Source organism: Cryptomeria japonica, chromosome 7 (genome assembly GCF_030272615.1).
Source record: "Cryptomeria japonica chromosome 7, Sugi_1.0, whole genome shotgun sequence".
NCBI lineage: Eukaryota > Viridiplantae > Streptophyta > Pinopsida > Cupressales > Cupressaceae > Cryptomeria > Cryptomeria japonica.
Window position 1 is genome coordinate 776,940,322 of NC_081411.1, and position 144,179 is coordinate 777,084,500.

The window sequence follows — 144,179 nt, forward strand, 5'->3', positions numbered from 1 at the left end:
CAATGTTTGATTGATTGTCATTGGATGTATGCTCAGTGATCTATCTATGCACAAAGGGGACCATTTATTGACAAAATGCAAAATTCCAAAGAAATTGTTTTTGGATTTTGATGTTTTTCACTTTGTAGGAATTTTGAGTTTTTTACAATTTTTTTGTTCATTTTACAGGACTTTATTTGACTTTTTAGGGATTTTTTCAGGACATTATTTGATTTTTAGGGATTTTGTTAGGACATTATATGATAAGAAAGCTCCAATCCACAAGCAGCAATAACTCCAGTAATTGATCATGACAAGGGGCATGCACCCAATGAAAATTTGAAAGACATATATAGTGACCAGGACCAAAACATATGCACAAGGACTGGAAACTTGAGTATGCAAGACAATGATGTTGACCAATCACAGGCCTGGAACAAAACATTGGGTCAAGGCAAGGATAATCATGATAAACCTGCGGGGGGGAAAGTATAGCTAGGAGTCATGATAGATAATGGAGCAATAGTCTTTTACACATGGCGCTTGTTTGCCAGGTTTTCACCATGGTACTTGCCCAAAGCACCTGTTTGCCAGGTTTTCACTAGAGGGTGAATTATTTTTCTTTACTTACTTTTTTTTTGTTTTTTGAGCTTTTGATTTTTTGATTTTTTGATTTTTTATTTATTTTTTGACTATTTGATTTTTTTTTTGTTTTTTGAGTTTTTGATTTTTTTTAATTTTTTTTAAGGATCATATTGAAGAACTGCTGACAGAAAAACTATGCCCAATACTTTCAAAGGTGCATACTATTTACAGGATCTAACAGAGGTTCACCATATGGGGTTGCAAGCTGATATGCCCCTGAACCATAGGCTGGAGTAACTATGAAAGGCCCAACCCAATTAGGCTTAAATTTTCCTTTGATGATGTCAGTAGATTGTGTATTCTTCGGGTTCACCTTTAGGACCAAATCTCCCACTTTGAAGTGTCACCCTTTGACCTTCTTATTATAAGAGCGACAAAGACGGTTTTGATATGCTTGCAAATGTGTTAGTGCTGTCTGATGTTTCTCATCTAACATCTCAAGCTAATGCAGCCTAGAGACTTTGTGCATCTCATCATCAATCAAATGTTGCAGCGAAACACGCAAAGAGGGAATTTCCACTTCTAAGGGTAAAATGGCTTCCGCACCATACACCAAGGAATAAGGTGTTGCACTAGTAGGTGTGCAGATGGAAGTACGATAAGCCCATAGTGCTGGATTCAACTGTACATGCCAATCTCGACTAGTGTCATTGACAACCTTTTTCAAGATCTTAATGATGGTTTTATTTGATGCTTTGGCTTGACCATTACTTTGTGGATAGTAAGGACTGGAGAAATGGTGTTGGATGTGAAAATTTTCACAGAATTCCTTGACATCTTTATTTTTGAATGGATGGCTATTATATGTGACTATTACAAGGGGAATCCCATATCTGCATATGATATAATTCAATAGAAACTTTGAAATTTGAACACCAGTGATATAGGTCATAGGGATAGCCTCAATCCATTTTGTAAAGTATTTTGTGGATGTGATGATGAATTTGTGTCCATTTACAGATGTCCGGTGAATCTTGCCAATAAGATCCAATCCCCATTGAGAAAAGGGCCACAGAGATATGACAAAGTGAAGTTCTTGAGTTGGCGCATGAATGTAATTTCCATGTATTTGACATTTGTAGCATTTCTTGACAAAATCATGAGCATCCTTTTCCATGGTGGGCCAATAATATCCAGCACGAACCAACTATTTAGCTAGACTCAGACCATTGAAATGGCCCCCACATATACCATCATGAACCTTGCGTAAAGCCATTTGTGCCTTGTTAGAATCCAAACACCTGAGGAGGGTGTGGTCAAAGGAACGATGGTAAAGGGTGTCTACAATGATGACATATTTGGTAGTTTGGCGTATGAAGGCTTGGTGTTGGTTAGAGGAAAGGTTAGGTGGTAAGGTTTGGGATTTCAAATCCTGATAGATGTCATTGTACCATGGGGAATTAGGACCAACAAGAACACACATCACATCTATTGTCAAAATTTCAAAAGAAGGCACCAGCAACTGTTCGACCAAAAATTCACATCTGTCCATATTGTGGGGCATATTTAACATGGAAGCAATAGTTGCTATAGCATCTGCTGACTTTTTTTGAATTCTTGGAACTTGACTGAAATGGATATCAATAAATTTTGTCTTGAAGAAATCCACTATATGCTTGTAGGGAAGAAGCTTTTCATCTTTTGTTTCATAGTCATCATTCACTTGACAAATGACTAACTGGAAATCTCCATAGACTTGCAAATGTGTAATGTTGCATTGGATTGCTATTCTGAGTCCTGTGACCAAAGCTTCGTATTCTACAATATTATTGGTGCAATGGAAAGTGATCCTATATGAATTTGGGATAGCATCTCCTTGAGGGGTGACAAACAATATACTTGCTCCTGAGCCATACTTTGTGTGAGATCCATCAAAGTATAATTGCCATTCCTTAGAAGAAGTAAGAGCAAATACTGATTCATCAAGGAAATCTGTCAACATTGGATGATCATCATGAATAGGTGCCTCTGCAAGTTGATCTGCTATGATTTGTCCTTTTATTGCCTTTCTCTCAGTGTACTCAATATCAAACTCACTTAGGATCATAACCCACTTTGCTAGGTGACCTGTCAAAGCTGCCCTACTAAGCAAGTATTTCAAGGGATCAATTTTTGCAACTAGCAATGTCTGATGATTTAACATATAGTGTCGAAGCTTCTGTGTTGTAAATACCACTACTAAACATGCCCATTCAATAGTTGAATAATTTAGTTCATAGCCCACTAGTGTCTGACTGATATAATAAATAGCCTGTTCTTTGCCTTTCTCATCTTGTTGGGCTAAGAGAGCTCCCAGTGCCATTTCAATTGCAGAGATATACAATATGAATGGCTTCCCTGCTATAGGGGGCATTAGAATAGGTGGCGACATTAGATAATCCTTGAGAGTTTGAAATGCTGATTGACATTGCTCAGTCCATTTAAAAGTGACAACTTTATGCAATAAATGTTGGAAGGGATGACATTTGTCTGCCAAGTGAGCTATAAACTGGTGGATTGACTGTAACTTCCCTTGCAGACTTCTTAGTTAATGGAGATTGGAAGGAGGAGGCATATCCATTATTGCTTTAACTTTTTCTGGGTCTACTTCTGTGCCTCTATGAGAAACAATGTACCCTAATAATTTGCCGGCTGTAACACCAAAGACATATTTCTTTGGGTTGAGTCTGAGCTTGTAGGTTTCCATTCGATCAAAGATTGGGCCAAGGATGGCTAGATGACTATCTCTTGTGACGGATTTGCATAATAGGTCATCAACATAGTCTTCCATCAAAGTATGCATAAAATCATGGAAAATTGTTGTCATAGCTCTTTGATATGTTGCTCCAGCATTTTTAAGGCCAAAGGGCATCACATTCCAGTAGTAGGTACCCCAAGCACACATGAATGTAGTCTTATGTTGATCTTTAGGAGCAATGCGAATTTGATTATATCCAAAAAAACCATCCATCAATGATAGCATCTCATATCCGGTAGTCATGTCAACTATGATGTCTATATTCGGTAGTGGAAAGTCATCTTTAGGGCATGCTTTATTGAGATCCCTAAAATCCATGCAGATTATGATGCCCCCAGTTAATTTGCTAACTGGTATCAAATTTGAAATCCAATTTGCATAATCAATTGGTCTGATAAAGCCCACATCTAATAATTTTTTGAGTTCTACTTTGACTAAGAGAGCCACCTGGGGATGCATCTTTCTGAGTTTTTGTTTGATAGGCTTGGCATCTGGTTTTAATGGCAAGTGATGAAGGACTAATTCTAGATCAAGGTCGGGCATATCTGCATAAGACCATGCAAAACTAGTCTTCTTCTCGAGAAAGAAATTGACAAAATCTATCTTTTCTTGTTTTGACAGAGAAGCAGTGAAATGAATGACCTTAGGGTTGTTAGGTGTACCCAAATTTATCTCTTTGGTCATTTCCACAAGCAATGTTGATTTATCCTGACTTGACGAGGGTATGTCCAATCTTCCACCTTTGGGCACCTCAAAGAGGTTTTCACCCATAGGTACATCTTTTATTTTTACTTTTGCATGATCAGAGAGTGCCTTATAGTTTTCACTCAAAGACCCATTCTTTTGATTTTTTACTTTTTCTTTTTCTTTTTCATTTTTATGGCTAGAAGATGGAGTTGACTCCCCAAAATATGCTATGGAATCTAAATCAATATCAAACCTTGCCTTATGATCACCTTGTGGTATGCCTTCGGGTGAACTCACAATACTGGTTCCCACTTTTTGACCAACTTTGACACTTAGATAAACATTTTGCAAAAAACCTTCACTTTCCGACACCTATAACTTTTAAATCATTAAGAATTTTAAGATGATGTAAACTAGTGATTTGTAACATCCTTTTTGTAGATTCTAAATATTTTTTTTTTTTTAAATTTTGAATAAAATTTTATTGATTTTTCCATCTCCCTCCAAAGTAGTTTTTTACAGGAAACAACATTTTTTAAGAGTGATGTGCATCCCGAAACATATAAATTTTTTTCTATAAATGATAAAAACTTATCTCTTTTAAATTTTGGTTTGTAACATCAATACCCAGGGCATGCAGTTGGTTTGATAGTGATATGTTGAATATTTTTTATTTTATTAAGTTTTGAAGTCCGACTAATTATAATTTAGATATAGGTGTACGTTTGAACACATAACTTGCTCTATATATCTCAAAATTAAGTTTTATTTTTTTTGTTAGAAAGAAGACATCAATACCTAGGGCATAGATATTTTTCAGAATTTTTTTGAATTAGTTTGCTATTTTTCCCAATGCATTGAACAAAGAAGTTCATGTTCGGTGAAAAACCTACATTCATAAAAAATAAAATAAAAATATATTAATAAACTTAAATATATTAAAAATTATACTATTTGGAAAGCTTATAATAAGGACTAAATCCTCAAGAAAACAAAACTTCCAAATGAATTCGTTTGACCCCTCAAAAGCTAATGTAAAATTGGTTTTTTATCAGCATTTGATAGATGCAAAGGAGACTCCATTGCAAGTATGATTTAGAAGTAGCAAGGTTTTATCCAAGAAATTTTGATCTAAGAGCCTTTGATCTAACTCTCTTCAATTAATTACTTCAAATGGGACCTCTTAAAGCTTAAATAATTATATTTTCCAAAAAATGTATGATTTCAGCAAAAATCAGGATGTACCAAAAAGTGGGAACCAGCTTTGTGAGTTCACCCCTTCCCGTAGTCCAAGGAATTCTGCAATTGCTTCGTCATTTTGAAAACAATCCAATTTGAGTGGTTCTTGTTGGTCATGTTGGATAAGCTGTGGATAGACAAAGGGCATGTCCATGGTATCACTATATGAATTGCTTGTATATGATTCAAAGCTTGGGTCCTAGAATGACTCTATCCAAGCATTAGGACACGTTTTTGGAGGGGGAGTTATTTCATGTTTGTCTTCCATGGGCAAATCATTACGGTCAAGGAAAAAATTTTCAAGGGCATAGAAGCTAGAAGAAAAGGAACTCCACTCCCATTCATTGGAATCAATTTCAGATTGGATATCCTTAGGTGTTGTTTCATCATCAGAGTCATGCCCCTTTCCACACATGGTCACTTTGGTAGACGAGGTTCCAATTTGCAATGGTACAAAACAAAACCCTAAAGTTGGATGTCACATCTTAGGTATAATAGGTTCTAGTCTTCCTTTCTTGTTAGGGCTCGGACCACTGTAGCCATCATATCCCCTTTTTTGCATTATAGTAAACCCTTTTCCATACTGCTCCACTGGAAATTTGATAGGCGATGTATCAGTTTGATCCTTATAAAGCCAATCTGTTACATCATCATCCAAAGTTTCCTTGTTAAGTTCACCTCATTTTGTAAATGTAGTGGGGGGCTGATATTGAATGACTATCTTAGGTTCCTTTTGCAACAAATGTGGTTTGCCATGTGATTTTGGAGATATTGGTAAATTCCCAATGAGGAATGTTTGAGCCATTGAATACTCTTCGCATCCTTGGTCCTGTATCTTCAATTTTCCTTTGATAGCATCTAACAACTTATTAGGATCCACATAATTATGTGAGTGGGCCTCTTTATTGATTGGGACTTGTTGCTACGGGGAATCTTTTAGATTAGCACAAAATTGAAATGGATTATGATCTCCTAGAATTGTTATCTCAGTCCCATTGTAAGGATATTTTAAACACTGATGATAAGTAGATGGAACTACTTTCATTGCGTGGATCCACGGACGGCCAAGAATCATATTGTAAGGGAGATCGAGGTCTAGGACCTAGAGGAAAGTGTTTTCTATCATTGGACCTACTCTGATAGGAAATGAAATTACCCCTTTAGATGGGCGCTCAACATCATCATATGCTTTGATTGTTATTCTTTTGGAAGAATCAATGTCATTTTTTGTATAACCAAGACCAATGAGTACTCTCAAGGTACAGATGTTAAGACTTGCTCCGCCATTTATCAAGACTCATGGGATCTTGCAATTATGGACAAAGACTTCAAGATGTAAAGGATCATTATGAGGGAGCTTATCAAGGAAATATCGTTATCAGAAAAGGCAATGTGTTGGGAAATAGTGAGATGTCCAATTCGGGCTTCAAATTGGTCAACATCAATGTCTGTCAGGATAGTGGACTCAGTTAAAGCTTTATCTAGGACTACATGATGTATAGGGGACATTTTCAACAACTCAAGAATTGATATTTGTGCAGGTGTCTTTCCCAGATGATCTAGGAGATTATACTGACTCGTAGGAGTTGATTTGGAAGGAATTGTAGGAGCTCCTTTTAGGACTATTTTGGATCGATGAGTGGTGACTGCACAAGAAGGACCTTGTCCCTTTATTCTTATGGTGGAAACATACTCATTTGACGCTCGAAAACAATTGATGACATTGTTATAACCAGTATTTACATAATTAAGATTCGCTGTTTGGGTAGAGTTTGAAGAAGATGCTTTGCCCTTGTCATGATCAAGCAAAGGAGTTTTGAAAATTGTATGATCAATGTTAGAGGTCGCGTTGGGTGGGTCTACCTCAATTACTCCTTGATCTAACAAGTCTTGAATCATATGTTTCAATTGAAAACACGATGCGGTTTTATGTCCTTTTGACCGATGGTCTTCACAATATGCATTATCATTCCACCAATGCAGCTTTACCAATGGTTCTTCCTTGACATCTGGTAACTTGATAAAATTTTCTTGTATCAATTGTTTCATTACTAATTCAATAGGCTCTCCCAATGGCGTAAACTATCAAGGAGGCCCATCCCTTGATCTGAAAGGTTTTCGTTGCTAGTTTTGTTGCTGACCTTGTTGTTGATTATATTGTTGGTATTGCAGCTATTGAATAACATTGCTTGCTTGTGTCTAATTTTGTTGCATAGCTGACATATTAGGAGCACTCAATTTCTTTATCATGAACTTGGGTTGATTTGCATTCACTGCTCTTGCATCAACAACTCCATCATTAGTGACATTCTTGTTTTTGTACCAAAATTTATTTTTGTCCCCTGAATTGTTTGTGTTGTCACTGTCTTTGTTGAGGTTAATGAGTCCCTTAGCTACAAGAGCATTTTCAATGTTCATCCCTTTCTTAATGAGCTTCTCAATGGTACTAAGACTTTTCAGTTTGAGCTCATACATCATTTTTGGGACCAAATTTTGAATAACTAAGTTCACTTGTTGTTCTTCAAGTATATCTAGGGAAGAACCACTGTACAAGCTTCGCCATCTTTGTAAGAAAGTCACTAATGGTTCACCTTGCTTTTGCTTTGTGTTGCATAAATCTGACATGGTCACTTCATTGTCAATGTTGAATGCGAAGTGGGATATAAACTTTTGAGCCAATTCCGACCATGTCTTTATGTTCCCTGGCAAATGCGAATACCAACCCATGGCTTGTCCTATGAGACTTTGTGTGAATAAGCACATGAAATATGTTTTCTCATAGCTCACTTCAGTACATGCTATGAAAAATGCTTGAATATGGTCTTTTGGATTGCCTTTCTCAAAATTAGGTGCCTCAAAATGCTTAGGAAAGGGAGGCATGTACAAGCTCTTGTCAAATGGATTAGGACATAAATCTTGATCTATGTATAATTTCTTTGTCCCTTTGGTTTGCAATGCATCAATTTGTCATTGCAACTTCTCAAGCTGTTGTGCAATTGTGTCATATAGTGAAGATTTTGGAAGTTCATCATTCATTCTTGGGTGTACTCTTTGTCAATACATCGTGCTCTCCATTGGCTATTGATGCTCTAAAATTGTTGTCTTTGGTGTCTCTGGCATATAAATTTCTTGATACAACTCTTATTGCTATGGTTGTGCCATGCCTTGACATTGACCCTTTTGCTGTGCTTCTTGTGATGGGATCATCATTTGTAGCCTTGGTTGATATTGCAATTGAGGGTGTTGTTGATATTGCACGGACATCAGTTGTGGTTGTGATGTATGATAACTTGTTTTTCCTAGCACATATTGAGGCACATGTTGTTGTTGATGCTAATGAATCAGAATTTGTTGACTTTGTGCCAATTGTTGTTGTCCTGATGTAAATCCCATCATTTACAAAAAACTTTGTTTGGGAGGTTTCTGTTGTTTCTCCTTTAGATGGGGTATGGCACTTGCATTGACTTGTTGTGTTGTTTGTCCAATCCATTGTGGTGGTTGCAAGTTTGAATTGACTTGTAATGGTGCAAAAGACACTACAACTTGTTGTTGAATGCGATATTGTTGTTGTTGTGCATTGCTTGTTTGCACATTCGATTGTGCCTTTTGTGCATTCGTTAATTGTTGCAACACTTGTTGTTGGTGCACACCACTATTTGTGGCTCTTTGTGTTGCCACTATTGAAGGATCTATCACAATATTTTGCATAATGGGTACTTGAGTATTTGGCAACCGTATTGAAATTGATGGGACATATGAACTTTGTTTCATTGTAGAATTGTTTTGAACATTCGTAAGATCAGACATTCTAGTTGTAAATATTTCTTGCATCTTAGATTTGGATCCACTTTTAGGTATTCGAGGAATCACTTCTTGTTGAGGGACACCTGTCAACATTTGTGTGGCCATCATTTGATCTTGTGTTAAAGGTGTTGCATTAAACAATGGATTGTTTATTGTTTCAAATGTTGACTTTTGTGGAATAGTCACTGTCAAATTTTTTGAAGCACGCTTACTCAACAATGTGTGTTGAGGTTCTTGTTGCACATTTTCTTCATTTGGATGTGGAGAGAAACTTAACAGATCACTGCCTTGTTGTTTTTGCACATTATTTTGCTCATTTGAGGAGGTCACATTACTCATCATATCAAGATATTTTTGTGGAAACATCTTAAAGACCTTGTTCAAGAATTTATCCATCCTTTTTGTCACCTTCGGATCTTTAAGGAGGATATCAACATCATCGGAAGCATCATAATTTGATGAAGAATCTGGTAAAACATTTGGATTTATTTCTTGTTGAATGCCTTGATCTAAACCAAATCCTTGTGAAAGAGTTTGTTCCTCATGTAATGTTTGAGTTTGAATTTCATGTTGCAGGTTTAGTTGATTTCAGTCAAAAGGTGCATTTTCCCTTGGCGTTGTTGGAACACTCCCATATCCCAGTTTCATGGGTACAAACACTGGCTCATATAATGGAGGTGGTCCAAGTTGAACCATTCCATATTGTGGTAATGATGTGTTTGACGAACCTTCAATTTGTAATGTTTGACTAGGTTGAAATTGTGAGTTTGATACATTGTCAATGGGTTGATATGTTGGTTCGCCCATCTTCTTAGATTTTGACCTTGTTTCAACAAGCAATTCACTATGAAAATGCAATATTTTTGGGATTTTTCTGATTTTAAAAGGATGATGTATGATATGCAACTAAATGCAACCTAAATAGATGAAAATGCAATCTATGGCAAGAATGCAACCTATGTTTTTTTTGTTTTTCAAGATTTGGACAAACTTTTTGGAATGCAAACCTAAAGACTCAACCTTGGGAAGTTGAAATGAAGCCAAGACCTTAAAGGACAAAGGACCAAATGACAATAGGACAAATTGACAATGTCTCACCTATATGCTTGGATACTAAGCTAGGTTTTACAAAAATGATATTAATGAAAGGACAAATTTTAGACAAGGTCAAGACTCCCTAACAACAACTTAGGCTATCATCCAAAGTTTTGAATTTTCAAGTTTGACAAACCAAAATTTTGAGACTAAATGCAAGAAGGCAATGATTATGACAATGACTTAGGATATGACATGAAAATGATCTAAGGATATGATATGACAAGATGAAGCCAAGACAAGATGACAATATAATGATAAGGATATGCAAAGACCAATGACTTGGAATATGCAAAATGCAACCTAGGCAAGACCTAATTTTAGCATGACAAGGATAATGCATGAATGTCACCTAAATGGAAATCTACCTTGGATATGACGATGAAATGCAAACTTAGGGAAATGATTTTGAACCTAAGCGCAAAATGAGGACGCTTGCAATGAAAAGGACTAAAATGAAGGGAGATGACAATATGCCCTAGGACCTAAGTTGGACTATGAAAAACCTAGCCTAAAGTGACATGAATTTTGAAACAAAGATATTCAATGTTTTGACAAGCCATGTTCAAATGTTGGATGAATACTTGGACAAATTTGGAATTTGTTTGGATTTTTATTTGAATTGAAGGTTGTTGATTTTGAAAACCCAAGTTGATTATGAGCACTTTTGAAAGTTTGTTTTTGATTTAACCTTTGACAATCACGGAAGACAAAATGTTTGTTTGATTTTGACTCAAGATAATCAAGCACATTGACAGCAAATCCTATGGCTGGCAAGGGCAATATCTATTGAATCCTCTAACCATAAAATACAACACTCAGCCAGACAGCTAGATGCTTGGTAGCACTAGCTCCCCCTTATAGTGCACTCACTTCTTGGGCATACCAAGCTTCGAGTTCAAGGGGCATCACTTCCCAAGAACTTTCTATCTCTAACTGAGGAGTACATGAGAGGTGTCTTCGGCATGCGCATATCACAACGCCTAAGCCAACAAATAGAAGGATTTTGGCATCTAAAAATAAGATATTCTAGTAAGGGCATCTGTTCAGGTGGGTATTGATCCGGCGAATAAATCTTCACAATACCATTCCAGCACCCATTGTCTACAACTTTCATTGCATCCATAGTTATTTAGAGTGGTTCAGAAGAGCTTGGCTTTAGCCCATAACCACTTTGGGTCGTTCCCTCTCACCAATGCCTATGTGAAGTGCTAGGCAAATCTGGAGGCATGCCCAGTTCTAAGGGTTAAAACATGCAATCAAATTAAAAATAGACAAAGCATGCATGGTGTTCATTAACCTTTAAGAAATGAAATCTGCAATTACATTAAAAATCGCAAGCAAGATGTTTTAATGAGAGCCTTTGACCATGTCCTACATAAGATTCGTTAGTAGTTGCATTTTTAGTCTTTGTCACGTGTAATGCCAAGATGTCGCATAGAGAATTAGTACCAAAGAAAAACCAGAATGCAAGAAACAGAATGAAAACAAACAAATTTGCAAGTAAAAACAATTGATTTCACCTCTGTTTCTGGCCTTGCACAAGTGTAGAACCAATCAACACAGGCACATAAAACTTCAACACAGGCACATAATTATTAACATGGGTGCAAAAAACTTCAACACCAGTTCAAAAAACTCAAACACGGGTGCATAAAACTTCAACATAGGTGTAGAAGTGTCCAGAGAGCTCCGAGTCACCTTGTTTCTTGAGTTTTTCACCTGCAAACAACTCAAAAGCACTCAGAGCATGGTTAAGGGGTTAGTTCACATCAGGTTCACCAAAAAATGTAGATCAAGAAATTGAAAATCATCAAAACAATAGTAATTAGGACAACCACAAAACCTAAAGTTGCTATGAAAGAAATCCTAAATCCAATCAATGAAGACATAAAGACATGAAACTCAAATCAAATGAAATCAAAGAAAACCGACATAGATATCTCCTTCATGTGGCTCCATTGTTCTTCTTTCACCTTCAAATTTGATGTGGATCTCACCTACAAGTGCAAAATGCAAGTGGAAAGCAAGTTGTTGAGAGATGAAATTCGTAGCATAAGGTTACTCGAAAATGTGATTGATTCCCCTTTCATTGAAGAAAATCATCCAATTTATAGACAAATTGGAGAGAGGACAAGATTACCATGAAGAGATTTGAAAGGAAATTCAAATCAAGAATGGAAAAATTATGACAAATGTGTGACATTTTCTATGCAAGGTGTATGACAAATTATGCACAAATTATGACAAGTTGCTATGCAAGATGTATGACAAATTATGACAAGATTGAAATACCATTCCCATGACAAAAGGGAAGAGAGAAAATAGCCTCCATGATTGCAACAAATGGAAGCATAAACATAGGAGAAAATGAGGGAATGAAATTAGGGGAAATATTAGAAAAATTAAGGAAAATAGGAGAAATAGAAATTACGAATTAGGAGAAATTACCAAATTAGAAAATTGAGGAAAAAGATGAAATAGAAATTAGGTGAATTAATTAATAGTTTTTCATCCATTAATTAATTCATGAAAGAGACCTAGGACTAAATAAATAGATTTATTTAACCCACAAAGAAGAAGAAAAGGATTAAATGAACAAATAAGAGGACAAGGAATTAGGTCAAGACAACAAGAAATTAATGTAGGTTTGATCATGATTCTAATTGACAAAGGACCAATGTTGATAAATGATTAAGATTGGTTGACAAAAATCAATGACAAATTGACCAAGATTGACAAGGAGATCAAATTGATAAGCGCCAATTGATGAGGAACAATAACTAATCGATCCAAATTGACATGATTGAAAATGACAAGGATCGATGACAAATCGATCACAAAATGACAAGATTGACAAGCACAAGGATCAATGACGAATCGATCACAAATGATTACTAACAAGCTAAAGATGATTGAAAGATTGACAAGAGGACAAAACCCTAAGTCTATCATCGATTAGGATTGATGATGTCCAAGATGATAAATGAGCATGCACCATGATGCGACAAGATAAGATTGACCAAAATCATGACTGAAGATTGCTATCGACAAGACCTAATTCAAAAGCGATAAAAATGAGGAATGTAGAAGGAATACTCGATGCTCACAAATGATAAAGACTAAGTGCGCAACATAGAAGAAATGTTAATGCGACACAAGAACCCTAAAATAAGACAATGCACAAATGTTAAAGTATGACTCCACAAGCGTTGACCATTTTTAGATGTCTACAACAATTACTTTCTTTCTAGGTTGATTCCTCAATCAGGGTTTGATTGAGGCAAACCCCTACCCATAGCCCCCTTTCTTCTCTTTTTTGTGTGTAGGTTGCAAGTGCATAGTTGTAATTGCAAGTTTGGGCTTCATTTATAGAGATTGAAGAACACTTTTCATTTTGCGGATTTTTTGGCAGACCATGTATATTCCCGCCACGGTCCCAACTACTTTTCTCCAAATTTGCACCTAGCAAATCTACGTCACTTTAATTAGCTCAGATCCAAAGTTATAGCGTGGTCTCGAACTGGCAGCACCTAATTTCACTCATTTCCTCTCTCATTTCCATGTAGTCAACAAGTCAACTTTCTCATTTATAAAAGAGGGTAATTACACCCCAACCACTCGCCATCCACTTAGTATTAAAATCCTTGTCTCTCTTGGATTTGGATCTAGTGGATTCCACCCATCTTTTGAATGTAAAGTCCTCCAAGTGAAAATCATCCTAGTGGCTTCCTTTCTCTCTTCTAGGTGGGGAGTCACTAGGATCCTATTTTCCACTTTACACTTACTAGCTTTTGTTTGAAGATTTAGAGAAAATATATGATCTTTTAGAAATTTGGATATGATTTTCTGGTTTATTCAAATAAGTGTGAATTTAGGTGGACGAATAACTAATAAACAAAGAAAATATAAAATTAGATATTAGATGAAGAAAACATTTAAATCATAAATTAGATTCAATATTAAAATATTTAATTTATAAACATATAATTACATAAAAAACAATAAACATATAATTACATAAAAAACATTCTCACCAAAATAAAACATTAAATGTCTTGGACCATTCATAATTAATACTAGATGGGTCTTGGAAATCTTTCCAAAAATTATTGTATCCTTTTTAGCTTTGAATCATGGACTAGAGGGAGATGTCCCTCCTATGAGTCTAGATAGAAGTTGGTCTTTGTTTGTTCTTGACTACACAAATTCTTTGACTATAAGGAAAATCTAACACGAGAGCATTGACTAAAGAGTTTAAATTCAAAAAAGTCAAGTAAAACTATTGAATCAAAGCAAAAGTTTTTTTGTTTTTTCTAAAACATAGAAAGTGTGGTACTCGAACATCCCATTATTTTGCAAACATTGCTGATAAAAATAATATAAAATTTAGTTATTAAAAATATATTAAATATTTAAATTTATATTATTATTATTTTAATACATAAGTGCTATCAAATAGGACAACTCCTTATATTAAAACATCAAAAAAATTGTACAATCATGTACAAAATTTGGATTGCATTGACAAAGAGAACCACATAAACCCAACCATCATGCACAGTTCTGATGATGGCCTCTAGCACAAGCCATTCAAACAAAGGGAAGAGTTTTCCTATCCAATGTTCATTTCCCTCCATCAAACATCTACAACTAATTCATATCGACTCTTTGAGGCACCATGAAAGTTCAATTTCAATTTTCCTCTAGGTGAGGCTATTCCTTTGGAAATGCATCTATCATTCTTATGGCATCTCTCATTTCCTACACCTATGGAAACTTTTAAATCTAACCATTGTTTACTAACTTCACCATCCCACCAAGTAAACTTTGCACCTTCATTCTTGAATAGCTTATTGTTCAAGATTGTGAATTTTTTAATTAATTGTCTATACTCCATTTTCTTGGTCATAATAGATACACCCATTTTTCCCCTTCCAAATATGCAACATCACCATGGATAGGATCATCACTCGTAACCCACCTTAGAAGTATTTTTAATTTAAAATTAGTCATGAAGCTAGAAAATCAACAATGTATGCACACCTTGGTCCATGCTAGTTTAGTCTTCCTTGATCCCAATCCTAACAACAAGCCATGAAAGGACACTAGAGGAAAACATGGTTGCTAGTTTCGTTATTTAGTTTTAAAAGTAGACACCAACTTCACCCGTCTATATCAATTCTCTTCATTTTCTCACTAGTCAAGATTGTAAAATTGCACATGTAAAGGCACCAAACATTGGGAGCATGTTTTTTTCTAGAAAATATCTAACCTCTGGTTGCCTTAAATAGCTAGTAGTTCAAACTTTATCAAATACTACCCAGTTTTTTTTCGTTTCATACACTTTTGTCCTCTTCCAAGTTTAAAGTTAGTTTACTTTTATCATGGTCCTCTCTGAATTTTCTTTAATAGTATCATCCACAAGCCTAGGCTTATGGCTAACCATTCATAATTAATACTAGATGGGCTATCCTTCATTACTAGGTATTCCAAAACCTTCGGCCTTGCAAAGCTTTCCAAAATTTATTGTATCATTTTTAGCTTTGAATTATTTCCTAGATGGGGATGTCTCTCCCATGAGTCAAGGGTATCGCCACCTTATCCCAAAGAATTAATGGTGATCGTTTGAGCCCTCACATAAATAAATCTCAAAGATATCTTCCAATGTAGTGGTTGCCTTCCTCAAAAGTTGAAGACAAAAAATTAATTAGATTGGGACCACACCTAGAAGAGCTTTGAGCATCATGAATTTGCCAACTATTGAAAGTCATTTCCCCTTAATTATTTTGTTGGCATCTTCTCTATTGTATAGCCCAAACAATTTGCAATCCTTGTTTGCCAAGATTTCTTAGTATTAAACAAAAAATTTGGTTTTATCTCTATTGAGAAATTTTTTAGAAAGTGAGCTATAGGTATCTAGGGTATCTTTGATTTCTTTAGCATCTTGCAAGATATCCTCTCTAAATATAAATGTATTATTTGCAAATTGGATATGAGTGATGTGATTGATGTGTATGGTTACCTTAACTTTGTTCCACCTTTTGATGCTCTCAATATGACTCGTTATCCCTCTCGATGCTTTGGCCATAATGATGAAGAGGAAATAAGATAGGGGGTTCCCTTTCCTCAAACCCTATAAATCTTACAAAAATCCACCCAAGGTCCCATTTACTAATGAAAAAATATCAGATAAGGAGATGCACTATAAAATTTTATCTAACCGTTGTCTAAAAAAATTGAACTTTCCCATTACTTGAAGTAGTTAATGGCAACTTGCTCAATCATAAGACTTACTAATATATAACTTTACCATCATGGAACTTTTCCTAGATTCCATGATGGAGTGAATTATTTCATTAGCTAAGTCAATACTATCCACAATTTCTCATCCAAAAATAAACCTATTTTGCTTTTGTTCTATAATTTTGTTCAATAATTTGTTCAAACTTCTTTCCATCACCTTTGATAAGATCTTGTATATAGTATTGCACAAATAAATTAACCTACAATCCACAAATGTATGACAAAACTATTCTTTGGAATGATAGATATTACCATGTTGCTGATGTATTCTAAAAACTTGTTCTTGACCTTGAAGTCTTCCACTAGCTCCCATATATCTTTATCTACAATGTTCCAACATTTGTGGAAAAGAGCAAAAAATTCATCAGGCTCCAAAGCCTCATGAGGATGTGTAAAGAAGTTAAGTAATAGGAAAACTTCCTACACTAGTCTTGAGAGGAGGGTAATGCAATTTTTTAATAGATCTTTACAAACATTATAAAATTAATAGAAATAAACATAAATAGCATGCATATGACAACATGGTGATTTACAATGGGAAAACCCTTTTGGGAAAAAAACCACACACTCCTAGAGTAACTTACCAATATATTATTTAAAAATAAAAAAACAAAGTACAATATACTTGGAGAGAAATATTCTCATAGGAGTATCACCATCAGGCATTTGGAGGCAACTCAATAGTTATAAGACAAACCTCCATCTCACACACCTAATATATGGGAGATACAATACATGAAACTGCCAAATGGTATTACAAAACCATGAACTAATACCACCCAAAAAGTGTTGTTGAACTTATTGCCAATCTAACATTACCCATGATGTGTCAAAACACACATCAACATGTGTAGCTACCTTTTATAACTCATTTATGTGTCCAACACATTTTTATATTATTTATTTCAAGAGACCCTACTTATAGAGGCCATAACTTTAGAACTAGTTGTTTGATTGACAAACTGTTTAGACAATTGAAAAAACTGCAATGTGATCCATTAAGCTATAACATTATATAGTAGTTATTGACACTTTTGTGCCATTTCAGAGCCTCTAAGGCCCTCAAAATTGACCCCAAAACTTTCATTTGCAACTTTAAAAAATAGAAACCTTAATATCTTCAAATCTAGACATTGATCTTGCAATGCAAATTTATAGGAAAATTTTAGACTAATTTATGCTCAAATGAAAACTTACTATAAATAATAACCTTATGAAAATGCAATGTTGAGACATTATTTTTCTAAGAGGTGAAGCTGAAAGGTTGTCACCTTCATTTCTTCCTCTTTGAATGGTGGCATAACAATGACATTATTTTGATCACTTACGAAATGTTTTATATGCTCCAAGATTCTTCTATAATTAACTTTACTAGAGTCATTATTTGAGGCAAGATTAATTTTAATAACTTGATAGCTAAACTAGTAATTTCTTTACCACATATAATGTGTGTCCCTAACTTGTCCTCAATTTTGGCAACTAAATCAATAATCTCTTTACCCAGCCATAATATTTATTCCTAACTTTTCCTCATTTTTATTGATCCTATTTATCATTCTCTTAGATTTTACTAAGTTTTAAACATAATTTGTGTTGTGATCTCCAACTTCTAACCAACTCTCCCTTGATTTAGCCTTCCAATTTTCTCCCTAGCTAGTGATTTTGAGTCTTTAGCTAATGATTCTTTCTCTTTGAGGTAATCCTCCTAAAACATACCAAGATGACTAATGTTTTTATTAAAAGCTATGAAATTTCTCTCAACAAGCTCCTTTTCCAAGAAGATATTTTTACAGGATATGACATTTCATTCTTTCAATTTCTTCTTGATAAGAGCTAGCGTCTTGCAAAATATGAAGCTCTTAGTGCCTCTTGATTTAAAAAAATTATTCCACCACTTTTTGATGAGTTCCAATAGATCTTCCATCCTCAGCTACATCCTTTCAAACTTAAAGTGGATCTTTTCATTCCTCAAATATTCACAAATTTGTAGCATTACAAATAAATTATCTGAAGGTGAAATTTGAAGAATTTTGATCTCTCATCTTGCCTACTAGTCTAGCCATTTTGTGAAAACTAGGAACTAATCCAATCACTTTCCAATGTTAGTAAAGCCTAATATTGTATGAGTCCAATTATACAATCAATTCTTTGGTTGTGGATCATATAAATTATTATCATCTACAAATCTCATGAAGTCAGCCATAGCCACACTTTATCTACAAATACCTCAACATTTCACTTCCAGTCTTAGGATTGCATTGAAATATTCCTCTAATATCATATTACCACCTAGATGGTATTCCATTTTGATGGATAATTCTTCCCACACCCCCTACTTATCTTTGTTTTAATGTGCACATAAATATTAAATAAAAACAAAGTGATGTTGGAGGAATATAGACTAACCTAGCAAAATAGCTAGTTTTGGTGTACTTCAATTTATGTAATTATTTCTCTCATAGGATTCCATAAAATACCCAATCCTCCAACAAGCTGAATCAACTCAACAAAAGTACCATCCCATGACTTACAATTCTTTAGGAATTTTGAAAATTTTGAAGACATCAATTTTGATAATTGCATTAAAATCACGTCGAACAAAAAATTATATAGAGGGTGATTGGTTTTGTGCTATTTGTTATGAGAGTTTCAATCCTTAATGTTGAAAGTGGTGATGCTCATCTCTTTCCCAGGGAGGTGTTTCCTCTCCTAGATTTTTGCATCCAATCCTTAATACTAGATAACCTCTTCTCTAAAGGCAATGCTTCCCTCTTTTGTTTGTTAGTTTTTCTTCCCTTCTTCTTCCTAACCATGCTCCTCCTATTTAGAACCTTTGCAATAGGTTGACTGATGCATCTTTTTTTTATAATTCCAATTTTATCTTGATTTGATGGCCCCCTAGACCATAAGTCACCCTTTGTTCCATCCTTTGATGGAACATATGCTAAGGAAAAAATTTTCTTTGTTCTTTCTTATGTTGGATGCATCTCTATACATCTCCTTATCCTCTACCACCTTGTTTTTCAATAATTATTGCATCCTCACATTCGAATTAGACAAAATTTTAATTAATTTATACAACACTCTCGTGAAATTTTGGAAGGACAAATAGCTATGAAGGTCATAGTGGAGATAAAAAAAGCTATAAATATTCCAATTTATATCTATTTTCAAAAATCAAGGTAGTGCATATTAAGATGATTCCTATTGAATTGTACATTGACACCCCCTTTAAAGAATATGTTTAGTCTACCACAATAGAAGAGGAAACTTTCTACTATGTAGAATGAAAAAAAAAAAAAAAAAATTGTTGAAAACTACCCAACGAAGATGAGGCCATAAGTGTAGAAAATAGAATGACAACTAAAAAACAAAGATTTGATAGAGATGGCAGTTGTTCTTGAGGTCAAGGGTTTGGATTGTAAAATAAACTCCCATGGATTGAAATTGTGATTTGAATTCTATGAATACACGGTCAAATTTCTAAAGATCCATGGAGAATTCTTTAGTACTCCATTCCTTGCTTCCTTTCTCTAGAACTATGGGCATAGAAAAATAATTTAAAGAGAAATTATAGAGTTGATCCATTTAACCAATGATCCTTTACACAACTTGTAGTCCAATCCCTATTGTAATTTTTTCCAAATCTATGAATCATACCCTTCTCTCTCATGTCCGCTACAAGCATGTTCTATTGGATGAAAAATCTGACTCACTTTCCAATGCTCTGCATATAACCTTCACCACCTCCACCTTTCTCTATTTTGTTCTTTTAGTTAGCTTTGCTCACATTTGAACAAATATTATTGTTATTGTATTATTATTGTTTATGTTATATTATATTACTTTATTATTTAGATAGTTGATGCTAAGATATTAAATAGTTTCCTCTAGAATGATGAAGTGGTCCCTTCTATGGTTATGGATTTAAATTTTTTTTGAGACAATCTTTGTGGATCCAATATTGGTTTTGAAGAGAATTATGTGATGGGAAACCTAGATATGAGAATAAAGAATCACAAAAAAGTGGCAATTTTTACAAAAAAAGGTAAATTCTTCTAGGGATCTAGCCCTAGTTCCCAATTGGACTAGATTACTAAACACAATGGATGCAGGTTTGTCCACTCTAGTTGGTAGTGATGATAGAATAGATAGAGAATATAATGATCTTTTCTTGAACAAATACTTCACATATTTTGAAGGATTAGTAATTGTGGATTCATTTCCTATTAGCTAGTCCACCTTTAAGGCATTCTATCAAACCCATAAGGCTAAAAGGAAGAAATGAAGAAAGGAAAATAAGAAAAGAGGGAGGAGGAGGATTATAAAAAGGGATTATAAATATTAAGGAATACATGTCAAGATCCAAGGGACAAAACACCTCCGTTGGAGCAAAATGAAGATCATCACATGGAATGTTAGGGGCTTAAATACCCCTAACATGTGACACATGAACATGAACGATTTAGAAAATAGGGTGGGTGCAAGAAGTTGGGTCCCAATTCCGTGGAAGTCTATGAGCAAAAAATTTTGCCGCTAGAAACGAGTGCCCATTTTTTAAGAAATGAGCACCCATTTAGCTTCGGAGCCCCGACCCATAAAAATAAAACGGGTGCCCATTTAGTATCGGACCGCCGTAGAGAAACAGGTGCACGATTTTTAGAAATGGCCACACGTTTCTAAAAGTATTATAAATTTCAAAACGGGTGCCCGTTTTTTGAATTTTAAATAATGGGTGCCCGTTTCATAAAAGATGGAGTGGGAAACACACCTATGCCTCGATTTTGGCTTTGGGTTAGGCTTGGTGGGACCAAGCCTATGCTTGGACCTCCAAAAAATGGCTAAGGCACTGGAATACCAGATTTCTACCTTGCCGTAATTTTTTGAAGGTCTTCCTGATCATATTTTTTGATGAAACAAAAACCTATTAGATTTCTCACTATCCTAATTTCAAAAATGTAAATTTCACAGTGATATGATTAGTTTTACTATTTTTGCATTATTTATTAATCAAAAGTGGTACCTAAATGTAAAATAGTGAGGTTTAGTAAAACTTTAATAACTTTTTTGTTTTTAGGTTTTTTGAAAATAAATTATTTGACATCAATATACATACAATTCTTTTGAAGATTAAAAAAAAAAAATTAAAAAATATGAAATTTATATCAAATTATGGTGGTCGTACACCAGATGTTTTGAAAATGTACTTTATAGTCAATTAAAAATTAATTAAAAAATATATATTCAATAAAAAAATAAGAAAAAATATTCTCATCAATATTTGGTATATTAAGTATCTTTTCCCAGAAGGATTTGCAAAAATTATTTTATTTACATCAAAATATGGTGGTCGTACACAGGTGTGGTATGGTCCTGAAACATGCATTTTGAAAAAGTGGTTTTTAAATGTGCCTACTAAAAAGAAATTTCTACCATGTGGGTATTGAAATAAATTACATAATTGAAAATTAGACTTTGAGCACTACATTTTATATTACTAAAGTTTTTTCAGATTCAAACTCTAAGTACCTCAAATTTTGACATCAATCGACAAAAAATTTGAAAAATAGGAAAAACACTTCCACTTTTTGCCCAAAAGTGGGATTCAACTTCTTGCACCCACCCAATATGTTGGTCAATTTTGTCTTATTATAGGAAACGAAGATTGACTTGGTTGAGGTTGAACATTTAACAATTTTTTTAAAAATTGGAATGGTTTTTTCCCAAGTGCCATAAATCTTGTAGCTGGTTTGGGTATCATGTGGAAGAAAAGTAAGATGTTGATTTCAGATATTGTCAAAGGTTAGGATTGGATGATGTGTGAGATCAAGGATTTTTCCTAGACCTTGTGTATATTTTGTTGAATTTTTATGACCCCATTAGGATGGAGGAGAAGAAAAATATATGGTTCATTCTCTTAGAAAAAATAAACAACAGGGGGGGGAAAAACTAATAATGGGTGGTGGTTTATCCACCCTCTTATATCGTAGTGAGAAGAGTAGAGACTTGAATATGATCATTATAATAAGAATTTCATTTTTACACTTTTTTGAGGATTCTTTCCTTTGTGATTGTCCCCTAAATAACTAGAAATATATGTGGACTAAAAGGAAATCTTGTTTCACAAACATTTTTAAAAGGATTAATTTTTTATGTTATTCGCATAATTATTTTCATGATGTATGTGCTATGGATTTTTTTTTTCCAATTGCATCTGTTGGCTTGATGATGATTTTTGTATTTGATGACTTCATGTGTTGTCATTGATGGCACATATGTTTTCAATGTCATAGTCATCTTAGTATACCAATTAAGATAAACTGGTACTATTTAGTCAATGTATTGTTAACCGGTATCATATGTATAGTGGAAGTCTAACTGGTATGAAGATGTCTAAACCCATATATGTCGATAAGTCAATCGATTTTGATTAGTTCCAGAGTTACTAGTTTGAGATGCAGCAGATAAAGTCAATGATGAACATGGAGATAATCACCCAATATGAATTCAATTGAATCGGTCTACGAGTTAATATTTTATTTAAAGTGGTCAACACTAGACTGGTATTGGTGCTCTAACTGGTTTTCCATGTTTGTGTGACGAGTTATCATTGATTGTAATGTGTTACCATTGACCGACACTACAACAGTTATTTGTGTCGTGATAAGGAAGATTGTCCAAATTAATTGAACTTAGGAAATTGTGTCAAGGTTCAGGAGTTGACATGGAATCTAATATCTATAAAAATACATTGTGATGAGTTATCTGATATATGAGATACAAGTTATGATATGAGTTGAAGTAGATGAGATTTGTTGAAGGAATTGTAGAGTATGTCAATGATACAGTAATGTATGCATAGAAAAGGATCTAAACCAGCAAAGGTGCAATTCTTGGATCAATCCAACTGTTGTTCTCTTACCACTACAGCTGGGAAAATACCTTAACCGTGTAAGCTCTAACAAGATTCTTTGTATAAATCCTCTAAAAAGGTGATTCGTTAATTTGGATCTAAACCCTCCACTGAGGTTACCTTTAACCAAGTATAGCTTCTAACAAGGCTTGAGATGTCTAATGGGATCTTCTCCTAATAGAGCATTTGTAGACCTAAACCGATCAGTTATCTATACTGTAAATACCTAGCTTGTGAGTTCCATCTCACCATGGTTTTCCCCAGTTGGGTTTTCCATGTTTAAATCTTTATGTTATTATAAATATTTTGCTTGTGGTGAATACTTTTATAATACTTTGGATTATATGCAAAGTCCTTTGTAAATTGGTTAAATGTTTTTACCGGTCTGCAATTAAAGTGTTACTATTTTTTATTTCACTGATTCACCCCCCTTTTAGTGCTTTATAATTTTATCAATTGGTATTAGAGGCTGACTTCTTTGAGGTTTAACTGCTTGGAAGGAAGCCCTAAATCCATCATGGGGGAAATAAGTTAGAGAGAACACTCACACCGACTTGCAGAGACTGAACAAGCCTTTGATGAGCTCGAGGTGAAATACAAGGCTTCACAAGAAAAGAGAAGAGAATTGGTAGAGAAACTAATAGAAATATCTAAAAATAGTTCATCGGATGAAGCTAACATTGATGCATTGGCCCAAGAAGTGGAAAAACTGAATAAAGACAAGTCAAATTTGAGAAAGGAACTATAAACTTTAACCATTAGAATGAGTCAAGAGTTGGAAAATAGGAGAAGTGTTGAAGACCAGATCAAAGATAAGGAGCATTAAAAATTCAAGATGAATCAAGAAGTTGGAACCATAACTGCATATCTCCAAGAGGAAAAGGATGAAAAAGATTAGGTTTAGACAAATCTAGATGTAGCTATATTTCTCAATGAAGCTCTTAAGAAGACAAATGAGGTTCTTTCCAAATAACTTAAGGATACCAAGGAAATCCTTACCAAACTCAATAGAAGCATAGCTAGACTCGATGAGTACCTTGAATCTATGTGACAAAAAAGTGACACAACTAGATTGGGATATTCATCATTTGAGAAAGGTGAATCTTCTAAAATAAAGGATACTTCACCAAAAGACAAACCAGTATTTGAAAGCATGAAATTAGGTAAGAAGAAATTTAAACCGGTTTGTTTTAGTTGTCACAAATCAAGACATACTACAAATGTGTGTAAAAGCATATCTGAGGAGGACACAGGTTATAGACCTAACATTAGACATGTGTCTAGAAGATTTGAAGGTTACTATTATACATGCAATATGTATGGGCATAGATTAGTTGAATATAGATATGGAGAAAATAACCGAACATCTCATATGAGCTCAAGACATGTTATTTATTGGAGAAGGAATTATGACAACCGGAGAAACATGAATTGGGAAAAACCTTATATTACCTAGTTTAGTCCCTATAAGATGGAGTAAGGAACTAATGTGATTTGCACAATTTGCAACGACTATAGACATGTGACTATGAACTAAAAAAGAAGAACAAGAAGAGGCAATGTTGGACCTTGGAGAGCATCTCGAATGGCCTACTATCATTGTCATAAATTGGGACACATTGCTAAGTTTTGCAAATTACAAAAGAACCAACAAGTAAGTCACTCTGCAGATCGAAAAGGGAAGAGGATAGTATATGTTGAAGATACCAAAGCCGAGATAAATAGCATCAGGAAGAAGAAAAGTGACAACAAATCATTAGAGGATTCTAATACTTCACCTAGTGTTGAGAATCCTACACTAGCAAACTGAGCTTCTCAACAAGCTTAGGGGGAACATATTAGTAAATCGATTTTCGGACCCCTTGAAAAAAGTATGGTAAGTAAATTTTGCATTTTGAGTTGAAATATAAGAATTTTGATATTGCTATGAATCGATTTCTCAAGATTATCAATCGGTTGGTATACCTATCAGTAAAGGCAAGTATGTCACATGGTAACTAGGGTTTTTCACCCTATCAGTAGTGCAATAAATGCAGTAGGTAAAGTAAATAAAAAGGAATTTTGCTAAGTCATTTTTTACCCTATTGCATTCGAAGAACACTTTATGAGCACTTGCAGAGTGAAATAGAAAATTCCCAATAGATTATGAACGTATTTGAACAACGGATTAAAAAGTTGGATCGAAATTGAAGCAAAGTAAAGAGATTCAAGTGTGCAAGCAAGAGAGCAACCAAAAACCCTAGAAATGCAAAGGAAACAAGGTATTTGGTCAATCTCCTCTCTCAAATTGAAGTTATTTGGAATGGCATCATCATCTACACCATTAAAGATCCTTTTTATCACTGCCGAAGCCATTGAATCAATGGATTAGGACAAGATAGAATCATACAATACATTATCACAAGTACCCCAAGAATTTTTGGTTAAAGGAGATCTTTCTAGTTATATAGATTTCAAGATTGAAGATTTAGGTTCATTGGAAATATATTCCCAGCTGAAATTTTTGTGCAACAAGAATGGGAAGATTAAATGCGAGTACATTAGGGTTTATGAGAAAGGTTTTCACAATGTGGTTTATTTTCTTGAGTAATTTGAGGAATAGCACATCTGAATCATCCTCAACTGCATTCATGGAGGAAACATGTATTTAGATAGGTCACATACTATCATGAAGGAGGCCATTCATGCTGTGACTGGATTCTTCGAAACCGGTGAAGTTGCCAAGTTGAGGAAAATGTCAAAGGATACTGTTATTGAACTAAAAAATACCACTTGTGATGGTCATGCTATATCTTTCAATAACATTGAATATGAAGGATATGAATATGTCACAATGGTTATCAGTTACAGGATATTTCATTCTAGGCATATGAATAGTGTTCCATCGGTTGTCGTACATGTTGCCTACCAGATGATGAAGGAAAATGTAGATTATGATCTGTGTGAGGCAATGCAGAGTCAACTAATGTTAAATCTAGAATCAATCAAGACAAAGAACAATCTAAAGTTAAAGTTTGGGAAACTTTTGATTGGTTTGTTTTTCTATTTTTAGAACTTTATTCTAGGTATTGGAGATATCCAATGGTCAAAAGATACACCCATTTCAGCTTAGATTAAAAATAGTCTAAAGGTTGTTAAGAACAGATTTCTAATTGCTATGAATAATTATTTCAATGAATTTTAGAAGAAAATGAATATGAGACTGAGGTTATCGAATGAAGTGGTCAAACATTGTGAGAATGATATTTGTTTCCCAATGACCATCGATTTATTCCTAATGGAGGTTGTATAACCTAGAGAAGAAGAGATGGAGCAAATGAGTTATGAAGTTAGTTTTGACTTATTGTTTGGTTATGCCAACATCCTGACATCACCTAATGACACCAAGAAGAAGAGACTAGGTACAAATCAAGAAATAATTGAATAGGCACAGCCCAGTGATGAGAAGTACAAAAAGAAGAAAGATGATCAAGAAGTTTATGTGTTAACCAGTACTAGAGTAGCAAGAAGCGCTCAATCCAAAGAAGGAATTGGAACCAAAAGTGTATGTAAATAAGCCTACAACCACTAGGAAGAGAGGCATACATCTTATCTTACAAGAAGAACCTGAGGAAATAGAGTCCAAGGAAGATACAAAGGAGCTAAAGGAAACTAGTAGAAAATCTAAACCAGTAGGGGAAATCCCTAAACAAAATATTTGTATTGATATTACATCTTTCAAGCCAATGAGTCATTTTGAGAGGACTTTGAAAACTGTAAAAAGAAAGCAATTTCATCATGTAAAGGAGTATTTTAATTCTTTTGATGAGATTCAAAAACAAGAAGTGGTACAAGAGGTACTTAATTACCTATGTCAATATAATCAATTACCACATGAAATTCAAAAGGAAATTTCTAATTCTTTGAATTTAATTCTGGAAAATAAGTGGAAGTTGGTCATAGATCAAGATCAAGAGACTATAGAAATATTTTTTGTCCAATACTTTCCTGAATTATCTCATGAAGAGTTATTAGAAAATATTTCTAAACACAAGGGAAAATCTTATACAAAAGAAAGGAGACTTAGACTGTTGGAAGGAAAAATCCAGGTAGTAGAAGATGATACTCATTGAGCTACCAAAGATATTTAGAGAATGAATGAACAATTGAAGAATTATCATGAAATATCTAGTCAAACTAAAACCAGAGCTCCATTGGAGCTGGAAACTGAAGAAATAACTATACCAAATGAAATATACACTAACAATGATAAGAATGACACTAATTCACCACCATTCATATTCTTTGTTGATGATACTAAAGATACTCAAGATACTATTAATACAACTAATACCAATTATGAACCAGATAATGAAAAAGAATAGCAACTGGGAAAGGGAATAGAGGAAGTAAAGGAAGTTCAAAAAGAGAAAGACCAAGTAAAAGATAAGGAACCAGTAAAGAAATCTGAAGAACGGGTAAATCAAGAGACAAATAAAGGAGATAAAACTAGTAATAAGGATCAAAAGTAAGTTGTAATTGAACCCAGTTTACCTATAAACATTGTCATAGCTGATGATGCAGATGAGATGATGAAGTTGTCATTGGAACTTCAGGAAAAAGTAGAGAAAATCAAGATCAAGAAGGAGAAGGAGGTTCTCCAGACCACAATAGATGTACTGTCAAATCTCCTACCAGATGTTGACATTTCAGGTATTTCAAATTATATTCTATGTACATCTGTTACTGATCAAGTCAACACTTTGGAGGAAACAACACAGGTGAATACTGAGAAAGAATATAGGAAGAAGAATTCAACAGAGTTGATCAAGTTTATTGACATCGACCGGGGGAGTCTTGTACATAACAAAGATCAAATCTCTATTGCCATGACTGAAGGTCACAAGATTTTGAGAAAAGTATGACTAAGTGATTTGTTTTATGAAGATTTAATAAAACCATGATAGAAAATTGAAGCAGAATTAAAAGGTTACATAGAATATTTTAAGCTTTGTTATTATTCATTTATCACTTATGGACAGACTGTTGAGTCATACCAGCACCAGTTAACAAAGATAGAGGCTGAAACAACAAAAAGGTCAAAAACCTTACAGGAGCTTTGAATGATTTTATTGCCAAATTTAAAGGTACTAGAACGCAATAGAGGAACTATCATTTCAGATAAGGACTCAACTGGAGATTATTGTGGCGTTATTTGAGACATGGTCTATTGACCTTACTATTGTGCAAAAAGACTTTAAATCTATATTTGATAAGCTTTCTCAGCTATAGACATTTCTATATTAACTCCTCTATGTTTTTATTAATGCAAGTGTGATTATGATACTTTACTTATTCATGTTTTTTCATATCTCTGTCATTGGTGTCAAAAGGGGAGTAATATATGTGAAAATTTTGTATGTAATCATGTATGATGTCAAAGGGAGAATCGTATGCTAAGGGGGAATCTGTAGAGTCTCTACATTTTTGTAAGCACACATAGTTTTCAAAAATTTCCTAAGTGTTGCCATTAATGCCAAAGGGGGAGAATGTTGGCTTGATGATGATTTTTTTATTTGATGACTTCGTGTTGTCATTAATGGAACATATGTTCTAAGTGTCATAGGCATCTTAGTATACCAGTTATGATAAATCGGTACAATTGAGTCATTATATTGTTAACCGATATTGTATATGTATAGTGGAAGTCTAACCGGTATGAAGTTGTCTAAACTAGTATATGTAGATAAGTCAATTGGTTTTGGTTAGTTCTAGAGTTACCAGTTTGAGATACAACAGATAAAGTCAAGGAGCATGGAGACAATCACCGAATATGAATTCAATTGAATCAGTCTGAGTTAATATTTTATTTGAAGTGGTCAACACTGAACTAGTATTGGTGCTCTAACTAGTTTTCCTAGTTTGTGTGATGTGTTACCATCGACTGATACTATGGTGGTGATTTGTGTCATGTTAAGGAAGATTGTCCAAATTCATTGAGCCTAGCAAATTGTGTCAAGGTTGAGGAGCTGAAATGAAATCTAATATCTATAAAAAGACATTGTGATGAGTTATTTGATATACGAGATCCAAGTTATGATGAGTTGGACTAGATGTGATTTGTTGAAGGAATTGTAGAGTATGTCAGTGATACAGTAATGTATGCATAGAGAAGGATCTAAACCAACAAAGGTGATATTATTAGATCAATCTAATTTTTTTTCTCTTACCACTACAATAGTAAAATCCCTTAACTGGGTAAGCTCCAACAAGCTTCTTTGTATAAATCCTCTAACGAGGTGATTCATTAATTTGGATCTAAATCCTCCACTTAGGTTACCTTTAACTAGGTATAGCTCCTAATAGGGCTTGAGATATCTAATAGGATGTTCTCCTAATAAAGCATTTGTAGACCTTAACCTATCAGTTATGTATATAGTTATCTTGTGAGTTCCATCTCACCATAGTTTTTCCTAGTTTGATTTTCCATGTATAAATCTTTGTGTTATGGTGAATATTTTGCTTGTGGTGAATACTTTTTTAAAACTCTGGATTATATGCAAATTCGTTTATAAATTGGTTAGATGTTTTTATCGGTCTGCAATTAATGTTTTACTATTTTTACTTTCACTGATTCACCCCCCTCCTAGTTCTTTATAAGTTTATCAACATGTTCTAATAGTTTCCTTGTGTTTCTAGATAATTAGATGATTGATGTCCACACGAATGGTTACTTTAACTTTGAATTTATATGGTTTAAGGATATGAAGATGTTTGATATCATTAAGAATTGGTGGAGAGATTTCCCATGAGGTAAAGGAACTATCAATTGTATATTGTCCAAGAAACTTCAATTCGTAAGTGTAAGATAAAAGAATGAAAAATTGTTATCTTCAAAAGAATTTTTAAGAAAAAGGAAAGAGTAGAAATGGAGATTGTTGATCTCAATGAAAAATAATCCAACACAAGATATTTCTGGAAGATTCAAAAAAGAGAATAATCTTCAAAAGGAACATGATGAACTCCTTGCAAGAGTGGAACTATAATAGAAGGAAATGACAACGGAAACATAAATCAAAGTTAGAGACTTGAATACTAAATTATTCCACTCTTTGAATAGGGAAAATAGATTACATAACATAATAGATGATATTATATACAATCATGGGAGGATTGCACACAATCAAGAATAGACAAAGATGGAAGCTACTCATTTTTTTTACGTCCTTGTTAGCTAATAAGGGAGTGGTTCGTGGTCATTTGGATAATATTTTCTTAGATTGCATTCCAAAGTGTATCAATGATGATGGTCAGTATATTCTTCTACTCTTTTTTCATTTGCTAAAGTTAAAATAGATACCTTTTAAATACATCAAAATAATTTACTTGGCCCCAAAATATTTCCTACACTTTTTAATAAAAAAACGTTGGCATTTTTTGGGTAACAACATTTGATAATTGGTTGAAGAGTTCAGAGAGATGAAATTTTTTGTAAAGAATATAACCAACATTGTAATAAAGCCCATCCAAAAAATGGCCAATTGTAAATCTTTCACTGAGTTTCATTCCATATCATTTTTTAATATCATCTATTTTTTTTTAGCAAGGAAATGGATAAGTACCTAAAGAAAGTCTTAGCAATTTAATTTTTGAGGAGTAGACTAGTTTCATGCCTAGAAGAGAGATCACTGATAGTATTATTTTGGTGAATCAAATTATTCATACTATACCAAGGGACACACTAAAATGCATCATGATCAAATTGGATGTTATAAAAGCATATGATAGGTTTAAGGGGAGCTTCCTTCTTGCAATAATGGAAAAATCTGGTTTCAATAAGATATGGTTGGAATGGATTTATGAATGTGTTTCCACAATGTGATTTTTAATTTTGGTGAATGGATCCTTACATGGTTTCTTTGAATCCACTAACAAGTTGTGGTAGGACAACCCTTTATTGCCTTTCCTTTTTGTTCCTATGATAGATGAAATGGTCCATTCATTCGAAATTAGGCACTATTTGAATAGATGGGAATGAGGTAATCATTTTGGAGAATGTAGAAGCTATAACACACATCCAATTCATAGATAACACTATTCTATTTGGGGAATCAACGTAAAGGAAGTTAATGGTATTTAGGACATCATAGAGGATTATGCATATTTGTCCAATCAAACACTCAACAAAGAAAACTCACGAGCTTCTTCTTTAACACAAAGAAGCAGTTTTAGAAGAGATTCATGGGCCTTCTAGGTTTCCTAATTAAGGGTCTCCCCTCCAAATGCTAGGGTGAACTGGTGTTCTCTGGAGCACAAAAGGAACAAATTAATCGGATGTTGTGATTAATAACTACAAATAAATGGCTTCATTATGGATAAGTAAGTGGGCGATGCTTATTGAGTGAATCATAATGATATAGCAAATTTTGGATGTAGTCCCTATTTATGTTATGTCTTATTTCCAATAAACAAATAAATTATTTGTGTCTATTGAATGAGTGATTAAAAATTCTTGCGGGGAGGATCAAAGGATGAGAAAATAATCATGTTGGTTTAGTAGGATATGATATGCTTGGTAAAATTTGATGGTGGGGTGGGACTTCAAAATTTGAACACTTAGGATTTGGATTTAGGATCAAAATTGGTTTAGAATATGTTCAAAGAACCACAAAGCCTATGGTAATTTTTTTTTGAAGAAAGTACCTAGATAATAAAGACCCCAATATAATTCTCACAAACATAAACATCAATAAAGGATTGACTATTTGGGAGTTTTTGTGTTATTGTAGGACATTAATCACTGACTATATATATTGGAAGATTAATAATGGTAAGATAACCAAATCATTGGAAGATTCATGGAATGATGTTAAAGGGCTCTGTGGATGTGAAAAGGTTCTCCAAAATTATGTGGGGAGGAATTTAGCATATTATATTAGGAGGGTGGTTTACCCCACAACTAAGAATTTCAAATAGATTGAGATCAATCACTTACCCCTTTTTAACAAAATCAACATCTACACTCCACACTGAATTAAGAAATATAAAGAAAACTTTGAATGAAAAGGAACACAATTAGCTATTGTGAGTCAAACATCAAAATGCATATACTAATAAGATTGTAAATTTAACTCAACAAACATAAGAAAAATACTAAGTTATTGGCCATCATGGCTTTCTTGGCCTCATTCATTCCTACCTAAGGCAGTAGCCTTTCTATGGATTGTTATTCATAAGTCCATATTAACCAATGATCAAATTTGATGCATACGTATAAATAGTCTAATTTAGAGCCGTCTCTATAAGAGTAGAGAAGAGATGACTAATCACATTATCATAAATTATTCATTTGTTTGATCCCAATGTTAGGACTAGATAGATTGGTCTGCTCTACATCACAACGACATCACAAATTTTATTATAAGCTAGCTAAGAGTAAATTACAATTTTGTGTGGACCAACATATGGTACTCATCTCAATCTATGGTGATGTGGCATACACTAAAAGAGTGAAATAGAAGGATCATTTGAAAATTAGAGGCCCCAGTAGAGGTATTAAAAATATAGAGATAGGAATCCATGAAACTTTAAATATAAAAGGATGGATATAGTCTAGGCTAAAATTTACATGTTGGGAAAATTAATTGCAAAAAATACTAGCAAGGACTAATGGTTTTGAAGAAGATGAACACAACAAAAAAGTATTAAAAAACAAAAAATGTTGAAATGGATACCCCCTAAGGGGATGTTTAAAGTTGATCTTTGATGGGGAAGCAAAGGGCAATCATAGTATTGCTATTACTAAAAGAATTATTCTTGATTATTATAGCTACCTTGTCTAGGACCTGTCTTAGAGGATTGTAATGACCCTCAATAATGAGTTTGAGATGGAAGTGTCCTCATCCATGGTCTTTGGATATGCAATGATAAATGTATGAATAAAATTGACATAGAGGGAGACTTAATACTATGCATCAACATAGTAAAGATATATGGCATAACCAATCGGAAGTTAAAAGCCTAGATCTAGAGATTCTAGTAGTTTTTGGAGGGAATGAATGATTTCTCTATCATGCATGTATAGTGAGACACAAACAACAAAGTGGACCTTGTGGCTAATGTGAGAATTTTCCAAGAAGAGGACATCTTGGATTTTTGCCTAAATTTTTGGGATGGTTTAACCTTTAGATATCTTGAGGTTAGATTGGTAGATAAATTGAACAAGGAATAGGGAAATATATTTTTGTCTCATATACTTTGACTATTCTCCTTGAATCTTGCCAATATATTATGTTGACTCAATTTCATGTAACTAATGTGAGTGAATAAGGTCATAATATATAAATTTTTTATGGATCCTACATGTCCCTTGGGCATCTTGGTTGTCTTCTGATATATGAGTATGCTTCCCTTTTCTTGATGGTGTTGGTGTCATACGTTGTACTTCTCCCTAATGTTATCGATCTTGAGATCTTTGGCTTGTTTTGGTCCTCATGAAGAGGAGTATATACTAGGGATAATAGATTAAATTGGTGTGAAATGGATTGTCATATTTTATTATTATGATATTAGATACAAATGAAATGAGGAAACTAGAGACTAGAAACTCCATAGATTTGTCAAGATTAAGGATGAAGATACTATGAAGGTGATTGTTAAAGGATTTGGTGAGAATAGGTGGTTGAGCATGCATTTCTATAATGGATTGGTTTTAAGAGATCTTTTATTCTACTATAATCCAAATCATGGAAACATTTACATTGGGTACTATCATGGTTCATAAATTAGTTTTGAGTGATAGTGTGGATATAGTTAGAAGGGCTATCCCGTTCATCAATATTTCATGCAAGCATGGGCTAATAACAAGGATCTTTGATATTGTTATAGTTAATAGGAAGAAAATATATGAGCGGATTTATTTGTATAGAGAAAAGATTCAATAGAATAATTTAGGAAATCTTGGCAACTACATTAGATATTTTGGGGACCCGTTCTCTACCCAATAGGCATATAGGATTATTAATTTGAACTAATGGCTTGCTGCACAACATGCATAATATACTTTAATTCCTAATTGATGTTTAATGGTGGGGTTTATCCCCTATGGTAGCACTTAGTAAGAACATAATATTATAAATAAAGAAAATATAAATTTCATATAATAATAAAATTATTATATAATATAATATGATAATAGAATAGAATAATTAAATTAGGCCTTAACTTTAGGCCTATTGGTGAGATTTGGACACTTAATTGATTGATTTTGTTATTTATTTAATAAGATGAATTGATTAAAAAATTGAATGTTAAGAAATAGGGCTAAAAGATGCAAATTTGACCATGAACAACATTGATAGATAGATGCAGAACTGATAATAAAAGAACAAACCTAGATCTGAGAAGGGTATGCAAAGAGGAACCTATCATAAAAATCTAAGCTAAAACTAGGTGAACACTCTTTCTAGGCATCCTCATCCAAATAGGTGTTCATATGTAGAATAGGTGCAAAATGGTCACAAGAGATTCTATCATTGTGTTTGGCCAACTTTTAGGCTGAAATAGCATATAACTATGTTAGGTACCCTTCTCCTCTTTTTTTTTGGTTAACTGGGTCCCATTGAATCTATCTTTGTTTTCACTATGCTCGTGTGTACTCTATTTGAATTTTCTAATGAGATGGATTTGTACATAAGAGGATAAAAATGGTCTTTCTATATATAGGTTTGAGTAATAAACCTTCAACAATGATGAATAGAAATATAAGTTTTAATTTAGATGCTTGATTCACATCGTCACACCTTCAATTAATGATATAATTCTCTTAGGATAAATCATCCATGTGTTTATGCAATAACATGTTAAATAATCATAAAGTCCATCAGGAAATCTTTATAAAAACATAATTGAATATGTCTTGCTATAGCTTGTTTCTCCTTGAACTAAGATTGGCTCTTGCATCATAATAATATCTCTTGGAAGGGAATAATGAGATAATCGAAGAAGATGAAATTCATTAGGAGTGATGTCTTATATAGGAAAAGTAAAATCACCTTTTGGTAAACTTAGAATAATTATTTTTTCACATTAAGGATAAAACTAAAAATGGCAAGACCAACATATTATCCTCCCAAAATTTTAGCCAAAAAATATTGAACAAAATTCACAAGTTGCTCATGTCTTGATTAAGTATGCTTGAATAAACAATCTATATATACTAATATGGAGGGATATCTTATGGGGGCCTTTATTTTTATAATTAGTTAGTAGAAAATAAATTTTAATGGAACAATGGAAAATAAATTTTAGTGAAACAATGTACAATAAATATATACTAGTTTTACATATCTATCAAATCATACAAAAGTGTTACCATCTGAATCTGTGTAGTGGTATTTCTTCACTGAAATTTAAAAAAAATATATTTTTGTGGAATCAGAGAGAAAAGCATTTCATATTTCCCATTGATTCTCACAACACAATATATGCTTTTTGACATTACATGGTGGCAAACACACACATGAGCATAATTACATTTCTAGAAAGATAACATGGCTAAAATTTGAAAGAACACGAGTTCATTGAACACTAAAAACCATGCAAAGCATTCAAATTCCACTCTTCCCATTGACAATATTATAAATGTCAGTGTGCTTGTAAAGTTAAGCACAAGCATTAAACATGTAATACCCTAAAAATGGTCACGTAAACCATGGGACCCTAATCTCAGCTACATCACCAAGGTCCTAACCAAAGCTAATTAAGTCAACCATGAGCATCTAATTAATTACTTCCTCAATCATCAATGTCACATGGAAGATAAATCATTATATATTAATTAAATATTTATTTAATTAATTAATCGTTCCAAGTAAATCATTTCAATCAATTATCCTATTTATTCAATTAAATATCCGAGCATATTTAATTAATAGATCAATTTTCTATTAAATCATTAAAAAGGAATTAATTTGCAAAAAATCAGAAATTAATTTGAAAAAATGAATTAATTTGTAAAAAAAAGAAATTAATTAAATTGAAAAATCTTAGAAAAGCAATTAAATCAATTAAATATCAAAATTGAATAAAAATATGGAATAAATCAGTTTTTCTGATTTGATCTTAAATTTAGTTCAATTTCCTTTAAAGCTAAGAAAAGTAGCCAATCACATCAATTCACCTGGATTGTGCTTGCTCTTGGAGAATCTCGGTCACTCATAATTAATTGATCTTGACCTTGTTGGCATATGCACACTCCAATGAGACATTGTATGTGATTGAAGGTTTTCTCATTGATGGCAACCTTGCAATCCTATGGCACTGGCAAAGACATTATACCGACATCAGCAAAACACATTCTACACCGGCATTAGGACACTGACACCGGCACAGAAGAAAGGAAGTATACTGGCACAGAGGCCGACAGGATTTTGTTATACAATATTTTGTTTATTATTGTAAGCCGACTTGGCAAATTGTAAAATGACTCTTATATATAAAGGAGATCATTGTAGACATTTGTATGAGTGATGTAGAAGCATAAACAAAAATATTAGGTAGACCTAATGTGCAAAATATAGGTCATGAGGTATATGTAAAGAACAGAGCAGGAATCGGTACTGAATGTGGCATACAAGATGCTATTGTAAAGCAGTACAAGTTATTGGATTTGTATAATCCTTATTGTAAGTTAGTGAGACTTCCCATTGAGCAGTGAGCTCTAGGCAGTTGGCCTTCCTGCATGTGCAGGCCCCTATTGTAAGTAATATTCTCTTATTGGCCAGTGAGTGAATATTGTGGGTCACAAATCCCACTGAGGTTTTTCGCACACCGGGTTTCCTCATTAACATCTTGTTTTATGATGTGTTTTTCATGTGGATGTTCTTGATTCTATTTATTGCATTATTTCTTGCATACCGGTACACTGTTATATTTTGTTCTGCATGTTTTAAGTTAAGAAAAACTTATTACCGGTTAGATATTGATTCACCCCCCCCCCCCCCCCCCTCTCAGTATCTGTGGGACCCCTAACAGACCATTGGTCTCTCTCTGGATTTTCTATAAATTCAGTCTCTCATCTCTCATATAGATTATGCTAAAGATTCATTATTATTATGTTGTTTTTGCTTGTGGTTCAATGAGATTTTGTGCATTGAGAATATTACATCTTATTTTATTGCATATTATTTTAATCATGATTTCTTTAATTCATCTACATCAATATTCACTCATCTAGCTTAATATTTCATCCATTTAGCTCAATTTTGTGCTCATATAGATTAAATTCTTCATTTAGGTGTTCTCTAGTCATTGGTGTTGCATAAAAAAATCAAAGAGAAATACTAAAACTCACATCTATTAGAAGGCAATAGGTCACTTTGTAATGGTTTTATTATTCATTGATTATTTATTTACTAACCATGCATCTAATGACTTATTCAAGTGTTGTGTATTTAGATACAAATACAGGTCCACTTTTCACACACATTTTTGGCACCCACCATGGGGCTCAAAGATTACAATTTTCGGCCTTGTAGATCAGTCCTTTTTATTTTCCAGATTTCGTCCGTAAAACCTTTGCACTATCGTATGAGCTTTGGCATCACATAGTATGAGTTATGAGTTTGTCATACAGATCTGTGGGAATCCTTGTATGATATTCTACTTCTATAATTTTATCATTTACTCATCTGGTTCACTGAGAATACTCATTTGGTTCAGTGAGAATTGTCGTACAAATTTCTAATTTTGTCATTTGAGAAAAATTATTCTTTTTAGGGTTTTTTCTTGAATTGAATTTGATTTACTAATGCTAACCCTAATATATCTTCTATCTATCTGAGATATTTTCAGAGCCTAACTGGTTTTTTGTAGAACACTTGTCAAAGAATCTATCAATCAAACTTACGCTTGTCAAAGATTCCATTAATAAAAAACAACATGACTACTAATACGTTCTTTTTGCAGGTTGCCTAAAGAGAATCAACTAAACATTGTGTATTATTTAATTCATTTTTAGGCATTTAAATTGTGATATGGTTAATGAACAAATCTTCTTTTTGTGTTTGGGAAGAGTCTAAAAGGTAGAAGAGTATGCTCTTGTTTACATAGACAATAAAAATATAACCCTTGAAGCTTTTCTAGTTTTGAGATTTGTGTTCCTTTAGTGGGCCTTTCATAGTTGGAAAAAGTAATCACCCTATGAGAATGACCTAAGTGAGTATAGCTAAACCCAAGCATTCCAAATCACTATAATAAATAGGCCTTTTGGGATTAAAGTCTAGGAGGATGGGATTATTTGAGTTTTCTCTTTGAGATCTCTCACATCAGGCATTTTTGTAGGGTCTCGCGGTCTCAATCATGCTTGTGTGACTACATCTTGGTTCAGTACTTTATCGGGCTATAGGCCTCAATCATGCTTGAATGACTTCAAGGGGTAATTTTGAATGGAAATCCTTACTAGGAACTATAAGATAGCAGCTACTTGGTTCACCTCAAAAAGGGGGAATCTTTGTGCAAGAGAGATAGTAACTCTCCCAAGACACTTTTCATTTTGTTCCCCCATTAGCATTTGGAGTCGGCTAATGCAGTGTTGAGAATCAATTGCGTGAGACTTATTGGTCACATTCTGATTAGCTATTGGGTATGTACCTAAGTTTGTAAGAAAACATTTTCTCTCTGAGCCAACTTACTTAGAATTAGCATGTTGTGTTTCAAGTCACTTTGGATCTTGCATGTTTGCTGTGTTTTTATCCTAGAAATTGAAAACTAAAACTTTGAAACTAGAAAACAATCAAAAACATAAAAAACTCAGTGGTCAAAATTCTATCCTTGTTAGAAACTCCTCCCTATCTGGTCCTGTGTTGTACAAGTCTTCTACTTTGTCATCTAGGTCCATGAGAATTATTGTCTAGTTGACTGTCAACTATTGTACGAGTCTTCTAGTTAGTCATACTACCTAGTGGGAATTATCATTTGGTTAACTGTCAACTGTCGTACGAGGCATCTTCATCTTTAATAGTTTGTCATCTGAACATCATTAAATTATCGTATGAAAATAGTCAACAAATCATATGAATTTTCTAGTTTATCGTTTGGGAGTCCTTAAATTATTGTCTGATAAGTAATCTTCTAGATCTGTCTTACTTTATTAATCAATTTATAGTGACCGTATATCTGGTCATTTTAATCTTGAGCATAAACAATCTCGACAGTGTACCTCAGATGTTGTGTTATATGACTTTGTTGATTATGTCTCAACTAGTTCAATCAAACCCTCATCAATTTGATCTTCTTAGATCACGTCTTATACAGGATATATCATTCCTAAAATGAGACTTGGTCTTCATCTCCTTAAACAAACCTCAAACAAACAACTAGCTCTAACTTAATCTTGACTATTGTATCACTCCTAGCTCTTGGTCACATCGATTGTAAATGCCTATTCAAACTAGAAGTTATCATAAGATAGATGTAAAAGGTAGAGGACAACCCTTTTCATCACAGGCTAATCCATTCTTTATAGAAGATCCCATCTCTAATAAACCTTCATCATCAAGTATACCAATTTTTTATCAACCCTTATCTCCCACCATGTCTGGAGGAAGGCAAGAAAGAGAAGCTACTAAATGCAACACTCATGATAATATTAGCACCCATGCTATTGATAGTGACTCCTCATCTAGCGAGTTTGAAAATTCTGAACCTACAAAAGCTACTATAAATAACTGTCAAACTGATAAAGATTTCCAAAAAATGATGAAAATTATAATGGCTAGAGAAAAAGAAGAGCATTTCCTAGAGTTGGCAAAACAATGCGCTAAACTTCCCATTGATTATAACATTAGAATCCTTATCACTAAAGAAGAAGATACTCCATTAATGATGGTAAACAAACAATTGCAAGCATTACAAACTTAAATCAAGGAATTGAAAAACAAGGGTAAATCATCTACAAAGTATTCTTTGGTCATGATCTGCCCATTCCCATTTGACAAGAACCTTTCCATGCCTCCATTTCCTTGAAGAGTGAAGATTCCTAAGTTTGACAAATATGATGATAAATCACATCCTAAAGACCATGTTCGATAATTATGTGCTTTATGTATGGAGTTCATGCACAAACAAACATATCTCATGTTCCTCTTTCCAAGAAGTTTAGGAGGACAAGATATGGAATGGTTTTTAGGCCTTCCTATGGGAATTAAATCTTTTGAAGAACTAGTTGAATTGTTTCTACAAAAATAATCCTATAGCATTCGTCATTCAGTCATAATAATCGAGCTTTGTAATACCAAACAAAAGATTGGAGAACCTTTTCTCACTTTCCTTCAACATTGGAGAAAGATGTTCTCTAGATATTCACGACCCATTCCTGATTCTAAGAAGATGGACATATTTATTAATAATATGATTCTTGAGTTGAAATATAATATCCAAATGCAAGTATACCCTTCATTCAACAAGATGGTGGACAACACTCTCAAAATGGAGGAAGTGCTTGTAAGGAAAGGAGATATATCACTTTATAAAGAAACACATCAAGGCTCTAATTCCAAAGAGAAGAACAAATACTAGAAATATGACAAAGATAATTAAAAAAATGTTATTAAGGATGCAGTGGTTGATAATGTCAAACCAAAACCAAAACCCGTAGTATTCAATTTGACTAGTGGCACACAAGCCCTCAAAGCCACTAAAAGCACTGTAGAAAATCCACCCAAGAAATCAAAAGAGTGGTTTAAATAGATGACTTGGGTTTGGAAACCTAAACGTGATTTTATTCCTCTGGGAGAATCTCATGAGTCAACTCTTAAGACTCTATTGGCAAATGAAATGATCATATTGCCTGACAACTCCAAGCCATATGATCCTGAGGTCAAACTCAAATGGTGGAGGGAAAATGAGTACTATGAATATCATCGAAACAAGGGTCATACAACAAATAATTGCATGAAAATCAAACATGATATTCAAGACCTTATAAATGTTGGTAAAATTGTTGTTGGAAATCATGCAACCAATTTTGATCACAAAGCTTTCAAAGATCCCTTACCTTCTTATGAGTAGGGTGATTGTTCAAGATCAAAGGGAGGTGCCAAAGTCAATTACAACTATGCCAACAATGATAATATGATTAACATGCTTGAACCTTCCCAATCTGAATATTGCAATGTGGTCATATTCAAAGATAAATAAAACAAAACACGAATTACTAATGTTGTGACCTACACTCAAAAAAAGGTTACTCTCAAAGGAGCTAGTTCCTCCTCTCCTGATATGACATCATAGAATCCATTGAAAACATTAAACCTACCGACTTCTTCAAATAAACAACTAGATACGATTGCGGCTAAATCTAAACAACTAGCTTCATCATCTTCTTTTGGTTATAGCATTGTTGAACAATTAAAATGAACTACCACTCAAATATCCATTCCTTGAATAATCCACATAACCATCCATTGCACATTGAAGATATGATCCATAAACATTGATTCAAGCGTGTTTTGAAAGATGGAGGTGTGAGGTTGAATATTTGTACCTACAATTTATTGATGTAGTTAGGATTTTCTGAGAATGTCATTGATCCAACAAAGAAAATAATAATCAAAGCTTATGATGAAGAAGAAATAACCTCTAAAGGTCCGGTACTATTATGGATTAGGGTGAGACCTATAGAAAGAGATGTTATTTGTTAGGTGCTTGATCTTCCTCTATCCTACAACATCTTCCTAGGAAGACCATGAATTCACAAAAGGTAAGCAGTGCCATCTACTTACCATCAGCACCTAAAATTTCCCTACAATAGAGTTGAATTCAGTGTTCTTGTTGATACAACCCACACCTTTAATTCTTTCAAACAATGTGTTGATACCCTTATTCCTCATAACAAAGCAGCCTCTATAGCTGAAAGTTGAGAAACTTTGATGAAAGACTTAGAAAAAAATTTGAAAAACATAGGTACTAGCATGGATGGATACAAGATAGAACTTGTACTCTCACTAATGTCTCTTCCACCATCACCAAGATAGTATGGAAACTGTATGCGAGAAAAGTGGGTGAATAAAACTAAATATGTGAAAATTTATTAGAATACTAGTCCACACACACACACAGGACTTCTTGGTGCAAGCTATGGAGTAACGTAGTATTACTCAGCTTCCCAAGGAGGGTCCCATGGTTCTCTATCTCACAATGTCCCTCAAACCAATGTTTTTGCTCTCAGATCACTGAGCAAAATGGTTTAGGGATGGCAAATATGAGAACGAGAGATGCTTTTGCTAAATTTAGTATGAAATAGATGTTAAGCTATGTATGATGCTAAAATGCAATAAACTAAATGATAAGATGACAAGATTAGTATGAATACTATCCTAGCATACTACATTTAGTCTATGATTGAACTAAAATGATAAAGAAAGTAATCTAAGCATGCATATTAGTCTAATTTATGATCTAAAAGAGGCTAAATGATGAGCATATATGAAATGAAAGCTTGAAAGAATTTAAGCATAAGTGAGATGCTACAAATTTGAAAGATGATTGTTTAGAATGGAAGAATGAGAGCTCTATTTATAGCACAAACAGGGCAATGGATGGTTAGGATTGAAAGGTTTAATCAAGGGCCAGGTTTGAAAGTTGGGGATCCATGTGCACAATTTGTACCAATGAAATGGTGACAAGTGTCAACATAGGATTGGGTTGAGAGAAGAGGTTGGAGGCATTAAAGGCCTGAGAAGACCTCATGGTTATCTAAAGGCTAAGGGTCAAGTCTAAGTTAGGCTTACCCACTAGATTAAGAGTTAATCCAAGGATAAACCTTTGTGCAAATGATTAAGAGATAATCATGGTCAAAGCATTAATGGCCTGATGAGACCCTTGGGTTGGATAGAGGTTGAGTCAAAACAAATGTTTTAATCATGTGGGAGGGTTTGAATTAACCATTAATGGTTATTGGAGACTTTAGGGATTAAGTGGTTGAAGGTTGGAAGCCTTTAATGGTTTTCAAAGACTTAGTGGTTGAAAGTTGAAAACCTTCAATGGTTATCAAAAACTTTAAGGTTTTTGAGAAGTGACTTCCCTTTGTTTAGGGATGTGACAAAGTTTAGAGGAGGGTTAGGTTAATTAGAAGTGATTAGAGGATTCTAGAAGGGATTAGAAAGGGGTTTGGGATTTTGCAAGTGGATGGAGGGATAATAGGATTTAATTGAATTAAATGATTTTCATTCAATTTGGTTGTATTTGGAGAAATTAAATAAATTAGATTTATTCAATTTTAGGATAACTATTTAATTAAATTTGAATTTAATTAAAAGTGGATAGGGGGATTTAATTGAATAAAATGATTTATTCATTAAATGGGTATAGTGAATTTAATTTAAATAAATTGAGTAACTTATTTAATTAAATAGAGGAATGTGGATAATTTAATTAAATTGGATTTAATTAAATAGAGAAATGAACATAAAATATTCATTTAGGAATTTGGTCATTTTTATACGTCTACATTTTGCCTCTCTTTGAAGTGACGTGTGTGCACATGTTATTTCAAAGAAAATGATGCCTTATCATGATTTATGATCAAATGCAATTTTTGTTGTGTCACTCTTTTATTTGCAAGTTGTGCCCCAGATTTGATGTGTGATGCCCCCTCGGGAGATGAATCAATTTTGAATTTTTTTGATTCAATCTGATAAAGTTCGTATGATGTGTAGGATGTTGTGCATGTAAAAGGTGTGTAGATTGATTCATCTCCCGATAAGTTACAACTGTTTTGGTATAGGTGAGACCGCGACCATATTACAGGGCTAGTTGGCTAACCCTAATTTCATTTTCCTCTTATAAAAGGGGAAAAGGGGTCAAATTAGGTTCATTTGTGCTTTGTTGATTGTGAAGAAAGAGAATTTGCTCTAGAGAGAAAATGCCGATTCCCTATCACAGACACCATTTTGAGCGCGTTCGGAGGTACCGGAGGCCTGTAGCGCGTGGAGCACCAGTAAGTCAATGTTTTTGACCCCTTTTTGACTTTTTGTTTTGTCGTTTTTAGTCATTTCTTGAATTTTAAAGTTCAGGCTTTTCGGTTTAGCGCATCTAAGGTCTGTTATAGCGCATAGGCAGTGTAGAGTAGCGTATCAACTTAAAATTTAGGGGTCGCGTCCGAAAATGTTGGTTAGCGCATAGGATTTTTAGGTTAGCGCGTGTACGTAGAACAACGCATGTAAAGTGGTGGGTAGCGTGTCGCATCCACAGGTTAGTGCGTAGGACTAACCTAGCGCATAGGAGCCGTCGGGGTTCACATAGGGAAGGGGGTTTAGCGCGTAGGGATAACCTAGCGCATAGGGCTAAATGGGTAGTGCCTAGGAGAGATATATTATCGCGTAGACAGAGTCTAGCGCATAGGATAGGTTAGGTAGCGCAGCGGAGGAAAAGAGTAGCATGTCGACAGAGTCTAGTGCATAGGATAGATATATTAGCGCGTAGGAGAAACAGCCTAGCATGTGGGGGTGTTTTAGCGCATTGAAGATCTGTTTTAGCGCATCAGAAAAATTTTGCAGTTTTGGCCGAGTTGAAAATGTGTTTTGTGTGCCTGTCGTGTTTTTGATGAATTTACCCAAGATGAGTATTTGTATAACTTGTTTTGATGTGCAATTTTTCTAGGTTATGTATATATATCAAGCTGTTGTTGTGATCAGGAATATGATGTATTTGCGTGGGCTGTTTGAAGTTCAATGTATGTGAAAGCCTGAGTTGTTTTACAAGCCGATATGGGTTGGAAACTTGAGTTGTTTTACAAGTTTTGATATGGGTGGGAAACTTGAGCTGTTTTACAAGTTTATGTGATTTTGGTACTTGAGTTGTTTTACAAGTTTTGATATGGTTTTTGAAAACTTGAGTTGTTTTACAAGTTGATATGAAATGATAGGATTTTGAACTTGATGTAGATGAGCAAATTGTTTCATGTTGTTGATGTAAGTTTGATTTTGATATCTTTGTTTCGATGTGGAAACTGATATTGGATATGTTTTTGTTTGTTTTGACAGGAGCGATTGGGGGTTGTGCAGTCGAGGGAGAGATTTCTGAGACCATGGATGCTGATACCACGTCTGTCCCAGGAAGATTTGGACATTATAGAGAGTTGTGGATTGACCTCTCTTCTGGATATGCCTCGGTTCACTGTGAACCGGGGACTTTTGACAGCATTGGCAGAGAGGTGGCATAGCGACACGAACACCTTTCATTTTGCCACTGGAGAGATGACAGTGACACCAGAGGATTGCTACCGGATTTTGTGCATTCCTATGGTAGGGGCACTACTACCCTACGAGCAGTCAGAGGAGGGCGGCACAGAGGCATTGCACCGCATATTTCATGCTGAGACTGTCTGTGGATATGAGATCCCCTGGCAGGAGTTTTTGGACCTAGACTATGTACCCCTACCATCTGTACTGGCAGGATTCATTGGGGGATTCCTTTGTCCTGATCGCAGGTCAAAGGGATTTTCAGTGGGATGGGGGTTGGTTTTGGAGCAGATGGTGATGTAGGGGTGGAGATTTTCATGGGGGTCAGTGATGCTGGCCCATCTTTACAGGAGCTTGCATGAGGTAGTATACCTTGGTTACGGCAGTTTATCAGCTGGCGTGACATTATTACAGGTATGGTGCTGGGAGCATATTCCAGTAGTGAGGCCATTGGCGGATAGAGACAGGCCCGTAGGTGTAGCATATGCCTACTGATATAGAGGCCTAGTTGTCTAGCATAAGCTGGGTAAACTAGAGCATTGGAGGAGGGTTTTCGATGATATTGATATGGTCACCTGGAGACCATATACAGGTTGCGAGGTATGGGCAGAGGATGGGATGGAGATGCCCTTTGTTTTTATGAGCCGATATCTGATTGGGAGGACCCCGTTCGTTATTGAGCAGTTTTTGGTGACCCGAGTTTTGCGATAGTTCGGATGCCAGCAGAGGATTCCTCAGGGAGCGTGCTTTTATGCACGGAGGCAGCAAGATGTGGCTGATTGGGGGCCAACTATTGACAGTGCGGTGGCCATGGAGGAGTTTGTGGGGATAGCTGGGCAGGTCTGGGATTATACCCCAGAGATTCAGGACGCCGGGATGACAGAGGAGTTAGCCTCCTTGTTTGCTGCGTGGGCAGTGGCGAGGATCTCAGATCCAGAGGAGATGAGGCCAACGTTTGATTCAGATGGGGAGGAGGGAGACGGGGGAGATGATGGAGATGATGGAGAGGATGGAGGAGGTAGAGGAGCTAGAGGGAGGTGGGGAGGTAGAGGTGTGGAGAGAGCGGTACGACAGGGGAGGATTGAGAGGGGGAGAGGAGGATTGGCTATCAGAGTCGGGAGAGAGGGGAGAGTGACGGAGGTTTTGGCAGTAGTGGAGGGTGAGGAGGAGATGGTGAGACCAGCTCAGAGGAGGAGGGTAGATATACTCCCACCTCCAGTACCGAGGACAGGGCGAGTGGGAGGGGTTCCTCCAGGACAGGGACCACTACGGGTTCGAGTGCCAGGTCATGTGGAGGATGCATAGATCCGGACCCTGCAGATTACCGTTCAGCAGCTACAGGCACAGATTTTGACCTATCAGTGACAGATCTCGCAGTTGACCGCTGAGAGAGATACTGAGATAGAGCGGTGGGGTCGAGCGGAGGAGGCGTTGGCGATGGTGCAGAGAGCAGCGGTGGGTGGTCCATTGAGAGACACCCTTAGAGAGCTGACGCGGAGAGTGCAGGAGGCTGAGTATTATAGGCGATATTATGAGGCTGCAGTACCTCGAGATCGACGAGTGGAGAGCTTTGCACAGTCGAGATCGAGTCGATCTCGAACTGCTGGGACACGATCAGAGAGCCGAGGTGTGATGGGGCCGGTGAGACAGGACCCTCCTGGAGATCTAGGGGCGAGTGTATCTGGAGCGAGACAGGACCCTCCTGGAGATCCAGGGGCGGGTGCAGCTAGAGGGAGACCATCTCCGTCAGGAGATAGTCATACTTGAGATACATGGTCTCTGTTGTATTTTTGAGCATTGTACTCTTTGTACTGGACACAGTTTTGACATATTTTGTACATTTTGGATCATTTTTGAGATATATATATGGATGGCACCATTTTTGATCATGTGATGTGTAGATGGATGCATGTTTATGTGTGCTAGTTCCTTTTCATATGATGATGTAATGTTTACATAGATGATGTAATGTATGATGCAGGATGTATGCTTTTATATGCTGTGAGATGTATTTTGAAAATGAGATGTATGATTTAATATGCGACTAATTGTAATATGATATGATGTAAAAAATGATGTAATAATGATGCAAAATGATATGTAATGAATGATATAAGAATGATATGTGACTAATTGTAAAATGATGTGCAACTAATTGTAAAATGATGTGCAACTAATTGTCTTTGGAGCATCTCTCATTCTGTATTTGCCATCCGATATAACCATTTATTTGCTTTCTTTGTAAATATCATCATGGAGCATTTATTGATTTTTGGATATGTTGAAAATTTATACAAGCATAATGGTATAATTGAACCATAATAACCTGAGAAAAATTTACATGATATTTGATTTTGCAATATAGCACAAGCGTCAAGGTATAATTGAACCAGGATGACCTGAGTGCGTATTGCGTAAACAGATAAGATTTGATCATTTGTATGCGTGAAGTGGAATCAGGCCTTCAGTGATATTTGATGGATCACGTCGTGAGGCAAGTATTCACACAGTATGAGTGATCGCTTCCTAGATAGAAGACTAAGAAAATACTGTAAGTTCCTCATGATCTCTAGCTTTGAAGCTTTGTATGAGATAAGGAGAAGATTCCAACAATTTAAAATTTCAAAATGCAAAATAATCAAGACATTGATGCTATAATGCAACATTTAGTACTTCAGAAAATCATCCATCCTTGAGATTCTTGTGTATTGTTTGTGTTTTGGTTGTTGTGATGAAGCGTAGTTGTGCTTGTTGGATGTCATGCTGTTGAGTTTTGCATCTAGTCTTGATGTCTTGAATGTTTGCAAGATTGATACGATTTACATGCCCCTAGCTGAGTGTGCCTCTTGATTGTGAATACATATAGTGATTCCAAGCCATGGTGGAATGCGATAAGAGAATAGACACAGATGGATAACCCAGGATACTGACTACGCTAAGTATGTCCTGAATGGAGATATGCTAAGTGTCGGGCGATGGTTGATAGTGTTTTGATGGATAAAATGGCATGGATATAGATAGAGAAGCCGGTCTTTCACAAGGGCGCCTGTTTACCAGGTTTTCACCATTTTGTTTTTATTGTACTTTGTATTTTTGCTTTTTCTGGATTTTTTGATTTTTTTGTTTGTTTTTGGCTTTTTCCGTGCACTAGGCTACCTTAAGTATAGTACTTCTTCAGATGAATGCTGTTAATTGGATCATCGAGCACATCTCCTTCAGAATTTGTTAGTTGATAGGCACCTGATTCATAGACTGATATGATGACATAGGGACCCAACCAGTTAGGTTCAAATTTCCCTTTCTTTTCTCGATCTTGTTGATTTCTTGGATTTTCTTTGAGGACTAGATCACCAACCTTGAAGTTGCGAGGAATGACCTTATGATTGTAGCTCCTGCACATGCGTTGCTGATATGCTTTGAGATGAGTATAAGCATGTTGGCGTCTTTCATCTAATAGTTCCAGTTCTTGCAGTCGGTTAACTCGATACTCTTCATCAGGGATTAAACCTTTCAAAGAGACTCTAAGAGATGGAATTTCTACCTCTAAGGGTAAAATAGCCTCTGATCCATATACCAATGAATATGGTGTTGCTCCTGTAGGTGTGCGAATGCTGGTCCTATATGCCCAAAGTGCTAGATTGAGTTGTACATGCCAATCTTTGCCCGCATCATTCACTATTTTCTTGAGGATTTTTAGGATTGTCTTGTTAGATGCTTCTGCATGACCATTTCCCTGTGGGTAGTATGGTGTAGAAAACTGATGTTGGATTTTGAATTTTTCACATAGTTCCTGTACATCTTGGTTTTTGAAAGGTCGTCCATTATCTGTGATGATTGAACTTGGAATACCATATCTGTAGATCAGATAATTTAGAATAAAAGAGGCAATTTGTTTCCCGGTCACCGTGGTCATGGGAACTGCTTCTATCCATTTGGTAAAGTACTCTGTTGCTGTTATAATAAACTTGTGTCCATTTGAAGATGAAGGATGAATTTTGCCAACTAGATCTAGTCCCCATTGACAAAAGGGCCAGGATGTTGTAAATGGCTGCAGTTCCTGTGCTGGTGCATGTATTAGATTACCATGGATTTGGCATTTAGGACATTTCTTGGCAAAGTGATATGAATCTTTCTCCATTGTAGGCCAGTAGTATCCCATTCGTAGAAGCTTTTTAGCAAGAGTAGTGCCACTTGAATGTGTGCCACAAATACCTTCATGAAGCTCGTGTAAAGCCGAATCGGAATCATTACGATCAAGACAACGAAGAAGAGTACCATCGAGACCTCGACGATACAAAGTATCAGCGGTAAGGGTGTAACGGGCAGCTTGTCGGATAAAGTTACGTTTTTGGTTACGGGATTGGTCAATGGTTAAGATATTATGCTTGAGGTAGTCGTATATCGGTCCATATAGCGGAGAATCGAAACCAGTCAAGGCATAGATAACATGGGATTTGGAGTGGTCATAGGCGGGGGAGAACAGTTGCTCTACCAAGAACTCATAACGACTCTGTTGTTCAGGAATTTGTAGTAGCGAAGCGATTGTAGCCATTGCATCGGCTGCTTTGTTGTTCAACCTTGGTATTTGCTCGAAGGTGATGTGCACAAAATACTGTTTGAAGTCATCCACCATTCGTTTATAAGGTAGTAGCTTGTCGTCCTTTGTCTGATAGTTGTTATTGATTTGATTAATGACCAGTTGTGAGTCTCCATAGACTTTTAACTCGGTGATTTTCCATTCTACGGCCATTTTGATGCCTATGACCAGTGCTTCATATTCAGCCACATTATTTGTGCATGGAAACATAAGTCTGTATGATTTTGGCATAGTGTGTCCTTCAGGAGTGATGGACAGAATGCCGGCACCTGAACCATGTTGAGTATAGGATCCATCAAAGTATAGGGTCCATTGTTTAGTAGAAAGAGTGAGTACATCCCTGTCTGGAAATTCAACCTCCATGGTTTGTTTGCCTAGTAGCGGTACTTCGGCCAACTGATCTGCAATTGCTTGTCCTTTGATGGCTCATCTTTCTGTGTATTGGATGTTGAATTCACTGAGAATCATGACCCATTTAGCCAATCGGCCTGTAAGAGCGGCCTTGCTGAGTAGATATTTGAGAGGATCAATTTTTGCAACTAGCTTGATGGTGTGTGCTAGCATGTAATGTCGGAACTTCTGAGATGCAAAGACCACTATTAGGCAAGCTTTTTCAATGAATGTATGGTTGAGCTCATAGCCATTCAATGTTCTACTGATGTAGTATATGGCGCATTCTTTTCCTTGTTGATCTTCTTGTGCCAATAATGCCCCCAGTGAAATATCTATTGTTGAGATATATAGAATAAGTGGCTTTCCGGTGACTGGTGGTACTAGAACCGGTGGATTCATCAAGTACTGTTTAATTTGGTAAAAAGATTCTGCACACTTAGTCTCCCATCTGAACGGTACATTTTTGTGTAGCAAGTGGTTAAATGGTAGACTTTTATCTACTAGTTGAGTGATGAATCACCTGATTGATTGAAGTCGTCCTTGTAGAGATCTAAGTTGACTGATATTCTTTGGTGGTGGCATGTCCAAGATGGCTTGTACCTTTGCTGGATCAACTTCAATACCTTTAGCTGAGACTATGTAGCCTAGTAACTTGCTTGATGTAACCCCAAAGACACACTTCTTAGGGTTGAGTTGGACTTGGAATTTTTGCAATCGATCAAAGATCTTTGTTAGGATTCCAAGATGGTCAGCTCTGGTGAAGGATTTTGCTAGTAAATCATCCACATAGTCTTCCATAAATGTGTGCATCATATCATGGAATATGGTTGTCATTGCTCTTTGATAAGTGGCTCCCGCATTTTTTAAGCCAAAAGGCATGACATTCCAACAGTACATCCCCCAAGGACAGGTGAATGCTATTTTATCTTGATCTTCAGGAGCTATCTTGATTTGGTTATAGCCTAAGAAACCATCCATTAGTGAGAGCATTGCATGGCCTGCTGTGAGATCTACAATTATGTCGATACTTGGCAGAGGAAAGTCATCTTTGGGACAAGCTTTGTTGATGTCTCTGAAGTCAGTGCATATTTTGATACTACCATCCAGTTTTGATACTGGAACGATATTGGATATCCACTCTACATAGTCAATGGGTCGGATGAATCCGACGTCTAATAATTTTTTTAGTTCAGTTTTGACCATGAGTGCCACCTGTGGATTCATCTTGCGTAGCTTTTGCTTGACTGGCTTAACTCCTGTAGAGATGGACAAGTGATGCATAATTAAATGTGGATCTACTCCAGGCATATCAGCATATGACCAAGAAAAGTTCATTTTCTATTCTTTAAAGAAGATGATGAATGCCGATCTTTCTTCCTCTGTCAGAGATTTTGCAAGATGTATATTTCTGGCTGCTTCTGTGGTACCAATGTTGATTGATTGAGTAGGCTCAAACAATATGGGCAATCGCTCATGAAAGTGCTCAGGAAGAGTGTCAAGTCTCCCATCGTTAGGTGCCTTAAAAAGGTTTTCACCCTCCGATGCATCCTTTATTTTTACTTTTTTATGATCTAGAGCTGCCATTGACTGGTTTTCAGCATTAGATTCTTTATTTGGTGCATTTTTGCGACTGAGAGACTTGGCACTCCCTGATTGACAGATATCATTATTTTGTTCACTGGTAGAGTCTGTTTCCGGATTTATGGTACATAGGTAATGGACAATAGATGCATCATCTGGGAAAATAGGTATATCATTTGTTTCCAGTTCGTCCCAATCGATGAGATCAGGAAAGACAAGTGGTAAGGAATCGTTGGGTGAATCAAGTTCGGCTACCGTAAGTGTTAGGATAGATTTTTCATCGTGATGGGTCTTGGGTTTAAAGAATTTTAAGATTTCGTCGAGGTCCTCGATGGTATCATCTTCCACATAGACTTGTTCATAATCTTTCTGTTCACTTTTCAGAGCGTCATAGATATCTTGCGGTCCAAATTCAAGAGGTCTATCTTCTGCATTATGTTCTTCCTGAGAAAGGAATATAGAATCAGTATCATCCAGGATATCAGTAGTAGCATTGGAGTAGGTACCCCATTCATATTCATTGGAATCTGTCTCATAGGCATCATCCCAGATTCTATCTGTGCTGTAAACAGGGGTGTTGTACGGTGAAAACAAATCTTTGATGATGGATACTATTTTGATATTTTGTGTTGATTCTGTATCAGATCCATCTTCTACTTGCTGGATTTGTTCATAGACTGTGCTTCTTCGGGGAGGAATAACGGTATTTGAAGATGTCCTGATTTGTTCTTGAGATATTGGTGCTTGAATATGAGCTATTGCTGCAGATAGGGCCTTCTTATGACTTAGAAGTTTTTCCTAATGTAACTTCTGATCTTGACATTCCCGTGCCTTGCGGATTGGTTCTGCTGATTTAAAAAGTGCTTCCTGCCAGGATTCTTCTTTGTATGGTGCCTTTACTTTCCATTGAGGTTTGATAGGTAGGTGAGGTGGTTGCTTCAATAGGAACGTGAGTTTAGAACCCAATCCCGCTTTGTTTCTGCTAGGTTGTGAAGGAAGATTTATAGGTTCAGTGACTCCTTCTTTGCGTTTGCCAATGGGTCCTTTACTGTCATATCCCATTTGCTTCATGATTAAGTAGCCTTTTCCATACATGTGTGTTGGTAGAATAATGTCCAGAGCAGCTGCTCTATGATTTTCTTCTTCATCTTTGTATAACCAGCTAAGAATATCTTTGTCTTCTGATTCATGTGCTAGAGTACCTAATTGGATGAAGGTACCATCAAATTTAGTGATGGGCTTAGTAGCCAGTTGTGTTGATGTAGTAGGCAAACCATGCGATCTAGGTGAGGTTGGCAATTTTGCCAAACATAAAGGCTCCAAAGAGTATTCTCCCATGCCTTGGTCTTTGATTTACATTTTCTGCTTGAAGTCTCCCCATAACGAGTTGGATTTTGCTGTATATGGATCTGATGTTGAAGATTGCTGCTTTTCTCTATTATGAGGAACCAAACTGTCCTGGGCTGCCCCCATTGCATTGCAATGTTGAAATGGATTATGATCAGCAGATATGGAGATTTCTTGTCCATCATAAGGAAATTTGACACACTGGTGATATGTAGAAGGGACTGCTTGCATTTCATGTATCCAGGGTCGTCCTAACAAAATATTGTAGGTTAAATCAATATCTAAGACTTGACAAATAGTATCCTTTTGTACTGGGCCTACTTGAATAGGTAATATTACTGTGCCTTTAGAGGACCGCTCTTCATCATCATATGCTTTTATGGTAATCTTTTTGCAAGGATCAATAGATTCTTCTGAGATTCCTAATGCATGGATAAGCTTTAAAGTACAGATATTAAGGCCGGGTCCTCCATCTATTAGGACTATCTTGACTCGGTGTTTGCAAACAATGACTTCAATATGGAGAGGGGTATTATGCGGATGACTCAATGAGGTATTGTCACACTCTGAGAAGGTGAGGTTATGAGATTCTATCATATGGGCGACCATGGCTTGAAATCTGTCTGTATCCAGATTTTGAGGTACATTTGTTTCCAATAATGCTTGCTCCAATATGTCTTTGTGCTTGGGTGATAGTTTTAATAATTCCAGGATAGATATCTGAGCTGGAGTCTTGCGTAGTTGGTTAACCAAGTCATATTGGATTTTAGGTGTGGTAGTTGCAGGTGCAGTATGTCCTTTCAAGACATATTTCTGAGTGCGGGTTGTTACATTGACAGATTCATGATCATGCTGATCTCGGATGGTGATGACATTTACTTGACGATCTTCAGCTGATATATGATTGATAGTGTTATTGTAGATGTGATTAATACGAGCTCCGCGTGTATCATCTGAAGTAGATGCTCCATCTTTGTTGTAATTTGGGAGAGGATCTTTAAAGGCTTCATGATCAATATTTGTTTTGAGACCATCGACCGTTAAGTCACCTCGATCAATCATGTCTTGTATTATATGTTTCAATCTCATGCATTCGTTTGTTCTATGACCCTTGTTGCGATGGAAATCACAATAGTGTGAATCATTCCACCAAGGTGGTTTGATTGGGGGTTCATAATTGTTGAGTGGTGGTAAAGAAAGAACCTTGTTTGCTAAAAGTTCTCTGAATGCGGATTCTAGTGATTGTCCCAATGGTGTGAAGATACGCTTTTGGAAATTGTTCATGTTGTTGTGTGTATTGTCGTTAGGTCCAAGATTCATGTTTTTGCCTTGATTATCGTTTGTGTTGTTTGTGTTGATTTGTCCTTGATCAGTGTTTTGCGCATATGTGTTAGCACTGGGAGTAGCATTTTTAGCATTTTTCGTGTTCTGAGGATTTCTAGATAATGCAGGCACTAGTTGTTTCGATTTAGGATCATGTGGTTCGTTGTTGCCTTCATTTTTGTTTCGAGTCCAAAATTGAGATTTGTCAAAGTTGGTGTTGTTTTGGTTATTGTAGTTTGATGAATTTGTTCCTTCCTTGTAGAATTTGAGTTTTCCCTTTTTGACACAAGCTTCCTCTACTTGAATGCCATTTTCAATCAACTTAGCGAAAGATGGTATGCATTGAAGTTTTAGTCTGTAACTCATTTCGCCATTCAAGTTATCAATGAAGATTTCCATTTTCTCCTTTTCAGGAATATCTCGAGGATATCTGGAGACCATGCGTCTCTAGCATTGAAGAAATGCCATGAATGTTTCATTGTTCTTTTGTTTGGTGTTGCAAACATCTAGAATGGTTATGACATGTTGGATGTTGTAAGAATAGTGGGTGATGAATTTGTTAACCAATTCATCAAATGATCTGACAGGTGGTGTAATCTTGGATAACCATTCCATTGTTTGTCCTCCCGGGCTTCTTGGGAACAACCTCATTAGATAAGTGTCATCATGAGCAAATTCAAGACTCATGGTGCAAAATTCTCGAACATGATCCCGAGGATCACTTTTCCCATCATATTTATCAAATTTGGGAACGTCTGAGTTTGGAGGAAAAGGTACCATGTTTAATCTTCTGTCAAATGGATAAGGATAGATTTCGTTTATAGAATACCACACTGTTGTCCCTTGTTGCATATCTTGTATTTGTCTTTGCAGCATTTGCATTTGTTGAGTAAGAGCAACCAAGGGCGCATTATCTTGCCGAGGGAAGAGTTCTTCCCTTGTAGTTGTTCTTAACTGAAAAGGTGTAGTAAATGGTATGTGTTGTTCTGGAGTTTCAAGTTCAGGTATTCGCATTTCTGGTATACGTTGCTCTGGAATGTGTTGTTCAAAGTTATGTTGTTCAGGTATGTGAGTTTCTTCTTCTCGATTTTGTTCTTGAGATGTATATTGCCGAGATCCGGTTTGAAAAAGATTTGGGTCGAAATCTTCAGGAAGTTTAACGCCCTTGCTTGTGAGCATCAACAGATATTTTTCCTTGTCATTTTCTATGAGCTTTTCGACAAGTTTTTGAAAAGAAAGATTTTCTTGACATTCCTGAAGAAGTGCGTCAGTAATTTCAGGTTCTTCTACAGGTGGAACTTCAAAAGGATTTGATAATCTGCGATTCATACTTGATTCTGCGTGTGTCTCGCTTTGTTTATCTCATTGAGAGTGAGTGATAGGCATTTTAGTAGAAGCTTTCAGTGATGAAAGGAACAAAAGCCTCTTTGATGTGTCGTTCGGGCGTTGGTGGTTCTGGTCGAGATGTGTTATATGTGATGCACTCGTCGGGCAAGAATGCTGGATTGATTTTCCCACCTCGGTTTATCTTTTGATTAAAAGCAGACTTTTGACAGTATGCTCTTGTTTTCAGGGGTTCTTTGTCAAATTCGCTAGATTTGGTTTGGATATAACGTTTGACGTGATGAAGAAATACCCGATGAGATTTGAAGAGTTGACGATTGATATATAAAAACTTATTTCGCTTGATGAATTTGGAAAAGCTAGGTTGTTGTTTCTTCAACGTGATGTTATGATAGAGGTTCTTTCTTCTCAGAATAAGGGGATTAGTCATGCAAGAGTGATCAATGATTTCCTTTGATTGGTTTGGATTCAGTTGATTCTTGTTTTTGGAAATTTCAAATCTTACTTTATCAGAGTGAAGGCTGCCCCTTCACGATAAAGTGTGTCAAATGATATGGATAAAAGCTTCCTGATCTGGAAACTAGATTTGACGATTTGAGAATTTTTAGACAAGTGTTTGTGAGATAAAAATCTGTAAGATGTTAAAGGATTTAATTGATATTGATGATGAAAATTTTCCGGATTATGATAGGAGAGATGTCCTCTATTGTGCGATTCGTTTCAGATTCTAACAACTTTGTTTGACACAAATTTAACTTGAGAAAATTTTTCAATGGTTTGTTTTTGTCACTCTGGTTTGAAAAAAAAAGATGAATTTTTGATGAAAAAGTCTTTTAAAATGTTTTTGAAATTTTCAAAAAATTTTCAGTTTCAACTCTCTGTTTTTCGGCTTTTGATCACGGGCTAAAACAGAGATTGGATGCGCTACTTAATTGCTTTGATGCGCTAAAGGAATGAGCACATGCGCTAATCTACCCCAAGATACGCACTAAAATTTAGATTTTGGAAAAATTTTGTTTTGACTGGTGAAAAATATACGCGCTAGACTGGGCTTCAAATGCACTAACTGTTGGAGAAAATGCGCTATAATATGATTTCTAAGCCCTAAGCTGTTTCTTTCACGCGCTAAAGTTAGGTCTGTTGAAAGTTACTGTTGAATTTTTTGAAAAAGTTACGTGCTACACTGGGCCTGACATGCGCTAGTTGTTTGAGTAGATGCGCTAATGTATGTATGCTAAGCACTAGGATGTGGCTGCCACGCGCTAAAATAGGACTGTTGAAAATTGTTGTTTGAAATTTTTTTTGAAAAATTATGTGCTATACTGGGTTTGCTACGCGCTAACTGTTTTGTTTTATGCGCTAATCTTTGATTCCTACACGCTAAGAGGTTACTGAGACGCGCTAGACTGTGTTGTGGATGCGCTAAAAAATTGTATACTGGTTTACCTCAGGATTGAAATGCTACAGTTTTAACTGCACGCGCTAATTTGATGTTTGGATGCGCTAATAGAAGTGCTCCACGCGCTAAGATGTTGCTCTTATGCGCTAGACTGCCTTGATTTTTCTGTTTAGGAGATTGTTTTGTGGATTTTGAATTTTGTTGAGAAATTTTCAAGTGTGATGGATGATTTTCTGAAATAACAAATGTAAGCACGGCACACAAAGTACAATCATTTTTCTTAATCTAACAGAAAGTGTATATTCTTGCGAGGATGTGTTCAAATTCTCAATGTTTTAACAAGTTTGGATACAAGTAAGACACTTCAGAAAGACTCTTTATTCAAGGGTCATCAATAACATCATAGCCCACTAGTCTCGATACTCCGTTAGCTCAAACAGCCGTGTCACCCCCCAGGGGGCGCCCGTTTTTTTGCCTTTTGCCAGAAGTTAACCCAAAGTGAATTGCTTCACAATTGAGTAGTTATCTTGGGAGATATATGGTGAGTAATCTTAGGGGCGGATTCTTCCCCACCCTTGCACTATGATGTTACAATGTTTGGTTACTGACTCGGCTCAAAGTTTCTAATTCTATGGTTCGTAATGAGGCTTCCCGTTCGGCCGTCAGTGATAAACTCCCTTAGGAGGCTTCCCAACCTTTAGAACAAAGGTTTTACATATCTCAAGGATACTAGGGGAAGGCTAATCACTGCGCGCAATCGTTGAAAAGGACTTTCGTCACTTTCCACATTTGATTATAGTGGGTTGGAATTCTTGGCGTCAAAGCCGTTCCCCACTTAGGTCGTTCCCTTCACACCGGCCATAAACGGCTTTAAGAGTTGATTGCAACTCCTCAGGAAGGCAGGCCTACTAAAGGATTTAAATGCTTTGAAATAACTGAAAGCAGTAAGAGTGGTCTGGATTTTTGATCACCCAGTTAAGGGGAGAGCATATTCCTACCACTTTTGAGACAGAGCAATCAATTATTCTTTTTAAACCTCCAATTCAATGATTTGCTAACCTATGTAGAGATGTTGCTCCACAAAAACATGATGTTCTTTTTAATCTTAAAGAAAGATTTTCTGATCTAGAAAAATGGAAATGGTCAACAAAGCAAATTTTTCGTTTTGGAGGTCAACAAAAGAAATCATTTTTTATTTTTTTTTGTTGTTTGTAAAAATAAAATTCCTCGCTCTACCTGCAAGAAACCATTAGAACCCTGCAAACAAACAAAAAGATAAAATGTCAGGTGATTCTGGAGGACTTTTACAAGTCTAAAATTTTAATTCGGTTACAATAATTTTTATTTTTTTTTGTTTTTGATGCGCTACAGAACAAACTATACGCGCTACAATATATATGCGATGCGCTAAACTTTATGATAAAAGCCCTACTCTGTTTTCTGGATGCACTGCTCTGGGTGTTGGAAGCGCTACTCTGTGTTTGTCTTTTTTTTCTGCGAACAGTTCTGCAAGGAAATTTTAAATCTGATGCGCTAATGTTTGAGTTCAAAGCGCTGGATTATGTATTACAAGCGCTAAAATGGGGTTCGGATGTGCTAATCTGTCAGGTCGATGCGCTACTCTGTGTTTTGCCCGCATAGGAAAAATTTGTTAAACAAACTCATGCGCTAAGAAAAGGACTTCACGCGTTAAAACAAAGAGCCCACGCGCTAAACAGTAGGCTAGAAGCGCTAGACTGTTAGGCGGATGCGCTACTATATGTTTTTGACGCGCTGATTCCTGTTTCCCGCGGACCTGCAAAAGTGATCAATTTGAAAAAATGATTTGTTATTTGGGGTAAAGCCCCACGGTGGGTGCCAGAAATGTATGCGGGAAAAGTGGGCGAATAAAACTAAATATGTGAAAATTTATTAGAATACTAGTCCACACACACACACAGGACTTCTTGGTGCAAGCTATGGAGTAACGTAGTGTTACTCAGCTTCCCAAGGAGGGTCCCATGGTTCTCTATCTCACAATGTCCCTCAAACCAACGTTTTTGCTCTCAGATCACTGAGCAAAATGGTTTAGGGATGGCAAATATGAGAACGAGAGATGCTTTTGCTAAATTTAGTATGAAATAGATGTTAAGCTATGTATGATGCTAAAATGCAATAAACTAAATGATAAGATGACAAGATTAGTATGAATACTATCCTAGCATACTATATTTAGTCTATGATTGAACTAAAATGATAAAGAAAGTAATCTAAGCATTCATATTAGTCTAATTTATGATCTAAAAGAGGCTAAATGATGAGCATATATGAAATGAAAGCTTGAAAGAATTTGAGCATAAGTGAGATGCTACAAATTTGAAAGATGATTGTTTAGAATGGAAGAATGAGAGCTCTATTTATAGCACAAACAGGGCAATGGATGGTTAGGATTGAAAGGTTTAATCAAGGGCCAGGTTTGAAAGTTGGGGATCCATGTGCACAATTTGTACCAATGAAATGGTGACAAGTGTCAACATAGGATTGGGTTGAGAGAAGAGGTTGGAGGCATTAAAGGCCTGAGAAGACCTCATGGTTATCTAAAGGCTAAGGGTCAAGTCTAAGTTAGGCTTACCCACTAGATTAAGAGTTAATCCAAGGATAAACCTTTGTGCAAATGATTAAGAGATAATCATGGTCAAAGCATTAATGGCCTGATGAGACCCTTGGGTTGGATAGAGGTTGAGTCAAAACAAATGTTTTAACCATGTGGGAGGGTTTGAATTAACCATTAATGGTTATTGGAGACTTTAGGGATTAAGTGGTTGAAGGTTGGAAGCCTTTAATGGTTTTCAAAGACTTTAAGGGTTTTAGTGGTTGAAAGTTGAAAACCTTCAATGGTTATCAAAGACTTTAAGGTTTTTGAGAAGTGACTTCCCTTTGTTTAGGGATGTGACAAAGTTTAGAGGAGGGTTAGGCTAATTAGAAGTGATTAGAAGATTCTAGAAGGGATTAGAAAGGGGTTTGAGATTTTGCAAGTGGATGGAGGGATAATAGGATTTAATTGAATTAAATGATTTTCATTCAATTTGGTTGTATTTGGAGAAATTAAATAAATTAGATTTATTCAATTTTAGGATAACTATTTAATTAAATTTGAATTTAATTAAAAGTGGATAGGGGGATTTAATTGAATAAAATGATTTATTCATTAAATGGGTATAGTGAATTTAATTTAAATAAATTGAGTAACTTATTTAATTAAATAGAGGAATGTGGATAATTTAATTAAATTGGATTTAATTAAATAGAGAAATGAACATAAAATATTCATTTAGGAATTTGGTCATTTTTATACGTCTATAGAAACCATATGAGGCTATGAAGCCACAAACTTCAACTACAAACGTCATCTATGATGGTATTTTTGTACATTTCTCTACTTCCCTTGTGGATGAAATAGAAGAGGTGGTTGTTCTCAAATGGCTTTTCAAAGAAGAGAGTGAAAATAGAGAAGGGCAACACTGTGATATTTCCCCTGAACAATATGGTCCAAGCTATAAGATGATTCAACGCATGGGATATTCAGGTAGTGGTCCTCTGGGAAAGAGCCAAGAAGGAACCATCAAACCTATCAAGCTACAAACTAAGTCTACACATGATAAAACTGGACTCGGATACCATCTAGAAGAGTCATCAAATAAAAAACACACTTCTCATCAACAACCTAATTGGAGGAAAAAGATACTACAACAAACATCACAAGAAACAAATACTCAGCAAATTTAGGAAGAGTATGAGAAAGAACAAGAAGAACTGAAAATCAAGATAGAAGAAGTAGCTTGTAATCAAGTTTCAACTGTATCAGTAGTAAGACTAGAAGAAGTAGATATTTCAGAAGACATAAGAGAAGACGTGGAAGGAATTAAAGACATGCTTGCACCACTTAACATTCCTTTTACATATACAAGAAGACTGGAAGAAGAGGATTCAAAAACAAACTCAAATGAGTATGAATGGGGTCCAGAGCCTCTATCAGATGCATCTGCCAAAGAGAATCCTAAAGAAGCTAATGATATCATAGACAAAGCACAAGAGATAATACACTTTAAGCTACAATGAGAAATAGAGGAAATCAAACTAAAAGACAAGAAGATTATGAACAACAATTGAAAGAAGGAAAAGCACAAGAAAATTCTTAACCTAGTGTATCTCCCTCTAATGAGATAGACCAAATCAGATGGGAATACAAATGAAGAATTGAAGGCTAGACAAGCAGGACCGATCATCAGTCTAGAGGAAGCTGAATGGGAAAGTAGACACGGATTAAAAAAGTCATCAAGGTTATGTCAACAGGTATGTCAACTACAAGTGATCATTGAACAAAGTCATGAAGGAACTTGCAACATAAAAGATGTTGATATTGATACAATAAATGTTTTCACTAAGCCACTTGAAGAGGAGTTAGATGTTTCATCTTCTGACTCTGATCACTCTGAAATAAGATATATTTATGATATTACCTATTCAACACCAAACTATGAATACCCTTTCATGAATGTCAAAACTCTATCTGAAGAACCTGTTGTAGACACCTAAAAAATGTCTCATTGATCATGTACTAATTATTCATCCAAATAGTTAAATAATTCTTTAATTCTTTAATTAAGTTAATTAATCTTATTCTTCTAAATTCGTATTTCTTTGCCATCTCATTAATTATTTCAATTTCAATTCTATCATCATTTAATCATTTAAACCATTTTCTAAATGTTAATTAAATATTTATTTTTTAATTAATAATGATTATTAATCCCTCAATTTAAATAATCTTTAGTATTTAAATAAATTAATTCTCAATTTCTATCTCTAATAAACTAATTATTCAACCTTCTTCTAAATATATTAATTAAATATTAATTGTGATTTTAATCCTTTAATTTTAATAGTCTTTATTATTTAATTAAATTTAATTTCTAAATAATTAAATAGTTTCTTTAAATTATTTAATTAACTAATTATTTCTTTTAATTCCATTATTGCTTCTAAGTTTCAAATTCTAATTCTAATTCTTCTAATTTATTCTAATTTCAAATACATGTACATGATTTCAAAAATCAAATTGAATTCCAAAGTCAAGTTCTAAATATATTCAAATATCAAATTGAATTAAAATATATTCAATATTTGAATTAAATCCCATGCAAAGTTTATATTGAAAATCAAATTCAAAGTGAAAGCACATGCTAAATTAATTAATTCAATTAATTAATTAATTAATTCAATTGTCTTTTCAATTCCTATTTTTATCTCACTTTGTTTTTTTCCAAAAACCTCTCAATCAATGGTGCAGGAGCACCTGAGCACCTGAATGCTCAAATCACAACAGGTATAGCATTTTGTTGCAAATTAAGCATGTGTGTTTATTTTATGCTTCTAGTAGGTTTAATAGGTTTGTTTTGTGGTGTAATGAGGTTTGGAACTCATTTTGTTTAAGAGTTTCCAAGATTTTTGGTTTTTGCTCAGTGGGCCAAAAATTGTCAATTTCAGGTCCAAATGAGCATTTTTGAAATTTTTTATGTTGTAAAGCCTTGATAGGCATTGGGGCATGTTTATTTAGTGTTTCTAAATGATGTTGAGTCATTGGTTTGAGTGACAAGTCACCGGAAGTCAAAATGCAATTTTTGAGCAACAAAAAATTGTCAAAAAGTTGTCAAAAGTTGTCAAAAAAGTGGTTTTGGTTAGTTCCAGCCTGTACCTATCCGTACAAGGGCTTCAATAAGTTGGCACATGTATAAAAACCATGTTCCAATCATTGTATGGGTTGTTCATTTTGGAAAATTAAGAGAAATACTTATTTTGCTCTCATTTTTGTGAGTTTTTAACTAATTTTCTGCACTTTTGAGAGTACAGTCCGTACCATGGCTCCATGAGTCTGTAATACTCCTATTTTTCATTGTTGTGATCTCTCTTGATGTTTTAGTAGTGATCTTTGATATTTTCTTGGGGTTTGGAACAAGTTTTGTTTGAAGTGTTCTTGAGAAAGGCATTGTTTTGTGGTTCCAATGGAAGATCATTCATGGTCCAACTAATTTCTTCAAAGTCTCTTCATCCATGGCTTTGAGAGAATTTGTTGGATCTGTACATACTATACCATAAATCTATTTTCCTTTTCTAGAAATGCACAAGTGTTTATAAGCCCATGGCAAGTGTGTGAAGTGAGCAACTTGGCTTGGGTATTCTTGAATTTGTGTGAATGGTACTTTGCTGTTCATAGCACTGTACTTTGAAATTTTGAAGTAGATTTAAGTTGGAAAGATTTATTATTGCACTTTACCATCCTTGTCTCCCTCATGACTTGGTTGGATGCAAGAAGAAAAGGTGTAAACAGACTGAAAGACAGTGTGTCACTGTTTCGCTGTTAAAACCTCAGTGCCAACCTCCCTCAAGGACAACATGGAATGATGGATTCCTCTTTTTTTTTGTGTATCATGGAATTTATTTAACAGTGTTTTAAATGTTAAGAAGATAAGATACACCATAGGATTGTAAAGGACCTAAATAAGGATCCTAGAGAAATGTATTTTCTATCACAGTCTTATATGGCTGTCATGTCTTGTGTCATCTTTTGAGTGTTCAAACTCATAAGATCCTTGAAGAAGATATATGTATTACTTCACCTTGTTATTAACACCTTCTTGCAGATCAAGGACAGAGTGAAGAAGCAAATCAAACAAAGAAAGAAAGTTGTAATCAGTTGTAAGACTGTTAAAGTGCAGTGATGGCGGTTTGTGAGCAACAGTCATAAGAAATCCCTTCTTATTTTGCTTTGCAGGGTGTTCAAACTCATGTTAAGTCATTGTTACATATACATTTGATATACCTTCATTGTATTTGGTTTACAAATATTGAAAATGAATGCAAAACACTAAAAGCATCGCTATCCCAGTCCACTAGACTGTTTTTTCTGTGTAAGGGCAGCAGTATGACAATTGTTTGATATAATGATAGTAGTCTAAGATAAGTTTTGAATCTTTGGAAGTGTTTGGTATATTTTAAAGGAAGGTGTGAACATTTTAACTTGGTTCTAGCTTCATGGAGGAAACCTTTAATTTGCAAACCCTCACCAAAACTCTTAAAAACCCTTGAAAAGTGCCTATTTTGTGGGACAGCACTAAAACAGTCCGTACAGTACTTGCCATAGCAAAAATCCTTGAGCTTTCAACATCAAATGACCACATCTCCAAGGGTTTGTCATGAAGTTTAGCAGGTTGAGCAGGGTGAACAATTTTCCTTAAAAACTCGGGCTAATTCTAGTAGCCTTTTTGGAGCAAATTTGACCAATTCATGAAATTGGTAAGGAAGGGGAAGCAATTGGTTGTTTCAAATCATCAAAATTGATGAGTCAAGACCTAAGATACCCTACTAAAATATCCAAAGCATTGTATTGAGCCATTTGATCAAATGGACCTTTTGCACCTAAAAAGTTGCTTTGAGTATCCCTACGTTCTTTGCATCCAATTGAGAAATTTCCATTCTTGAGATCTTAAGGACAGTCATCATACTTTGCAGACCTATTTAGATGCTCAGTCAACACATTAATATGATTGAAATCCTTAAAGGTGCAAACAAGGTTAGGTAAACCATGGTTCTCCAACAGTTGCCCATTCCTGGAAGAGAGGAGATTCAGCCAGTTGGACAACCAAACTTGTTCATTCTTGGTGAGAGGACCTCATTTCAGACTTGAATGCCTTAGCATGGAAGGTTAGGAGGAGTGATGTCCAATGCAATAGGGTGAAAACAGTGTTGAATAGAGAGGAGGAGATAGGAGAAAGGTTTGGTAGAATCCCATTTGTGCCTAGGGATTGATTGCACATTGAGAACAAAGCCCACCAACCTCAGAAGAAGACTAACTTCTACTCTACCTCCTCATCATAGTGGTATCAGAGCCAATTTAGATTTGGGTTGAGAGATTAGCATATGTCAGTTAGTTATTCAGTGGGAGACAACACCGACAACATGGTGACCAATGCAGAGTTAGCAAAGAGGATGGAGGATCAGGGTGAAGAAAATAGGCTCCTTAGGGAAAGATTACAACAACATGAAAGAAAATTGACCAAGTAGAAGTCAAGAATAAAGAAGTCAGTGAGAGAGTAGAAAATGCTGAAGATAAGAAGGAAAACTTAGAGGAAGAAATCCCAGAACTAGATCCAATCTTGGATAAAGAACAAGAAACCTTTTTACAAGCTTTGAAAGATTTGACTGGAAAGGCCCTAGATGGAGTGTCCCTTTTTAGTGGCAAGATGGAACTAGAAGCACTAATGGAGTGGATAGAGGGTCTAGAGAATCACTTTGAATGTGATGGCATTACTGAAGCACAGAAAGTGAAGGTAGCCAAATCCAGAATGAGAGGGGCAGCCTTGACCTGGTGGAAATTCATCCAAGAGGAAAGGGTGAAAGAGGGAAAGAAACCCATAACCACCTGGAAGACAATGGTGACTAAGATCAAAGACACCTACATGCCTAAAGATTATGAAATCCAGTTGCATAGGAAGAGACAAAACTTGAGACAGAAAGACCTAGATGTCAGTAGTTACACTGAAGAATTCCAAAAACTAAGCCTTAGGTCCAAGGTACAAGAAGATGAAAATGTCAAAGTAGCTAGGTATCTCAATGGGTTAAGATGGAATATTCAGGAAGAGTTAAGCCTATGGTGTCCCAACACATTACAGAAGTGTTATCAATTAGCATTGAAGGTAGAAGAGAGAAACAAGAAGAAACAAGAACATAATGGTAGAGGCAGAGGCAGAGGAAACAGAGGCAGTCATAGAGGTAGTTTTGGGGGAAGATACACAGATCATAGGTCCCAGGGAGAGTCTAAGCTTATTGAGCAAAGCGGGGATTCTCAGAGCAGACCCAACTATAGGGGTAGGGGATCAGGCAACCTAGGAAGGGGTAGATCTAATGGACCTGGAAGAGGTTCATACTTCTCCACCATGAAGTCTTACAACTGTCAGAAACTAGGCCATCCAGCATATAGATGCCCAGAAAAGCCAAGCTCATCTCAAGGAGGTGATAAGAGAGTCCATTTTGTGCAAGAGGAAACCACACCAAATCAAAGGTGTCTACCATCAGAAGAAGGGGAAAACCTCATGATCAGGAGGACCCTCATGAAAGAGCCATCTCAGAAAGATATGTCTCAAAGGAAAGCTCTTTTCAGGATCAAATGTAAGATCCAAGGAAAGGTGTGCAAAGTTATCATTGACTTAGGATCAACTGATAACATCATATCAGAAGAAACTGCTACAAAACTTCATCTACCTAGAATACAGCACAATGAGCCCTACAAGGTCACATGGTTGGAAAAAGGGCAGCATGTATTGGTGAGTGAACAAACATGGGTAGAGTTTAACATAGGTGAGTACCAAGATAAGATTTTGTGTGATATACTACCTATGGATGCTTGTCATTTGGTTTTAGGAAGACCTTGGCAATTTGACAGGAAAGCACAATATGATGGAGAAAATAACTCATACTCATTTTTCAAGAATGGTATCAACTATAAAATTCAATCCATTAATGAAGGAAGTGAGGGCAGCAAACCACAAGTTCCCAACACTTTGTTAGTTGGTGAAAAAGAGTTCATCCATATCCTAAAAGAAGGTGATGGCATAGGTTTTGCATTGGTAATGAAACTAGTTGATGAAAAGAAAGAAAGGAAGATAGAAATCCCAAATGAGGTGCAACAACTTCTAGATCAGTTTAAGTCAATTGTTAATGATGGTCAACCAACCTCTCTACCTCCTCAGAGAGCCATTAGCCACCAGATAGACTTCATCCCAGGTGCATCCTTACCAAACAAAGTTGCTTACAAAATGACACCTAAACAAAATCAGGAAGTGGCAAGACAAATCCAAGAGCTATTAGACCAAGGAATGATTAGAAAAAGTATTAGTCCATGTGCAGTACCCACAGTGTTAGCACCTAAGAAAGGTGGGGCTTGGAGACTTTGTACAGATTCAAGAGCAATAAACAAGATCACAATCGGTATAGATTCCCCATTCCTAGGATAGAAGATCTTATGGATTGTTTAGGGGGAGCAAAATATTTCAGTAAGATAGACCTAAAAAGTGGTTATCATCAAATCCGCATCAAAGAGGGAGATGAATGGAAAACAACTTTCAAGACAAATGAGGGGTTGTATGAATGGCTAGTCATGCCATTTGGGTTAACAAATGCACCCAGTACATTTATGAGATTGATGAATGAGGTGTTACATGACTTCATAGGCAGGTTTGTAGTTGTGTACCTTGATGACATCTTAATTTTCAGTCAAACCAAGGAAGAACACCTCCAACATTTGTAGATTGTCTTACAAAGATTGAATGATGAACAACTTACTATCAACCTAGAAAAATGTGATTTCCTAGGGCAAGAGCTGGTCTATTTGGGTTTTGTTGTTTCAGGGGGTGATTTGAAGATGGATCCAGATAAGGTAGAAGCCATAGTTAATTGGCCAACCCCTAAGAATTCTAGTGATGTCAGGAGTTTTCATGGACTTGCTCAATTTTATAGGAAATTTATTAGAGGTTTCAGTGAAATATGTGCACCTATGTTGGAAACCATTAAGGGTGGTGTGAAAGTGAAATTTCAGTGGACAGAAGTAGCCAACAGGGGATTTGAATTGTTGAAAGTCAGAGTTGCTACCCAACCAGTGTTAATTCTACCTAGTTTTGACAAATTGTTTACCTTAAAGTGTGATGCAAGTAATATTGCTATTGGTGCTATTTTGAGTCAGGATAATAGGCCTGTTGCATTTTTTAGTGAAAAGCTTAATGATGCTAAGAGGAAATACTCTTCATATGATCTCGAAATGTATGCTTTGGTTCAAGCACTTAGGAAATGGAGGCATTACCTTCTTCCTAAAGAATTTGTGGTTTACATTGACAACCAGGCACTTAGTTTTCTCAATTCACAGGATAAGCTTAGTCACAGACATGTTAAATGGGTAGAGTCTTTGCAAGCATATACCTTTACTTTGAAGCATAAGAAAGGACAGTGCAATAAAGTAGCTGATGCATTGAGTAGAAGGTTACTTACTGTTCAAGAAATTCAGATTAGAAGTATTGGTATAGAATGTTTTAAGGATTTATATCCACATGATTTTGATTTTGCTGATATTTAAAAAGTTTGTCAAGATTTTCAGAATACTTTTCATAGTGAATATGCTGACTATACTTTGCAGAATGGATTGTTATTCAAGGGTGGACAACTATGTGTGCCAAAAGGTTCAATGAGGGAGAATCTGATATAGGAAAAGCACAATGGTTGCTTGAGTGGTCACTTTGGTCTTAATAAGACTTTGGAATTGGTTCAGAGGCACTATCTTTGGCCTAAGATGCAGGTAGATGTGAGGAAATATGTTGAGCAATGCATGGTATGTCAGAAAGCCAAGGGTACTAGCTCTAATGCTGGTTTGTATCAGCCTCTTCCCATACCTTCTAGGCCTTGGGATTGCATCAGTATCGATTTTGTGGTAGGTTTACCCAAAACAAAAATAGGATGTGATAGTATTTTTGTGGTTGTTGACAGGTTCAGTAAAATGGCACATTTCATACCTTACAAAACTACTAATGATTCTAGTCACATTGCTTTTCTTTTCTTTAAGGAAGTTGTAAGAATTCATGGTTTGCCATCTAGTATTGTATCTGATAGAGATGCTAAGTTTTTGGGTCATTTTTGGAAAACTTTAAGGAAGAAATTGGGTACTAACTTGTCTTTTGGCTCAGCTTACCATCCATAGACAGATGGCCAAATAGAAGTGGTGAACAGAACATTGGGTAACCTACTTAGATGTCTTACCAAAGAATATGGGCAAAGTTGGGATCAACTCATCCATCAGGCAGAGTTTGCATACAATGACACTGTAAACAGATCCACTGGTAAGAGCCCATTTCAGATTATTTATGGAATGCATCCTAGAGGTGTTTTTGAGCTAAATGATGTCACTAATTTGCAGCAAGTGAGTGGTACAGCAGAAGATATGGCATAGTCTATGAAAGAAATTCATGAGCAGGTACAGAAGTCTTTACAGGAAACTACTCAAAAAGTTAAGGAGAGAGTTGATGCTTCAAAGAGAGATGTTCAGTTTTCAGTGGGTAATTATGTGATGGTCCATCTCAACAAGTCACGGTTATAGAAAGGAGTGCCTACTAAGTTGCAAATGAGAAGAGTAGGACCATGCAAAATCTTGGCTAAATATGGCCATAATGCTTACAAAGTTGATTTGCCTAATGAAGTTTATGTGTCTCCTATTTTCAATGTTGCAGATTTGGTGCCATTCAAAGGGGAGCTACCATTAGATTCATAAAGACTTTTAGATCTTTCTCATTCCCTTTCTGATTTTTCTCTCCCCTCTTCTTCTACTCCCATTCCTCAGCGAGGTACTAGATTCAAGAATCATCAAAAAGACAAGACACCATACCTACTTGGAGCATCTCATCAAGTGGAAGGATAAACCAGCTTCTGAAGCCACATGGATACCTGAAAGTGAATTTTTGAAAGCTAGAATTCCTCTTTCTTTACTGCCCAAAGGAGTCACATGACTTGTTTGTCCTTAGGGGAGTATGGTGCAGGAGCACCTGAGCACCTGAATGCTCAAATCACAGCAGGTATAGCATTTTGTTGCAAATTAAGCATGTGTGTTTATTTTATGCTTCTAGTAGGTTTAATAGGTTTTTTTTGTGGTGTAATGAGGTTTGGAACTCATTTTGTTTAAGAGTTTCCAAGATTTTTGGTTTTTGCTCAGTGGGCCAAAAATTGTCAATTTCGGGTCCAAAGGAGCATTTTTGAATTTTTTTATGTTGTAAAGCCTTGAAAGGAATTGGGGAATGTTTATTTAGTGTTTCTAAATGATTTTGAGTCATTGGTTTGAGTGCCAAGTCACCGGAAGTCAAAATGCAATTTTTGAGCAACAAAAAGTTGTCAAAAGGTTGTCAAAAGTTGTCAAAAAAGTGGTTTTTGGTGGTTTTGGTTAGTTCCAGCCTGTACCTGTCCATACAAGGGCTTCAATAAGTTTTCACATGTATAAAAACCATGGTCCAATCATTGTATGGGTTGTTCATTTTGGAAAATTAAGAGAAATACTTATTTTGCTCTCATTTTTGTGAGTTTTAAACTAATTTTTTGCACTTTTGAGAGTACAGTCCGTACCATGGCTCCATGAGTCCGTACTACTCCTATTTTTCATTTTTGTGATCTCTCTTGATGTTTTAGTAGTGATCTTTGATCTTTTCTTGGGGTTTGGAACAAGTTTTGTTTGAAGTGTTCTTGAGAAAGGCATTGTTTTATGGTTCCAATGTAAGATCATTCATGGTCCAACTAATTTCTTCAAAGTCTCTTCATCCATGGCTTTGAGGGAATTTTTTGGATCTGTACATACTGTACCATACATCCATTTTCCTTTTCTAGCAATGCACAAGTGTTTGTAAGCCCATGGCAAGTGTGTGAAGTGAGCAACTTGGCTTGGGTATTCTTGAATTTGTGTGAATGGTACTTTGCTGTTCATAGCACTGTACTTTGAAATTTTGAAGTAGAATTAAGTTGGCAAGATTTATTATTTCACTTTACCATCCTTGTCTCCCTCATGACTTGGTTGGATGCAAGAAGAAAAGGTGTAAATAGACTGAAAGACAGTGTGTCACTGTTTCGCTGTTAAAACCTCAATGCCAACCTCCCTCAAGGACAACATGGAATGATGGATTCCTCTTTTTTTTTGTGTATCATGGAATGTATTTAATAGTGTTTTAAATGTTAAGAAGATAAGATACACCATAGGATTGTAAAGCACCTAAATAAGGATCCTAGAGAAATGTATTTTCTATCACAGTCTTATATGGCTGTCATGTCTTGTGTCATCTTTTGAGTGTTCAAACTCATAAGATCCTTAAAGAAGATATATGTATTACTTCACCTTGTTATTAAAACCTTCTTGCAGATCAAGGACAGAGTGAAGAAGCAAATCAAACAAAGAAAGAAAGTTGTACTCAGTTGTAAGACTGTTAAAGTGCAGTGATGGCGGTTTATGAGCAACAGTCATAAGAAATCCCTTCTTATTTTGTTTTGCAGGGTGTTCAAACTCATGTTAAGTCATTGTTGCATCTGCATTTGATATACCTTCATTGTATTTGGTTTACAAATATTGAAAATGAATGCAAAATTCTAAAAACATCACTGTCCTAGTGCACTAGATTGTTTTTTCTGTGTAACGGCAGTAGTTTGACAGTTGTTTGATATAATGACAATAGTCTAAGATAAGTTTTGAATCTTTGGAAGTGTTTGGTATATGTTAAAGCAAGGTGTGAACATTTTAACTTGGTTCTAGCTTCATGGAGGAAACCTTTAATTTGCAAACCCTCACCAAAACTCTTAAAAACCCTTGAAAAGTGCCTATTTTGTGGGACAGCACTAAAACAGTCCGTACAATACTTTCCATATAAAAAATCCTTGAGATTTCAACATCAAATGACCACATCTCCAAGGGTTTGTCATGAAGTTTAGCAGGTTGAGTAGGGTGAACAATTTTCCTTAAAAACTAGGGCTAATTCTAGTAGCCTTTTTGGAGCAAATTTGACCAATTCATGAAATCGGTAAGGAAGGGGAAGCAATTGGTTGTTTCAAATCATCAAAATTGATGAGTCAAGACCTGAGATACCCTACTAAAATATCCAAAGCATTGTATTGAGCCATTTGATCAAATGGACCTTTTGCACCTAGAAAGTTGCTTTGAGTATCCCTACGTTCTTTGCATCCAATTGAGAAATTTCCATTCTTGAGAAGTGAAGGACAGTCATCATACTTTGCAGACCTGTTTAGATGCTTAGTCAACACATTAATATGATTGAAATCCTTAAAGGTGTAAACAAGGTTAGGTAAACCATGGTTCTCCAACAGTTGCCCATTCCTGGAAGAGAGGAGATTCAACCAGTTGGACAACCAAACTTGTTCATTTTTGGTGACACACAAGAGGACCTCATTTCAGACTTGAATGCCTTAGCATGGAAGGTTAGGAGGAGTGATGTCCAATACAATAGGGTGCAAATAGTGTTGAATAGAGAGGAGGAGATAGGAGAAAGGTTTGGAAGAATCCCATTTGTGCCTAGGGATTGATTGCACATTGAGAACAAAGCCCACCAACCTCAGAAGAAGACTAACTTCTATTCTACCTCCTCATCAATCAACTATCAACAAGAAGAATAATGGAAGCAATATGCAGTCATGGGATAGGGAGATTTTATTGATATTTAAATTCCTATTGTTTGATTGTGTTATTTCATTGAGTTTATTTTAGGATTATTTGATTCGGATAGGGATTCATGATTTCCCTCTATTTCAAGTTGAATTGATGATGTATTTTACATACGACACCTTTTAATGTTGAACCATAATATATACTCCAGTCTAAAGTAGAAGAAGGTGCTAGTGGTAGGTATGCTGGGTTAGATCCTCTAAATGCTAACATAAACTTTGATAATTGTGTTATTACTCTTTCTGGTATTGAAATGCTTATGCAAGGTAGTCTTCTAGAACTCAACTTGTTTGTTCGAGGTTGTGATGACAATACCATGAATTCCCTTGAACCTGTTGAATCTTTATCCCTAGTACATCTTGTGATTATTGACTATGCTCTCCAAGATCAACCCTTGAATATTCATACCTTTTCCAACGACTATACATTAGCCTATTATCTTAATGCAGTCGAACAACTGAACTCTTCTTCCAGTGAACAAAGTGGGAACATGACAAAAGCAGATGCCAAGTATCTTAGTCTCAAAAATCAAAAAAAGAAAAATAAGTCTTCTGATGGCGAAAACCACAATATGGTGGTGTCAAAATAAAAAATAGTGAAAATAAAAGATGTACATAATGGTGAAAACCTCTCTAAGGCACCTATAGGTGAAACACTTGACATTTTGCCTAATCACTTTCAAGAATGCTCATCAATGCTGATTGAACCTCTACAAGAAGTGAACAATGGAACATAAGAAACTCAACATATTATACATATAGCTCAATCCCAATCAGTAGAAGAAATGAAAGAATTTTCTAATTTCTTCATGGAGAAAATGATCAATTTTTCATGGACATACGCTGATATGTCAGGTCTGGATCCTGACCTCATAATGCATCCTAGACTTAAACCTGTGAAGCAAAAAATTTGAAAAATGCATCCTCATGTTGCATTACTTGTTAAGGTTGAGCTGGAAAAATTACTAAAAGTTGGATTCATCAAAGCAATTGATTATGCTAAGTGGATATCTAGTATTGTACATTATTCCAAACCTGACAAATCAATAAATTTTTGCATAGATTTCAGAGATTTAAATGAAGCATGTCCTAAAGATTATTTTCCACTCCCTAACATAGATATGATAGTGGACATGACTACCGGTTATGAAATATACTCTCTGATGGATGGTTTTTCTGAATACATTCAGATCAAAATTGCTCCCAAGGATCAAGAGAAAACAGCATTCACCTGTGCATGGGGAACTTTCTACTGGAATGTGATGCCCTTTAGCTTAAAGAATGTGAGATCCACTTATCAAAGAGTTTTAACAATGCTCTTTCATGATATGATGCACAAAAACATGGAGGACTATGTTGATGATACCCTACTCAAATCTATGAAAAGGTCAACACATCTCTTAGAACTCGGTCCAAACTTAGACAGGATGGAAAAATTTAAATTCAAACTAAATCCTAAGAAATGTGCATTTGGAGTTACATCTGGTAAGCTCCTAGGATATATTGTTTCAAAAAAAGGAATTAAAGTGGACCTAGAAAAAGTTAAATCTATTATGGAAATGCCACCTCCAAAGAATGTCAGTCAAATGAGGACTCTACAATAGTGATTCTAATCAATAAGATGCTTCATTTCTTAGCTCATAGATAAAGCTCAACCATTCACAAAAGCTTTACAGAAAGGAGTTACATATAAATGGGATGAAGAATGTGAACAACACCTAAAGAAGATCAAGGAATATCTTTCTAATCCACCTATCTTAATGCCACCAATTCAAGACAAACCCTTAATTTTCTACATATCAGCTACTGATACATGACTGGGGGCACTTTTGGCTCAAAGATACTCAATCCCAAAGGTGTACAAGATCCTCTTTCCTTTTACAAACAATATTGTAGAATATGAAGCCTTGGTAAATGGAATCAAACTAGCTATTGAATAGAAAGTTGTTGACTTATACATGTATGGCAACTATCAACTGATAATCAACCAAATCAATAATATACATCAAACTTGGGATGAGAAACTGATTCCCTATAAAAGAATGGTTGATTACTCTAAGAAATAATTTACCTTTGTATCATTTCAACAGATTCCTAGATCAGCAAACAGAGTAGTAGATGCTATTGCTACATTGGCATATATATCACAGCTACAAGAATTTGAGTTCCTCTATGAATTCCTAGTGGAAGAGCTTCATTGTCCTGCTTATGATTAACCTAAGTCTCATATGGTCTATTCTATCATTGGACATGACTCTATAGTCATATCTACTCTTACTTACATGGCAAAATTATCTCTGATAACCTTACCCATAATGAGAAAAGAAACCTGATTCAAAATTCTTCATGGTATATCATCATTGCTAACAATCTATATAAGCAAGGTTTAGATAGTACTTTGCTTAAGTGTGTAGAACCTGAAGAGTCTCAACATGCATTATTTATAGTCCATGAAGGTATTTATGGATCTCACTCAAACACGATAAATTTGGGCTAAGGGTGAGCTACTATTGGGCAGATATAGAGAAAGATATTATAAATTTGCTAGAACTTGTGAGAAACGTCAATTACATGGGAATCTCATACATGATCCAGTAAGAGAGCTAATACCTTTTATCACACATTGGCCTTTTTAGCAATGGGCATTTGATCCCATTGGCCAAATCTATCTTGCATCATGTAATAGACATAAGTTTATCATAACTGCCACTGAATACTTCACCAAGTGGGTTGAAGCAGTTCCGCTAATCAAAGCAACCAACAAATAGGTGGCTATGTTCATTATTAACTATATCATTTGTAGGTATGGAATGCCTTCTATGATTGTGACTGACAATGGAGGGAAGTTCAAAAACAAGGATCTAGATGAGCTATGTGAAAAGTTCAAAATCAAACAACATTGGTCTTCTATATACTACCCTCATGGTAATGGACAAGCTGAAGCATCTAATAAAAATTTGCTGACTATCTTGCACAAAAGGATCAAAAAATCTAAAAAGGATTGGCCTTTGCAGCTCAATCCAACAATATGGGCTTATGGAAGAAGTATGAGATGACCTACCGGGGCTACACCTTTCACTTTGGTGTATGGGACCAAAGCAGTATTGCCTATTAAAGTGGAAATTCCTTCTTCAAGAATTTCTTTGCAAGGTCTTATTACTGATGAAGATCACAAAATATCCAGATTGCAAGAACTAGAATTGTTGGATGAATGTCGGCAAGTGGAATTCGATCATCTGAGATCTTACCAAAAGAGAATGTCTAGAGTTTATAACAAGAAAGTTTGACACAAAGAATTTTAAGTTGGTGACATTGTTTTAAGAGAGAATCCCAAAAATCAATAGTTTGGAGAACAAAAGGGGAAGTTTGAACCCAACTAGCTGGGTCCCTACATTGTTACTACAACCTTTGGCTTTGGCTCTTATAAACTCTCAACATTGGAAAGAGAATACCTCCACGAACTGATCAACACCATCTACTTGAAGAAATTCTACACTTAGCATTCTCTGCTCCAGCAAGTTGTACAACAAAAAGTCCTCACGAAAGAAAAAAAAAAAGAAGGAAAGAGAAAACAACAAAAAAATCAAAATATAACTTGGAAAAAAATCAAATGCCTTGGTGAAAACCTAGTAAACAGGCACCTTGGTAGTAAAAAAAGAGAGAGAATATCTTCCAAGAAGGTTAAAACTTGGTCAAAAAGCATGTCTTGTACTGAGTGCTCCATCTATCAACGCAGATTTGGCATTTTCTATTTTATTTCCTTCTTTCCTTCATCTTTTCTTTAGCTTGTACATATCCTTCAGTCACTTTTGTGACACCTTGGTTCTTCTTGGAAACCTCATGGCTTGAAACTGATCAACATCCTATTCTTAGTGTAATCAACTAATCAATCTGAATGTCCTAAGCAGTTTTACCAAGTCATCTTTCTATCGGTAGTACCAGGTCATCCATTCTGATTCATTCACCTATCTCTTATCCACTGCAGAGTTATACCACTAAGTAAATAGGCAAAACAAGAACAATGAAAACAATCACTAAAATTATTCAAGATTTGATTGAAATTTAATTTTTGTGTTGTCTTTTCAATTGGTTTTTGATTATTATTCCCTCTGAGTAACTCAAGGAAGTCTATCTTGACTAAGAGGAGCAAGGACTGGGGGCATAGAACTTTTCTTTGTTTTCTGCATGTAGGAATAATTCTGATGATTTGAAAACATCTCAAAAGCTAGGTGTCTATGATAAGTGCCTTCACATCAAGGTGAAATCATCACACATACCTCAACTCCATTTATTTGTATGCTACAGGGAGGTTGGAATCATTTCCTTGGTTGTTTTGAATAAATTTTTTTATCATGCAATCTGGATACATGTTTAATTTGTCCTAGGATATAAACGGTACAAGGGTCATTGCGGACAAGATAATCAATATTGCATATGACAATGAAGGAACTTTTATTCATCTAGTGTGTTTGCACGCAAGGCACATTCAGGTCATCCTGGCTCTTTATGCCTTGATACTTATGTTCACTTGCTATATTAAAGAGGATGTGACATTCAGGTCATCTTGGCTCTTTGTTCCTTGGTGCTTGTGTTTATTCCTACATTTCTACTTGGTGATGATAAAAAGAAAATTAAAATCCAATTACTCAGTCCTATTTTGCATACATGTCCTAGCTGCATACATGAGTATATCATATAGATCCATCAGCCCATTACGCATTTCCTTGCATTCATACTATTGCATGGAAAAAAAAACATTTGCATTATTAGATCATCATTCTCATTCATCAAATCATTTATTTGCATATGAAAAGAAACAAAAACATCCATATTCATTTGCATTACATACATACATACTAAAAAGAAATGCATTCATATAGAACAATAGCATAAATAAAGACATCTCATAAATCATCTCATATCAATAACACAAGGACGAATGACCTCAAATCATGAACTCATATATATCTCATCAAATATCAATGTCAAAGGGTACAAATGATATCAGATGTCATAAATACTATCAATAGGGGCAAGAATCGTATAAACTACAAAAATGGGGTACAAAATTTGGGAGATATCTAAAAATTTGACTCTTTGCCTCTCCCTCATCGCTTCAAGGAGGAGGTGGTGGCTGCTGGATAGGGACATCATCCTATCTAGGTGACCTAGCTCCCTCTGATCAAGCTATGTATTGGTAATATGACACCACTTGTCTATTTCTTTGCACTATTGCACTATAAGTTGGTACATAATATATTGCTCGGGTAGACTGGTGAAGGACCTCATGCTAAGAGGCACCTAGCTCTACTATCAATCTCTAAATATCCTAGTCTTTCTCTTCTCTCACTCTCAGAATATCGAAATCCTACTCTGTCCTCAGGCTCTTTAGTTGGTGCTCATATTGTGCAATTTGTGCCTACATCACTGTCGTCTGTGTTTGCAAGCCCCACACTCTACCCCTCAAGGAACAAATTATATCTGTAGGTGTTTGACCTCCTTCTCCTCTCTCCTCATCTCCACTACCCTGCTCCTCTCTCCTTGGTCATACCTATCTAGGAGAATCCTCACTGCCAGGGCTCGCTGCCTCACCCATCTCAACATTTACTATGGCATCTCCTCCCCTATCACCACCTTTATCTCTGCCAACCACTCCTAATGATCCTCCCTCTCTCCTCCACCACTATCACCCTGCTATTATTACTCTGATGCTACTGCACCCAGATCTCCTCCACCCCTCCTAGGTGTTGCCTCTCTTTGAGCTCGGACTAGCACATCATCACCCTCATGTATATGTGGAGCAGGCTTTCTAGGATATGTAAATCAAGGAAAGGGATATCTCTGAAACCAATCTCTATGCTGGGGCAATACTCCTGTATCTCCAACATCCTTAAGGTACTCCCATCTCTACGGTTGTAAACCCGCTAACTCCTACATGGTTAGGGCATATGATAGTCTAGGCCTCCATCCTTGTCTCTCCTTGTCTGCAAATGTAGCATATGTTGTAAAGTCTTGGGAGATACTCTATGGCCTCCCATACTGCCTCAAAATGCTACTAACTACAAAAAGCTCACTAATAACTAAAGATCTACCAAAAAGTGGTTGCATCATAAAAATATCTCTCTGCTACCTCCTCTAGTCATCCCACTTCTCTAGACCCTTGTACGGTCTCCAAACTATGGCTATCAGCTCATCTAACTGTCTCCTCCAAAAATCAGTCTTTCCCATGTGGGGCTATGTGATATAACTAGAATATCTATATACAATAGGTTGGCCATCCTATTGTCAATCATCTACAATCAGTATGCAAATAGGGATGTGCTCCCAAGCCCAAATCTGCAAAACTAGAATAGCTTCCACCATTCTCTTTTCCCCTCTATAGGAGATCTCATGCATCTCATGGTACATATGCTTGAGTAAGCATGAACCCCAACCTAATCTAGCTAGATGAATAAGTAATCTCTCTGGCATCCTACCCCATCCACATAAGAATCCCTTATGTCCCCTATTAGGTATCACAAAGAAACCAATAATGCCAGCCAAAATGCATGCTAGAGGGAAATTTGCTCCATACCTGCCCAACAGATCATCCTAAGTGATAGACTGATCCAAGATTGTGCCATCCTAAAATATGTGTCTAAGTGCCTCAATACCTTATCCTGGAGTTGCATCATAATCAATCTTATCTCCAACAAATGGTATCCTTAAAATCCTCTATACATCCTCAGGAGTGATAGTCATCTCCAAAATCAATAGGTGGAAGGTGTTATGTTCGCTATGAAATCACTCAACTAATGCAGTCAACAATTTATGATTCACATGGATATCAGGCATCTGCAACAAGTATCCAAATCCACATGAACTGATACGATCTCTATGTGCATCTGATAAGTCTCACACTAATCTCATAATAGGTGGATATGTATATCTGAACTGAATATCAAGCAACTAAACTTCCAAAATTGAACATAAAATTATCACTACATGATCAAATTTGATCTAAGAATATGTCAAAAGTGCTAATGAATCAAAATTTACAAGAATGAAATTCAAAATTTGATGTTTTGATCATTAAAAACATACATTGTTTTCCATACAAGTACAAAAAAGTAGCAACTAGTATGAGTATAGATTATGAGTCATATGAGTAAACTATCTTATATGAGTTTTTATTCCACACAAGATGACAAAATGGTATATGATGAAATAACTCGTCCGATTAAAGGGTATACACCATACGAAAAAAATAATGACTTAATATGAGAAAATATTAATGATGAGCTACTTGTACGACAAACCCTAGTTTTTCATATGATAAAATGACTAGGCACAAACTAAAACAAAGTTTCGAATGAAAAATTCAACAAAAAAAATTCAAGAAATTTGGAATTAAAGAGGCTTAAGATCGATCACTTACCACTACTGGGTATTTCTGAGGTTGATTATATCATCTCTAGTGCTCGAATCGGTGATCTGGAATGGGAATTACCATTTTTCTCTAGAGAAGGTTTTTGAAATTTTGACCTTTGAGAGGTAAAAATGAATTGAAAATGACCCCTTCAACCCCTTATATAGCCAAAACCATAATTTTCAAACTTGCTCAGATTGACACAAAAATTTGTACTCTTAGCTAAATCAACTGTGTCGAGTCCATTTTCAGAATCGAAATTGAAATCTAACATCAATTTTCCAGTCAAATTTTCACAACGTTGACCACTTGACACTTTCATCTTCACATCAATTTGCGCTCAAATATTTTCAAAATCAATTCTGATCTCAATTTAATTCTCCAATCAATCATCATGCTTAGATTATCATCGATCATTTTATTAAATAAAATTGACTAACATGATTGCAATCTCACTATCTTTCGATTTCTCTCCTGATGGGGCATACTCATTACGTCAACATTATTAGTGATTACATCATCAAAAGTCAATAAATTTTTCCAATTTTCATTTAAATTCAAGCAGAAAATATTTTTAATCAAAGATTAATCAAACTTCAGTCAATCTCTAGGGGCATATCAATTTTGTCCTCATCTGAATCAGTATTCAAATCAATGTTCAGTTTCATAACATTAAATCAAGCTAGACATTCTATTTCGCGAATCATTTCAAGTTCAATCAAGTTCTAGATCAGTACCCACTTCTTGATCTATCAAGTTCAAGATCGATATCTCGCTCTTCATCAGTCCTAACTTCAATCAAGTTTAGGATAGGTATCACTCTAATCAACCTATTCAATTTCATCGCTTCAAATCAAGCTAAACATCTCACTCTTCATCGGTTTGTGATCCATCAAGTTCAAAATTGACATCTCTTCAACATCAATTATTCTTTGAATCAATGCATTGCTCGCACATAAATTCAAAGATGGGCAAATGTAACACCCTAAAAATGGTCACCTAAACCATGGGCTACATCACCTATGTCCTAGCTAAAGGTAATTAAGTCATTCATGAGCACCTAATTAATTAATTCCTCAATCATGAATGTCACATGGCAAATATATCATTCTATATTAATTAAATATTTATTTAATTAAATAACCATTCCAAGTAAATCATTTTAATCAATTATCCTATTTATTTAATTAAATATCCTAGCATATTTAATTAATAAATTAATTTACCATTAAATCATTAAAAAGGAATTAATTTGCAAAAAAAGAAATTAATTTGAAAAAATGAATTAATTTGCAAAAAGGAAATTTATTAAATTGAAACATCTCAAAAAAGCAATTAAATCAATTTAATCAATTAAATATCAAAATTGAATAAAAATATGCAATAAATCAGTTTTTTTGATTTTATCTTAAATTTAGTTCAATTTCCTTTAAAGCTAAGAAAAATAGCCAATCACATCAATTCACCTAGATTGTGCTTCCTCTTGGAGAATCTAGGTCGCTCATCATTAATCGATCTTGACCATTGGTCTCTCTTTGGATTTTCTATAAATTTACGCTCTCATCTCTCATTCAAATTACCTTGGAGATTTATTGTTATTATGTTGTTTTTTCTCTAGGTTCATTGATATTTTGTGCATTGAGAATATTACATCTTAGTTTATTACATATTAGTTTAATCATGATTTTTTTAATTCATCTAGCTCAATATTCACTCATTTAGCTTAATATTGCATCCATTTAGCTCAATTTTGTGCTCATATAGATTAAATCATTCATTTATTTGTCATCTAGTCACTGGTGTTGCATAAAGAAATTTGAGAGTAAGACTAAAACTCACATCTATTAGAAGGTAATAGGTCTCTTTGTAATGGTTTTATTATTCATTTATTATTGATTTACTAACCATGCATCTAATGACTTATTGAAGTGTTGTGTATTTAGATACAAGTCCACTTTTCACACACACACACACACAACATTCAACTTGTAAACTTGTAAAGTTGAGAAGACTGCACATTTCTTCTATGATGTCTACTTTGATGAGTTTGTGCAATCTATGCAAACATCATACGTGGTACATTTCAACATTATTCTTCTCTACTGAAGTACGTTATCTCTTTACCTTTTCTACTTTATTTTTCTATCTCTATTCCTTTTCTTGAAATTAGGCTTTCCAATCATAAAAGGTGATATTAATCATTTAACTATGACAGTTGAGAAACACAACACCACAGGAGCCTAAAGATCTCTGCAATCTGAATAATTTGTTACAAGGAGAAGCAAGGAAGCAAATAATAGAAAATATGCTCAAAAGAATGAGATCTCAATATTCACAAAAATGTGTAATATGATAATGATATAAGGAAAAGAAAAATAACCTCTAATAGGTCAAGAAACCCTAAAAGGCAAAACCTAGGCTTGCACATAATAATTAATAAAAGAATTAATTATTATGCACCTAATGTTAGCTTAAGTGTAAAAAGAGATAATAGGGAACTTACAAAATTAAACAAATATTATTTAATTAATCAAGTAAAGACCTGATTACTCTAACACCCCCTCTTAAGCTAGACATAGGGAGAAGCTAAAACCTAGAATAACTACTGAAAGAAGGAAAGATGGGTCCCGACAACAAGGCTTGATCAGGTACCTAAATACAATGAAATCTCTATGAAACAGAGAAAAAGGAGAAAACCCAGTGGGAAAAAACTCCTCTCCAAAAAGAGATAAAAGAACATGTTGAAAGAAGAAGAAGGAAGGAAGGCCTCATAAAGACCCCCCAAGGACAACTTCCTTCACCCCAAGCATAGAGCACAAGTGAAGATAGCATGGTGATGCAAAAGGTTTCATGAAGATGTCTGCAACCTGCTTGGCAATGGAAATGTACTCTAGAATGAGAGAACCATCCTGAATCAACTGGTGAATAAAATGCATGTGAAGCTCAATGTGCTTTATCTACTAATGCTCTATTGGGTTGTAGGAAATATGAATAGCACTCTGATTGTAACACCAAAGAATAGTGGGACTATTAGGAGGAAAACCAAACTTAGTCATCAACTGTCGAAGCCATAAGATCTCCTGACTGGCGAGCACAATAGCTCGATACTCAGCCTCTGTAGATGATAATGCATGAGCAGTCTGATTTTTGCAAGAACATGTGATAGAACCAGATCCAAGATAGAAAACAAAGCCAGAAATAGACTTCTAATCAGTGACATCACCAGACCAATCTGAGTCAGTGTAGCCAACAATGTGAGGTTCCGCTTATGTGTAGTGAATGCCAAGAGAAATAGAGCCCTGAATGTACTGCAAGATATGTTTGGCCACTTGCCAATGACTCCAATGAGGATCATGGGAGAATCAAGAGACAAGGCCAACTGCAAAGGAAAGATCAGGACGGGTGCGAGTTAGGTACAACAAACTACCAACCAACTTCCTGTAAAGTGTAGAATCTACTGAAGGAGTGAGATAAGTAGTAATCAAAACAACCCTAAATGAAAAGGAGTGGGAGTAGGCTTGAAATCAAGCATACGAAAGCACCAAAGCATGTCAAGACCATACTTCTTCTAGTAAATGTAGATCCTGTCAGAAGACTGAATCACCAGAAGACCAAGGAAATAGTGCAAAAGACCAAGATCTGTCATCTCAAACTGATCCATCAAGGCTCGTTGAATATGTTGAATCGTAGAGGATGAGCTACTTGTGATGAGGAGATCATGAACATATAGCACAAGAATCAATATCTCACCCTCAAGAAGCTGAATATACATTGTGTGATCATAATGACTGTGGGTGAAACTAGTTGAAAGCAAGAAAGAATCCATCTTCTCATACCAAGCCCGACGGGCCTGTTTGAGACCATATAATGAATGTCAAAGTCTGCAAACCAAAGAACTATCCTGCACAAATCCCTGAGGCTTCTCCATGTAGATTTCCTCCAATAGGTCTACATGCAAGAAGGCACTCTTCACATCCATTTGAAAAATAGGTCATCCCCGTGAAGCTACAAGAGATAGTACAAAGTGAATATAGTTCATCTTGGCGACAGGGGAAAAAGTCTCGAAGTAATCAATACCCTCAACCTATGAGAAAACCTTTGCAACAAGACTTTATTTATACTTATCAATTGAACCATCAGCAACATACTTAGTGTGATACAACCAGCAACACCTAACCATCTTTATTCCCTTAGAAAAAGGATAGAGATCCCATGTATGATTCCTCATCAAAGAAGAATACTCCTCCTCCATAGAACAATCCCACTCAGGGTGTCCTATAGCCTCTGAAAATTTTTGAGGATCATCTAAAATGGCATGACTCAAAAGACTAGAACCCACAGTATGAGAATGGGTGTGATGAGTATCTGAAGGATCACCGACCATAGAACCTTCCGCCTTAATAGTAAAGTGGGCCCACTTGGGAATTTGAGGTGGACCAGGTGGAGGTGGGGGTGGTGTATCATCAGCACCATCATCAAAATCATCCTCAAAATAATCCTGAAGAGATGCAGTGGGAGAAGTAGGCAGAGGAGTAGACACTGGAGTCAGGGTATTCACTATGGGATGGCACTCATCAAACTGAACATCCTGTCGGAATAGGACCTCTCTGGAATCAAGATCAAACAACTTGTACTTCTTAACATCCTCACAGTGGCAAACAAAAAAGAGGGGTGGGCTCTTCCGCTCCATGGCTTTCCTCTGAGCATCAGGAATAAAAGCCCATGCCTCACTGCCAAATACTAAAAAAAAAGAAACATCAGGCTTGGCATGAGACCAAGCCTCCTCAGAAGTCATATGTTGAATCACCTTGTGAGGCATCCGATTCTGAATATAGTTGGCACAATTGACTTCCTCAGCCCAAAAAGATGAATCCATGGACTTGGACTCAATCATACAATTTGCCATCTCCCATAAAGTTTTGTTCTTATGCTCAGTGACACCATTCTACTGAGGGGTGTAGGGAACCGTAAACTGATCCTGCAAACCATGCTCAGTGCAAAAATCTCTGAAACCTTGATTCACATACTCCACCCCCCATTATCTATACATATCCACCAAATAGAAAAACTAGACTGCTTCTCTACAAATGTCTTGAAGATTCGAAATAAATCAAAGACATCAGACTTGTACTTAAGAAAGTACACCCATCTGCGTTTGGAGAAGTCCTCATTAAAAGTGAGTACATACTTGGCCCTAGAAAAAGGAGCGGGAAATAACATGAGATCACTGTTAATCAACTCCAAGGGTGCCAAAGCATGAGGGGCTCTTCCCTTCGAAAAGGGATCTCTATGATGCTTGCCAAGCACACAACCATGACAAACACCATCAGTGCAGGAAATCTGTGGGAGCGCAAGATCAAGTATCTGTGTACTCATCTGCTGAAGATATCTATAATTGGCATGGCCCAAGCGCTCATGCCAAAGCTTACTCACTAAATCTATATGTATTATAAGAGACGAGCCTACACCCGCAGAGGGCTCAAATCCATCAAATCTATACAGATGAGATGCAGTATCAAAACTCCCAGTAGCCACAACCAAATTAGAGTCATAGAGGTCTCGAATAACCACATCATGTGGTGAGAATTCAACTATCTTACCATAGCCAGAATGGCAAATTGGATAAATGGACAGGAGGTTTGTCAAGATGTCAGGGACAACCAGAACATCTTGCAGATTACCCCCATCCAAAGAGACAGAACCTGAACCCAAGACCGAAAGCTGAACTGAGTCACCCACTACAATTTGTGAAGTACCACAAGAGGCAAGAGAAGTAACCAACTATTGAGTGTGAGTCATATGGTGAGAAGCACCAGAATCTAGTATCCATGTGGACCCATAGGTCGAAGCTCGAGCAGTGAGAGCATGACCTTTCCCTGCGGAAGGAGAAGATGCCCGAGCTAAGAAGATGTGATGTTGCTGCATGGCTTCCTCTGAAGCCTCTAAGCATTTCCAACACCTAGAAACTAGGTGTCCTTCCTTGCCACAAAAACTGCAAGTGTCTCCTGATTTCTTCTTAGTCTTGGAGGAAGACTCACTAGACTGTGAATATTTCCCATGTTTTAGAGGAAATGGTGGTTTAGAATTAGACTTAGGAGGAGGCTTGGAGGAATGCTCACTCCCTGCAGAATTCTTATTTGGCTTCGGTTTCTCCTTTTGCTTCTCCGTAGAGGATTGAGCAACCAATGCTTTGTTCTTGGATCTTGAGAGCATATCTAGCTGAGAAAGATGAGACTTCTAATGAGAAAAATTCTCACAAAAGACATCAAAGGTAGGCATGGTGAAACAAGCACCCAATCCATCCATGGTGGAGTAGAAAGTAGAGGCAAACAAATAAAATGACCCCAAAGCTTCGAAAGAATCAAGAGAATGCACTCTATGTCTAGCTTGATCTTGCCACATCCCTGAAGAATAGGTCTGGTATTCTTGAACTTGTTCAAAAAATCCTCAATGGTGGGAAAGGAATCAGGTGACAAGGAAACCAACTCTGCCTCAATCTGTAATGCTTGAATCTCAGTAACCCTCTTGAAGAGAGACTCAAACTTCAACCACATACCCTGAGGAGTGAGCAACTCATCAAGGTGAAAGAAAAGACTGTCAAAGACATGAAAAGAGAGTGAACCCATGGCTTCATCTATCTTGTTTCTATGCTGAAGAATCTCATAAGGACACTACAATAGAGGCTAAACCTCATCCAAACAAGACCACAACCCTCATGTTCGGAGAAGCCTCATGATGCATGGATTCTAGGTGTGATAGTTGTGTGAAGTCAACAACTCAACTAAAGGATCTGCCATGAAAACTCTGCACCTGCACCTACCTGTTGGTTTTTTTTATTATGTGATCTTTCAAAATAGACAAAAGATGCATAAGGTTTTGTTTGTTTTGAGAGTTTCAGTGTTCTTGATTTCTGATATAAATGACATAAAGTGAGAAAAAAACAACCCCCCCCCCCACAATAGATAAACCCAAACCCTAGTATATACTGATGAGAAGGAAGTAGTGCATAAGCAAAAAAAATTCAAACTGAAATCTCATTTACTTGATGAAAATTATGAGAAACAAGATCACATATTTGAATAGATCATGCTGAGATCTTTCCAACACCTATTCATTTTTGATAAACAGAGTTCATTTGCCCATTCTACAGCCTCGGGAGTGTAGAAAAGAGTCTCAACTTTGACTGGAAAAAACTACAGTCCGATAGAAAAATTGAGCAGAAAATAAAACACCATGAGGTCAGGCTCAGAACCAACTTTCTGATGCCTATTTGTTTCCAAAAAAATGACTCCGTATGCTCAAGATATGGCCAAACAACGAACCGTCCATTAAAAAGACAAGAGGGTGGAGGTTCGGTGGCAAGGGCCTGGTAGTGGTGGGGCTTGGGTGGTGCTCCTACAATGCTCTAGTGGTGCTCCAGGAAGGAGCGGCGGAGGGGCGCAGAGGTTTTTGGCCACATCATTCTGTGTACAGGAGTCAAAACTAGGCAAGTTTTATATGACTATAGGGGTTTTTAGGCCTTTTGAGCACAATGGTGAGGTCTGTTTAGGCCCAAAGTGCTCAGAAAAAAGGCCTATCCCTAAGTACATAAAAAAAACTTCCTGAAACCCCAGATTTGCTTCTAATACAAAAATTCTCAAAACAAGAACAGATAGCTGTAGATATGAAGATTTGATACCATGTGAGAGTTGAGAAAGACAACACCACATGAGCCTAAAGATCTCTGCAAGCTGAATAATGTGTTACAAGGAGAAGCTGGGAAGCAAATAACATAAAATATGCTCAAAACAATGAGAGCTCAATATTCACAAAAATATGTAATATGATAATGATACAAGGAAAAGAAAAATAAGCTCTAATAGGTCAAGAAACCCTAAAAGGGAAAACCTGGGCTTGCACATAATAATTAATAAAAGAATTAAGTATTATGCACCTAATTTTAGCTTAAGTGTAAAAAGAGATAATAGGGAACTTAAAGAATTAAACAAATACTGTTTAATTAATCAAGTAAAGACCTGATTACTCTAACACCCACTATGTTCAATTGTGAGGATATCATTTGTTACAATTTTTTTCAATTTCAGTTAGGAATTCAGGTAAAATTTAATTTGATAATTTTTCGTTGCAGTTGGTGGCAAAATTTTGGGATCTCAAAATTGATTGTAGTTAGAGAGCATTCAATTGAATATTATTTATTGGCAGTTAGTGTGGTAGATAGTGCAGAGTTTGGTAGTACCAGAATAACTTTCACCAAAGAAGCAACTCTTGTTTGTTGATTAGATGATCAGTTGACCCTTGAGCACGTCTAGCTTGTTATTAAGGCTACTGTTCAAGGTTGGGATATTCATATTGTACAAAATATTTCAAGATTTTTTTTTTAAAATGTAGAATTTATTTTCAAAAAGCATTACATGAATTGACAAGTGAGGCAACTCAAATCCAAGGACATGACATGATGAAATTCATTACAAAAGTGGTATGTATACTTTCATAATTTTAGTTGAAACTATAATTTGATCTTAGTTCATATGCTATATAGAAAAATAAAATTATATATTTTATATTTTATTTCAATTCACATTGAAATATAAAATCACTGTATACAATAAATTTAATCTCGTAGTATTTAATATGCATTTAGATTGTGTTCTTAAGTAAACTTTTCTATAGGTGCATGTATAATATTGTAAAAATTAAAACAAGAGTTTTAAATTAGATTAATTTTTTTTAGAATTGCATATATATTCTTAAAGTTATTCAATAATTATTATAAATAATATAAAATAGAATTAAGTTATAGCAATTTATTAACCTTTTCAACATTATTAAAGAAAAATAATTAATGTATTTATAATTTTTTAGATGCATAATTTTTTCAACAATGTTTTTATGACAATTTTCAAAGATCAAAATAAGCATATTGATCATAAAATAAAATCATTGCAGAATGAATTTTCAGAATTTTAGAATGTTGTGTTTTAGTGGGTACATTATGTTGAAGCTAGTTTAAAACGAGCACAATGGAAAGAAGGTCAATATGTTCCAACCTATAATGAGTACAAAAATATTGTTGCAACAACTGGAGCTAGTGGACTATTATCATTGCACCCAATCCTCTTAGCATTTCTTAATTTCAAAGGTGATGCTATCAAGAAAATATTTCTCAATAAATTAAGATTCTATGAGCTTATATAGTTGATTGGGCACATAGTTGATGATATTCATGATTTTCAAGTTTAATTCCTTCAATTTAAGTTGATACTAGCATTGAACTCTCCTACAGAATATTTGGAGATGGCTTCGCATATAATGATAAGGGAGTCAAGAATGAGTATTTAAAGTTCTTTTTGATCTAGTTAAATTATATAAAGATAATGTTTCTATCAAGTGGTGGTCATTAAATATACATTTCTACAAAAATATACTATAATTTAAAAAGTATATTTTTAGTCTTTGATAAAAAGTTCTATTATTGCTACACTTTATCAATGTGCTAATTTAAACTAGCATGCATTACTGCTTTTAATTACTTGTTGGATTCTATACCTTATGAAAGTATCATATTATTGACAAATTAGATCTACTATAAATCCATCTAATGTTGAATTCTTATAAACATATTTTAAAATATTACTAGGTTAATAATTTATATAATACATTCTAATATTTGTGAATACGATTAATATGTGATACACGTTTTTGAATGGATGACATACATGAACTACTTTTTCCTATAGATATCTATTCTCATAGAGTTTCTCACAAGTTGCACATGATTTTATTATTCACATTTCACATGTGAATTGGGTCATGTTGAATGTATATAATGTGGTTTAAAATTACCCCACAAAAATAACAAGGGAATAACGAGTAAAATGGTAGGAAAAAACTAGCAAAATTGAAATATGTGATATAATTAATCTAGATAAATTTAATATTTATATGGGAATATTTTATAAAATATTTTGTTTGAACTTATCATCATTTTTTGAGATTGGCTAGTTGAATGCACATGATGTATAGTAGGAAAAAAATAGCAAAATAGAAATATGTGATATTATTAATCTAGATAAATTTACTATTTATATGGGAATATTTTTTAAAATATTTTGTTTGAACTTATCATCATTTTTTGAGACTTGCTAGTTGAATGCACATGATGTATAAAGATGTTTTTTATACAGATGTCAACCTTTAATGTTCACTTCTACCTTGTTAAGTAGTGCTTGTAATCTAAAATAAAAATATTTGTCATAGTATTGGTAAATGTAATGGCTATTTGTTCATAAGTAAGATAAAATTGTAGATTAACAATATATTTTGTATCATAACATGCTTTTCTACAACATACAAATTTATATCAATAGGAGTGCGGAGGTGGGAAGAGTTGTGTTCTAGTGGAGGGGGTGTGAGGGTTTCTTTGGAGGAGGGAGAGGTTGTAGATGGGGAAGGTGGTGATGCAGATGAGGGTGGATCTACAACTAAGTCTTTGCCTATGTACGTTCTATAGATTATCATTTTCTTTGTTACCCCCAGTGTGCCTTTCTTTGTGTTCCATTATTCTCTAGTTTGGATAGTTTATTTTTCTTTGTGGGAAGCTAGGTCAAGAGACAAAGATAGGGTTTTTGGGTGTGATGGTTGTTGGCATTGAGTTGTCATTGATGTCAACTGCTATTGCAAGTACGCTACTAGTAGAGATATATCATCAAGGATGAAGAAGAGTGTATCGATATGGTGAAGGATGAAGAAGAGTGTAATGGTATGGTGAAAGAAAAATAGCTGTTGAGACTATCAGTGACTTCACTAGTATATAATGAAGAGGTGGAATGTTAAAGTAATCACAATCCACAAAGGGTGAAGATGTGCTACCGGTGTAGTATGCACTTCCAGTTAGCAAAAGAAGAAAGTCTCACCAGTAAAGGGAATATATCGGTATGTGTTTGCTGAGTGATCAAGTGTGAACCGACTATGTGTTAGTGAACTAAGTGATTAACCATGGTGATTCCATGTGGAGGTGAGGTGGCAAATATGTAGAGGTTGGTGAAGCCTCCATCAACATGGTTGGTGAAACAATTAGTCAACATAAATGAAACAGCCACAAATCACGGGATTGTAACTAACTGTTGTGGCTCAAGGAAGAAAGAATGATAGAGGAAGATCAGGGAGCATTTGGCACCTAGATTCATGCAAAGGAAATCCGATTACAAGAAGACTTCGAAAAGGAAACAGCTAAGCTCTTTTATGAGTCGACAAACTTCAAGATAGAAAATCTTGTACGTGAATGCTATCTTTTGCAAGTATGCATTGGATAATGGAAAACGTGAATAGATGCATTCTTGGAGTATAAGTGATCCATCCAAGACAGTATGGATAAGATCTCATATAGATTGTGTTGGGTAAAGGAAACCCTAACGACTCCTAGTTTGAATGGTTTCTTGGCAGGAAAACTCAGTTTTAAAAATGATGACTTGAGACTGTGATTGTGTTGCTGAAGTAAGAAGAAAGAGTGATATTATTGTTTGAGAGCTGAAGAGAAAAATGCTTAAAGGGTCTTGTGAGCATAGTTGTGATTGACAAGGAGAAGCAGAGCTAACCGGTATAAGGAATATTCGGTGAAGAGTGTACTGAACAGAGAGAGGTCATATCAGTAGAGGTTGTGTCTGATTGTGAAGTGATTAAGTGTGAGTTGAGAGGAGGAAGACAGTGTGAGAGAGGATTGAGAAAGTTAATCAACAAAGTCAAGTTGCAGAGCTAGAGAAGAGGAATCAAACCGGTAAGGGTGAAACTGACAGAGTAGAATATTGCATGGTTGCAAAACTTCACTTGCAACAGAGGCTTTATTTGTGTATCGGAGTTCTATATTGCTTTTCATTAAGTTGTAGCTTAGTGCAAGGGTTGTATCTCATTTAGGTTGTAGACTTTAAATTGTGCAGGGGTTGGCACTCCTTTGAGTTGGTGCATATAAATCAGGGGTTGGTGCCCTAAATTTTGTAATTAGAGTTTCATTGTGAGGCTGGATTGGAGAAGAAGATCTCCAGCAACTATTCTCATTGATGTTTTTCCCACATTGGGTTTTCCTCATATAAATCTTGTGTTGTGTGATGCATTCTTGTGCTGGTGCTTTGTTAATGTTTTAGAAAGACCTTTCTCACACTTTACTTGCACTATCTAAGTTACTAGTTAGCACTTATTTTTTCTTTTCTTTACCGGTATCTTCTTTAGAAGAAAATATAAGTTTAAATCACTGATTCACCTCCCTCTCAGTGATCCATTGTGTCCATCAATGGTGAGCTAGATCCAACTAGGGATGTATTTCTTATGGTTTCCATTATCAAGATTTGTGTGGGGGATTCATTTCATTCAATATGTTTTGGGTTTTCTCAATTTTGATAGAGATATTAGATCTAGTTGTTGTCTTTTTTGGGCAACAATTTATTGTCCTAATGTTGGCTTCTATATAGGGTCTTTTTAGTGGTGCTGCTTCTTTTATTCAGTTCTTCACTGGTCTCTCCTTGTTTGGTGGGTGGCTATATGTTTTGGTTGTTCAAGACACTGCACTTTTGGCAAAGGGTTTATTGGTGGAGTTATCTTATTTTCGAAGAAGCTATGGTTTTTTTGGTGGATGTGCTAGGGTTTTGTCTCTGGCATGTGTGGATGAGGATTTTTCTACCCCTTCTGGGGTTTTTCTCTTGATCTGTTTATGGGGAATGTTTTTACTCTATTTTTATTTTTCTATTCCTATTTTGTTGATCTTGTTGGGAGCTTTGTTGTTTTCCCTTTGCTTGTGTTGTTTTCTTCCATTTCTCTTGGAGTCATTTTGCCAGTTTTCTCTAATTTTGGTTAGGAATTTTCTCTACTTTTGAGGATAAGTTTGACCTTCTGAGTAAAGTTGGAGCCTAGTAGTTTCAAGTTTTTTAGTTTTTCAAAAATGGGTTGGTGATGCTCTTTCCTTGGTCTTTTTCCATGTTTCTCCTATGGAAATGGATTCTTCACCTATAGTGGTGGAAAATATTCTTGTAGTCAAGGGAACAGTTTGGATTTCTCTTCTCCTTTCTTCCTATTTTGCTAATTCTATTGAGGTGGAGGTATCTCCTTTTGAGGTGGAGAATGGATTTGTGGGAGAGGTTAGAATCTTCTATAAGGGGGCTTCAACTACTCCATTTCATTTCCTCGTTTCATTTCCTTGACTATATGGAAGTAGGGAAGGCTAAAGTTTGGCTCTTTTAACTATTGTTTTCTTCCTCTACCGACTATGTTGAGGTGGGGGATCTTCTATTGAGGTAGAGATGGTATTTGTAAGAGAGGTGGGAACTTGCTGTAAGGGAGATTTTGGAGACTTTTTCCTGATGGTAATGGGAGCTTCTCAAAACCCTTTGTTTTTGCTCCTATTCATGTTATAGGTTGTGTGAGAGGAACAATTGTTGCCCTTATTTTGAAGGTAATGAGAGCATTTTCAAAATCTAGTCACCTAGGTGTTTTCTTTATGTTATGTTTTTATTTTACTGGGTCTTATCGTTATGGGAACCTTGCCAAACCCCTTTCCTATGTGTCTGTGAGCTTTCTTGTATGATGGCTTTGAACTTATGGCTATTTTGACTAATTGTTTATTTCCTAGTTTATGGTGTTTGGCTGATTGTAGGCTACTGTTAGTTTGTGTTGTATTTCTTTTGTAGTATTCTATAAATGGGTTTTCGATTCCTGCAAAATCCAAAATATCCTCTGTCTATTTGTAGAATTTTTAAAAATTCATATATATCTTTCAAAATAGTATAATTTATTTTCAGCTATTTTGGTTAAAGCTTAAGGATAATCTACAAAATTTACTGACCATGTGAAAATTAGGTTTTAATATTAAGGCAATTATTGTAATTTTAAGATTTTCATAAATTTACCCTCCAGATTGGATAAGATTCACATGATTTTACTTGATGTACTATTTATTTGCTCAATTTTGTATAACATGTGCCTTCACTCGCTGAAATGAGATAAGTATGCTTTCTAAATATAATTGAACTTTTTTATGATATTGACATTGTATACAAATACTGGTTATCTTTTTATTACAATTATCAGCTTTATGATTTGATTCCACTTGTGAAAATTGACATTGGTATGCAAATTTCAGCAATTTAACAATACTAATTAATAATATTATTTTTTTATTTGTTAAAATTTATGATCATGAATTATAAATAAATTTTTATTTCAAATCATCCAATTTATCATTGAAAAAAAAAACTTTACATATATTATACAAATTCAAAAATATTAATATATATATTTTTTTTAATATTTACAAATCAACATCATCTTAATATCAAAAACAAAAATACAAATTTTACTACCTAATCACAAATACTCAATCAATAAAGAAGAAAGCTAAAAAAAATCAAACTCTTTACATTTACATTGTATTAATATAATAAAGACAAAAATAGTCTTTCCATATGTCATCCGTTGATCAAAGAAAAAACACCAGCGACCTAAGCTGTCAAAAACAGCAGCAGATTGCACATACAAGAGCATTCAAATAACACGTCCACAGTACCCTGAATTTACACATAAATAGCAATGTACGTGTGGGGATAGGATTGGGATGGGAAAGTTGTAGACCGAATCTGAATGCCACAGCTTTAGGACTCAGACTTCTTCGACTACATCGTTCTGATGTCTCTGCAGGTACCCAAATAATAGTCGCGATGCTTTTCAATCTCTTTATGATATATTCTTTTTTTTAATTCTTCTTATTATTTTTTAATTTGATTCTGTGTTTTCTCTATCAACATTTTAGATCATATTATGTGATTCATCATCAGCATGTTAGAGAGTTTAAGATGTAGAAAATGGAGCTCTCTAATATCATGATGATGGATCACACGGTGTGATCTGAAATTTTGATGCAAGAAAGCATGCATAATCGAATTTGGAAACAGCAACAAAAATCGATATAGATTGTGAACTGAAATGTTGATGCAAGAAAACATAAATAATCGAATTCAGAAACAGCAACAAAAATCGATATAGATTGTGAAAAATTGATAACATTAATACCTTTTATTTGCATATTTAGAAACACGATTAATTAGTTGTTTTTATGTATAATGAGAAGATACATTGAAGAATTTCAAGGACAATAACGGGCAGTTCACTTTATATGGAGGGAACAATGATAACGATGAAAATAATATTAAGGAAGAGGATGCTCAATCTTTTAAGAGTTTCCGGTTTAGCATTTCCTGGAGAAATTGTTATGGAAGAGGCCAAAGCCTTTAGCGCTGTATATCTAAAAAACTTATTAGAAAATTCTGAAGATACATATAAGAGAAGTTCTCTGAAAGAGGTAATAAGTTGATTTTTTTTTTCAATTATTTTATCATATTTAAGATACTGATCAATGTATGTATAGTAGAAAAGCACAAATTGATATATGATTTTTAACTTTTTAAAAAATATTTAATTTTCATTTTATAGGTGGAGTATGCTCTAATATATGAATGGTCGCATACCTTTATTAGATGGGAGGCATCAAATTTCATACAAATATATGAGTTAGACAAGCAAAGGTATAATTAAAATATTGTTGTTTTATTAAGATATTTGAAGTTTATATATGTTAACTATAAGATTTAATTGTTTTCTTTAGGTTGATAGACAAAAGAATTTTAGAGCTGGCAAAATTGGATTTTAACATACTACAATTTCAGTACAAGTTAGAGATGAAAGAACTCTCAAGGTAACAAAGAGATACTTGAAGTGTTTTATTTCTTGTAATATTCTAAGACATATTACTCCATTCTTTAATACTTGAATAATGCACACAAGATATCTCATTCTTTTAAACAAATTGAATAGAATTAAACCAGATTGAAATATAATAATGTTTGTGTTGAGGTTCACTATTCATCCAACTTTTCTCTATTGTAGTGTATAATATAATGATACCATTATATCCTAGTTTATAAGATTGTTTTAAATAATTGTATAAGATATTTATTTCTATAAATATATAACAATAAATTGAATGAATAGGATGAATATTTTTTTAAAGCTTATTCTCAACACTATAATTTCTAATGAATGATTTCAATTTTAAAATATAATTTACATTTCAATATAAATGATTTTTAAATAGTTTATAAATCTTATAAATTTATATTAATTAAAATTTATTTGAATTTTTTTAATTTTTTTTATAAATCTTAATTTGTGTTGTAGTTGGTGGGAGAATTCGGGCATCTCCAAGCTAGGTGCAACAAGGGAGCGAACAATGGAATATCTACTTTGGGCAGTTTCTGCAACAGATAAATTGGAGCTTTCTAGAAGTAGAATTGCTATGACAAAAATCACATGTGTTGTCACACTCTTGGATGACATTTTTGATGATTATGCAACACTTGAGCAACTCAAATGTATTACAAATGCCATTTCTCAAGGTTGGGATGTTTCTATTATTAAAGACATTCCAAACAACCTCAAGATATGCATTGAATTTGTTTTCAAAATAGTTCATGAATTAACAAGTGATGCTACTAAAAAGCAAGGACGTGACATGATACCTTTTGTTACAAAAGCAGTATGTATACTTCTTCAAGACCCAAGATTTTAATTTATTTTTTAATATAGAACGTACATTATATAAGAAAAAAATTATCAAATAAATACTGGATTAAATTCTAGATTAGTGAAATAAATACTAGATTAGATGCTATATTAGTGAAATAAATACTAGATTAGATGCTAGATTAGTGAAATTTTAGAGCCATTAGAAATCAAGCTAAATTTGTTTTCCACATAATTAGATCTTATAGAAATGGAACCTTATGAAACTAACAAAAAGAAATTAAGGGTTGAGTAATGAGTAGGTGACATTTTTTATCTAGAAAGTTAACAATATTCTTGATTTTGATGATTGATGGATATTAATATGATTAAATAGAGAACCAAAATAAAATTACTAAATTATATTGTTATTTTAGACTTGCTAATGTATAAATCATATAGTATCCCAAAGAAGTAACAACACACCAACTTATATTTATCATGTTGTTATGTATATTTCACCAAAAATAAATAAAATTATTGAAGTTTATACTAAAAAATAATATATTACTACCAATAAAAATATTTATTAGTTATTTGTAGGTTTGACATTATACTTAGGTTCTATGAAATTAAGACAATAAATTTAATATTATTATATTTACTTTGTATCCCTACAAAAATACATTTTGATCATATTCAAAAATAGAATTAGTTATATAGATCATGGAAAAAAATATTGAAATAGATTTAACATGTATATTGTATTGTCATTTAGTGGGCAGATTATATAGAAGCTTGCTTTGAGGAAGCACGATGGAAAACAACTGGATATTTTCCCACCTATAATGAGTACATAAAGTTTGCTGAAAAATGTGTATCATTTGGACCGATATTGGTACGTACTTGCTTGTTAGCATCTCACATTTTGTGTGATGATGATATTGAGAAGATATAGCTTGATACCTCTAGATTCTGTCATCTCATGTGAGTGTGTATGTGGTTAACTAATGATATCCATGATTTTGAGGTTTTGATTATTTTTCTCTTTTTCATTAACATTAAATATAGATATAAATTTTAATGTATATTAAATATTAACATATTTCTAATGTTTATGTAGGATGAGAGGCTCCATGGGAAAATCGCCTCAGCTATTTCTTGTTATATGGGTGATAATCGACATTGTTCAGAAAAAGAGGCAATAACTCACATCACCAAACTCAAGAATAAGTTATTGAAGGAATTGACAAAAGAATTGTTCAAATCAAATAATGTTTTGTTTGATTAGGAGAATATATGCATCAATAGTACCAGAGGAGTAGAATTCTTTTATATATTTGGAGATGGTTTTACACATTGTGACAAGGAGGTCAAGCATCAAATATTTAAAGTTTTTGTTGACCCAGTAGACATCTAAAAAGAAAAGAGTTTTCGTTACCTGAAAATGAAATTCTTTCGTTAATGTAGACTTTTAGTAAGTCACAAAACTTTTTTGTTTTTTTGTAATGATTTATCTCTTACTATAATTAATCTATGCTTATTTAGATTGAATTGCAACATTTCATTTAGATGGCGTTGACATGTTGTATGGTTTTCATATATATGTTGTATGAGTATTATATCTAAAACAAGTGTTCTATGTTTCTAACCTCTTTTAAAATTTGATTAGTTAAGAAAATTATTTTATTAATTTTGTCATTTTTTTCAATAATATTATAATATAATGAAAATAAGTTGTATTTCTTATAAGTTGTGATGCTTAGTATCCACCTCTAATCTTTTATTTACTTTTTAATATAATGAAAATTTATTAGTTTGAAGGTTCATAATATTATTGAACGTAAAATATTTCTTCATTAATATCACAATTGAAAAAGATTGAAGTATTTTTGGATGCCCCTATTATAATGATAATTACAATGCTAATAATCCAATTCAAATTAAGACATTGGATGTTGGTGTTGATGGTACTGATGCTTCTACATAGATAGATTATAACTTCAATGATTTTTTATTTATTGAAACTCTAAATGTAATAAATGTAAATAATAATTGTATAAGACCTAAAGTTCAAATATCTTACAACTTAAAGAAGATTCACTCAGAAATCTGTATTTGAAAAATGAAAAACAAATATTGAAAATGTATTGAATTTTTTTGTTCTATCTTCTACATAATTTTTAAACATATAATACAAGAGTGTGTGGAGCAAAAGAAAATAGCTTTATGAATTTGACAAGATCAACATAATGTATGTAATTTCTGTATTTGATTGTGTGCAAGATTTTTAATCATCAACATTTCGGATCACACTTTATGATCCATCATCAAAATGAATCAATAAATACAAATAACTGAATGAAAAAAGATTGACCATGACATGAATTCAATCCAGATCTAGCAAGAAATTTCCAATATGATTCTTTCTGGTGCTTTCACTATTGCTTTTTAAATCACCTCTTTTATATGGGCATTGAAATACATTGGGAACCCTTTGTCGATTCTTTTCATGTCGAAGGTATTTTTCAAAAGTTAATTGCAATCAGTAATGTATTTAAATTCAGTACTGCATTTAAATCATGCGTGCATGTTGTAAATTAACCACAACCAAAGAGAGAAAAAAAATGGTGCAGCATAATATAAAGAATATAACGATGGTTCCCTCGGGAAAGGATTTTGTGGTTATAATTTTATGGAAAATGTAGTGACTATGCACCACAAAATTTACATGATAAGGTTTTTGCTATTATAGATTATTTCCCGCCTAGATAGTGTGCACCCATTTTATGGAGATCTGTTAAATGTTTTATATGACAAAGATCGCACTGAGTTGGGCCTTGGCCAGATCAATACTGCCTGCATTCTTATTGCCAAAGTGCCTAAATAGTTTTGTGACAAGTAACAACAAACTGTTACTATTCTAGACAGGAAGCTATCTGTTGTATGCATATGGGAAAATTTGATATAATTCATATAGTTCTATTAGAAGGTTTGAATAAGGTCGTGAAGGATGTTGAAACTCTTGCTTTGATTAATATGAGTGGGGAAGGGTTCCCAATTATTGCAAAGTAAAATAAAACGGGATGCTCGGAGAGCAAGTCAACAAAAAAACACAAATGAACTAACTGGCTACAAATAGTAATTATAGTAAATTAGTAAACATAATCCGAAGACAACAATAGTACCTAAATTACTCCTTGCTCGTGGCCCCTTTATCTTGTTGTTCCTATTCATCCTCATCACAACAATTTTTTTTTGAGTATTAAGCCTTTTCACGGCTTCCCCTAAGTGAGTATTATAGGATGGAGAATGGTAGAGAGAGTCTCCAGGAATTAGGTGTAGTAATTCCTCCATTGCTTTCTCACTTTCCTCACTAACTTCTTCATTAGAAGTAGAGGCTTCAGACTGTATCTTCTTATCATATTCAAGGTTTTTTTTCCAAGTGTAGCAACAATATTTGCCACAATTATAAGTTTAGCAAGTCTAACAAACCTCTTTTGCCCTAAGAAGGTCGTGATATATTCCTTTACACATCCCCTCATCTAAAATATCAATAGTTGAAGAAGAGAGTTCAGTGTTACATTTAGACTATTTTCATAGTGGATTTGAGTAACTTTCCTCATACCTAGTTTAGCATTTTTGCTTCTACCTAGAGGATTTAGAAACATTATTCCTTTATTGTGTGGGTTGGGAAAGTCGTTTGTAGGGTATAATTTTACAATTAGGAGTGGGGTCTCACTACCCAAATATAATTTTTTATTTTAAATGGATAAAAGCAAGGATATTTTCAACAAAATGGATTTTGACCAAGAGGGGAAGTCTTCTACAAAGGCTATTTTTTATGGCCCCTTGACTCCAAGAGAGGTTTGGGTTTTGAACTAGGGGAAACACATTTTGAGTAGGGGTAGGATTCAAAGGAGGGGTGGTTTCCAAACAAAAATTGTAAATAGAAAAAAGTTAACCCCTAGCATAATAGAGGATAAGCTCCCTTAGTGGCAAAGTTTGCAAACCTAACCACAAGTGTGAAGTTTTTTTGATATAATAGCATGATTCCTTATGGAGAAAGCAAATCATCTCTACTAAACTCATTTTTGTGGCACTCAATCTCTTTTCCATCCTCTATGAACATTTTAAGATAGTCTTCATATGGTTGTTTCTAGCTAAGGTTGGGGACCTTCTCTCCTTCACAAATTAGGCCTATGAATACTGCAATGAGTTCTTCCATGATCTTAATTATGATACTACCCACTTGAACCCTATCTTCCCTTTAACTATTCATGACCTCTAATGACAATGCCTTGTCTTTACCTTTCATGACTCTAAAAAATAAGGTAATCCTCCCTTTGAAAGATATCCTAGACTTCAACATTATTTTTAAGGGAGACGAAGGTGGTGGATTCGACTCTCAGCCTTTATTTCCCCATTATGACACTCTTTCCTATCTTAAACACAATAAACAAAGGATTAAACCCAAGGAATTAGAGATGCAAGAAAATGAAAAGAAATTTTTATAATGCTTTTTGAAAGAGCTTTGGTATAAATTAAATGGACCATTGTTATATAGCCTCCATAGATCTACCAGATGCAAACAATATATTTATCTAATCTATCTTTGTCTTTATTTATCATTCCCATTCTATTTCTATTTCTATTTCTATTTCTATTTCATCGAGCTGGAGTTATCTTTTCAATAGGGTCATTGTACTTTATCTAAGTTTGCAAATTAACATTTTTATTGATTAGCCTCATAAATGTCTTAACAAATATTATTGTATTGCTATAACATTGTAAACTATACCTCGTGCAATTTCACTTCGCATAGCCCTTCACTTTAGATGAATTAAAGAGAATGATCAAACTCCCATCCTATTAGCCGACCTTGATATTTGTCATACCTATTTTTCTGACCATTTTTGTCCAAATTATGCATGGACATATGTGCATTATGAAGATGTCTCTATCACACATTCACCTTGTGAATATCCATGACTAAAGGTGACAGTTGAGACATTACACTTGCTTATTCAAGTAGTGTAATGCCTCTCTGGGGCTAGCACTGACATTGGGAGAACTTCCTTTCCTTTCATATAACCCTTTTGGACCTTATTTTCACTTTCTCTCTCTCTCTCACTCTTTCATTGAATGGAATCACTTTCTTGAACATTCATAAAGCTTTCTACATCAAGGTTAACTCACAATACTAGTTCCCACTTTTTAGTACATCCTGATTTTTGCTAAAATCATACATTTTTTAAAAAATATAATGATTTAAGCTTTAAGAGGTCCCATTTGAAGTAATTAATTGAAGAGAGTTAGATCAAACACTCTTAGATCAAAATTTGTTGGATAGAACCTCTCTATTTCTAAATCATACTTTCAATGGAGTCTCCTTTGCATCTATCAAATGCTAATAAAAAACCAATTTTACATTACCTTTTGCGGGGTCATGTTATGCCTTACATATCTAGTCCCATTATTTTCATTCTCATGAAAATATGGGTTCCCCTTTTTGGTTTTTGTCCTTTTTTTCATTTTAGTTTTTCTTTTCTTTTTTATTTTTTGCTTTGGCCACTTCTGAAGTTCAGGTTCCTGAACTGCCGAGGTGACCTTTTGTTTGTTTTAAGTGCCTTGTTTGGAAGTTTGGGTTCCCAAACTCTTGAGTTTGTATTTTTGTTTTGTTTCAAAACATCACTTCGAAAACCCAGGTTCCCAAACTCTTGAAGTGATTGTTTGTCTTTCGAGTTATGACCTCGGAGGTTCGGCTTCCCGAACTCCTGGGTTGGTTGTTCGTTTTTCTTTTTCATGGCTCGGAACCCCGAGGTTCTGAGCCTGTTGTGTGTGTTGCACTTCGGAAACTTGGGTCCTTGACTTCCTAAAGTTGCATTTAATGCAGTACTTGTTTGGCGATATAAATATAGTTGGAGGTCATTTTTGAGCTCATTTGTGCATTCACTTATCTGAATTCAAATCTCTAACCTTGCATCATCACACTCTTGCACTCCCCATCAAGCAGCGCCTTCGTTTTTCATGTCAGGTAGGTGGATTTCTCATCTTCCTTGTTCATATTTGTGTGTGTTTTTGGTTAGATTTTGCTTTTTTTTAGTTTTTATTTCTTAAATTTTTACTTGTTTGGTTTGTTTTTCTTTAAGTTTTTTGTTGTCTACCATAACATTGTAATCCGGGATCCCAAAGTTCTGGGTTAGGGGATTTTGGCTTTCGCGTTATTTCGAAAAGTCGCATTCTCGAGTTTTGAAAATGACAGTCTTAGGTTTTGTCATTTGTTTTGTACCACTTTGAAAACTCGAGTTCTCGAGTTCCCGAAATTGTAGTCTTAGGTCTTAGGTTTTAGGTCTCACTACTTCGGAAACCCGGGTCCTCAAGTTCTCGAGTTATTTTTTTTTTGCATGTCTTTTCAACTTGGAACCCCATAGTCCAGTGGTCCCGAGCTCCTTTTTCTGTTCCATCTTTGTAGTTTACAGGGACTTCGATTTTTGAAGTTCCGCATTGCATTTTAGAGTCCCACCCTAGAACCTCAGGATCCTGAAGTCCCAGGTTTGTTTTCATTGTCAGGGTCCCAGCACTTCGGAAATGTGGGTTCTCAAGTTCTTGGAGTGGTCTTCTTTTGTGTTTTTGGAAATTTTGGTTTCCCGCAACCTCGAGGTTCTGAGTTTGTCAGTTTTGTTTCCGGTTTTAGCTCAGGACCCCGGACTTCCGGACTCCCAGGTTTTCATCATGGTTTTTGTGTTTGCTCACCTCGAAACAACGGTATGTCAGAGTCCCAATGTGAGTTGTTTTTGTAGTGATTTTTCTTTGAGTAATGTTTGATGTTGGATTGGTTTATTTTGTAGGGTTATCTTTGTTTGATGGAATCTTCCTGAAAGACTGAGGATGTTGAAAAGATTCCTATCATGATGAAATATCAGTACCAGGGGTGAACATATGCCTCTTATCTAGAGGATGCAATCCAGTGGGTCGCAGATACATAGATCGAGCACATACAGAGAAAATAGATAGAAAGATAATTGAGAAACCAGGACTAGATGCAGAGTACAAGACAATTAAGAAATCCAGTTTGGTAGAGACGAATGGTTTCCCATAGTAAGTATAGATGCCAAAATTCACAACGAAAGTTGTACAATTTTATAACCCTGATACCAGGCAATGTGTAGATGTTGATGGGAGATCGATTATTGATTTATCGCTGAATATGTTGGCCTTTCTATTTCAGATTTCCATTGGGAGGGAAGTATTGGTTGAAGGGGAACACGGTGGTGAAAGAGAATAGAACCAGAATATGAGCCAATGCAAGAAAAGAATGAATGAGGAATGGTTTGAGGAGGAGAGAAAGAAAGGCTTGAAATAAAATGAAATTTTGAGGTAGGGTTTCAAAGAACCACAAAGGGATTTAATCATAATGCTTAGCAAGGCATTCGACAAACCTACATGCAGACACTTTCAGCCATGGATGTTCTCATTCATGTTCACAATTTTGGATGGATGACAATATTATGACTGGGCTCAAATTTTGTCACATACCATCAGAAACCAGCTTAGATAAGTGCATAATACGAAGAAATTCTTCATCACATCTTATGTTATTTGAGTTACAACTAGATCAGGTCAATTTCCAAGGCTGTAGACCGAGGGAAAATTAGGGGAAGAAGAAGGATAGATTGTTGTATGGGAATATCATACACAATTGTCATTGAAAGAATCTAGGTTGCATTACAAGAGAATCAATGACGCATTCTTGTTCTATTATTATAAGGTTAACAAGTGATACGAGATTTAGGGTAAGCAAGGAGGTGAAGGAGCTAGTAAAGAAGTGGGGGTGTTGGTTTATACAAAAATCCCAGTCTACTTATTTGAGAGTAAGTGGGCTCACTAGAGAACAAATTTTTCTACCTAGATACTATATAGATAAAGTGATTTTTTTGAAGTATGCAAGACAGATGGTGCACCTACGAAACTTATTATCATCAAGACATAAGATAGTGGTTATAGGTGAAGACTTCCCCATGAATTTATCATAGTTTTCATGTCAAAAAATTCATGTGGCAAAGGGTTTTGAGACAGAATTACAAGAACTACAACTAAATCCTTTTAATTATTCGAAACAATTTTATGATCCAAATAAATTAAAAGGACTAATGCCAAAAGTATATGAAGGACATCAACATGCCTTGGAGGATTTTTGGGCCAATCTTCATGACAGCTTTGAGGCAAGGGAAAAATATTATCATCACCTCACTATTCCACAAATAAGAGATTTTTGTATTGAAACTTATATACCCAAACAATTGCATGATGGTGGCATTATGCTAGATTCGTTGTATAAAGAGTCAGGGATAGATAAGAGGTCGCTCCCTCAAATGAGATGGTCATAGTACGAGGTAGTAGATATTGATACAATTTCTCAAGCAGTAATAGATAGAACAAGAAAGTGGTTAAGTTTGAGGATTAAACTAGCTACTACAAAAGGTAAAGAAAAGAATATCCCTACTAATAATCCTATATCTAGGGTAAATAAAGAGTATAGAAGAAGGACTAGATTAGAGTCAAGAAAGAACACCTCCACAGATCCTGATAAGGAAGCTAAAATTCCTTTGAATACACAAGAATATAAGAAGAAAGTAGATGAGAAATTCAAAGAAGCATAATATCTGATGAAACAAGTAAGCTTGGGGATTACAACAGGCCTAGGGGCCAAACCACAATTTGAGATTCACCTTGTTAGGCCTACCATTGACAATGTTATAGAAACAATAGAACAACCTTCTCAAGAGGCTCAACCCTCAGGTGCCTCCATTGCTCCTATTACAACTACTATCCCAACTATCACTACTACCACTACTACCACAACAACACTAGCAACCACATCAACCACATATATTGCTGTAAATATTTCAACACCACCTCCACCATTGGATACAAGAACTGTTACTCCATCTTCTATTGCTTCATAGATTCCTCCACCTACAATGACTCCTACAACTAAAACAATAACTATCCATAATATGGAGTTAGACTAAGACCAAGACGAGGCTAAGACAATACCAAAGAAGCTAAAACTAAAGAAGAGAAATAGAATGACTCCTTCTAGTGCCGAGAAAAGAAAGGATCCTATCATACAAAAAGTATTAGAACTTTCACAAGTAGCTCCTATGGATGTAGATGATCACGGTCTATAGGGACATCAGTAGGATGAAGAAGAGTAAATTTAGCAAAGATAAGATGAAGAACATAATGAAAGATTGGCTCTTACTCCACAAGATGTAGAAAATTTATTGAAAGATATAGTAGGTGGAGATAAGTAACAACAAAGTCAAGAGTCAACTAAGGACTTCAATGAGGAAGTCAGCGAGAAGAGAAAAATGAGGAAGAGCTATCACATGAAGCTAGAAGGGTGGCTGTACAAATAACAACTGAAGAAGGGAACACAGATGAGTGAACACCACAATGGATAACGTTCACTTTTGATAAGAAACATAAATTAGTGTTCCCTACACTCACATTGCAGCAAGCTATTATAGAGGAAGAAAAGAAAAAAAAGAAGGCTAAGACAATTCACTATTTGTCTAGAACTGGCTCCACTAAAGCAATTGCCGATATTGCAGCTCCTATGGAGACAGAAGGAGAAGGCCCTTTGTAATACCAAGTGTCACAGGTAATACTAGGAAAGAAAACAAAGTGGGGAGAGTTTGATACTTTAGAGTTTTCTACTAGCATCGTAAGGAGTAGAATGGAGAAAGAACATAATTCCCAACTACAGGTAAAGGCACAGTTAGATGAGTATAAACAATTGCTTGTGGAAATGGGGAAGCCTTTGCATTCAAGAACATATGACACATTGCCTTCCACATCATTGTTGCCAAAGGGTGATGTAAGAACTTTGACTGAAATAAAGAAAGTAGTTATCACTACAAAGTCTTGGGCAAAAAAGAATGCTTCAAAGGTAAGACTTTTCCTACACCATACAACAGGAATTTATATAAATATCCTCAAAATAGAGAAAGAAATACTTGAGATATTTTAGCAAATTGGAAAGTGAGGATGAGAGACTTCACTAAGAAATGTAGAAATTTGAATAAAATATTGGCCTTGGGTGAAGAAGTGATTATGAATTAAGATTTGCTGGGAGGAGACAATTTTGGTAGTTTGCAATGTTTCATTTTAATAATAAAATTTAAGATAGAAGTTCTTAAGCAGTGTAAGTCAAAGATATTGGAGGCACATGCTCCTCTTTTGAGATCATTTGGTAAATATGAGAATTTTGTGAAGAAGCTATTAGGGGCATATGGTCACGAAAATTTGAAAGATGATTGCATGAAGGCAAGTGTAGTGCTGGATCAATAGGATCAGTATGTGGCTCATCATTTTGCACCTATAATGAAGTTTAATTCAGACTTAATTGATAGATACTCATTTTCAAATTCTTGGTGTATGCATGCAAAAGGATTAATTGAAAAGTTGGTCAATAGATGGGAGCAGGCAAAGCAAATTTTGAAGAAGTTTGAGTTGTGGGTTTCATATGTTGTTGATCCTCCTGTAGATATAGTTGGATGTTTTATTGGTAACTTCAAGAGATATAAAAGGAAGTAAATGATGAACACATAGTTACCACGCATGCAATTTTGAGAGATTTTTGAAGATATTTTTGGTTGCCACTAGAGATGAGAGATCAACCACTCTCCAACATCAACTTCTTTTTTTGGGAAAATTTTGCATGGATGTAATGGCCAATTTTAGGAACGCATGTTTCGTAGTGATAGTTAATTAGTAGTTTTAATTGGATTTTAAGGTAGGGACTTGTATGTCAACTGTAACTCTTTTCTTTTGTAGCACTTAATTTAGATAGCTTTAATTCCTAGAATTTAGGACATGAAACTCTATAAATTAGAGATTTTAATTCATTGTAATGATCCATGAATTGATGATTTGATGTCCATTTTAGAGGTTCCATTAGAGATTTTATGCATATTTTTATAAGTTTAGAAGTATTTGTGATAATCTTTGAAGTTTAATACAAAAAGAAACTTGTGGATTTCCTAATCTACTTATGTGTTATATATGGTTGTGTTCTTTGTGATATAATAACTTCTATCATTTGAATTAGAAACTAGTTCTTTTAGATTCTTTATTATTCTATGAATCATATTGTTCATGTAAATGTTATCTAAGGATTGAATTGATAGGGCGATTATTGGTTGGGTGATATTCATTTCCGTTGGTGTGTGAAGTTGTCTGACTTTATATACTTTCTGGAGCTCGTTATTTGAATGTTGATTTAGTGATATTGATAATATTTGGATTACAAAATTCAAACCGTGTGGATCATTCAGTTGTTATTGTATCAATTTCATTGTTATGTCCTTGTTCCCTTGATCTATTTTTTTTTGTTTATTTTGAGAGAATCTAAATCAGAAAATACAAAAAAAATAATAGCTAATTCAAAGTTGTTTCAACTAGCAGGCCCCTTGACAAGTACAATCGCATTAACCACTAAGCTGTACATCACCGTCGAGACATGACTATAGAGACCTTGGAGTAGTTAGTTTCCCAAAACTTACTACTTTTTACGACAGGTGGTGAGTGTTCACATTAACTACCTAACTATTGGTGAGTGTGTCAATACACTAGTCAACAAAAACTGGCACTAGAAGGAGGGCCTGAAATAATTTTTCCTAACTTTCAATTACATGATCATGGTATGACCTAACATGGTACTCCCAGGAGACAGAATTTTACCATTCACACAACCCAACCTCAATTAAAACCATGGAAAAATCATTTCCCAACTATACTCTCTTTCTTGGGACAGTAGAAGGAATAATAGTGATTGGTTACGAACATGACAAGTCCCTAACATGAAAGGTAGAAGGGTATATGCATAGAAGTTGAAGCACAAAGACAACTCCTTGCCCAAAGACCTCCTTAACCAACTCCTCAAAAAATAAGAAATTGAGATACTAAGATGGATCATAGACTATCTTTCTCTCTGGAGAGGTTCCACAAAGTTCTTAGCAGTAATTCTTCCCCATCAGACTTAGTAGAGTTAGGAATTTCAACTAGGAAGAAGAGAAATAAAGCTAAAGGAGAATCTTCAATAGACCCACCAATGCAATCATCTGAATCCAACGTAGAAGACCAACGATCCTTACTCCTCAACCCATTGTTGCACCCTTCATAACTCAATATCCACCACCATCACCACCTGTAATGGCCTACTTCAACCAAGATCATACACCATTGGGAAACATACCTAGAGTAACTCAGAACCTACCTAGGAATCCAAATAAATTTGGTATTAAGTTTTACTTTTGGGGACCTAGGTCCGTAGAAGAACATACTGAAGCATTTAAGGATGCAATTTTCATAACAACACTGAACATCAAGATTTGGTAGGTATAATTTTTCCATATTCACTTGGGAAGAACAAGTATATTTGGTATTTAACTCTACCAACAAACTCCATTGGGATCTTCTAGAAAAATATTTCATCAATCAATTTTGAGTGTATGTCAATCCTGGAATCTTATACCATCAGTTTTCCTCCCTAAATAAATTGCCTAACAAACCTTTGACAATTTTCAATACCAACTTCCAAAGGGCATGCAAGAAATTACGAGCTCTTTACCAAGTGGCACCAAACGTAATCATTGAATCTTATCTAAGGGCTATTGATTCTTATCTGAGGGCCATTGACTTCTAGAGTGCGATGTTTATTAAGAAAGGTGTGCCTAAAGACCAAAGGGATACCTTGGAAAAATTTTATGCTTTGGCGATTAACATGAATGAAGAATTAAATCAGACACCTGGGGGAATTGGATACAACTTGCCTATAGGAGTAAACAGGGGAAATTACAACCAACTCCTCAGTGTATATTAATCATTGCCAATAGGGGACCCAACGATGAATACGGCTCCCATTTATGTACCCCAACCACAATCTAACCCACAATTTTCTGCACAAGCATTGCAATGGCAAAATAATGCCAACATTACTCCTATCCAAATGTAATACATTGAATAAATACATGGCACAAGACATAAATATGGTAGCCTAAACACACAAAAAAAACCCCAACTTCAGCACCTGAGAGTCAAGGGTAACACATATCATCCGAGGTAGAAGATTTGAAGAAGATGATTTCGCAAGTTACTTAAGATATTAGTCAACTAAAAATGAATCCCCCAGAGGATATAACTAGTCTCAATCATATAATAATCAATGTGGTTATAATAATCAAAACCAAAACCAATGATATAACTTTGAACCATACAATAGATAATGGAACACGGGTCCAAACAATGATGGAGCAAATCATGACCATCGTAACACAAGAGATAACCAAAACAACATGCATAGTGTCAATTTGGTAGATATGAATTTACTAGCTAATTGGTGCAAGTTGCATGATAAGACATCACATTCAAAAATCAATTGTGCTCAGTTTGAAAAAATGATTAAGATTGATCAAGAATATTTGCACCCAAAAGGGTGTTCTACTGAAGAACCAGAGAAGGTCAATGCCGCAATGTTGGTTGACACATTCCTTTACAAAGAGTTTCAAGCTAAAGCCAAAAGTGAACCATGTGTTTAGGATGCACAAGCCCTCCAAACTAGAAACAATTAGAATCTCAAAATTCAAGGCAAGGCATCATTGACAAAACCACCTCCCCCAAAAGGTGGATTTGTACCTCCAGATGCAAGCGCAAGTAACAATGCTCCTCCTCTTCAATATTTTCAAGGGACGCATTCTAGACAAGGACAATGCCAAGAATATGTTGTGAAAGGACCGTATGACATTACCAAGGAGATGGAGAGGATTGTAACAACTATGTTATTAATGGAAGTGTTAAGATATTGTCTCGAATAGAAGAAGGCACTTCTCAAGAAATTAGATTAGTTGGAATCTCAAAGAGATGAGGTTAAGATGGCTGATTTGAATGTAGTCAATTCTAATATCAATAATGATGCCATCGTGAACCCTCCATTTATGGTCAACCTAAAGATATGTAGAAAGAATATACATAACTATTTGGTAGATTTAGGTGCTTCTGGAAATGTGATGCCTTATTCCATATGCCAGAAGCTTGGTCTTAACCTGGTGCATACAAATAGAAAAGTGGTACAATTATATAAAATTGAGGTAAATGTGATTGGGGATCTGAAAGATGTGTATATTCAGTTGGGTGTTGATCCACACATCCCATTACATTGATATTCAAGTAGTTGATATTATAGAAGTATATGGGATTCTTCTTAGTAGAGATTGGTCAAAAACATTAGGAGGTTACTTTTCAACTTTCTTTACATACTTGTGGCTTCCATGGAAAGGTGTAACTAACCATATATGAATTGAAAATGAGCGCAAGTTGAAGAAGCTTGCTACAGATTATGAGGCTCCCAATGATGTAGCATATGTTTAAATAATCCTGGGAGTTTATAGAGTGAATGGGATTTTCACTTTATCTACATCCCCCATTCACTAGCCCCATCAAGTGGATGTTGTAGAACATATGAGGAGAATTAAGGATTTCATTGCACAAATGAAATAGGAGATGTGCTTGTTAGGAGATAACATGAGAGTATAGGATTTATTACTTCTGGAATGCTATAGGATATATCATTAGGAACACTCAAAGATATCATGCATCCCTTGCCAAAATTAAGTTACAAAGTTGATGAGTGTAATCCCTTGCAAAGATATTGATTATGATACTATACCTGAAAAAAGTGAAAAGATAGATTATGAGAGACCAATTATTCAAAGAGAAGAAATGAAAATGGAACCTCCCCAGCTAGAGTAGTGTAGAAAGGAAGAATTTCTAGTCGAAGTAGGCAAGTAGGAGAATGAGGAGACTCAGCTTCTCACGGAGTTTCAAATGAAGCAATTCACCTCCGCTACAATCGAAGTATTCCCATAAAATGTAAATGAACAACCTTAGATACTAGAAGATGTTAAAATAAATGGGAAACAACCATTTTTAGATAGAAATCCTCCCCCGTTGATTGTCAAACCCAAGCTAAATGATATAAATAAATTAAAGGCTGAAATCTAGCTTCTAAAGTTTGATGGATCCAGATCTAAGCAAGGTAGTGGATCCGGAGTTGAATTAACCAATCCCAAGGGAAAAACCTTTTTATCCTCCTATCGACTCCAATTATCTTGTACCAACAATAGGATTGAATACAAAGCCCTAGTTAGGGGACTCCTCTTTGCCCATAAAAAGGGAGTCAAATGCTTAAAAGTACAATGAGATTCTAAGTGGGTAGTTAAGCAAATAAGAAATCAGTATGCATGTCATGATAAAAGGTTGGCAGCATATAGAAACTAGGTATAGGGGTTGATTGAGGATTTTGATGCTTTCAACATCTAGTTAGTACCAAGAAAAACAAATGGAATATCATATGCATTGGGTGTAGCAGCAAGTACATTGAAACCAATAAGTCAACCACCTCTAAAAATATTTTCTATAGAGCTGGTCTCCATACCCGTCGTACCCGACAATATCAAGTATTTCCAAGTCTTTGAAGATGATAGACACATCTTAGCTTTCCTTGTTAATTTTGGTGCTTTCAAGGACCAGATTATTGATGAAGATGATAGATCAGATACCATTGATGAAGAGTGTAATGAAGAAATTGTCAATCTCCCCACGAACGTAATTCCTAAAGGTATGGTCACTTTAGAGTGGTTTTTTGACTCTGATCCTAGCATAAAAGAAAGAATGACCACTGATTTAGATACTAGAAAATATGAACCACACAATATTGGTCAAGAAGGTCAAGAGAAGATAGTTTATATTGGGAAGATTTGCACTCTGATTGAGAGGGAAAAAATCATACAAATCCTAAAGAAAAATATTGATGTTATAGCATGTGGATATGAAGACCTAAAAAACATTTGACGCATCTATTATTACACATATTATACCTTTTCAACCCAAAACAAAGCCATCTAGGAAGAAACAACGACCTGTCAATTTATTGATAGAATCCCTTATTTTCAACGAAGTTCAAAAATTGCTCGTTGCTAGGATTATTTTTCCTGTACTCCACTCCACTTGGGTCACTAATTTAGTGCTAGTAAGGAAAAATAATGGAGACATTAGACTTTGTGTTGATTTCCATAACCTCAATAAACCATCAGAGAAAGATAATTATCCACTACCTTCCCTAGATGAGGTGTTACAAATTGTTAATGGTTCATAGATGATGTCATTCCTTGATTGTTAGTCTAGATATAACCAAGTGTTGGTGAACAATGAAGATCACATGAATGTTGGGAAAATGGTGTCTCAACCTTGCATTTACATGAGGTTACTATTTATAGTACGTTTTCATTTGAGCATGAAATAGTGTGAAATTCTCCCCGAAGCTTTTGGCCAGCTAGATAAGCATTCCGATAAAGTTACGTTGCAAGATCATAGGTGGTTTTGAAGATATTAAATTTTCAATTTTGGAGGGGTCCAATGAAAGGTTTAAATTTGATATTTAGGACTTTAGAGGCCACAAAATATCTTTAAAAGTGGGCATTAGTAGCATAGCAGATTACAAGGAAATAGAGAATTTTACGAGCTTTCTAACTCTTTAAACGGTTCATCAATAGGACACACGGTTCTCAAGTTATGGCATCCGGAAGTTTGCACTCATTAAATAGGAAATATAAAATACATCAGACACATAAATGAGCTATAAAAAGGGAGGGACACATCATAGAGTATCTAGAAGTGAGATAAGGTTGGCCACACCTTATTGGGTGGTTTTATCCCATGGTTTTGTAATACTGTTTGACAGTTTCTTGTATCGTATCACCTATATATGAGGTGTGTGAGATAGAGGTTGTGTGTAAGAGTCTTATGGCTATTGAGTTACCTCTGAATCTCTAATTAGCAGTACTCTTGTGAAGAGCTTGCTCTACAAGTATATTGTAAGTTGTTTTGATTGCTGAGTAATATATTGGGCGGCTTTTGGAGTGTGGGGTTTTTCTCCCGAAAGGGTTTTCCCCACGTAAATCACTGTGTTATGGTTTGCATGTTATTATATCTATTTCTATTTTTTGTGACTATTGTAAAGATTTGTAAAAAAATTTGCATTACCCTCCTCTCAAGATTAGTGTAGGAAGTTGTTCCACTACTTAAATTCCTTACAATGAAGATAGAATTTACTACAAAGTGGGTTACCTATGCATACCACATGATGCAATTTGGGTTGATTAATGTTGGGCCAACATTTCAGAGGGAGATAGATACATCCTTCAAGGAATTTATGGTTAAATGAATCATCATATATATGGATGACCTCACCATATTCTCCAAAATCGGGGAATATCATTCAGACCACCTGCGTAAAGTTCTAGAAAGATGCATCGACCCAAAAAGTGTGTATTCTGGGTTGCTGAAGGGAATCTCCTTGGTCACGTGATCTCTAGAAGAGGAATATCCATCGATGTAGACTAAGTGGAAGCATTGTTAAAATTGTAGATGCCTGAGAGTAAAAAGAGATGAGGTCTTCCTTCAGGAACATTAATTTTGTAAGAAAATTCATCATAGGATTTGCAGAGATAGTTAAGCCATTAAACAAGATGATGAAGAAGGATGCCAAGATAGAGTGGAACACTGAAGAAAAAGATGCATTTTCCTAGATCAAGAAGTTCATTGAAAAAGCTCCCATGTTGACTAGTCCTGATTATACTCTACCATTTTACATATACTATTTTGCCTCATTGCATTTTGGTGTTGTTGTTTTGACACAGAGGCAAGTAAGGGATGAAAAAAAAATCGCATTCATGATTTCACCTTTCAATAATATTGAGGTATGATATTCTACTCTCGACAATAAAGCTTTCGCCCTTCTAAGAGGAGTTAAGAAGTTTAGACATTATATCTTGAGGAGCAAGATATATGCGATTGTACCTAATCAAGCAATTAAGTCACTGCTTATACAATCGGATATGGGGGAATGCCGAGGAAAATGGATGGTCATTCTACAAGAATTTGATCTAGAGATGCATCAAGTGAGGTTAGTTAGAGGTCAGGGTTTGTCACAAGCTATGGCAACTGATACCCCTCTTATCCAGTGCCACTAGTATACATTACAATCATTCACTCAAGACCCATGGTACACTGACTTGGTCTTCATCTTTCTAAATAACAAGTATTCTGAGGGGTTGGTGACTACACAAAGGAGATTGTTAAGGCTCAAGAGTGCCAATTATATGATCAAGGATTCAACACTTAAGAAAAAGAACTATGAAGGTATTTACCTTCGATGTCTTGATCACTAGGAAGCCCGTAAGATGATAGAGTAACTCCATGGGAAGTATGGTAGAGGCCATGGGTCAGTAGATGCAACAACACAATAGATTTTGAAGGCTAGATATTACTAGCCCAACATTTTAAAGATACCCAAGAACATGTTTGGCATTGTCACACATGTCAAATGACTACTTCTAGGGAGAGAAACCTTGCCATGCCTCTCCAACCACTACTTGAGGTAAGACCATTTGCCCAATGGGCATTAGAATTCATTGGTGTTATTAATCCTAACTCGTCTATAGGACACAAGTTCATTCTGACAACAACGGATTATTGCACTTGATGGATGGAGGCAATGGCATGCAAGAATGCAACTACAAAAGTTGTTCTTAAATTCTTTGATGAGTATATTGTCACCAGGTTTGGTATGCCATTTGCTCTGGTATGTGACAATGGCCCTAATTTTACTTCAACACAATTGATGCAATGGTCATATGAGTACAAGGTAGTTTTGAAATTCTCATCTAATTATTGTCCACAAGGAAATGGGGTAGCTAAATCCACAAATATTTTTTTTTTAGATGTTATTAAGAGGATACTTGAGAAAAACCCTAGGGACTGGCACAATCAATTAAGATACGCCCTATTGGTTGATTGCACAAGAGTTAAAGCTTCCTTGGGAACTTCTCCATACTATATTATCTATGGCCAAACCCTTGTTTTCCTGGTCAATCTACAAATCCCTATCCTCCAATTGATTAAAGAACTTGAAATTGAGGACCAGGTAGAAGTTCACCTCCTGAATTTGTTAAAACTTAATGAGAAAAGGATGGTTTGATAAAAGAGCCAAGGTGAAATCCTTTTAGATCTCTAACGTAGTTCTTTTATGGGACAAGGCCAAGGAAAATAGGGGTGATCACCATAAGTTCAAGAGATTGTGGTTAGGTCCTTATACGATTGCTGAGATCTTAGGAGAGAACACCTTCAGATTGAGCTCTCTAATTGGAGAACTTGTACCACTTCCCGTCAATGGTCATTTTCCCAAGAATTATTTTTATTAATCCTCAGTGAAGCTGGATCTTTTGTACTATGTTAGTTTAGTCATGTTGTTTTGGTTTGTATGTTGGTCGTTTATTTAGTTATGTTCAGTTTTGGTTTGTTGTGTCAGGACACGTTTATTTTCAAACATTTTATAGGATTGGTGTTCTTTGCATAACCAGTTGGAAAATACTGAGAGACTTCAAATCTCTGCTCTTTCTAACTTCCTTATGTCTTGTTTAATCTTGAAATCTTTGTCTACATTAATCCAAGGTGATACATAATGGTTTAATTATGATTTGAGTTCTTGACTCTCAATTGGAGAAGGAAAACTTGATTACTCAGCACCATAATCATACTAAATTACATCAGAAAATTTTGTAAGATGTCTGAAGAACTTGTTTCCAAGTGAAAAATCAGAAGTCACAATGTTTCAAGTTGTCCACTATGGCTCCCAACGCAGTAATCGGACTTCAATGTTTGAAATTTTCTTTAAGGTTGCGAAGAAATAACTATTCTATATTCTATGAGGTAAAATATGTTCTACAAAAAGAAGAAAATAAATACAAAGAGAAAAGAAATAATTCACTTACTGCAACTAAATTTTGATGTTTCAAGTAATCTCCACTATGGCTATGGATGTCTGGCTAGCCATAGAGCACTGCTTGATGGGAACCAGTGGTATTTCTATAGGGGCTATGGACGCTCGGTTAGCAATAGAGCTATGCCCAGGATGATCTTGAATAGAACACATTGATTAACTTCGACTATGTAGCTTGGGCCCAGTTTCTTTTATTTATCTTCAGTATTGAAAATGATGGAGTAATGAATCAAGCGCACATACTTAAGAGTTGATCTTGTTCAGTTCTAGATTTGGTCGCTTGTTCATGAGTTCACTCATATTTTTCTCTTATACATTGTTTTGAGTGATAGTAGCCGTAGGCGTCGGATAAATCAAAGATTTTGAAGTTCTAAAATACCTAGAGTCATTTTTCCCACATAGTAACCATTTGTTATGCCCAGCATATCTATTCCCATTATTTTCATTCTCCTGAAAATATGGGTCCCCTTTTTGGGTTTTTGTCCTTTTTTTCATTTTAGTTTTCGTTTGTTTTTTAAGTTTTGTCTTTGGCCACTTTGGAAGTTCGGGTTCCTGAACTCCGGAAGTGACCTTTTATTTGTTTTGAGTGCCTTGTTTGGAAGTTTGTCTTCCCAAACTACCAAGTTTGTATTTTTGTTTTGTTTTGGAACATCATTTTGGAAACTAAGTTTCCTAGACTCCCAAAGTGATTGTTTTCTTTTGGAGTTATCATCCCGGTGGTTCAGGGTCTCGAACTCCTGGGTTGGTTGTTTTTGTTATTTGTTTGTCACCCAAAAATCCAAGGTTCTGACCTTGTTGTTTGTGTTGCACTTCAGAAACCTGAGTTCCCAAGTTCCCGAAGTCGCATTTACTATGGTGCTTGGTTGGGGGTATAAATATGGCTGGAGGTTAATTTTGAGCTCATTTGTGCACTCATTCATCCGAATTCAGAGCTTTGACTTTGCATCGTCGCACTCTTGATCAAGCATGGTCTTTGTTTTTCATGCCAGGTAGGTGGATTTCTCACCTTCCCTATTTGGATTTGCATGTGTTTTAGGTTAGATTTTGCTTTTTTAAGTTTTGATTTCTTAAATTTTTTTTTGTTTTGTTTGTTTTTCTTTAAGTTTTTGGTTTTATACCCTAACATCAGAATGTCAGGATCCCAAAGTTCAGGGTTAGGGTATTTTGGCTTTCATGTTATTTCCGAAACCAGGGTTCCCGAGTTTCTGAAATGACAGTCTTAGGGTTTTTCATTTATTTTGTACCACTTCAAAAACTCGGGTTCTTGAGTTCCTGAAATGGTCTTAGGCCTTATGTCTTAGGTCTCAATACTTCAGAAACTAGGGTCCCTGAGTTCCTGAGTTAGTTTATTTTTTAATATCTTTTCAACTCGAAACCCCATAGTCCCATGGTCGCGAGATCCTTTTTCTATTCCATATTTGTAGTTTACTAGGACTTCAGTTTTCCAAAGTCTTGTGTTGCATTTTAGAGTCCCACCTCAAAACCTCGGTATCTCAAAGTCCCAAGTTTGTTTTCATTGTTAGGGTCTCATCACCTTGGAAACCCGAGTTCCCGAGTTCTCAAAGTGGTGCTCTTTTCTTTTTTTGGCAAGTTTGGTATCCCAGAACCCCGAGGTTTCCAGTTTGTTAGTTCTATTTTTTATTTTAGCTCAAGACTCCAGACTTTCAAACAGTCAATTTTTCTTTGTGTTTTTTGTGTTTTCTCACCTTGGAACCCTGGGATCCCGAAGTCCTGAGGTGAGCTATTTTTGCAGTGATTTTTCTTTGAATAGTGTTTGATGTTGGATTGGTGTGTTTTGTAGGGTTAGCTTTGATTGATGGAATCTTCCTGAAAGACTAAGGATCTTGAAAAGTTGCTATCTTGATGAAATATCAGTACTAGGGGCAAACATATGCATCCAAGTTGGAGGATGCAATCCAATGGGTCATAGACATAAATATTAGGCACATCTAGAGCTTCAAGATATAAAAAGTTAATTGAAGAAACTAGGACTAGATGTAGAGTATAGGAGGACTAAGAGATCTGGTTTGGTAGAGGAAACTATTTTCCCATTGTTAGTAAAGGCATCAAAATTCATAATGAAAGTTGCACAATTGAATAACCACAATACTAGGCAATGTGTAGATGTTGATGAGAGACCGATGATTGATTTATCATCGAAAATGTTGGCCTTGGTATTTCATATTTCCACTAGGAGGGAAGTATTGGTTGAAGGGGAACTAGATGGTGAAAGAGAATGGAACTAGAATATGAGCCAATGCAAGAAAATAATTAATGAGAAATGGCTTGAGGAGGAGAGAAAGACAAGCTTGAAAGAAAATGAAATTTTGCGGTAGGATTTCAAAGAATCACAAATGGATTTAATCATAATGCTTAGTAAGACATTCGACAAAACTGCATGCAGACACTTTCAACCATGGATGTTCTCATTCATGCTAACAATTTTTGATGGACGACAATATTATGACTGGGCTCAAATTTTGTTAGATAATATTAGAGACTAGCTTAGAGAAGTGCATAATACAAAGAAATTCTTATTCACATCTTATGTTATTTAGGTTATAGCTAGATCAGGTCAATTTCCAAGGCTGTAGATTGAGGGAAAATTTGAGGAAGAAGAAGGATAGTTTGTTGTATGGGAATATTATAACAATAGTCATTGAAAGAATCTAGGTTTCACTATAAGAGAATCAATGACTCATTCTTATTCCCTGTTATTATAAGGTTGACACATGATATTGTATTTAGGCTAAGAAAGAAGGCGATGAAGCTAGTATAGAAGTGGGGGTGTTGGTGATGTTAGAAAATTAATGTGGCTAAGGTTACTAAGAAAGAATAACAAGAACTACAACTAAAACCTTTTAACTATTCAAGACAACTTTACTAATAAATTCAAAGGACTAATTATGCCAAAAGTATATGAACGACGTCATCTTGCCCTGGAGGATTTTTGGGCCAATCTTTAGGATATATTTGAGGAAAGGGAGAAATATTATCATTGCCTCACTATTCTACAAATAAGAGATTTTGGTATTGAAACTAATATACCCAAACAATTGCATGAAGATGGCATTTTTCTAGATCCGATGTATAAGGAGATAGGGATAGATAAGAGGTTGCTCCCTCCAATTAGATGGTCACAACAGGAGGTAGAAGATATTGATACAATTTCTCAAGAAGTAATAGATAGAACAAGAAAGTGGTTAAGTTTCAGGATTAAACCTACTGCTTCCAAAGGTAAACATAAGAATATCCCTACTAATAATCCTTAATCTAGGGTACATAAGGAGTATACAAGAAGGACTAGATCAGATTCAAGGAAGAAAAAATCCACAAATCCTGATGAAGAAGCTGAAATTCCTTTGACTACATAGGATTTGAAGCAGAAATTAGCTAAGAAAATTAAAGAAGTAGAATATTTGGCAAAACAGGTAAGCTTGGGGATAACAATGGGCCTAGGGGCCAAACCACAAGCAAAGATTCACCCTATTAGGCCTTCCATTGAGGGTGTTATAGAAACAACAGAATATCCTTCTCAAGATTCTCCACCCTCTAGTGCTTCCACTACTCCTATTACAACTACTACCCCAACTATCACTACTACCACTACTACCGTAACAACACTAGCAAGCACATCAACCATGTATGTTTCTGCTAATATTTCAACACCACCTCCACCATTGGCTAAAGCAACTTTTACTCCATCTTCTATTGCTTCACAAATTCCTTCACCTACAATGACTCCTATAACTAAAACATAAACTATTCATAATGTGGAGTCTGAATCAGACCTAGAGGAAGCTGAGCCAGCACCAAAGAAGGTAGAACAAAAGTAGAGAAAGATAACAAATCCTTCTAGTGTGGAGAAATGAAAGGAGCCCGTTGCACAAAAAGTATCAAAACTTTTGTAGGTATCTCGTATGGATGTAGATGATTAGGGTCTACAAGAACAACATCAGGATGAAGAAGAAGAAATTGAACAAGGACAAGATGAAGAACGTGATGAAAGGTTGGTTCTTACTCCATAAGATGGAAAAAAATAGTTCAAAGATATAGCAAGTGGAGATAAGGAAAAAAAAATTGAAGAGCCAATTAAGGACCTTAATGAGCAAGCGAGAAGTTAGAAGAATATCAACAACAACTCGATATTGATGGTGGTCTACAGGAAAACTTGGCTAAACAAATGCTTCAGCAGCAACAACAACTTGTTACACTAGGACTTCCTATTTAGGAAGAGGACCAAGCTCCTTTGGATACACAAGTTGAAGAAGAAGAGAAAAATAAGGAAGAGTCATCACATGAAGCTGGAAGGGTGATTGCACAAATAACAACTAAAGAAGGGAACATAGATGAGGGAACAACATAATGGATAACCTTCACTTTTGATAAGAAACATAAAGTAGTATTACCTAAACTGACATTGCAGTAGGCTATTATAGAGGAACTAAAGAAAACAAAGAAGGCTAAGACAATTCACCATTTGTCTAGAACTGGCTAAGGTGATGTAATTTCCAATGTTGCAGCTCTTGTGGAGATAGAAGGAGAGGGCCCTTTGAAATACCAAGTGTCATAGGCTAGGTTGGGAAAGAAAACAAAGTGGGGAGAGCTTCATACTTTAGATTTTTCTTCTAGCATCATAAGGAGTAGAATGGAGAAAGAGAATAATTCCCAACTACAGGTAAAGGCACAGTTGGTTCAATATAAAGAATTTCTTGTGGAAATGGGGAAGCCTTTGGATTCAAGAACAGATGACACATTTCCTTCCACATCATTGCTTCCATAGGGTGATGTAAGAACTGTTATTTAAATAAGGAAAGTAGCTATCACTACAAAGTCTTGGGCAAAATAGAATGTTTCAAAGGTAAGACTTTTCCTACAGTGTACAATAGGAATTTTTGAAAAGATCCTCAAAATAGAGAAAGAAATAAGAGATTGGTCAACATATTAGGAAGTGAGTATAGTATCAAAGACTTTGCAAAGCAATGTAGAAATTTGAATAAAATATTGGCCTTGGGTGAAGAAGTGATTATGAATCAATATTTGCTGGGAGGAGACAATTTTAGTAGTTTTCAATCTTGCATTTTTATAATAGAATTTAAGATAGAAGCTCTTGAGCAGTGTAAGTCAAGGATATTGGAGGCACATGCTCCTCTTTTAAAATCACTTGGTAAATATGAGAATTTTGAGAAGAAGCTATTAGGGTCATATGGTCACAATATTTTGAAAGATGGTCATCTGAAGGAAGGTGTAGTGCTGGATCAATGGGATTAGTATGCGGCTTATCATTTTGCACCTACATCCAAGTTTAATTTAGAGTTAGTGGATATATACTCATTTTTTACTTCTCAGTGTATACATGTTGTTACCCTCCTCATTTTCTTGAGGCATTTTTGTTCTCATGTTATTTAAAATAAGAAGTGTTTATTTAGTCTAGGTTTGTGTAATTCTCGGTTTTGGTCTTATTAAGATTTTTTTTTAACTAACCTCTCAGTTGAACCTTTTTCAAAGTTCAAGGTTCAGGTTCAAGTGGAGCATGTTGTGTCACAGATTTGTTCTAATTAGAAGTTAACGGTCTTAGTGTCAATTGTCATTGAACTTGAACGATTGAACCTTTTTAAAGTTCAAGGTTCAAGTTCAATGTTGAGAAAGTTGAGTCTTTTCTAAGTCTTGTCTTTGTAACGCGTAAGTCGTGGCCTTGTGGTGTCTCTATCTTGGTTTGTCCTTATTCTATTCTTTTGAACTTGAAATATGAACTACTTCTTGGAGGGTTCAAAGTTCAAAGTTCAATGAGTAATTATCTCTGGACATAAAGGTGGCAGGTATGAAAATTACGAAGCATCAGTATGGAGGGAATATTCAGGATTTAAAAGCTGAACTTTGAGGGAATGAGTTGTGATGAAGAGCCACACTAGAGAATCATTATTTTAGGGAAGGATTGGTGGGAAAAGACTTGTAATTAATTAATTGTCAGAATTAAGTCTTTTTGGAATAATTTGGCATAGATAAGCATGCATTTATGATTATATCAAATTGATTGACTAATTTTTAAGCCTGTTCACGAGATTTGCTTAATAAAAAAAAAACAAAAAAAAAACTTGCCTTCTGCATTTGCCTAATTTGGTAAGTAAGGGATTTACATAGGCGATATTTTCTATTCTTGTCTCTTTAGATTCTGAGCTCTACATGAATGGTGAGTTCAAAATCTTCTCCTCATACCTGTGATTTCTTAAATTGGAAGCTTTGCTTGGTTGTTCAGTTGGTTCAATTTGTCTCCCTTGTTGTATTTTCTTTCTATTGGTAAATTTAAAATGAGACCTAAATTGCCCATGATAGACCAATAGTCTTGGTTAGTTTGTACTTTTTCAAAGTTAGGCGGACACTTTTCTATGATCAATAGACCTAGATGAATTTCATGAAAGGGCATGAAATTCTAGTGGCTCTCCATTAATGCAAAGGATTATGGATAGTGGGTTAGTGGAAGTGGTAACTTTCCCTCCAGTGGTGCCATGTCCTAAGCTAGTTCTAGAATTGATGAATAGATATGACCTTGTTGAGAGATGTGTAAGAAGCATAGATGGTGAGGTTTTGCTTAGGGTTAGTCGGGAGGTTGTTATTGCCATTATGAAAATACCTGAGAAGGAACAATATAAGGATTGGATGGTGTGTAAATCACAAGGGCTTTTCTCAAAAAATAAATCATTCTATAGGAATGTTATTGCAAGGAACTGGCTATTAAAATTTCAAAGAGGAGGTTCCCAGCTACCATGTCCATTGACCTGGGAACATCTGATCAAAGAAGTTAGGGACATAGTCATTCTGTTACATAGAGTGAGAGGGAACCAAATTGACTTTTATTGGGAATATTAGATGTATTACTTCATACAGGTTATTTTTGGTGAGAAAAGATATATTGACTAGGAGGAACTAATTGTAGACAGGTTGCATGAAGGTTTGAGTTGCTTCGGTAACAAAAACTTCTATATGTCATCATATATTCTATATTTCTTGGCATGCATTAGATCATGGCTAGGTTTGTACTATGAAGCATGGGTGGATGATATGAGAATATTTGAAGATCATCTGCATCATCAACAACAAAGGTCCTGTAAAAATTATCGTAAACTGCATGACATACTCCTAGGTAGGATGGTGTATGAACTTAAGGGAAACATTCATAGAATATTGTCAGATGAATCTATACATTTGATTGGTACTTACGACAACTTTTTCATACAGTTTCCCAGGTTTACCTACCTAAGGGTAGCGGATTTTGAAGGAGAACCATACAAGCTGCCTAGATATGCATTTACAAGAAAGATTTTAATTGAGATATGTAGGTAGCTGGCCTATATTGATACAAAGTACAGAGCTAGACATCAATCACGAGTCTTATTTCCAACTGAATTAACTTATTTTATTTGTAATAGTGTCTCTAATGCCTTGAACTTGGAACTTCAATTTAAGAAATTGAATTTTCCATTATATGGTCGGTGAGAAAACTTTGATGCTAAGGGGTTTTTCGCTGCTCATCTAACATTTAGAAAATATTTTATCCATGTGCTAGATATTGAGGATTTTTGAGTTGATTGTTGCAACGAGTTTGAAGTTAGGAAGAGGACACACCAAAGGTTTGCCCTACAATAGGTCATGGCCTTTAAGTTGAAAATGAACATTGCTAATGTCAAGGATGATGAGAGTGAACTTATGGATCCTTACTTTGTGGATGATAGGAAAAATGGAGTCTGTCCAGAAGTGGATTGGGAAAAAGATGAAGAAGACCATATCCAAACAAGGACATTCCCAGTTATCAGAAGAACTGAGAAATGGCTAAGGGAGTAAATAATGGGAAAGGGCTCTAAGAAAGGTTCAACATTGTCCTTAGAAGTCCCATTGGCTAACTCTTGGGTTACAGCTTGTGTTGCAGGATTAGCCATAACATAGATTAAAGTTGGTTAGATTGCCAGGCCGTTGGAAATCAAAAGAGAACTAGTTCCTACCAGGATTACCAAGGCTAGAACTAGAAGCAGAGCTAAGAAATCTCTTGTGTATTTGGTGGTAGTTGATTTAGAAGCCTCTACTAATATGGAAGATCCTTCAACTCATCCAAACTTGGATGTGCTAAATGTTAGTGATACAAATGACACTCAGTAGGTGGATATTTTGGCAAATACTAATACTACATTGGTAGTAAGGAATGAAAAAGAAATTGCAGCCGACTCTAATGAAACTTATGTGTGTAGTGGGCCTCTTTGGTTAGAAAATACCTTGAATAGAAAGAAAAGAAATGTAGTTCTAGTTTCGGTTCCTTTGGAAGATATGGTGAGCAAATGCTTGGGGAAGACTGCCAAAGTGAAGAAATTGAAAACCATATCAAGAATTTACTTTGTTGCTGGCAGTGGGAATTGGATTGTAGAGATAGCATGTCCACTGACAGATGAGAAAATAGAGGACCCTACAGTCCAGGATTTCACTGTCGGAAAGGTGAATATTGGTACTACTTCTCGGGCCACATATGTTCTTCATCTTGAAGTTTCCATGAAAAAGATCATAACTAGGACCTGGAAGGATGAAAAATATTAAAAAGAACTAAAAGAAACCTTGAAACAAATGGAGGAATATATTGATGCAAACAATGGATGAAATACTCAGCCATTGTCTATGGAACCAACACTCTTTGATCCTAAATCCCCTAGCTATCAGAAGTTGATAGAAGAAGTACAAAGGAATAAAATGGTGCATGGGGTGTTCCTTGAATGGTTGCATACGGTCAGGAAAGAGGGAAAATAATACATTGGGCATTTGAGCAAGGTGTATGATGATGCTGCTAAAGTTATCCGAGAATTGGGAAAGGAAAAAATAGCCCGGAAGAACAAAGAAGCCAAATGGGCCCGAACAATAGCTTACATGGAAGAAGTTCAAAAGCATGGTGTAATGAAATTCCTTGCAGAAAAGCCTTTACAAGGATTTGATGACAATGTTCTATACATTTACAAAAAGAACATTGAATGGAGAAATTCAGTAATAAAATAGGGCTATGAGGAATTTGTTAAACTTGGGCGAGAATTGTTTGAATTGATATTAAACATGCTTAATGATCTGAAATGTAATAAAGTGAAATATATGAAGGAGGATGGACAAACCATTGACACCGCTGATGCCATAAGAAAATCTTACGAATTGTAAATTGGCATGGTCAAGAATTCAACAATGGTCACAAAGAAATATTTCTCTACCATTGCCAAAATTGAATCCTTGATGTTTTTATGCATACATCATTTGGACAACCATGTTGATAAAGTAAGGTGCATCGTGATAAATAGGTTTGGCAACAATGGATTTTACACGTAGGAATTCCAAATGAACCTGTCATCCAACAATTCATGAAGGCATTCACAGAGTGGAAGAAGAATCAAACTAGTCGCCCTTTTCCATGAATTGAATAATTGTTCCTGCATTTTCTTTGCTTTTTGTTGGTTTTATCCAAAAAAAGGTTTTATAATTTATTTTTTAAAAAACAAACTATTTAACTTACCCTCGGGCAGAGCAGTGTAACTTTGTGGTTACCGCGTGGTTAGGGTAGAAAGTTTAGGTATATATTTCTAAAAGAGGACTTAAAAAAGGTCCGAGAAATTTTGTAAAGATTGACAAACTTTATTTTAAATACTTGTGGATTCTCAATGAATCCATTTTAACAGTGAATAAAATTAGACATTTTCAGCAACTTTCAAATCTATGTTTTTGAATGCAGAAAGAGAATATTTGTTGAGATAAATTTGTTTGTGTTGAATCTGTTGCTTCTTTAATTATCCACTTTCAATATATTTGTGAATGAATGTGATTAGTAATTCTTTTGTTATCTTTGTATTGATATGATTCCTCTTGTCCTGTGAGACACAAGAGAGAATCAATCAGAGTCCATGATTTATTGTTTCTATAATTAGAAATTCTTAGAGATAAAGTTATTTTTTATTGTAAATATGTGGGTTTACATATAGAGTGTTTATATTCTTGGCATTCATATGGTGTTGAAAGATGAATGTGAAAAGCCATTTCTCACTTTCTAGTTAAAAGTGGAGTTAATATTTGTGTCTATTTAAACATTCATTGAACATCATATGGGAAGTTGCACCCTTATGCAGAGGGTAAACAATTCACTTGATTACCCAGCTATTGGTTCTATTTTTCTTTCATAAAACTAATGGAATACATGAGTCATTCATTATAAAATTATGAAAGGCTAAATTTGTTAACCAATAGTTTTTTGGTGACTCTGCTGGGGAGTTAGATAATAAAACTGGAGGATGAATCATAAGATACGTAAGACTCTCTATTTGAAGCAAGTACTATATTATAAATAGGCCGGAGTCAAGAAGATATATGAGATCTCAAAGGCATGAAGGGGTGATTGATTTAATTTTTAGGAACTCCAAGATTCCAGCTTCTTAATCTCTTGTACACCTAGAACAAGAGCCAAGACTAGACGTCCAACTCCCTCTTTTGTATTCCCTGTATCTCCTATTTGTCAAGCCCTAACATTACATGGTGTTGATTTCCCTAGTGTAATCAACCCTGCACCTTTGAATATCATTTTATCTATGGCCGTTAATAATCCCTGGGGCCCTATTTTAGGACCACTTGCACTTGGTGTTTGCATTTTTGATGATTATGTTGTGATTGTCATTGATGAACACAAACTTGTTATGAGATCACTTTGTGAATGTAAGCATTATGCTCAACCGGTAATTGTTCCTAACCAGTATCATGTGTTAGTCCTTAGACTATTGGTGTTTTGCAGAAAGTGTTTACCAATTTGAAGTGGTATGAAGACCCCAAGCAGTTCGAGGATCTCAAGCGGTATGAAGGAACGAAGCAGCACAACTCATATTTCCCAGTCTTCATTTTGTCAAACCAGCAACTGATATTTTGCTTAAACTGGTATTCTGTATGAACCGGTAATACTCTGTGATGAGTTACCAACAGGCATTTTGTGATGAGTAACCATCCATCAATTGTTTGGCGGTGCCGACACTTTGGTGGTGCTTTTTGTGTTGTGTTACCAAATATGTCTAGATGCATTGAACCTAGGAAATTGTATTGTAATCCTAGGACCGACATGAAATCAGATTCCTTTATAAGGACATCATGTCTAGGGTTTTAGGGGGTTGCTAGGGTTTAAGGTAGTTGATGAGTTTTGTAAGTGTGATCTTAATTGAGAAGATCAAGTCTCTGAGTTGTAACAGAGTGAGGGTTACTGAAGATTGAAGTAATGCTGGAATGCATTAGGAACAAGCTATCAAGGATCTAACCAAGCAATATGTGCAATTTGCTAGATCACTCACTTGTTGATTACTCACATCTTCAACAAGTCTGAAGCCCTTAACCAAGTAGGCCCAAAATCCTTTTGTAAATCCTCTAGCAAGGTAGTCTTTAACTAGACTTGTCCCCTAACAAAGATTGAGATTCCTAATAGGATTTGTTCTGGTAAAGAACATTGTCTGACCTTAACCGGTCTGGTTCCTATTTTGCAGATAGTTACTTGTGAGTTTCATCTCACCGTGGTTTTTCCCATTTGGGTTTCTAGGTCAAAATCTCTTGTGTTATGGTGCTTGTGCTTCTATGGGTGAATGCATTATTTTCTATTTGGTTTGCATGTGTGCTAATCGGTTTGTTTTCCAAACTATTTTACCGGTTTACTACTAGGTTGTTTAAGTGTTCAAGTAGAGTGTTTTTCAGTATACTAATTCACCCCCCCTCTTAGTATTGATCACTTGGTATCAGAGCCTGCCTTTCTATAAGTTTAACCACTTGGAAAGAGATATATGGGAATACACTATGATGGAACTTACTCATTAGCTCACTCAGTTTGAGAAAACCTATGATGAACTTATGGTAAAATATAATGCCTCTCAGGCAAAAAGAAGAGAGCATGCTAAAAAACTGATGGAGCTATAAGAAAATAGTTCTTTTGATGAAGCGGATATGGAAGCCCTAATTCAAGAAGTTGAAAAGCTGAATGAATCAAATTCCATCTTGAGAAAGGAGTTGGAAGGACTGACTATCCGAATGTGTCAAGAGCTTGAGAACTGGAGGAAAGTTAAAGATCTGGTTAAGGATAAAGATCATGAGATCTCCAAATTGAAGCAGGAGATCAGTGTACTTACCGCTCACCTTCATGAGAGAAAAATGGAAAAAGAAGAAGTACAAGGTGAACTAAACATGGCTATCTCTGAGAATACAACCTTTGAAGGAATCCAATGGTGCTATTTCCAAAGAACTCTCTGAGTCAAAGGAAATACTTGCTAAGTTCAACAAGAGTACTATCAAGCTAGAACAGAAGCTTGAATCAGCCAAACCGGTAAAGAATACCAATGGACTTGGTTTCTCTGATCATGAGGTAGGTGAGACCTTTGGTGCAAATGCTAAAGCATCAAAGAAGCAACCGACATTCAAAGATAAAGGTAAGAAAAAGTTTAAACCTGTTTTCTTTAACTGTCTTAAAGAAGGACATACTGCCAATGTGTGTAGGAGCAAAGCCTACAATAATTTTCCTTACTTTATAAACAATGTACCTAGATCCAATAAGTTCAATGGTAATTATTATGCATGCAACAATTTTGGGCATAGAGCATCTGAATGCAGGTCTGTTATGAACAACACTGGAAGATATCCTCAGAGGACTCAAGGAGTTGGTCTGGAACCTTTTGTGAACCAGAATCCCAACTAGTTTAATACATATAATCATCAGTCACATAGCAGTGGCTATCAAGCGGCAATCAGATGCAGAGCAAACTATTGGATTTGGTATGGTCATGGTCACACTGCTGCAACATGTAGAAGGAAGAATGGAAACATGAATAATGGACCTTGGAGAGCACCTAGAATGGTTTGCTATCATTGCAACAATCTGAGTCACATTACAAGAATCTGCAAAAGTAGAAAGAGTATATCGGATGATATACCAGTCACTCCGGAAGGAAAAATTGATGTTGAAACTGTTCAAGCGGTTATGAAAAAAACCTAGAAGAAGAAACCATCGATGTTGCAAGAAGAACCGGTTTCTGCACCTAGTGTGGAAATCACAAAACCGACAAACTAAGCATCATAAAAGCTTAGGGGGAGCAAATGGAGAAATACTTTGAACATCCGATTTACACTAGTAAAAGACCTTCACCGGTATGAGATACCTGTTAGTCGACAGAAGAGTGAAAATGATAAAAGGCAAATTAGGGTTTATACCCTAATATTGGAGCATTTATTATGGTAGGTGGAGAACCTATTAAAAAGGAATTTTGAAATCATTTCTCACTTATCATTTTTTTAGCAAAGAAGTTTTTCAAGTGCAGAGCGAAGGAAAATGGTTTACACTGTGAATCAAAGAATTTATCAAATTCCTGAAGAAGAATCTGAAGCAAACATCTGTTGGATGCAAAGCGACATCTCTGCAACTGAAGGAGTGTGAAGCAAAGTCCAAATTGCGAAGCCCTAAATTTCAATCTGCGAAGGTATTTTTCATAATTATGTGTTTATCACGGCTTCCGCATCTCATGATAGCTTTAGTGCAACTGTTGATTCTATGGACTTCATTAAGAAAAAGTCAAAATACAATGCCCTGTCTCAAGTACCAGCTAGTGTCATAGTAGAAGAAGGGATTTCTGATTACATAGACTGCAAAATCAAAGACCTAGGGTTTCTTGTAATCCCATCCCAGCTGAGCTTATTATGCAGATATGATAAGAAGATTAAACTAGAATTCAGTATTCTGGAAAAGAAGAAACTTCAAAATGCACTTTACTTTCTTGAAGATTTTTGGATGATCACATTCACATTATTCTAAGAAGGGCACATAGTGAAAAGATGTACCTAGAGTAGATGCATGATATCACACCGGAAGTGATTCATGCCATCACTGGTTTCTACAATACAGGGGAAGTGCTAGCCCTAAGGAAGGTTAGCAAGACTAAAATATCCAAGCTCACCAATTCAGTGAGTGACTCATGTGGTATGACCATCAACTCAATCAAGGATGATCTGGTCAAGTATGCCTGTATTGTGATAGGTTACCGGATGTTCTCCGCTAGCAGAATTAATTTTGTCTCTACTGCAGTGGTAAATGCCACTTACAGGATGATCAAGGAAGATGCATCATTTGATCTATGAACTTGTATGCAAAGACAACTTATGTTGAATCTTAAGTCGGTCAAATAGGACAATGCACAGAGATTCAGGTTTGGACAACTACTGGTTGGTTTGTTCTTTTACTTCCAAGGCTACTTTCCAGGAGTAGGAGACATTCAGTGGTCTACTGATCAACCGGTAGCAAAACAAATCAAGGAAAGTCTACAAGCAGTTGGAACCGGCTATCCGGAAGCACTGAACAAATACTTTGATGAGTTCATGGGCAAGATGAGCCAAAGGATAATGATATTCAGTGATATAGTCAAGAAGTATGAGGAGGACAAATGCTTCACCATCAAAATTGATGTGTGCATAATGGAGGCGGTTGAGCCTAAACAAGAAGAAGTGGAGCCTATGGGCTATGAGGTAATCTATGATATGCTAGATGGGTATTCTTCTACCCTACTTGCCTCACCCCTTGATCCTAAGGCAAATAGAACTGGCACTTATTTAGAAAGGGTTACACCTACTGAAGAACCCTTAGCAAAGAAAGGAAAGGCAGTGCCTTCAACATCGACACTGGTTACTGCAGCCAGTCCCAAAGTGACCAAGTGGTCACTAGCTAAGAAAAAACTAGAAGCGGCACTTGCCAAAGTATTTGAAAGGAAGAGGAAGACAAAATGCAATACACCAGACTCAGAGGACACTGTCTCTAAAGAAAAGCCTAAAAAGACTAGGCAAGCGAAGAAAAAGACAAAGAATGAACCGACATCATCGGCACCGGTACATATTGACATCTCTTCCTACAAACCTTTGACACATTGTCAAAGACCTATTAAAAATATTAGGAGAAAGTTATTGAATGATTTAGTAGATCATTTTGATGATTTCAATGATGAAGAAAAGGAAGAAGTGGAGCCTATGGGCTATGAGGTAATGTATGATATGCTAGACGGGTATTCTTCTACCCTACTTGCCTTGCCCCTTGATCCTAAGGCAAAGAGAACCGACACTTATTTAGAAATGGTTACACCTATTCAAGAACCCTCAGCAAAGAAAGGAAAGGCAGTGCCTTCAACATCAACACCAATTACTGCAACCGCTCCCAAAGTAACCAAGCGGTCACCAGCTAAGAAAAAATCAGAAGTGGCACCTGCCAAAGTCTTCAAAAGGAAGAGGAAGACAAAAAGAAATACATCAGACTCAGAGGACATTGTCTCTGAAGAAAAGCCTAAAAAGACTAGGCAAGCAAAGAAAAAGACAAAGAATGAACCGATATCATCGACACCAGTAAATATTGACATCTCTTCCTACAAACCTTTGACACATTGTCAAAGAACTGTTAAAAATATTAGGAGAAAGTTATTGAATGATTTAGTAGATCATTTTGATGATTTCAATGATGAAGAAAAGGAAGAAGTTGAACAGGAAATCATTAATTATTTGTGTACTAATGACCGGTCGCCTTCAGAAATTAGATCTGAGACACCAGATTCATTGTATAAGTCTTTAGACAATAAATGGCGCATTTCCATAGAGAAGGAATAGGAAATAAGGGAGAAAGTATTTGCCAAACACTTTCCTGATCTGTCCAATTCTAAGCTATTTGAGGTCATTAACCAAAATAAAGGACTCTTCTCCACTAGAAGGAGAAGACTCTGGTTATTAGAAGGGAGAATTGATGATTTTGAAAAGGACACTCATCTTCATATGACAACTACAGTACATAATCATAAAGTGCTTCAAGACATCAAGAAGGTTGAGCAAGAACCGACAATAACAAAACTGGATGAATTATACGATAATGAAGGAAACCCGGTTACCGAACCAGTAGACACTATTGATGTTGATGCTCTGGATGTAGAGGATGTTACTCAAGGCACACTATCAGAAGGAACAGGATAGGAGAAGCAAGCAGAATAGGAAGAGAAGCAAAAGGAAGTAGAGGATAGAAAAGAGGAAGCAAAGAAGCAAGTAGAGGATAAAAATAAGGAAGAGGATGAGGAGAAAAGGAAAGAGGAGGAAAATAGAAAAGAGGATGAGAAGAAAAAGAAAGAGGAGGAAAAGAGAAAAGAGGAAGAAGAGAAAAAGAAACAAGAAGATGAGAAGAAGAAGAAAGAAGAAGAGGATAAGGAAGAGGAGAAGAGAAAGGAAGTGGAGAAGAAGAAGGAAGAGGAAGAAAAGGAAGAGGAGAAGAGAAAGGAAGCAGAGAAGAAGAAAGCAGAGGAGGAAAAGGAAGAGGAGAAGCAAAAGGAAGCGGAGAAGAAAAAGAAGGAAGAAGAGAAAGAAGAAGCGGAAAAAAGCACTCAGATGGAGACACCAAAGGCAACCAGTAGTCAAGCCAAATCGGCTAACCTCACCAGTCCTATTGACCTCCAGTCTGCAAATGAAATGGAGCTGCTACAGAGCATTAAGGTTGCTCAAGAATGCCTTGAAGTGATAAGGAGGAAGAAGGAGCAAGATGTGATCCAAGCTACGGTGGACACTCTTATTAGTTTGATACCCGACACAAACCTTCCCAGTACTGATTCCTCATTGGCACAATTGAAGCTCCTATGCATAGTAGTAGATGATCAGGTGCAGAGCCTAGAAGAGGTTACAGAGGCAAATGCCAAGAAAGAGCATCAAAAGGCTCTGAACATTGCCCTGGTGAAGAAGTTAAATGAGCTCTGGTCTGATCTACAAAAAGCTCAAAAAGATATAAGGGATATTCTAGATGAGGGGAATCTACTACTTAGTAAGATTTGCCAACCCCATCTCTTCTGTGATGATGTGCTTGTACAGAAGGAAAAGCTATAATCTGACTTGCAGTTACACATAAGTACCTTCAAACTGCCATATGATTCCTTCTCCACATATGGACAAACCATTCACAGGCTTCAACTCCAATCTGCACGATTTGAGGCAGAAATAAGCAATCGGACGAAGGAACTTGTAGGAACTTCAACTGGTCATTCTGCCAATATTGCAAATTCTCTAGAAATGCTATCTAAATCTTGATGCCCTAACGGTCACTCAAGAAATGAGCATGGTAGATGCCATGGAAGAACATGTCTTCCAGATGCAGACAGAGAATGAGTCATGGTCCTTATCCATGAAGCAATTTTTACAGGACTTTAAATCAGTTTTTGACAAGTTTTACTCTTTATTGTCATAAACTCTTATTATTTTAATACCAAATGAAAATAGGGGTTTTTCAGTTATACTTTGTCATTATTGGCAAAGGGGGATAAGTAAATTTGGTATTTAAAATTTTGATGTTTTGATAAATACTTTCATGTCTATCTCTGATAAAGAATAGTATACATTGTATTTTCAGCAAAAGGGATAGTGTATATGCTTAGGGGGAGTAATTTTTCTTATGCCATATTGTTTGTTGTAAACCACTTAGATGTCAAAATTTTCTTAAGTGTTGCCATCAATGCCAAAGGGGGAGATTGTTGGCATTTTTGATGATTATGTTGTGATTGTCATTGATGGACACACACTTGTTATGAGATCACTTTGTGAATGTAAGCATTATGCTCAACCGATAATTGTTCCTAATCGATATCATGTGTTAGTCCTTAAACTATCATTATTTTACAGAAAGTGTTTACCAATCTAAAGCGGTATGAAGACCCCAAGTAGTTCGAGAATCTCAAGCGGTACAAAAAAATGAAACAACACAACTCATATTTCTCAGTCTTCATTTTGTCAAACTAGCAACTGGTATTTTTCTAAAACCGGTATTTTGTATGAATCGGTAATACTCTGTGATGAGTTACCAACTGACATTTTGTGATGAGTAACTGTCCACCTATTGTTTGGCGGTGCCGACACTCTAGTAGTGCTTTTTGTGTTGTGTTACCAAATATGTCTAGATGCATTTAACCTAGGAAATTGTATTGTAATCCTATTAGACTGACATGAAATCAAATTCCTTTATAAGTACATCATGTCTAGAATTTTAGGGGGTTGCAAGGGTTTAAGGTGGTTGATGAGTTTTTGTAAGTGTGATCTTAAATGAGAAGATCAAGTCTCTGAGCTGTAACAGAGTGAGGGTTACTGAAGACTCAGGTAATGCTGGAAGGCATTAGGAATAAGCTATCAAGGATCTAACCAAGCAATTTGTGCTATTTACTAGATCACTCACTTTTTGATTACTCACATCTTCGACAAGTCTGAAGCCCTTAACCGGGTAGGCCCAAAAGCCTTTTGTAAATCCTCTAACAAGGTGGTTCACATCTGTGTATTTAAAATCCTCTAGCAAGGTAGTCTTTAACTAGACTTGTCTCCTAATAGAGATTGAGATTCCTAATAGGATCTGTTTTGGTAAAGAACATTGTATGAACTTAACCGGTTTGACCTTAACTGGTCTGGTTCCTATTCTACAGATAGTTACTTGTGAGTTTCATCTCACTGTGGTTTTTCCCATTTGGTTTTCCACGTCAAAATCTCTTGTGTTATGGTGTTTGTGCTTCTGTGGGTGAATGAATTATTTGCTATTTGGTTTGCATGTGTGCTAACCGGTTTGTTTGCCAAATTGTTTTACCGGTTTACTACTAGACTATTTAAGTGTTCAAGTAGAGTATTTTTTGGTATACTAATTCACCCCCCCTCTTAGTATTCATCACTTGGTCCAAATATTAATCCTTTTCCCAAAGGAGAAAGAGATCATTTGCCTAAATTAAGTGGTGATGGAAAAGTCTCAATAGGCAAGCATTTGAATGCATTTAATGTTGCTTGTGGTGTGCTAGTTGCTAAACATGAAGATGTAGTTGTGAGATTGTTTGTAAAAACATTGACTGAGGTGGAAACATATTGGTTTTATCATTTACCAAATGGTGCAATTATGAATTGGGAAGATCTTAAAACTAGGTTTGAGGCTGGATTCAAATTAATTAAAGATGAACATTCTCTTCTAGCCCAATTATCCCCATTAAAGAAAGAAAATCCTGAGTCTATGAGAGATTTTGTGGCTAAGTTTGATAAAATTGTTCATAAGATTCTAGCAAACCAAAGGCCTTCTGATAATAATTTGAAATGCTTTTTCATCAATTCTATGCCCTCTGAGATTGGTTTCTTGATCCATAGGGAAAGAGTAGTAGCCCTAGCTGATGTGAAAACAATGGGAGTAGAACTTGAAGATGATTTGATCATTGTAGGAAAGTGGTAGAGGGAAGTTCAAACTTCTGCAACACAAGCCTCAACTTCATCTGATACTATGATTCAATGATTAATGAATGATATGATAACCTTGGAGATGCAATTACCCAAAATTAATACTTCTTATCCAAAACCTTACCAGTTTGTTTCAAGGAAGGCCCCTAATTAGTCAACAGGAGCTGGAAGTAGAGTTTTATAGTTTCCACCTATGCAAAAAAGACTAGCAATTGAGGCACCCCCATCCAAAGACAACATGTGTATCTTTTACCTTACTGATGATCATGATGGAAATTTTTTCTCGGAAATGGTACATTATGTTCAACTAGTTGGTTCTATGGGGGTGGAAAAAGCGAGATCGGATGACTAGTACCTAATCCCACTTTTGCCAACACATTGGGAATATGAAAGAGCATAGGGAGATAGATCACTTTGGATACTTCTTGTGAGAAAGAGAGAGACAAGGATTACCTCTTAGGGTTTCTATTCCTCTTGTTACAAATGATGAGAAAAACTAGGGTTTAACTGACCAAATAGACTAGGAGATGAAGAATGAAGCACAAATGAACTCAAAATTGAACAAAATTGCATATCTAAAACCATGAAAGGGGGAGGATTTAGGATGTGTACCTAATGCTACAAATTGGATAAAACTGTCCAGGACTAGGGTGCCACACCACTATCCTATTTCTGTAGACAAGAGGTTGCAACTGAAAGATTGCAAATCTGATGACCTAAAGCTGGAACATACTAAAATCATTGAAAAGCATAGGGACCATGGTTCCATGCCATTGTCTTGGGCAGGACTAGGGTGTAGATCTAATGATTCTAGGTGGTTCCTATTCCTTTTGCTGAGCTGAAAGTTCATCTGGGTACCTATTTCTATACTTGTAACTAAAAAGGGAAGGTTTGGGTGGCTATATAGGGTTTTTCCTTAGTCAAACCCCTATGTTGGTGATTTACACCTCCACAAATAGTCGATAATGTACTAAAAATGTGTGTGCTAGAACCTTGTGTGTATGCAAGATCCTTAATGATAAAAAACTAGAGCTACCATATGCCCAAGGGAGAGATATTTCCACAAGATCTCCTATTATTCTTTAATGTCTTCAAGGATCCTAATTGATGAGGAATGCTTGACAAATGCTTGATGAATTTTGTTGAATGTTTTTGAATTTTGTTGAAGACTCCACATGGGCTTCTCTCTCACTACATAGAAGGCTCCTTATGCTCGCTACAATAGCCTTTTTCACTATTTTATGAGATGCCTTCAAATGAAGAAAGAGAGCTCTTATGTATGAAACCCTAGATCTTAATTTTGACTTAATTCCCCCTTTAGGTCAACCTAGGAATTGAATATCCCACCAATATTTTGGGGTTAAGCAGTATAATATCATAGGATTATGCTCTCAAAATTTTGTGAAAAAAGCTGAGGACTATGGCAGGAACGCACATGGTCCAACCAACTTTTCACCAAATTTTCACGCCCATTAGATATGATGATATTAGAGCGAATCCCAAAGTTATAGATGATTTCGAGGTGTTTTGATTGTGAAATCGGGTCTTAAAGGTCGAAATAGGACAAAATTAGGGTTTATGATTAGATGATTTATTGGAGGAATAAAATAAAATGGGTCACACTTAGGGTAAAGGGACCAATTTAATAATGTATGAAGTGATGAAATAGGACTTTAGATTTAATAAAATTAATTAAATAAATGCTTAAAGGAAAATCATAATGCATGATGCAAGACACATTAAGGTGGGTGCTAACCTAAGTGTGAAATTGTACCATCCTAGCAAGGGTGTACAATTTACGACACTACATTTAGCCCCCACTCTAGTGGTAATATGACACTACATGCATATGCAAGATAAAGTATAGAAAAGTAAACATTCATTAAAAAGGATATATCTAGAAGTTGTCTGATGAAGCCTCAAATGGTATCTGTAGTACACAATTAGGATCCACACCCTACAAAACCACTATTGGCATTATGTTTTCATTGATGTCAACCGGTATGGGATGACTACCGATATGAGAGATGTATGTGCAACACTAACAAGGAGGATTATAGGTTCAGATATCTTTGATATCACCTTGTGTTGTAGAACACCAGTAAGGAAAGTATGTCAACTGGTAAGTGATGTGTTGACATGGGGAAGTCAGATCAACCAAGTGAGTGGTTGTTAGCCTGAAAAGGTCATGACCAGTGTATAAGTAGGATGAGCAAGATGTTTGAGTTTTTTGTGATGAAGAGGCCATAATGTTACCTAAATCACATCAACCCTGGAGGAGAAGAATGAACAGGTCACTGGTATGTTGTAAGGTTGCAGGACAACATGACTTCCACATGATGAAGATGTAGTCATCATGAGTACACTATAGGATGCAGAAGACAAGGTGTCACTCCACTAGTAAGTGGAACTTATCTCCTATTATGCATAGTTTGCATCATAGTTTCATGAGATAAGGTAAATAAAGTAAAGGCAATTGCTTGAAGGTTCACACTAGATCTACCGGTGAATTGAGTGAATGCTTTAAGTGCATGAGAATAGGAATATGCATTGGACCGACAGAGAAGGCAAGTTGGGTTGCTGGTACAAAAGAAGTGTGATGTCTTTGATATCTTGACAAACCAACTATGATATAGTCTAAGTTGATCAAGGAGAAGGCAAGGCTGAGCAGATGCAAAAAGAGGAATGTGGTCTGATTGAAGATAGTACTTGGTGAAGGTTGATGACAGAGTGTCATCAAGAGTGCTTACCAGTATGTACGTCCACTAGTAATATGGAGAAGGTGCTGATGTAGATGTATTCCCACCTTAAGGGAATGAGCATGCTTTGGATAGACATGTCTGGGGACTGGTTAAAGGGTTCCATCAACAATTCAACAGAGAGAAGACATGATGAGGTTACCGGTATAATGTGAGGTACGGATAGTGTTCGTATACTGACAGGAAAGAGGAACTGGTAGAAGGGTTGGTCGGTGATCCTACTTGGACCGAGTTCAAGAGCCAAGCTGGTAGATGGTCGACATGGATGCCAAGCAGAGCTGAGGTGGCGAATGTGTAGAGGATGGTGATGTATAGTGTCAAAGAGGTAGTTATGATTGGTTCAACATTAATGGTGACTGCAAAGCTCAAGGTAGAGTTGCAGCATTGTGCGGCTCAAGATCTAGGTCAGATTGATTGTGTGGATCAAAATAGGCAAAGGAAACAATTGAGCCATTTATGGTGACTGACTGAGAAAAGCCGATAGATTGATTGGAGGTTTCTGAAGAAGACATGTTTTGGAAGACATGATATTGGCGGAAATGTGCAGATAGTCATTTTAGAGTTATGATCCAATCAGATCTGATTAGACTAGATGTGCCTCGTTATAAGTGGAGAAAACCCTAAGTCGCCAAGTTTAAATTGGTTTCTGGTGAGATATCTGGGTTATAAATATGCAAGCCTAAGAGATAGTGAGGTACTACTAAATAGAATAAATATATTGTGCTATTGCGAATTGATTAAGTGTGACTTCTGTATGTGAGAGAAAATTAGCCAAGTGCTCAGAGAGCATCTGAGAAAAGAGGAAGAGTGAAGAGAAGAACTGAAAGTTTCCATACCGGTAGAGCTAAAGAGAAGGAAGTTGTGGAGTAGGCAGATAGAGAATTGGAAAAGTGTGATACCGGTGAAGTGCAGAGAGTAAGGTAGAAATCTAGCAGAGAAGAAGAAGAGGAGAGGTGTACTAGTAGAGTTTACAGGAAGTTTAGAAGCATAAGAAAGCAGCAAAAGAGTGAGTCGGTGTAGAAGAGAAGGTATCTCATTGACAGAGTAAGGTATATGAAATGGTTACAAGATTCACTTGTAACAAGACAACTACTTTTGTAATTGAAGTTTACTTTGTGATCATTGAGTTGTAGCTTGGTGTAGGGGTGGTAGCTCCTTTGGGTTGTAGCCCATAAACAAGTTAGGGGTTGGTGGTCCTTGGGTTGGTGCTCCTTGGGTTGCTACCCTAAACATTTTAATAGGTTTTAATTGTGAGGTTGCATTGGAGCAGTAGACTCCATCAGCATTGCTCACCGATGTTTTTCCCATATTGGGTTTTCCTTGTACATGCTAGTGTTATGTGATGCCCCTTGTGTGTGTTTGCATTTGAGTTAGTCTCCTCACTAACCAGTAAGTTTGTTCATAGTTAGATCTAATGACCAGTATGCTCACATAGGATAGCCAAAGGGAAAAGTTTAAGAACAACTAATTCACCCCCTCCCCCTCTCAGGGGTGCATTGTGTCTAGAAATTAGTATCAGAGGATAGGTTCTTAGCTAGATGAGATTTCTCCATCTTGGGTAAATTCTGGCCTAAGGAAACAATGGTTTGTTTAGTGTCAATCCCTGCTCCAATGTTTGATGGTTCAAACTATGCTATTTGGAGTTGCAGAATGGAAGTCTTCCTATCATCTCTAGGGTTTGATGTATGGATGTCGGTTATTAATGGTCTCCGTAAGAATGTTAGTCCCCCCACTAGATCTGAAGAAGAAGAAAAGTTGCTTGTGTAATGAAGAAGCAATGAAGGCCATATTCAGTGGGCTCACTACTGATGTCTCCTCATAGGTGGATAAGTGTAAATCAACAAAGAGTCTATGGGATAGACTAAGGAAGTTGTATGGAAATGAGCCCTGCACCACTGAATTAGTCTGTGTGAGTGAGAAGAACAATGCAGCAAAAACATGCATGGATGAAAGAGGTAGATTAGATTTTTGTAGTAGCAATGATGAAGAAGGAACTCATCTCTTTATGGTATAAGAATCTGAATATGAGGTGCACACATCTGATGGTGATAAGACAAAGGGATCCTACCGATATGATGTGTTTGGCAGTAATGATGAAGAAGAAGAAGATAAGGAAGATATATCTAGTCATCAAGATCTATTTGACAGTGCAGGAAAAGAAGAGGATGAAGCAGAAGTTGATCTTGAAGCAGAGCTTGTAAATTCACTTGAAGAACTCAATAGAGTAAGAAAGGAATACAAGTTATTCAAGAATTCTGCTATAGTGGAGTAGAACCAGCTAATCAAATGCCTTGAAGAATATGAGAAATGCATCTCAGAGTTGAAGACTCAAGAAGAAGGCACCAAGGAATGCTAGTGTGAAGATCTAGTATCTAGGGTAGAAGTTAAAAATGAAGAATATCAATAGCTACATGGAGAAATGGAGGTTCTCGGAGAAGACCTTGAGAAGTGTCAAGATGAACTCGAGGTAAGAATCTGGTTTGATGGCAGCAGTGATGCCTTGGACAAGATGTTGAAGAAGTAGAAGCATGCCAAGGACATTGAAGGGTTAGGTAGTAGTGCTGGTGAATGCTCCACCAACAATAATGTCCCTCACAATGACATTTAGTTTGTGTCCTCAAATGGAGAGAATAAGGGACAGACCCTCACAATTAGAAATTCTCCTCCGAAGAAGGTTAACCTAAGGACAACTGGTGAAGACTTATAGACAAGAATGAAGGCTAGTGCTACAAGCAGAAGGAACTATGAAGATCCCAAAGGAAAGGGGAAGATGGGAGAAGACAACTTCACCAAAAGAAGGAATGTGAGGAAGCAGCAAAGAAGACCCCCTACCAATAGAGGACAAAGAAATGCTACCATGCATAGGGCAAGGCATATGTGGGAGAAGAAGAGACTAGATGGAAGAGCTACACATAATGGACAACCTAGAGTTCATCCCCGAAGAAGCAGAAATTGAGATGCTAAACTGGTAAGATTTCCTCATGCATGGAAAAATAAATTTATAAGTCATATGCCATCATTTATCGGTTACTGCTTTGCATGTAATGCTTATGGTCATAGGGAAGAGGCATTTAGAAAGAGATATACAAAGAATAATATAGGATCTCATGGACATCATGCATACAAGCAAAATGTATCCAGGAGTAGATATATGCATGTCCCCTCTCCCGGTTATGCAAATGTTGTTTGTCATAACTGTAATGGTCTTGGCCATAGAGAGTTTGAATGTAGGAAGAGGAACCTACAGTCACATGGAGGTCAACATAACAACTATACTCTGTAGAAGAGTGCATATAGAGCAATTAGAAGTCAGAGACTTACATGGAACCAAATAAGAAATTTCCTTGCAGGAGAAATAAGTCCACTGGTTCCAACTGCTAGACATAGCAATATGACCAGAAGAAGATGGTCAAATCTGTATGTAAAGACATTCCCCAAACATGAAGTTGGGATGGATGTTATGTGCTACAACACTACTTCTAGCCATGATGGAGGATCAAAAAATGGAAGGACCCATCAGCAGAAGAAGGAAAGACCTACTCCCAAGCGTAAAAATGGGAAGAAGGATGAGACCAAGTTGTTATGGAGGAAGAAGACTATGGACCGACACTATGCATTCATCGCATAGGTGATATCTCCTCAGGCCTAAAGGAGATGTAGGATCTTAGGGGAAGTAGTACATTGAATTTATCATTCACCCCCTCAATGAAGAAGGCAATACGAAAGAACATGATGTTCCTGGTATGAAGGATAGAAATGAAAAGATAAGTGTGTGTCAAGGTTGCCTTAAATACACACCTACAGATCAATGTTGGATCACTACTGCATGTGCCAATAAGTGGAGGTTAACAGTTGATATTAAACGTTAACTGGTATGAGTAGGATGTTATCGACATGAGTAGGATGTTACCGACATGTATACTAAATAGGTACTTGTAGGTTATGTAAGACAATGAAGTAGGAGATCATTGCAATATCCCTAACAACATAGAATAAGGGGTTCATCTCTCAAGTGGTATTGGAAAAGACCTGAATGACATATGTTGGCCTGGTGGTTGATCATGTAGGCTTGCATGCTCTTGGGCTAACCAGTTTAACTTATGGCTTAATAATGTCATTGTATGGCATTGTGTGGATTCAAGATCATGTCATAAGCTATGGTGGATATGATGGAGCTAAATATCATCAAATGGTCACATATGCATAGCTAAACTGACATATAGAAGAGATTGGAGTCCTAGTATTGTACCTAATTGGAGATAAAGACTTGAGATATATGACTTAGGGGGGGTTCAAATGCTAATGATGAAAAGCTGGCATGGTTGAACTTGTAAGGATATTGTCTGCCCAAATTGCAGGTGATGAAAATTGCAGTAGGACTACCCAAGAGAATTTCATTGTAAGGGGCATCTACCTATCCTCTAGTTGGTTGTATTGGTAGTACAATTACATTTGATTCCTAAAGAAATTTGGGATGAAACAAGAGGTGATGCAAGTTGATCGACATGAGAGTAGGGTTTACTAGCACATCCCTCTGAAATTGAGTAGTGTAACAAATGGTATCAAATTGGCATTCTCAATTGGTGTCATTTGATGGTTGAATCCTCCAGCTCAAGTGATGTGAGTTGAGAAGATGTAATAGAATGTATAACAAGTGGTATTAAAGGAGGAGTTGCATCAAATGAAGAGAAAGGGGGAGAAATAATTATGTCAGTGTCCGAAAAATATAGGGAGGAATGATATCTTGACTATGCCCTTTGTCATTGTTGTCAAAGTGGGAGAAGAATGATTTTAGTATACTGCATACTACATGTGTTGAAATCAATGCCAAAGGGGGAGATTGTTGGAATTGTGTTGTCATTGATGTTAACCAGTATTAGATTACTACTGGTATGAGAGATGTATGTGCAACACTATCAAGGAGGAGTATAGGTTAAGATATCTTTGATATCACCTTGTGTTGCAGAACACCGGTAAGGAAAGGATGTCAACTGGTAAGTGATGTGTTGACATGGGGAAGTCAGATCAACCAAGTGAGTGATTGTCAGCCTAAAAAGGTCATGATGTTGGTATTTGGGTATGGTTTTGCCATTGATGTCAACACCTACTAACACTTATCAGCTCTGCCACTTTGGAGAATCAGCAACATTCACCGACAAGCAAATGACTCATACACTGTCACTTGTATCTAGTACACTGGCAGAATATAATGATCATCGACACTCGGAATGGCATGGAAAACACCTAGTTATGTCGAAGACATTGTTTGGATACTTTGTCTTGAAGAATTGTTCATTGGCATATTCATATTTGCATATTTGTTGTTACCGACAAATAGGTCCAGGTTATACACCGGCATGATTATCTTTTCCAGATCAGCATGGCACACTATGGAGAT

The 144,179-nt window shown here is 35.6% G+C and overlaps 1 pseudogene; it reads left to right on the forward strand.

Annotated features, from left to right (window-relative positions):
• Positions 1 to 46,435: 46,435 nt before the first annotated feature.
• On the forward strand, positions 46,436 to 98,258 carry LOC131856999 (alpha-humulene synthase-like; annotated as a pseudogene).
• The last annotated feature ends 45,921 nt before the right edge of the window (positions 98,259 to 144,179 follow it).